This window comes from Hippopotamus amphibius, chromosome 2 (genome assembly GCF_030028045.1).
Source record: "Hippopotamus amphibius kiboko isolate mHipAmp2 chromosome 2, mHipAmp2.hap2, whole genome shotgun sequence".
NCBI classification, from domain to species: Eukaryota; Metazoa; Chordata; class Mammalia; order Artiodactyla; family Hippopotamidae; genus Hippopotamus; species Hippopotamus amphibius.
The window spans coordinates 90,035,229-90,179,407 of record NC_080187.1 but is presented as its reverse complement, the minus strand read 5'-3'; the positions used below and the strand labels follow the sequence as shown (position 1 = coordinate 90,179,407).

Below are 144,179 nucleotides of genomic sequence, written 5' to 3'. Positions count from 1 at the left end.
TGTGGGAGGCCAGAGAGCAAATTTTGTTATGCAGTGTAACAACCCCTCAAAGTTGTCTACCTCCTAATCTTCAAAACCTAAGACTATGTTACCTTACTAATACAATGCTTCTACCTAAGTCTTTCTCTGCTGTAGTTCCGTGCTCTTTTTTTTTTTTTTTTTTTTTTTTATTACCAAAGAAGAAAGTAGACAACTCAACAAGAAATTTCTGGGCTAAATTATAAGAGAAGGTACGACAGGATTTGGCCAGCTGCCCAGAATTTTCACAAATCATGTTTTAAGACAATTCATGGGGGAGCAAACTCCCATTCCTTTTGACTTCATGAATAAACATGATGAGTGCTATAAATGTGCCTGGGCTCCTAACAGCTAATGTGACACTACTTGAAACTTCCACTCTGGGAAGAAGCCCTAAAAGTCAGATCTTCCTAAGAACACTTAGGACACTTAGGAGGGTGACTTGAACCATGTTACATGAACCAGTCAGCTGTGTGCTCTGTAATCTCCCTCACACACTGGTTAAGCAGGAGATCAGCCATCTTTTAAAAATGGATTTTTAATTTCAACAAGATAATTTTCATTTGCTTATTTCCTTAGTGATTCTTATGACTCATTCTGAGTTACCTTTCATCTTGAAGTGTTTAGCATCTGATGGCCATTTGAAGAGCTGTTGAGCTTCAAATACATTTTCTGTACTATCAAAATGGATATTATAACAATACTTATAATTATTAGTTTCAATAAAATGCATTTGTAGCCAATAACATGGCCTCCATTGCTCCATATTTTAAATACCACCTGAACCACACCCAAAACATTTTAAAAAACTCTAAAATATTTTTAGTTATTTGTCTTGCTTATATAAGAGCTTATAATCTATGGAGGAAGGAAGACAATTACAATATAATATGATAGTTGCTGAATAAGAAGCATGGTCTAATGTGGAAAGTGCTTTTGTTGAATTAATGCAAAATCTGTAAAATCTATCCTTGGGAAATATCAAAAGTATATCTTAGGGAGATTTATTTTATTTTTTTTCTCATTACTAACAGAAACATAGTATAATTCAATTATCTCTGCATAAATCTTTCCACCATTAAATTGAGTTTAATCCTGGACCATTTTCCAAGAGAACTATTTAAGATAATGCTAATAAATTGGTGGTTTAGAGTTTGTCAATAGATTCCTTGCTAACATAGCATCTATTTGTTACCTGTTCCAAGAGGATGGATTTATTGAACACAATCAGAATAAAAACAAAAGAGAATGAGAATATCTATTTCCATAATTACTACCAGATACTGAATATCAGAAACTTCATCTCATAGAATCAAAAATATTCTTCTGCTGGGGGTTATCTAATGACCATGGATACAGAAGCAAATCCATGCTATTTCCAAACCAGGTAAACCTCTAAATAAATTACTCAAGTTCATTCAAATAGTAATGGTTAGACCTAAGATTCTAACTTAAGCATTACAGACTCCAAAACTTACAGCATGCAGATTATAGCACAAAAATATTACACTTAACTCAAAGTATTCTTTCTTGGCTTGAGATGTACCAAAATAAGATTTGTCTGCATATACTTATATTTATAGCAAACATGTTTTGTTATGGTTCAATAGCATGCTATTTATTTAAGTCTAGAAGACTTACATCCAGTTTTGCAAAGCAGCAGAAGGATTTCTCAGACTAAGTTTGGAAATATAATAGTGCTATGAAGGTAGGAGAGAGAGGGAATTAGAATTGGATTTGCACAGAGTTTTAATTCCTTGCACAGTAGGGTATAGTTTCTGTTTGGATTTTACTGACTGCTACATCCATCTCACACTATTTCTATGTAAACACAGTTACCATTGCTTAAATGTTTAGCAGAGTATTCCCATAAATGCTAAACAACACTCTTTCAAATCTTCTCACCTATTATTCTGGATTATTGTGTAGCATGTTTAACCTAAGGCCTGGTCAAGCCAAACCAGAACCAGTGCTGGGATCATATGACATCTACCTATATTTACGAGTGCTAGTGAAATTTCAAACACTGCCTCAAGTTGGCATCCTTTCAAGTCATTAACATCATGCCTGTTTGTCTGATGTGGGAGAAAGAACTGTCAAAGCCTGTGTTATTTCATGCTTTGCTAATGAGGGATCATGTACCAATAGGGAAATGCTACATTCTTGATGTTTTTAGATTATTCTCAGAGTAACTAACTACAATTATTAATACATCAGCCAAATCCACCCATAAATCAAATACAGTTTTAGCTATTAACTCTGCATTTTTTCCCTCTCATGCAAAGGAATATATGTGAGAAGTCAGAAGACCTCCTACTCCTTTACAGCTGATGCATTCCAGCTCCTTGTCACTTTGCCCTTGCCTCAAAGCATTATCTTTGTTCTTTAACTGAAGAGTCTTTGCAAACTTACTAGCGATGACTCTCTCAAACCATCTGAAATTTTTCTCCCTCATAAAAAACGAACTGAGGTGACTATATTCTTCTGAACCCTCAAAGATTTGATTTTTTTTAATTCAGAGATTATATGATGACAGATCTTGAAGGGCTGCTAGAGGGCACGAAGAATAATCTATCATTTTGCAAATGAGAAAAATGAAGCATTCTTGGGCAGCTTGTACAACAGGATAGACAGTGTGGCCAAGATGTCTTTCTGAATTATGTTTTAGAAAATGATCTGATCCACATTTGCTTAAGGTTTTTTGAGGCAAAAACAAAGAAAAATAATGAATTCTACTTAAAATATGAATAATGTAATTCAAAAAGGGTAAACAAAGACATTTAAGAAGTGAAATGGCATAGTCAAGGGGTGGTATAAAGTATAAAGACACTTGTTTCAGAGTGTTTTCCCTTCTGCCAGTTACTGGATGTATGAACTTTGGAATAACTAACTTTACTTCTTCGTTCCTCAGTTTTCTCATTTGTAAAATGGGCATAATGAAACCTACCGCAGAATTGTTGGACGGTGCTTACAGTATGACCTAGCACACAGAAATGCTTGATAAATTATGTTACTGCTATTACAATAACTAGTTAAGTAAAGGAATCTGTTCATATTGAAGAAGGAAGAAATTAAGGATGGCCTATCGTGGGGCATAAAATGTAGGTACATATACTGTTATATGACCAATCCAATAATAATTCCCAACTAACTTCTCTATTGACAACCCTCCTGCAGAAGTTAAATAGTCACCCTTATAGCTACCCATGGTTATGGGACAAAATTTTGGCTAATAGTTGTAAGCAGAAATCTGACAAGGGTTTCTGGCAACCCTTTTGCTGACTTTGAGCTGTTTATATAAACCATTCCTGAACTCAGAATATTTTGAGCTTTTTGCATTCTTATTTCCTATGGCAGTTGTAAAACTCTTGCAAGAAAAGGCATTAAAAGTGCAACTTGCATTTTGGACTGTTAACACGCAATGCCACCAGTAAATTAGACAAACTGAATGCAGTTGTTTTTCTTTTGTCCTTAGGGTCACAATAATACAGCTAATAAATCTGTTGTGTTTTTTTTTTTAAAGCTAAACAAGCCTTGAGTTTATAGTATGTGCTTTAGAGTAACAGTCAGGTCTTCAGAATGATGAAAAGATGCTAAATTCGGACTCTGTTTTTTTCAAATTTAGTTTTCGGAAACCAATCAAGGTACATAGAGAATTCTTTAGACGTCAATATTTTCTGAAAAGTTAATTTGCTGTCTTTAACTTCACTTAAAGCTACATTTTAAAAAAATGGAAAAGGAATATTTATATGTCACTTTGTTCTTTTCGCTCCCTTACAGATACAGTAACAGAAAACTCATGATTTATTTTGGTAGATTTCTTATATAATGAAAAACAAAGCCAAGAGATAACTGAACCAGGGAAAGGCCACGACCACTATTCCTCACCTTGAATAATGGTCTGCTTATTCTCTGAGTACACTTTGAGAATATAATATCCATGTCTTTGCTTTACCTTCCCCATGCTCAAGAATGCCTTTCTTTCTGTCCTCTATCCATCCAAATCCATTCATCTTTGAAGATCTATCTTCTCCAGGTAGCAGTCAGCTTTACTGTAAACCCGCGGTATTCACTGACTGTACCACATGCTTTGGAACTTAAGAATTTGCTATAATATGATGTGAATATATGCGTATATGGACATACATGTGTACATGTAATTTGATGGTAGAACCATTAATTTTTAGCTCCTCATTGCCTATCATGTTACATATTTCATAATATTAATTCTCAGTACATGTTCAACAGATATTTCTAGAAGTAAATTAGTTGAATTTATTTGTAAACCTAACCAAATAAATAAAATCTAAGTCATTAAAAACAGTAGAAAAATTATTTGTACCATCAACATATTACCATTATTTAAATTTTCTTTGACAGATGGTAAAAAAATATGACTAGAGAAATAAAAGGTATCAAAGAAAGAAACAATGGGAAGTTTTATAAATAACAATTTTAGTAGGGAAAAGATGGTGGCGAAGTAGGGGGACGTGGAATGCATCCCTCTCCACAGATGCATTGGGAACGCACCAAAAGACGCAATAAATCCCACAGAGAACCAACTGAACACCAGCAGATGACCCTGGACACCAGAAAGGACCACAAGGATCCCCACATAACCGGTAGGGAGGCATCTAGGGTGAAGCAGCTGAGCTGTGGCAGACGGGAGGGAGTGAGAATCACATGGAGGGTCCGTACCACAGCTCAGAGTTCCCGGACCGAGACGTCGATTCACAGCTGAACAGAGGGTCCGGGAGTGGGAGCATGGGAACCGGAGAGCTGATTCAGGGTGAGAAAAATTGTTGCCAGTAAGGTGGCAGACCGAGAGGACAGGAGGGAAGAGGTCCATGGCGAGGAGTGCCTGCCCCTGAGAGCTGCCCGGCCATGATGGCAGTTGGATACTGCAGGCTCATGGGCAGGGGGGAGGAGCCACGGGCATAGCCTCTCTCTCTCTCTTTTGGGGCCTGCAGTGGGTAGTGGAGGGACCCCTGTGGACCACCTAAGGTGCTCAGGGATAACAGCGACCCTCAGGCCCTCAGGCGGGGATAGCTTAAAATCCCTTCGAATGCCAGCAGCAGGGAGGCTGCTGAGAACAAAGAAGCCCAGAGAGAGGCCCAACTCTGAGACATTCTGTTTACACCTGAGCCACTGGCGGCCCTCTGCAACAGGCACCTCCAAGCCCAACTGAAATGACAGAGTGCCACTGCTCACTCAGTCCCAGGGGAATGAGCCACTATTGTATCCTCTCCCTCCCCACACACCAACGCTTACAGACAATAAAGGAAGCTCTGCTGGTCACAGAATAATACAAAAAACCCAAAGCGAGTAGAAGGACACTTAAACTGAGACTCTAAGGAAACAGAAATATTAGTATCAATTCTATTGAAGTGGTCCATTCGGGAATCAGTTCCAGTTTTTTTTTTTTTTTTTCATTAATTACAATCTTAGTCCTAAGGGATCTACAAGTTTTATAACATATTTTTTATTCTATTTTTTATTCTATTTTTATTTTTAGCCTTTTCATATACTTCTATTTCTAGCTAAGTTTTTGGTAGTATGGACTATATATCTCTCCTACCTTTCTTTCATCTCTATCCTTTATACATTTCTATTCCTTTCTTTTTATTCACATATTTCCAGGCACACTACGATCTTCTGTTCCCCTGTCTTCCATCCATTTTTAGTTGATTTTATCTTAATATATAAGCAACACTATCAATCTGCTCAGACTCCTTGCTCTATTCTCCAGATGACACACCGCCTTGGTATTTAATATTAGATTTCTGTCTATATCTTAGCTCTTAGTACAACTGTCTAATTTCATTCTGAGAATCTCCATTCTGTCTGATGATACTCTAGCTCTTTTTTATATTTGATTCTAGCTTTCAATATCTCCCTGGATTTCTGTTTGTAAGCGTAAGGTGTAATTTGTTTGTTTGTTTGTTTTTGCTTTTGTTACTGTTTTTTTCTGGTTTTCAATTTCTGTTGCGTTTCTCTTTGAATATCTGATAGCATACTGGGGTTCTTCTGTCAGGTCATTCCAGAGACTTATGTCCTAATGGATTCAGTAATTGTGTGTCCTATACATGTATGTGTTTCCTAGACTTAGTATTTGTTTAACCCAACACTTGGACATTAGTCTGGGGCTTGGACAGTCTTCTATAAACACCTCTATCGCCAGGACAAGCAACCCCAAAGGTTTGGACAACCATGAGGAAACAAAGAAACACCATGCAGGCAAAGGAGCAGGAAAAAAAACCGACAAGATGAGATAAATGAAGAGGAAATAGGAAAAATACCTGCAAAAGAATTCAGAGTAATGATAGTAAAAAGATACAAAATCTTGATAACAAAATAGAGAAAGTACAAGAAATAGTTCATAAGAATTCAGAAAAACTAAAGAACAAACAAACAGCAATGGATAACAAAATAACGGAAATTAAAAATACTCTAGATAGTATAACCAGCAGAATGACTGAGGCAGAAGGACGAATAAGTGAGTTGGAAGATACAATGGGGGAAATAACTGCCACAGAGCAGGAAAAAGAAAAAAGAATAAAAAGAATAGAAGACAGTCTCAGAGACCTCAGTGATAACCTTAAACGTACCAACATTTGAATCATATGCATCCCAGAAAAAGAAGAAAAAAAGAAAGGGTCTGAGAAAATATTTGAAGAGGTTATAGTGGAAAACTTCCCCAACATGGGAAAGGAAATAATTCACCAAGTCCAAGAAGCACAGAGAGTCCCATACAGAATAAACCCAAGGAGAAATACACCAAGGCACATATTAATCAAACTAATGACAATTAAACACAAAGAAAAAATATTAAAAGCAGCAAGAGAAAAGCAACAAATAACATATAAGGGAAAACCCATAAGGATAACAGTTGACCTTTGTACAGAAACTCTGCAGGCCAGAAGGGAATGGCAGGATATACTAAAAGTCCTGAAAGAGAAAAACCTACAACCAAGAATACTCTACCCAGCAAGAAGCTCATTCAGATTCAATGGAGAAATCAAAAGCTTTCCAGACAAGCAAAAGTTAAGAGAATTCACCACCACCAAATCAGCCTTACAACAATTGCTAAAGGAACTTCTCTAAGTAGGAAACACAAGAAAAGGAAAACACCTGCAAATACAAACCCAAAACAATTAAGAAAATGGTAATTGGAACACACATGTCAATAATCACCTTAAATGGAAATGGATTAAATGCTCCAACCAAAAGACACAGACTGGCTGAATGGATACAAAAACAAGACCCTTCTATATGCTGCCTACAAGAAACCCACTTCAGACCAAGGGATACATATAGACTGAAAGGAAAGGGATGGAAAAAGATATTCCATGCAAATGGAAGTCAAAAGAAAGCTGGAGTAGCAATACTTATATCACACAAATTAGACTTTAAAGTAAAGACTATTACAAGAGACAAGGAAGGACACTACATAATGATCAAGGGATCCATCCAAGAAGAACATATCACAATGGTAAATATCTATGCCCCCAATATAGGAGCACCTCAATACCTAAGGCAAATGCTAACAGCTATAAAAGGAGACATCGACAGTAACACAATAATAGTGGGAGACTTGAACACCCCACTTACATCCATGGACAGATCATCCAAACAGAAAATAAATAAAGACACACAAGCTTTAAATGACACATTAGACCATCTCGACTTAATTGATATTTATAGGACATTCCATCCAAAAACAACAGACTACACTTTCTTCTCAAGTGCACACAGAACATTTTCCAGGATAGATCACATCTTGGGTCACAAATCAAACCTCAGCAAATTGAAGAAAATTGAAAGCACATCAACCATCTTCTCAGACCACAATGCCATGGGACTAGATATCAATTACAGGAAAAAAAACTGCAAAAAATACAATCACATAGAGGCTAAACAATTCACTATTAAACAACCAAGAAATCATTAAAGAAATCAAAGAGGAAATCAAAAAATATCTAGAAACAAACAACAATGAAGACACAACAACCCAAAACCTATGGGACACAGCAAAAGCAGTTTTAAGAGGGAAATTTATAGCAATACAGTCTTACCTCAAGAAGTAAGAAAAACATCGGATAAACAACCTAACCTTACACCTAAAACAATTAGAAAAAAAACAAAGAAACCCCAAAGTGAGCAGAAGGAAAGAAATCATAAAGATCAGAGCAGAAATAAATGAAAAAGAAAGGAAAGAAACCATAAGAAAAATAAATAAAACTAAAAGCTGGTTCTTTGAGAAGATTAACAAAATTGATAAACCATTAGCCAGACTCATCAAGAAAAAAAGGGAGAAGATGCAAATCAACAGAATTAGAAATGAAAAAGGAGAAGTAACAACAGACACCTCAGAAATACAAAACATCATGAGAGACTACTACAAGCAACTATATGCCAATTAATTAGATAACCTACAAGATATGGATACATTCTTAGAAAAATACAATCTTACAATACTCAATCAGGAAGTAATAGAAAATATGAACAGACCAATCACAAGTACAGAAATTGAGGTAGTGATTAAAAATCTCCAAACAAACAAAAGCCCAGGACCAGATGGATTCATGGGCGAATTCTATCAAACATTTCGAGAAGAGTTAACACCTATCCTTCTCAAACTCTTCCAAATTATAGCAGAGGGAGGAACACTTCCAAACTCATTCTACGAGGCTACCATCACCCTGATACCAAAACCAGGCAAAGATGTCACAAAAGAAGAAAATTACAGGCCAATATCACTGATGAATATAGATGCAAAAATCCTCAACAAAATACTAGCTAACAGACTGCAACAGCACATTAAAAAAATCATACACCATGATCAAGTGGGGTTTATCCCTGGGATGCAAGGATTCTTCAATATACGCAAATCAATCAACATGATACATCATACCAACAAATTGAAGGATAAAAACCATATGATCATCTCAACAGATGTAGAAAAGCTTTTGACAAAATTCAACATCCATTTATGATAAAAGCTCTCCAGAAAATGGGCATAGAAGGAAATTACCTCAACATAATAAAAGCCAGATATGAAAAACCAAAAGCCAACATCATTCTAAATGGGGAAAAACTGAAAGAATTCCCTCTAAGAACAGGAACAAGACTAGCGTGTCCACTCTCACCATTATTATTCAACATAGTTTTGGAAGTTTTAGCCACAGCAATCAGAGAAGAAAATGAAATAAAAGGAATCCAAATTGGAAAAGAAGAAGTAAAATTGTCACTCTTTGCAGATGACATGATACTATACATAGAAAACCCTAAAGATTCTACCAGAAAACTGCTAGCACTAATTAATGAATTTAGTATAGCAGCAGGATACAAAATTAATGCACAGAAATCTCTTGCATTCCTATACACTAACAACAAAAAAGCAGAAAGAAAAATTAAGGAAACTCTCCCATTTACCATTGCAACAAAAAGAATAAAGTACCTAGGAATAAACCTGCCTAAGGAGGCAAAAGATCTGTATGCAGAAAACTATAAGACACTGATGAAAGAAACCAAAGACAACACAAACAGATGGAGGGACATACCATGTTGCTGGATAGGAAGAATCAACATTGTGAAAATGACTGTACTACCCAAAGCAATTTACAGATTCAATGCAATCCCGATCAAATTACCAATGGCATTTTTCACAGAACTAGAAGAAGAAATCTTACGCTTTGTATGGAAATGCAAAAGAACCCGAATAGCCAAAGCAATCTTGAGAAGGAAAAATGGAGTTGGTGGAATCAGGCTTCCTGACTTCAAACTATACTACAAGGCCATAGTGATCAAGACAGTATGGTACTGGCACAAAAATAGAAAGGAAGATCAATGGAATAGAATAGAGAACTCAGAAGTAAGCCCACACACATATGGGCACCTTATCTTTGACAAAGGAGGCACGAATATACAATGGAAAAAAGACAGCCTCTTCAATAAGTGGTGCTGGGAACATTGGACAGCTACATGAAAAAGAATGAAATTAGAACACTTCCTAACACCATACACAAAAATAAACTCCAAATGGATTCAAGACCTACATGTAAGGCCAGGCACTATAAAATTCCTAGAGGAAAACATAGGCAGAACACTCTATGACATCCATCAAAGCAAGATCCTTTTTGACCCACCTCCTAGAATCATGGAAATAAAATCAAGAGTAAACAAATGGGACCTCATGAAACTTAGAAGCTTTTGCACAGTGAAAGAAACCATAAACAAGACAAGAAGGCAACCCTCAGAATGGGAAAAAATAATTGCCTACAAAGCAACACAAAGGATTAACCTCCAAAACATATAAACAGCTCATGCAGCTTAATACCAAAAAAGCAAATAACCCAATCCACAAATGGGCAGAAGACCTAAATAGACATTTCTCCAAAGAAGACTTACAGATGGCCAACAAACACATGAGAAGATGCTCAACATCACTAATTATCAGAGAAATGGAAGTCAAAGTCACAATGAGGTATCACCTCACACCGATCAGAATGGCCATCATCACAAAATCTGGAAACAACAAATGTTGGAGAGGGTGTGGAGAAAAGGGAACTCTCCTGCACTGTTGGTGGGAATGTAAGTTGGTACAGCCACTATGGAAAACAGTTTGGAGGTGCCTTAAAAAACTACAAATAGAACTACCATATGATCCAGTAATCCCACTCCTGGGCATATACCTAGAGAAAACCATAATTCCAAAAGAAACTTGTACCATAATGTATTGCAGCACTATTTACAATAGCCAGGACATGGAAGCAACCTAAATGCCCATCAAGAAATGAATGGATAAAAAAGATGTGGCATATATATACAATGGAATATTACTCAGCTATAAAAAGGAATGAGATGGAGCTATATGTAATGAGGTGGATAGACCTAGAGTCTGTCATACAGAGTGAAGTAAGTCAGAAAGAGAAAGACAAATCTTGTTTGTTAACTCATATATACAGAATCTTAAAATGGTACTGATGAACTCAGTGACAAGACAAGAATAAAGACGCAGATGCAGAGAATGGACTGGAGATCTCAAGGTTTGAGGGGCCGGAGGGTGAAGGGGAAGCTGAGACAAAGTGAGAGAGTAGCATAGACATATATATACTACCAACTGTAAAATAGATAGTCAGTGGGAAGTTGTTGTATAACAAAGGGAGTTCAGCCTAATGATGGATGATGCCCTGGAGGACTGGGACGGGGAGGGTGGCGGAGGGGTCAAGGGAGGCAAGGGATACGGGGATATGTGTATAAATACAGATGATGACCTTGGTGTACCTCAAAACCTGATACAAGCGTGTAAAGCAATTATATTCCAATAATAATAATAATAATTTTAAATTCAGAATAGATTTAAAATTCAAAATGGATTAAAGACTTAAATTTAAGACATGAAACCATAAAACTTCTAAAAGAAAACATAGGGAGTAAGTTCTTTGACATCTGCCTTAGTAAAAATTTTTGGGGTATATCTAACCAGGCAAGGGACAGAAAAGCAAAAATAGACAAATGGGTCTATATCAAACTAAAGGTGGATAGACCTAGAGTCTGTCATACAGAGAGAAATAAATCATAAAGAGAAAAACAAATACCATATGCTAGCACATATATATAGAATCAGAAAAAAAAAAAAAACAGTTCTGATGAATAAAGACAGACATAGAGAACGGACTCGAGGACACAGAAGGGGAAGGGGAAGTTGGGATGAAGTAAGAAACCAGCACTGCTTGGTGATGACCTAGAGGGGTGGGATAGGGAGGGTGGGAGGGAGGCTCAAGAGGGAGGGGATATGGTGATATATGTATAAATACACTGATTCACCTTATTGTACAGTAGAAACTGGTACAACATTGTAAAGCAATTATACTCCAATAAAGATCTGAAGGAAAAAAAAAAAGCTTTTGCACAGCAAAGAAAACTATCAGCAAAATAGAAGAGTCACCTACTGATGGGAGAATATATTTGCAAACTATAATCTGATGAGGGGTTAGTATCCAAAATACACAAGGATTGAACACAACATCAAAAAAACAATGCTATTAAAAAAAATGGAAGAGAATCTCAAGAGAAATTTTCCCAAAGAAGACATACAGATGACCAACAGGGATATGAGAAGATATTCAACATAACTAATCATTAGGGAAATACAAATCAAAACCATAATGAGATATCACCTCATACATGTCAGAATGACTGTTATCAAAAAAGACAACAAATAACAAGTGTTGACGAGGATGTGGAGCAAAGGGCATCCTCCTGCACTACTGTTGGAAGTGTAAATTGGTGCAGCCACTATGGAACATAATACGGAGATCCTTCAAAAAATTAAAAATAGAACTACCATATGGTCTAGCAATTACACTCCTGGGTATTTAACTGAAGAAAACAAAAACACTAATTAGAAAAGATATATGCACCCTATGTTCACTGCAGCATTATTTACAATAGCCAAGATAAGGAAGCAACCCAAGTGCCCATCCACAGATGAATGGATAAAGAAGACGTCATATATTTATACAATGGAATATTAGCTATAAAAAGAATGAAATCTTACCATTTGTGACAACATGGACGGACCTCGAGGGCATTATGCTAAGTGAATAAGTGAAAGACAGACAAATACTGTATGATTTTACTTATACATGGAATCTTAAAAAAAAAAAAAAAAGCAAATGAACAAACATAACAAACCAGAAACAGTTATAGACACAGAGAACAAATAGGTGGTTGCCAAAGAGGAAGGGGGTAGGGGGAGGGAAGAAATAGGTGAAGGAGATTAAGAGGTAAACACTTTCAAGCTGCAAAATAAATGTGTTATGGGTATGAAATGTACAGTGTGGGGAATATAATCAATAACTATGTCATATCTTTGTATGGGGACATATAGTAACGACGTATTGTGGTGATCATTTTGAAAGGTATATAAATACAAAATCAGAATGTTCATAACAGGAACTAACACAGTGTTGTAGGTCAATTATATTTCAAAATCAAACTCATAGTAAAAGAGATCATATTTGTGGTAACCAGGGGCCAGGTGTTGGGGGAGGGAGGAATCAGATGAAGGCAGTCAAAGGAACAAACTTTCAGTTATAAGTGCTAGGGATGTAATGTACCATATGATAAAAATAATTAAAACTGCATTATGTTACATATGAAAGCTGCTAAGAGAGTAAATCCTGAGTTATCATAAGAAAAAAATTGTTTCTCTTTCTTTAATTTTGTATTTATATGAGATGATGGAAGTTCACTAACGTTATGGTGATAACCATTTCATGATGTTGCTATTTTATTATGCTATACATGTTAAACTTATACAGTGCTTTATGTCAATCATATCTCAATAAAACTGGAACAAAAAACTGTGAAAACAGAAATAAAAGGTATTGAAGAAACAAACAATGGGAAGTTATATAATATTGTGATTAGAAAAGCCAAAACTACCAAATAAAAATTTTAATTAGTAAATAATAAAATAATGAGATCAATAATTTTAAAATATATCATTTTGTTATATGCCAGAGTCATTTGAGAGATGCGCCAGGAGATATTTCACAACAAGAATATATAAAATAAGTAACAGCAATTCTAGTGAGAAATTATTTGACCTACTGAAAAAAACTATGAACCTTTCAGAAAGATAACATAAAAATTGAAAGAATGGAAAGATATTACAAATGTGTAAATTGTTTCCAATTAATTTGTGTTTATGTAACTACATAAACAGGTGATATAGGCTGCTGTAGAAGAAAAAAACAAAAAGAATAAGATCTAAATCAGGTAGGGAACAATGGGCAAAAATATGAGAGAATATATTCAGCAAGGAAGACATTCCCTACGAGATAATAAACCTCTTTGGACCGATAATAATTAAAACAGTGTGCTGCTGGTACCAAAGAAAAAAAATCTTCTGGAAGAAAATAGATAAAATTATACATAAAGATTTAATATTTATAAAAAGAAGCATCTGAAAATAATGGAAAAAGTTTATTTGATCAGTAACACTGAGATAACATGTTAGGAATTTGAAGACAAAAATCTATTTTAGAACTACAACTTAACACTATAAATCAAATTAATCCCATGTGCATTAGAGTGTTGGGGTTTAAAATAACTATAAGAGAGACAGAGAAGGAAACATTTTAAATTTCAAACATGTTGAGATAAAAATCAGATATTAAAACAATAAAAAAAGTGTATGTAAAAGTTACAACTCTGAAATTTAGAAAAAAGATAGATTGAGAAATATAATTGTAGCAAATAGAATTAAAAGAACATAATTACAGAAAGTAGCTCTACTGGGAAGCTCTTATCAATTAGTTATTACTGTTTGGTGCTTGTGATCTTTATTTATGACTTATTTGAAATTATTTCAAATGAAATATCCTATAAAGCAAGACATTGAAAATTTCATGGTTCCAGGAAAACTAGATAAGATAACCAGTTATTATTGAAACCTAAGGTTTATATGTTTTGATTCAGGCTCTGAGATTGTCACAAAAGAATATTTTATCTCTAGCCATGAAAAGACTTTTAAAAACACTAGTCAAAAGCTATCAGCACTAAGAATTATTTTTCTATCTGCACTAAGAATGATTGAATCTTTTTAACTTAGTGTCAAACACATTGTAGAATTCAATAAGTACATATTACATGATTTATACCATAAAAACATCCCACTTACAAGTCATTTTCCAGAAAGCCTTTTAATGTTGTTTGGTTAGTTGAAAAACAAGTTTATAATTTGATTTTGTATAATATGATTTTGTAATAATAATGCTTTTTGCTTCTTAGACTGGCATAATTACCATTTTGGTTTACATTATTCACAGGTGGCTCTGCCTGGTTTCAGAATTAAACCGAGTTAAGTGGCTCTCACTGAAAGTGCGCTTAGTGGAGAGTGTCTATGGCCAGCTGTTTACGCTTGCTTGCTTTCTTCTCTTAACTTACCAAGTTAACTGGCATTTTAGTCTAAATCAAATTCTCACAAAAGCACTGAAAACTTCCTTTTAACCCCAAGAGTCTAGTAGAATTTCTTGAATTTGCACAGAGAAAAATATGTTTACATACAAATAAAAGAAAAGGCAAGAAGCTGATCTTTGTGAGGTTTTACGAATTAAGATGTTATCCTATTTTAAGATTTCTGACAGAACATCCAATATACAACTAATCTATTCTGGGTCAACACACCTTTTGAAGAATAGCAAGAGAATGTGGGGAGATAAGAAACAGTTTTTGTGAAAACAAACCTAATCTTTCAAGTGGTCATCCACTCAACAAACACATTACGATGTGTCTGAGGTGGGTGCTGGGTTGGAAGTTGAGCCAGAAATGAAAAGGCATAATTTGATTTTGAGTAGTTCACAGTCACAAAGGAACAATGATAAAATATGTGCTATAAGAATATGACAGAAATCACATTAATAAAAAATACAGGTATTTATCTTTCTCTCCACCTTCTAAGGAGTATGACTTGTAAGCAAGTCCTGATTACATGGCTATTGTTTTTCTAAGAAGAGTCATGGCTGGAGCTGCAAAACTCGTGAGCCCAAAGAGACAATGACTAGCTTTGAGGTTAAGATACAAGTATCTGGGGGGAAAATTTAAGAATTGGTGAGAAGATTCGAGAACTGAAAACAATAATGGAAGGGAGACTAGAAAAGAATAGCCAAATTGCGGGTCTTCCCTGGTGATGCAGTGGTTGAGAATCTGCCTGCTGATGCAGGGGACATGGGTTCGAGCCCTGGTCTGGGAAGATCCCACATGCTGTGGAGCAACTAAGCCTGTGTGCCATAACTACTGAGCCTGTGCTCTAGAGCCCGAGAGCCACAACTATTAAGCCCACACGCTGCAACTACTGAAGCCCGTGCGCCTAGAGCTGGCACACTACAACAAGACAAGCCACTGCAGTAAGAAACCCATGCACTGCAATGAAGAGTAGCCCTCGCTCTCCGCAACTACAGAAAGCCCCTGCGCAGCAACGAAGACCCAATGCAGCCAATAAATTAAAAAAAATAAATTAAAAAAAAAAAAGAATAGCCAAATCGCAATGCAATAGGGAGTTAGAGAAAGACTAAGAGAGGAAGAAGCTGTCATAAAGGGTAGATCATTAATTGGTAAAGAAAGAGGAAATCTATTTTAGGAAGTATTGTTGGGTTCTATGTAGTACAACTGTTATGTAGGTAACATAACAGTTATGAGTGGGTCCTGACCCAACCTGGATGGGTGATCCCCCACTTAGTTACTGGTGATCAGAACACACCCAGAGATGCTCTCTCTTGTGGTCAAGGACCACTGCTAGGTTTCCAGCCATAGCAGGACCAAGCAAGATAAAACCACCAGCACAGGTTGGTGCAGGCGCACCAAGACCTAAAAGGTGACTCAAGGTAACCCGGGATTCATTATGTCATTTTTGTAATAAATTAGCATTGCGGTTTCTGCTCCTCCACCCACTCCTGTGGGTTTCACTTGGGTACTTATGTGTTACCACCCCCCTGCACTAGGAGAAAAGTTATATAACTTAAAGCTGTCAACCAACTTCTCAGTCAAATGACGCAAGACACAGGGAGGGACCACCACTCTAAAAAACCCAATCCTACTCCATTGCAGGGCTGCTTCAGATGTCCAGACAGCCTGATCTCATTCTTTCTCCAGAGGGTACTTCCACTTTTGTTTAATAAAACTTGCTACTTAAAACTGTTCTCTGCCTCTCGGCTGAAGTCTTTCCCTTGAGAGGGCAAGAACCAAGGAAATTCTCATTCCGTCAGTGACACAGTTCCTCCTCTGTGATATCAAAAATCCTTCCATAACAATGAAGGTTGCTCTCCAATCCTTTTTGAGAAGGATTTTTAAGAAGATTTGTGTGCTTCTCCAGATGCATCTACATTTAAGATTGGACTTAAGGTTAGCTGAGTAGTTCAAGATCGCCTCCAACATTTGGTTGGAAGTTATGTTTAAAGTGTTATGGGAAAAGAGAAGAAAGAGCTGCCTTATTCTGAAAATAGGTGAGTGATATTCGGCAAAGACTTCACAAATGCAGTCTTTGAACAAAAACTTAAAGATGTTTAAAAAGGAGACCATATATAAAGGAAGGCTGATGAATTTCCAGTTTAAATGTAAAATTTGGGAAATCTGGCATGACAAGACTAATGATGGCATGCAATAAGGAAGTAAATAACATCACCTAAATTTTAGTACCTAAAAAGTAGGAGCCACTGTATTCTGATAAGAATCTCTAGATTTTTTTAAAGTAAATTTTTTGTTAGTTATCTATTTTATTCATGTTAGCATATATGTCAACCCCAATCTCCCAGTTCATCCCATCCCACCCTCTGCTCCACCCCCCTCTTTGTGTCCACATATTTGTTCTCTATATCTGTGTCTCTATTTCTGCCTTGCAAACTGGTTTATCTGTACTGTTTTTCTAGATTCTACATATATGCATTAACACACGTATTTGTTTTTCTCTTTCTGAGTTACTTCACTCTGTATGACAGTCTCTAGGTCCATCCATGTCTCTACAAATGACCCAACTTCGTTCTTTATGGCTGAGTAATATTCTATTGTATATATGTACCACATCTTGTTTATCTATTCGTCTGTCAATGGACATTTAGGTTGCTACCTGGCTACTGTAAATAGTGCTGCAATGAACACTGGAGTGCATGTGTCTTTTCGAATTATGGTTTTCTCTGGGTATATGCCTAGTAGTGGGATTGCTGGGTCATATGGTAACTCTATTTTTAGCTTTTTAAGGAACCTCCATCCTGTTCTCCATAGTGGCTGTATCAATTTGCATTCCCACCAACAGTGTAATAGGGTTCCCTTTTTTCCACAGCCTCTCCAGCATTTATTGTTTGTAGATTTTCTGATGATGCCCATTCTACCTGGTGTGAGGTGATACCTCATTGTGCTTTTGATTTGCATTTCTCTAATGATTAGTGATGTTGAGCATTTTTTCATGTGTGTGCTTGCCATCTGTAGAACCTCTAGATTTAACTGCCAGATTAAAGGAAATCTATGAAGGATAGAAGAGCATGTTAAGGCACATGAAAGTGCAATTACCCAAAATCAGGATATGGACATCCTATAAAACAAAAGGCTAGGTTTCTCTAAAACAAAAGAAAGAGGGAGAATTGTCAAAGGAAACAAACAAAAAAAAGCCAAATACAATATGTGAACCTTGTTAAAGCTAAAATGACACAAACCAATGGGAAAAAAACATTTTATTTGAAAAAATTAAGGAAATTTTTATCTGAGATATTAAAAATTAATGATAATTCTCTTAGATATAAACAAAGATATATTTTAAAAATTCTTTATCAGACAAATACTGAAGTACTTATGAATGAAAAGACACAATGACTAAAATTTACAATAGTTAAAAATGTAAGAGGCTAATTACTTCAAGATATATGTAAATCAAATCATTATTCTGTATAAACATATAGTGCTGATGTCAATTATATCTCAAACTGGGAGAAACAATGTAGGAGGCAGAGAACAGATTAAAAAATTAGATAATGTTATCTAATTTTGAAACTGGGTGATGGATACATGGATGTTCATTATATACTCTTTACTTTTTACATACTTTTCAAATTTTTCATAATAAAAAGTAAAAAGTAAAATGAACATACTGGAGGAAAGGTTTCCCTGCCCGTTTTTTAGCTATCTAAAATTACAGTTCCATAACTGCCATTTTTAAAAAATATTTTCCATTTCTCTACCAATATTTTCTATCATTTCATTCACTATGAACATATGATCCTTTATATCTTTAAACACCAAAAGCATTACTGCTTTAACACTCTTGTTTGAAAGATGCCACATCTGGGTTATCTGTTGATTGGTCTCCATCATTTTGTTTTTTTTTCTCTTGAGAATAGGTCACATTTTCTAATTCTTTGTAAGTCAGATAATTTTGAATTTTATGTTAGGCTTTGTCAACATTAAATTGTAAAGATTCTAGACTCTGTTATATTCTTCTGAATTTGTTAATTTTAGTAAACACAATGTATTTGGATTCAAAAAGTAAATTTTGCTTTTTGAGTTGCTCAAATCTTATGTCAGCCTTTTATCATTAGCTGGATTTTGTCCTGCACCTGGTTCAGGCAAAAACATGGGCATAGTTTTACATGGTACTTAGGAATTCTCCACTCCAACTCTCTCCTTTCCAGGATCCTCTCTCACATTTTAGTGACTTTGGTTGTATTGAACTCTGTATCCTGGTTCTTCAGTCCTCAAAGCCTTCAGGGTTCTTATTACAGTTTTAGCCACCTCATAAATAACCAATTTCAGCCTGTATTCAGGCTAAAAGTCTATTTTTCCAATAGAGAGAAAAGAAAGGAATCCCCATAGGCAATAGGAAAGCTATTTATATAACTAGAGTTCATTGGGAGAAGATATGAAGAAGCCAAAGAAATGATGTATTTTTTTCTCAAATGGAAACAGTCTTGTGATCACTTCACAATATATACAAATGTCAAACCATTATGTTATATATTTAAAACTAATACATTGTATGTCAATTATAGCTCAATAAAAAAGTGAAATATATATCCAAAGTAAATCTGTAAATTTTTGTAAAAAAGGGTTATTTCTTCATGATCCATGTTTATATTTTTAAGCCAGCAGAGAGAAAAAAATGCACCCCTAACACAATGGACTGATCAATAAGGAGTCTGAAGATACACTGCCATTTATTAGAAAGAAATTTTGTTCTTTTAAAAAATAAAACTAAATGTTATAAGTATGACTTTCTCAAGGTAGTTTTGGATTTACCATAGCAACAGTGGGCTACAAACATTCTCCCACAAAACAGCCATTCCACAAATGGCTAGGGATAAAAAAAAAAATGAGATGTATATTGTTCTCACTAAACTTTCCTTAAAATAAGCTTTAAAAATAAATAAGTAATAAAAAATGGTTTACCTTTGAAAAGAAACACAGCTTTTAAAAATGGGTTGTAGATACACACTGAAATATATACATTATAACATAGATAAAATCTGGAGGACATCTAGTTGACATATAGTCAGTAACGGCAGACTTGTTACAATACATGTTGTTAACCCTTTTTTCTGCACTTTCTCTATATGACATGGATTAGACTTAAGTTCCATCCTCTATAAATAAAAGAATAGTAATAATTTTTAAATGCTACCATTAGCATACACTAATTATGTATTAGAAACCAGGAGGCATATTTATTTTATTTAATTCTTGGCATGCATTTACAACTTAGATTTCATTGCCTCATTTTACAGATGAGGAAAGTATCACGAGGCAAGGGAAAGTATATCAATGTGTAATCAAGGTCATACAGCCAGTAGGCAATAGAGCTGAAAATGGGTATCTGTTCAGTTTAGCATGAAAGCCTTCTCTGTCCATTACAATTATATTGTGCTGCCACTCAAGATATAATACTATTCTAATATTGTCTGCACTGCTAGCTAGAAGTCCCCATCACTAAAACAAACTCAGCACCTGTGTATCAAGTTCATTATTGTCATCTAAAGCAGCACATCCCCTTCAACCATCCATCCTGCTACTTTGCTAGCTGCATGAGCATCTGGAAAAGTTAAATTATACTTGATTCACCTTCCCATTAGTGGGTTACCGCAGCAAGGCAGATAAAACTGACTCATAGTTCAGATATTAAAAGAGATGGATGTTTAAGTAAAAGAGATGGATGTTTAAGTAACTGTATGCAGAAAAATATGTATTCTGCAATGTCAGTATTCTCAAAACAGAAGTACCACCACTTAATTTATCTGTTTTATAAATTAGAAATTTGGGGTTATAGCCTTTCTTAAACCTAGTCATCTTTAGAGCCAAAGCCAATTCCCAATAATATGTGGCTTAAAGAAAGTTTTATCATATGCCTAAACTGCCTTCACAGTACCAGCAGGCTTTTATATTTAGTGATCTAGCATCCAATTGCAGAGTTTCCACTGCAGGGCTTCACGGAAGACAGGTTTTCTTAGCACTTTGAATATATTGTGCCACTCCCTCCGGCCTGCAAAGTTTCCACTGAAAAGCCAGCTAATAGCCTTATGGGAGTAGTTCTGTAAGTAACTAGTTGCTTTTCTCTTGCTGCTTTAAAGATTCTCTCTTAATCTTGATTTTTTTACATTTTAATTGTAATGTGTCTTGATGTAGACTTCTTTGGGTTCATCTTGTTTGGCATGCTCTGTGCTTCCTAGACGTGGATGTCTGTTTCCTTCCCCAGGTTAAGGAATTATCGAGCTATCATTTCTTCACAAAAGTTCTCTGCTCATTTTTCTCTTTCTTCTCCTCCTGGACCCCCTATAATATGAATGTTAGTATCCTTGACATAGCCTCAGAGGTCTCAAACTGCCTTCACTTTTTAAAATTCTTTTTTCTTTTTTCTGTTCATCTTGGGTGATTTCCACTACCCTGTCTTCCAGATCACCAATTCACTCTTCTACAATATTTAATCTACTATTGATACTTTCTGCTGCATTTTTTCATTTAAATTTATCTTCAGCTCTGATTGATTTTTAAAAATTTTCTAACTATTGAAATTCTTTTTTTTTTTAAAGATTTACTTTATTTATTTATTTATTTATTTTATTTATTTTTGGCTGCATTTGGTCTTCATTAATGCGTGCAGGCCTTCTCTAGTTGCAGCAAGTGGGGGCTACTCGTCGTTGTGGTGTGCGGGCTTCTCATTGCAGTGGCTTCCCTTGTTGTGGAGCACAGGCTCTAGGCACCAGGCTTCAGTAGCTGCAGCACGTGGGCTCAGTAGTTGTGGCTCATGGCTCTAGAGTGCAGGCTCAGTAGTTGTGATGCACAGGCTCAGTTGCTTCATGGCATGTGAGTTCTTCCCAGGCCAGGGATTGAATCTGTGTCCCATGCATTGGCTGGCAGATTCTTAACCACTGTGCCACCAGGGAAGTCCTCTTTGTTTAAATTCTTACTGTGCTCAACCAACTTCTCCTAAGTTCAGTGCACATCTTTACCTTGAACTCTTTACAGGGTACAGTGCCTATCTCTATTTTGTTTAGTTCTATTTCTGGTTTTTTTTTTCTTGTTCCTTTGTTTGGAACATATCCTTCTGTCTCAATTTGCCCAATTTTCTGTGTTTATTTCTATGTATTAGGTAGGTCCATTACATCTCTTGATCTTGGAGAAGTGGCCTCATGTAGGAATATCCTACCGGATTCAGGATCCATCAGCATTCTACCCTCTGGCCATCAAAGCTAGATGTTCCAGGGGTACCCCCATGTGAGCTGCACATGCCCTTCTATTGTGGCGGGGCCAGTTACTGTGGGCATGCTGGTAGGTGAGCTGGCCCCTGGCATAGCAGGCTGAGAGGCCCTGCCTTGTGTGTGGTTGTTATGGGTTTGCCGATAGATGGGGCAGGACCCTAGAGTGGCTGGTTTTGATTCCTGGCAGTACACACCTGGAGTGGACCCATGGTGGGCAGGGCAGTCTCCCCATGAGGCTGCCTGTGCAGCCTGGTGGTTCATGACAGCTGCAGGCCTGCTGATAGGTGGAGCATTTTCCGCATGTGGCTGGCTGTGTGGCTCAGCCATTCATGACTATTGCAAAACCACTGGCGGGTGAGGCAAGCCCCTGGAGCTAACAGGCTAGACAGAGGATTCCAAAATGGTACTTGCCAGCACTGATATCAGTGTGATAGAACAAGATCTCAAAAACAGCTGCTGCCAGTGTTTCTACCCGCCAGGTGAGTTCTAGCTGCCTCTTGCATCTCTGAGAGGCTCTCCAAGATCAGCAAATGGGTCTGACCCAGGCACTTTCAAACTATTGTGTTTGTGCTGGGACTCAGAGCATTTGAGATTTTGTGTATCCTTTCACAGCAGACTTCCTGTTTCTGACAGCTCTTTGACTGTCCTGAGTGTAAGCCCTTCTGATTGTCAAAGATAGACTTTCTGCGGACTCATCTTCCTGGTGGTGGACCCCAAGCTTGAGAGCTCAAAGAGGGCCTCAGACCCCTCACTCCTCAGGGAGGGTTTCTGCAGTTGTGAAAGCCTGTCTGTGGGTCACCAAACGGGAGGTCTGGGTTCTAACTATACCATGTCGCCATCCCTCCTGCCATCGCCACCATCACCTTGTGGTTCCTTCTTTTTATCTTTAGTTGTAAAAAGTATTTTCTGCTAGTTTTCAGGCCTATCTCATAGATAATTGTCCTGTAAGCACTTGTAATTTGAGTGTGTCCATGGGAGGTGGTGAAATTAGGGTCTTCCTACTCCATCATCTTGATCCCCCTGCCAAAACTATTTTTAATTAATAAATTTCACTAAAAGTTTAAGCCAAAGGAAAAACAAAGTATAGTTGCCTCCAAGAAAGCAACATCTCCTGATTTTGATGGTATAAATCCCAGAAAATCTATGGTTGTATCATATCTGTTCTAAGGTATGGAAATAATCACAGATATTTCGATTCTGCATCCCAGTCTCTTCCTATGTTCCAGGAAATGGACAGGGTGCTTCACAAAAAGATGTAAGAACCTGCTTTATGCACATTATGACATAGTGGTAATGATATCTAAGCTTGCTAGATGACTTCTGGCCTTGAATACATTATGCTTAATCTGATTCACCAGAATGGAATGGAGCAGATTTTAGTGTTTCCCTCAAACACTAAGATTCATTTTAATCTCCCTAAACAAGACTATTCCATTTCATTTTAACATTTGATAGAATCAGCCCATGTTTAGAACTAGCCATACAGAGAGCTCAAATCAAATCCATATTATTTAGCTATTAGATTTTAGAGTTTACCTAATTAAAAACAGGCAAACAAATGTGTTGGTTCTTTATTTTCAAGCTGTCTGGAGCTACACCATGAATTGTGAGGTTAGAGCTGTATTTTCTATTATACTGTGGCTGGTGACACTTATTTATTTAATAATTTTTAATACCTACTCTGAAATGCCAGACTCTTCAAACTAATGTAGTATTTGAGTAATAGCAGAAAGGACAGAAGACCAAATATGTTGTGACAATGATATCATATGTGCTACATTAACAGCAAGCACAGGGACTGTGGGATAACATTATAGAGATAGTTAAGGATATTAGGGATACCATCTAGCGGGGAAACGACCCTTGAAATGATTCTTACATGATTATAAATGTGAGATAAGCCAATTACTTTTGCTTAATTAGGAATGGGTGATAGGGCTTGTCAGAATGAATTTAAGCACAATAATGTCAATTTTAGTGAAATGGGAGGCATTCAATATGTTTAGGTATCATAATGAGGTACAAATGGTGGGAAGTGAGGCTTCCCAGAATCCCAGAGTTTGACTGGGACAGGATTATGAAAAGGCTTATAGCCTAGTGAGGGCGCATAACCATTAAAAACTTGAGATGGAGAAATTATAATAAAATAGTAAAACAATTTTACAATCTCATTGTCCATATAATTTAAAGATTGGCTGATGTAATGAGGAAAGAGGATCATGCAATCTTTAGCCGAAAATACCACTGCAAAAAATTTATGGGCAATATTAAAGAGAGTATTTGAGTAATCAAAGAGTTAATCCATATTTAATATGTGACTCTTGTAGATTTCTCGCCCACCATATGACTTTAAATACATGTAATATCCTTACTTTCTCCACCCAATTTCTTTGATTCGTGTCCTCAGGTGAGCTTTAATTTATGGAAGAGAACTATTAAAAGCCAGAAGAGAATCTAGATATTGTTTGGAGAAAAAGAGAGGAGAAAATTAAACAAATTATTCACAGCTTCTACTGGGATAAGATTAGTGTCAAGATAATGACTCCTGCTTTTACAACAACCCAGAAATCCTATCTGCAGCCTTATGAGCCCTTTACCTTCTAAGAACCCCAGAAGGCCCCTACATTAATGAGCAAGCTAGAAACTGCAGTCAGGGAGGAGCCAGAACTGCCTGGATCCAGAGTCTCTCACTGAGTGTCTGCACCAGTAGCCGCCTGGAATGTCCTACCAGGCTGTAAGGCCCTTGGTGCCGAATAAGTCCTGTTATTTTGTCAGGCATGGGGGTGGGGTGGGGGGAGAAGGCTCATATCCATTAGGTCCTGTAACAATTCCCATCACCTCTAAGGACCCAGCATCACTGTCTTGGAGATCACCGCACAGGAGAAAACATGCTTCAGGAGCCAAATGCATTTCTATCTAACTCCCTAAATGAGTGCTGTAACCAGTAATAACCCCAGCCAACATTCATGGAGGCTTTTACTGCCAGTCAGGGTAGCAGCCCCCTGAGGTAGGTATGGCTATGTCCCCACTTCACAGGTGACAAAACTGAGGCCAAGTGAACTGCCCAAGGTCACGCAGCTAGTAGGTGACAGAGCTGGGATTTGAACCTAGCTAGGGTGACTCCAGCATTCTTGCTTTTAACCTCTATACCAACTCTATCCTAGAAAAATAAAGTGTGAGCTACACACACACAGAGCAAGCTACACTCTTTACATAAAAGAGCCATGCCAGTCACCTGAAAAGCGAAGACCTCCAGATTTAAGACCGGATGACTCATTTGTGAGAAAGAATCACTTTTAAGAAGACTAAAGCTAAAAACGTGAAGCCTGTGTTTTTAATATTAATTTATGAGTTTAAGAAAGTCATATGCATGATGTTATGGTCAAAATATACAAAAAGCACATTTCCAATTTTGAAAAAGGTGAATCTAACCTTGTATTACTAAACACTGTTGACATACATATCTATACTACTGTCCCTTTGCTATAACAAGCAAAAGAGTTACAGACTGATATAGAAAGTAGGGCATGTCTTAATTGGGAGGCACACACGTAAGATAAATGGACTCTGTGAGTCCTACAGAATACTGAAAGGTAGAAGTGCTGAACTCAACCAGTTCGCCTTATTAGGAGTGGACTTGGCCCCTATTTTATAATCATTGCCTCACTGCTCCTTTCCACAAATATCACAATTGTACAAACTCCTGATACTTGCAATTGTTTAAGTTTGGAGAACAAGCAGTGCCATTCATCATCTTTTATTTTCACATATTTCTGGCCATTGGTTCCAATCACTGAGGGAAGTAAACAAAAAGTACAGTCACAGTCAGCCTGAGAAGCCTGGTATATTATGGTGTAAACTGGCAAGTGGATTTGGGAAAAACGTAATTAGGTGGTAAATGGACAAAAAAAGACTCTACCTTAATATCAATTTTAAAGCTTTTTTCCTCTTTCTTTATGTATAATTTTATGTATGTGTGTGTGTGTGTGTACCAATCTTCTGTAAAATTATGGTTTGGAGATGTTACTGAGGTAAAGGATATTTAATCGTTTACCAGACAATTACCATACACATTTATTCTGATGTATTTCTTCCTCATCCAGATGATTAAATTATTATCTGGCTATTGTTTCTAATCAATCTATTATTCTTACCTTCCATCAAAAAGCTGCCTGTGATAAAATATTGAGGACAGTCTGGCAAATTTTTGGTTAGAGACAGACAATTACTTTCTATCAATCAAGAAAAAGAAAGGGTTCTCTTTTTTTCCTGACTTACATAAGAAAGAATACATAGATCAGTGGTTATCATGTGAAGATCATTTAATCCTAAAATCAACTAGCATATTGGGTCTCTCTTTTAAAAACAATTTTCTACTAAAAACAAACAGCCAATATAAATGTGTGCCACAACCTTGGTAAGTCATTTGTCTCTGTTAAATCAGGAATCTTCAAATATTCACACCCTTTGACCTGAAAATTCCAACAAGTGAATGTTTGCTGTAGAAATAACCTCATATAGGGAGAAAATATATTCCTAGACTATTCATTAGGGTGTTATCTATAATAGAAAGAAATATGGAATACCAAAAAGTCTAAAATAGAGTAACAATTATATACATTTTACTAAGAACACAAGCTAGAATACTATTTAACAACTGAAATTGTTTTTATGATCATAGTTTAAAATATAGGATAAATATTAGCTCATAAAGTTAAATAACTTATAGTTAAATGATTAAAAAACCCACCCACATGTACACCAGGATACTTACATAAGAATGTTCATAATAGCTCTAAACTGGAAACAGCCCAAATGTCAATGAATACAACAAAGAATGAATAAATGATGAACTATTTAGACAAAGCAATCCTATACAAAATGTAATTGAATTTTAGCCACAAGCAATAAAACAGATGAAACTTCTAATGTTGACCAAAAGAAGGACAGAATATGAGTAGTAAGATGCAAGTATATAAAGTTAAACAACAATATTACTTATAGCACTGAGTATAGGCAATGCAAGTCCAAATAAATAAGTTTAAATAAAGGGCATGATTAGTACAAAGTCCAGACCGTGATTACCTCCAAAGAAGAACAAAGAGGACATCATCAAAGAGGTAAATCATATAAAGGGCTTTTAGGATGTTAAAAGTGTCTTGTTTCTTCACCTGAGTGGTGATTACGTAGATGATTCATTTTAAATTGTTTTTTGTACTTTTGTATCTGATGTGATATATTCTACAATACTATTTTTAAAAGGAATTAAGAATACCTAATTTTTTCCAACTCTGGAGGATTAGCAGAAAATAAAAATTGAGCTGGGGCTTGAAGAATACATAGAACTAACACAGGTAAAGATGAGATGAAAGGAATTTCCAAAGATACGAAGCTTTTCCTTTTCAGGAGAAATTCAATCCTATTTGCCCAGACATGTAACAAAAATGATCTTTGAAATATACCATTTCAGTATAACTCCTTGATAAGAAATGAAAAACATCCAAGAGTAATTTCTAATGTCCTACCAAGTTTTTCCACTCATTAATTGTGATGATGCAGACACAGCCTCTTCCTTTCCCTTAAGAAGGAAGAGTCTCCACGGGAAAAACAAACATATGAGTATATTTTTAACGCCTTGGATGTTTACATTTTAGCAATTGAACAACGTCTTTATTTAAAAAAATGAAGAGACTTTGTGTTCAGATATTTTGTTTTTATTTAATATCTTCTCCATACAACCATTATAAAAGAGGGTGGTACAAAGCTATTAAAATAGCTTTGCTTATAAATTATCCCTTCAGAGACTACGCTTTGCAGTGATACATCTCTTTTCACAAATAATGATTATAATAATATTGCATGACAATATTTTTTTCTATGTAAATATTTGCATCAACCTAGCCTCCCAAGTGACTCCCACTGAAGCCGCTACTGACGTGGGCTGCTTAGAAACTTCAGTTTCTTGACATGTCTCGGTTCTGTGTTTCCTTGCCTGGTGCATGAGCCAGGGTGCCAGCCAAGGGGACTGTCAGCTCTCAATTATTCTGTTTCATGTGTGGCATACTAAGAAAATACAATGTTTCCCTCTGGCTGTCTTCTGGGCAAAATTGTAAGTCAATTTCAATTTCCAAAGGGGAATATTAAAAGAGTATCTTTCTGCATTTACTTCTATATTACTATTAGTCAAGACTCTTTAACTGCAGGTAATTGGCAGTTACTCCAGCTAACTCAAGCAGAGGGGGAAAAAGAAGGAATTCAGGCAGTCCTCCCAGGACAGAAAAGATATCAGAAAACTTGGTGGAAGTGTCTTAACTTTCTTTATGTACATCCCTCCATGAAAACTGGCTTTCCCTGCTTCGAAGTGCACACAGCAAAATATGAATGCCCCATGCTCCTGAGTTGTTAAGTTAAACTTCTAATATACATAATATTCCATTCTTGGTTTCTGGGTCTCTTCTCAATTTTCAAGACAGGGAAAGAGGTTGCCCCAATCCCCTCATGATGTTAAACACTCCTCATTACAAGGAGTCAAAACAAACCTAGCTGCTGGAAATTGACCCCTTACATAGGTATGGAAAATGGTTTGTAAGGTCAAATACTTTACACGTCTACTCCAAGCTGTCTTATCCAAAACTAGCTTTTTTACTTCTTGAAATACACATCTGTACCACCTTTGGCCTCAATTTGAATTCAGGCCCGGAGACTGAGAAGAGGCGCAAGAACCTAAACAGATATATTTTGTAATGATTAGTCCCTTTAAGAGAAAACACGGAAGTCTTTCTGATCTACTCCGTGATTCCGTTCCCTCAGGTAACTTTAGCATCAACAAGGCATGGCTGTTCAAGGCCGCTGCCTCAGTTCTCACACAGAGGCTGGCTAAGCAGGTAGACAACTTAAAACAAAGCCCAGGAATGGATGTTACAAGGAAGAAGCTGTGTGAGTATTTGGCAAAAACAATGCGCCATTCATTCCTCTTATTAATGAGCCGTTTCCCCTTCAGGCAAATTATTTCACCAATGTATGATAATGAAAGGCTTCAGTCAGACCCTCGTGACAAATTGGGCAGGTTGCTGGACAGGCGCCACCGTCTTAAGAAAGAAACACAAGGTTTTTTCAGCAGAGCTTTCTCACAAAGCAACCAGAGAGGGAATGTACAATTCCATCATTCTCAGATGATCTGATCTGAAACTTCAGAGGATTTCCTATGAGCCCAAAAAGACAAGAAGGTATTTGGGCAGTAAGGGAAAACTAAGACTTAACAGAGAACCAAAGTCAGGGATGAATTTAGTTAGTGGAAGAGAGATCTACAAGACCTATATAACAGAAAGTGGGAATTAGAAATGCTATCCTCCTCGCCTCTTTGTTCTGATTTTTAGAAAATCTATAGCTCAGAGGCAGAAGATACAGAAAGATGAAATCATGTTGCCAGAACAGCCAAGTACTCCTACGGAAAAAGCTCAGTTCTGAATGTATTGCTTAAACATGCTGGTACATATTTAACAAAGCAAATATATTTTGATGGGATTAAATTTTCATGTCATATGAGCAACAGGATAAATTTAAGAAAATCATCTTCTTTGCTATGATTCCAAAATTACAAGACATTTCTCAGCAGAGAATTCTCTTTCTTATAACATCATTTAAGAAGTGGGGAATGGATGGCAGTAGGACAAAACACAAAGAAATAACTGAAATTTTACCAATGGGGAAAAAAGATCCTAGTACTTTAACCCTTTAAAGAGAAAGAATAAAGGGGAAGGAGAAAGAAAGAGAGGGCAGGTGGGAAAGAGAGAGAGAGAGGAAAAACAGGGAGAATCCTGCATTATTGCTTTGAGAAGTCCCACAACCAATATCAATCTGGATGCTTCTCCCTTTACTCTGTCCCGTTTTATAAGATTTTATGGTTTTACCCACTTTAGGGAAGGAAGTACAATAAAAGAGCAGTGTGATTTTCCAGATACACAGACTCCAATAATTCCTACGTGATCCCTGTCAAGATTCTAGAATAGAGCTTAAGACTACTTTATGAAAAGTATCCACTGAAGAGAGCTCATTTGTTACTTTGATTATTATAACCAACATTTACACTGTGCCAGACAGTATCAAGGTGCTAAACCACAAAACGAACAGTGTTTAATATGTGCTTTGGCAGTCATGCAGACTCAAATTAGGATACCTAATTCAGATTACAATTTACCCATATCTTTTACCCTAAAATGTCACTGTAATCACTGAGATATAAGATACTGATTTCTCAGCTCATAGAATTTTCTGCTTCACATCAAGGACAATGTTGAAATACTTTAATACTCAGCATAAAGAAGCTAATTTCCTCCCCCCACATCCCAAAACCCTCACTGCAGGACAACACAGAGGAGACCTGACTCAGCTCCATCCTGGCACAGAGAATTAATTCTCAGTGAAATGATGGTAAAATGAGAGGTTCAGACAATAACATTTTATCTTTTCCTCTATGTGTTGTTACTACTGCTGGGAGATCATATTGAATCCAATCTTCGCAAACTTTGAAAAACATTCTGCCACAGCAGCTATATTATCTTCCTACCTGACCTGATTTTCTTTATAACTAGGATCCCTGTTATGGACTATACGGCTATTTCAGTTGCAAATAATATGTTCTATTTTCCTCATATGCAAATTATTATGCAGATGGAAAATGTTGAGAAATGGTTCTTAGAAGACTACATTGGTAGTAACTGGTTTCTGCACTGGATCAGGAGCTCTTTGTGAGGGAGGGTCGTGTCTCATTTGTTTTTGTATCTCGAGCTTCTAGCTCAGCACTTGGCACATACTGAGAACTCAATAAATATTGAAGGAACAGATGGACTTCAAAGGAAGCATCAAGTGGCAAATGAAGGAGCACCTCTATTTCTCTCCTATTAGACAATGACACCATTTAGAAAGATAAAGTCCAGTTTGGATTGAGTTTGGATATTTCTATTGATATTTCATCAACAAATCAAGATTACCAGAAAATATCACACTTTCAGGGGTATCTAATGCCAAAATCCCAAGAGTTAAGCCTGGGTTAAATATGAATCAATTAGTGATAAGGCATTCAAAACTAAGCTTGATTACTGTGACAATATATTAATAATCGAAGGGACACAACCTAACAATTGGAGAACATTTCAATAGATCAGGGCACATCAATGAAATAATGAAATGCAGTAAATTGTATATCCATGGAAATACTAGTTTTAAAGCACCTTCAGTAGTGTGATGTATCAAATTACTCACATCACATTTCAGATCCCATTCACCTATTAGCCTTTCCTTTTTAAATATTCTAGCTCCACCGCAATGACCAGCTTTGCCTAAGTTCCAAGTGATTCCCATAAGGTCAAGTTAACACAGTTTGCTTTATGTCTTACACAGTGCCTCTTCCTTTTATTCCAAGGTTTCCCTGTTGACTGTGAGGTGTGGTTCACCAGAGCACCTGCTTACATCCACACTCATGCAAGGGAGTTCATATCCTATAGAGCAGACTGTGGACCTGGGGAAAAGAGTAGCTGGTGGATAAATTCTTTTCCCTTTTCTCCCCCATGACTAACAACTCTATGATGCAGTTCATTAGCTCTCTTGAAAAATGTTTCCACAGGACTGAGATGAAAACGTATTGGTTCTACCTGTTTCACTTCCCTTTTCCTTATTCCTACTCCCTGGTATTGCACTTTCTGACAAAGTAGTAGCACATAAGATTTTGCCTCCAGCTCTGCTTTCTGGAGAAACCAGATAAGACGTTTAGAATGTCCTAGAAAGAAGACTTTCAGGCCAGGATTTTGGAGTTGGAATACCCAGTTGTTGGATGACAGCAAGCATTTTGGCTCCATATGGGTGGATAGCAGTATACTTGCAAGATCTTTCTGCAGAGATGTCTCACCCTCCTGCTCCCTATTTTATTATAGTCTGTAGAGTCTTTGATCATCTTGACATTTGAGTGAACAAACTGGTCCAATAATTTGATATCCCACTAATTCGACTCTGTGAGCAAGAAGAGGCAAGTATGCTAGATGCCCTAGGAAGACACATGCATGTCAGTGAAGTAGAAATAAGATCCATGAATCCTCAGTTCTGCCACATTAGTGAAGTTCTTCTGGACCTAGTGGCCTGTGGCCATTAAGGTAAAGGATGTGGTTGCACCTTGCACCTTATACCAAGAAAAAAGAGGAAAACACTTGCACTCAGGGTTTTGGAGCAAGCATCTATTACACCTTTGCTCCAGCCCGTTTATTTGGAGACTCTTGACTGGTACTCAGAGTAAAAGAGGGATCTGTAGTACATACAGGCTGAGGTGTAAGCTCCTACACCACTTGGACCCTCTGACCAGTTACTCCAATAGTGTTAGAGCTCTCCATAATGGAATAGGTGCTATGTGAAGTCTCGGGAAAGCCCCAACAGGGAATACATAGCACAAACCCCTAGATATGTGGAGCACAGCTATGCCTTCATGGACAAAACCACTCTCTGTTTTATTTGACTGCTCAGTTCCCAGGGCACCTGAGCCCTCACAGAGACTGAGGAACTGTGGTTTAGGAAGTGGCCAATTGGTTTAGGAACAGCCCATCACGAACTCAGTGTTACCAGATCTGAGTCATAACGCAGGTAGCAGTTCCATTTTATTACATTTTGGGGAGTGGACCCCAGGAGTTCCAGAAAGTATAACAAGTGATCAGACTTCCATGTCAAACACCTCTACTGCTCTGACCTCTTGACTTCAACTCACACCTAGGGCCATATGGGGGATTTTTCTTTTTTATAATTAATAGAGAAGAAATGAACTTGGGCCTGGTTCACAGGTAAGTTGACACAATATGAAAAAGGATTGCGGATTGCTGTCACATTAGAGACCCACACAAGGTGGCCCTAAGGAACAGTGGGAAGCTTAGACAGTATTAGATGATCTATGTTGTATGGAGGGAGAAGTGACCTGAGGTCCAACTATACAGGAACTCCCAGGCAGCAATAGATGTTTGGGTTGTTGGGAAAGGATCTGCAGGGGGAGAAGATTGGGAAATTAGGAATGAGAAAATATGGCAGAACACTAGGCGATCTGGGTACTGCAAGGGGTTTGCTATATCAGACACAAGAATTGCTTCAGATCTCTCATTCACAACCATCTCTTATTCCAGATGCCACTGTAGTGAAAAGGCATGCACGTGTTCTGACCGACTTTACACAGGTGCACCGAGAGCTTCGTGCCAACACTGTGCCTTCTCGCCTCCTGCCTGGAACTTCCTCATTGATGCCAAGCTTTGAGACACAATGAGAGCCCACTGAACCCCATTTGGTAACCTAAGCACACGCAATATGCAGAAATACAGGGGAACTGATGTTCTGTGGGAAGCTGGCCAGTAGGAAATGCTGCTAATGTATAAATTTTCTTCCTTTGTCCCCTGGAAAAGGAGGTCCTAATACAGCGTGTGACGTTTCTTATGGAATGGTTCCCAAGACCAAGTAAGCAGTGCACTTACCATCAGTCACCTTGCTATCAGATTTTTATATGAGCTTTTCCCCTTTCTCTACTTCATTTGCTCCTCGCAGACCTGAACCCTAGATTATACTCCAAGATAAAGCCCCAGCCTCTGATTTCTTGAAAACTAGGTCAAGACACATGAAAAAATCATCATGATATAAAGTTATATGACCAAAATAGAATACGGAATTATATATCTGAATGACTTGTTTTGTAAAAGTGATGAAACACTTTTCATGTTTTCTAAAAATATTTTTAGAAAAAAAATGTTAAGAATATATATTAAACAGAGTGTTAACAGGTGCTATTTCTTGGGAGCAAGACTAGAAATGGTTATTTATTTATTTATTTTATAGTCTATAGTCTCCAAATTTCTTATATTGAATATATATTATCTTAAAACCCTGAAAAAAATTTTCTCTGGGGAAAACTGTCATCAGGTTTCTGCAACAGAAGAAAGGGGTGTAATGGTATGGTCATGGTATAAAGCAGGTATAAAGCAAACCAAATTTCACAGGAAACAAGTATGCAAGTGAAAATCAAGCAGATGACAAGGAAAATGTCAGAAGCTAACAAAGGGTCAAGGGAAAATAAGCAGTTTGGTCCTGAATAGTTTACAGGGGTAGTCTTATTTGGGGGCTGGGGTCTCTTCTGATATATCTGTTACAGAAAACCTACCATCAATATCTAACAGAGGTATGCTATGAGAAATATATTTCCCAAGTAAAAATTAGAGAACATCTGAAAATATAAACAGAGACTGTTCATGAAGGCCAGGGGACAAAATATTTAAAATGTGAAAAAGTCTAGAACTCCTGGTCTCTAAAGTTATGAAATACAGGAGTAGCTACTTTCAGTAAGGGGAAATGATGATACAGGTATGACTACATAAAACATATGATTGTATTAACATTTGTCAAAGAAATACTTCCTATGACATGGACTGTATTTAGACAAATAGATGAAGACTTGAGGATAGAACACAAGGCTCCAAGGGACTAGCAGGTGGGTGACATGGTTCTTGTTTGGCATAAGAAGAGGAGGCATATTCTTCTTGATTACAGGAAGGAGTGGGGATTACAGGGGACGTAAGGGATGTTAGGTGGCAGAGATAAGAAGAGAATGAGTGATAAGGAAGCTGGGTGAAGACATGGGCTATGATGTGACCTACGAGTCGTGGTTCTAGATCCTGGAATGCTGCATGGGAATGGATTTCCTATAGAACAATGAACAAGAGCCAAGTTTTAGAACAAGCTCAGTTTGTTGCAAACCAGAGATGGCACTCAACAACGCAGAAGTGCAGAAGCAGAGATTGCAGAGATGGAACAAGGACTGTGGGCTGTCACAGAAAGTAGAACTGGGGCTGAGGACAAGTAGACCCAGGTCCCTGGGTGCACTGACGTCATGGGGATGGGTGCTGGTTGTAGAACTCGTCACAGTGAAATGGCACGTAAGCCAATGTAAATGTGTGCGACGTGGGGGTCAGGATGAAGAAACACAGCCTGAGTTGATAGCCAGGGAGCCACATGAGGAAACTAGATACCAGAAAAGACAGTGCTCCCCAAATTACTTCATGATGCCTGTCAACCCCTCTGCCAGATTTGTAAAGTAGGACCAGAAATGCACAGTAGCCATCCTGGAAGAATTTTCTTTCTTTCTTTTCTTTTTTTTTTTTTGGAAGATTTTCTGCAGCAATTTATTTAAAAAAAATAAAGCTAGACCCCTGTAGATGGGGTTAGGCAAATCATTATAACTTGGAAGTTCATTTAAAGAACAGAGGTTTAAAATCAAACAACAAGCACTCAGTGAAATTGATTTTACCTACAAAATCAGACAGGACCACAAAACTTCACATTTTCACTTCTAACTTTCAGTGATTGATCCCAATTTGCCCAGTCCAGGAGGTGAAAATATTCTTGGGGGAAGAAAAGACACATGAAGGTGTTTGTCAGAGAGAAGGAAACAGGGGCGAGAGAGCAGGAGACTGAGGACAAGAAGGGGGTAGGGGGAGGGCATAAAACTAAAGAGGGACAGGGCCAGCTTTCTGCAAGTGTGTCTCCTGCAGCTGCACAAGGCTCCACACTTAGAAAGATTCCAAGATTCCAATGCCCTTTTATTGGGGTCTTGAAATTCTTAATTTTTATTTTGTACAAGTTATATAGCCAGTCCTGAGGCAAAGAGATAAAAGAAGAGAAGTTGAAATGGAAATAAAGAAACAAAAATATATTTTACTCTAGTTAAGGTGAAAGACCTCAGAGGCAAAATGGGCTTTGCACAGCAGGTGCTCAGTGAATGTGGCACGATATTGAGTTGAGTGGGATGGGGAGATACGGGGGCGTACAAGATATTTGATGCTGTTTTACTGTCATCAACTAAGTGCTCAAAGAAGCCTATCTGTGGCATCCTCTTAGTTTCTCAAGACCTGGAGGCACAGAGAAAAAGCTCAACAAATACGCAAATGTCATAAGGGGAATAAGTGTGAACAATGATGCTGAACAAGTACACGTGCATACGTGAACGTTCCTAGCAGGGTGGGGGGTGTTCAGGGCTTTGTCCTTCAAAGGATGAGACTGGAGCATATATAGGACATTGGGATCAGTGACCTGCAAGAGTATAGGGGAGGGACCTAAGAGACAATAAACTGAAGGGCCTTTATACCATGTAACACTGATACATTAAAGTGTCAAAAATGCAATCTGAACCTACCTTATGGAAAGTTTCCTTACAAATACAATTACATGATAATATTTTGTCACCAGAGCTCTTTGAGACCCTGGGAATCTGGTGCTAAATAGGAAAGAGCATGAATCCAGTCCTAAGAGAGCTTACAGCTTAGTGAGCCTACTTACATAACCGCACTATCAGCACTGTATTCAGTGCTTTGAAGAAAATATGATATAAAAAATTATATACTGGAAACCTAATCCAGTATGAGGAAGGGAATTTGAGAGCCTTCCTGAAGAAGTAGCATTTAAATCAAGCTTTGCAGGAATAGGAATCAGCCAGGCACAGGGTGAAGGAAATACAGGGAACATTTTGGGAACGCAGTTGCTGTAGCCAATTACACGAGGCCTAAAGGCCCCAGGGCAGAGAGTTTTGCTTTTCTTTTGTTACCCGCTATACCTGACTACCTAGGGCAGTACCTGACATATAATAGATGCTCAGTAAATATTTACAGGCTAAATGAGTGAATGAATAGATAAATGATACGGTCTAGGATAGCACTAAAGTTTGAAAAGTCCTGAGCCAATGGGATCACGATAAAATTAACCCTTCCAAGAATAAGCAGATTGTAGCCAGTTACAAGTAGATATGGAAATAGATTCAGGAAATAGTGGGGAAAAGGCACCGCTAATTAACCATCAAGGTCCGAAGCAGCTTGAATCACTCCTATTCAGAATCACAGTCCTCAGAGACCAGCACTTTTTCACAAGCCATACATGAAGGACATCCACAGGCAAAAGAGCTATACTGCCTGCACACAGGATGCAATTCCAAGTAACAGATGACCCTTTCTATAGAAACCAGCTCAACCCTAGTAATTCCCCAGACCTTTGAGTAAACGATCATGCATTTCTCATGAGCAATTAAGGCCTGGGTAGAAATGCTTCTGTTTTATTTTCTTTCAGTCTAAGCTAGGCTGACCACTGACCAAGACAGAGAGTTTTTATTGCCTAATTCTGAAGTCACTTTGCTGGATTGTTTGACTTGGACAGAAATTTAAGGCTTTACAGAGACTCACTGTGGTGAGGAACTCAGGACTCACTCCCCTTTCTTTTCTATGATTCCATTGTCTCCACTAAAGGATTGCCCCACCCACAGAGTCAATTTTCTGAAAGAGTGACTTCAGTCCTTGCAACAGAAAGGAAAAGAAAATTGGAATCTTACTTAAATTGTTGTTTGTACTTTTATACTTTATAATCACCTAAATGAGAACTTCCTGTTTTAACCAGCTAATCTTGCTGTCTCTAAGTGAACATAATGTATCTTAAAATATTTATTTTGTAAATTAGTATTCTTTGCCTCTCACATGTAATAAATCATAAGTACGAGTAGGCTCTATATAAAAGTCACAGTATCTTTTCATCATTTCTTTGATGAAGTCCAGTACATGTAATAACAAACAGACCAGGAGCTCCTGAAAGGCAAGAACTACGTCACCCGTATTGAAACTATTTTAACTCTATCTTTTTTATTTATTTATTTATATATTTTATTTTTATTTTTTTGAGGTACACCAAGTTCAATCATCTGTATTTATACACATATTTCCATATTCCCTCCCTCCCGCGACTCCCTAACTCTATTTTTAATGTGCCTGGTGCCCATTAGTTTCCTCTCTACAGCCTATTTTCTCATTGAACAATTTTTAAAATCCACTTTTATTTATATCATTTATTTTGTTCCGGACACTGAGCCAGACACTGCATTCATATAACTCATCGTTTAAAAGAGTCCATATACACAAAGTTCTAAAAAAATACTAGGCACAGAATAAGCACTCAGTAAATTAATTTCTATTAATTTCTCATTTAACTTGCACATATCTAAGAACATCTGACAAGGCAGGTATTATTATCCCACACCACAGTGAAGACACAGTGTTGAGTGAGTGAAGCGTGAAGCAACTCGCCCAGCGTGACACAGCCAGTTTGTGTCTGAAGTCAGACGTGTCTCCTCTCCTGCAGCCACTCCTCACTGCACGTGATTTCAGAATATTCTTGGTATAGCTTTTGTGGCTTGACAAAAAATATGTGCTTTGATAAAGTAAAGTCAGCAGGATAAGGAAAACAGGCTGCAGAGACTGCACTAAAACCAAAGGAGAACCCAGCCTGTCGTGTGTATGGCCAGTCCCACAGCACAAACCACCTTAGAGGGCTCACTCCTCCAGCATGTTTACTAAGTACCCGCTTTGTACAAGGCACTGTGTTGACACTGGGCATTTAGACAAAAATGCATAAGTTAGAAGTGTTAACTGTCCTCGGGGAGACAACAGACTAAGAGCAAAACAGACCCAAGACAAACAAGCAAAGTAACTGTAAACTGGGATATAGCCTACGACTAAAGCAAAGGGGATACTGAGACAGAGGCTTGATTACAACTTTAGGCATTCAGGAAGCAGTCCTTGTAGTTTTTGGATTTCATGTTCACTTTTTAAATATAATAAATGCTATTCGCAACCACAAAAAATACTTTTTGAATATGTACAGACTGTCCCATAAGTAAAATGATATTTTTAAAGTATTTTAAAAATCCATTAATATAATGTATCATATAGATGGGTTAAAAACAAAGCACTATACGACCTTAATAGATTCAAGAAAAAAATTCATAAAGTATATCATCCATACATGACAAAAACTCATAGCTATTTTCCAGTCTCTTATCTTAATGAAAGGTATTCACAGAACTGCCTAGGGCACTGCTTCTCAAACTTTAGTTTGCATGAGAATCCCCAAGGCATCCTATTAGAACACTAATTTCTGAGGCTAACCCCTGTCCCTCAGAGTTTCAGATATCAGTAAGTCTGGGTTGGGGCTTAAGAATTTGAATTTTACGAAGTTCTCAGGTGATGTTAATCCTGCTGGTCAAGGATACTGGCCACACTTTGAGAGCCACTGATTCATATGCGTCACTGTAAAATGGTAGAAGCATTCACTATTGAAGTCAGGATCAAAATAAAAATTCTCACGTCTACTTTATCATTTTAGACCCAATATAGAAAAGTTAAAAAAATAAAAGAAAGCAGAGGTTTAAAACTTCAAAAGAAAAAAAATTTTTGTCTTTATTTGTGGGCAATGTGAAAGACAATATGTAGAATCCATTCATTCAGTGAATAAGAACATTCAGCATGGAGATTCTTACTATATGGCAGCAAGAACCAATCAAACAAGTAATTATATATCTTACCGAAAACTGCCTCAAAAACAATGCTCTACTTAGAGATATAGCTTAAAAAAGGTATAAGATACACATGTAGAAAATATTTTAAATTTACTAAAGCATGCAAATGAGGACCTATGAAAGTGATGGACATATACATACTATTAATAATGTTATTAATCTGTGAATTTATTTAATAAATCTAAAGCAACAACAATCAACATCTCAACGGGGCTTTTCACAGACTATAACAACTTAGCTGTAAATTCATGGAAAAATATAGAAATAAGGAATGTAAGAAAATTTGGAGGAGTAGGAGGACATATATAAATTAGAACTATAGGTGTAGTCAGATAGACTGACGATCAGAATAGACAGCCCAGAAATAAACACATACACAAATGGAAACAATATATGAAAGAATGGCATTAGGAAGTACTGACTTTTTAAGTAAATGATGGAAAAAAAGACTTCCTATAAGGAGCAGAACTTTAAAACTTACGTAAGTAATCTCTCCCTAACCAAGCTTATAAAAATACTTCATTATTTTTTTCTTCCATGAGAACCAAAAACAGTGATCATAAATTTAAAGACTAGCATATTCAATAACATAAGATTTCACTCTTCAAAGAAAAAGACCCACAAGCAAAATTAAAGTCAAACAACCGAGTGGATCAAGATTATTTAAACACGTAGAATAATCAACCAGAATTCTAACTAATCAACATAAAGCAGACAAGCAACAGATAAGAAAAATGGTCACAGGATGTGAACAGCCACTTGACAGAAGGGGAAATCAAGATGAACAATCAACTTGTGAAATGATGTTCAACTTCACTGGTAGTGAAGGGGACACAAAATAATAATGAAAGAATTTCCTGCCCCTCTGATTTATGAAACTTTATAAAAAGCTTAGAAACCCCAGGTGTCGGAGAGGATGTAAAGAAACGGCATCTCTCATCCTGATGGAAGGAAAAACTGGTACAGACACTTGGACGAGCTGTTTGGCTGTATCTATCATGCATATCCAAGAGGAATAGATTAATACTGACACACATAAATGACATTAAATGTAAGAAGGTTGCATGTGCTACTGACAGCAATGGTAAATATCATGAAATTATCTGTTTCCAACAACAGGGAGATGGACAAGTTGTGGAAAAACCACATCATGGACAATATACAACTACCCATTAAACATCTCTACCAGCACAGATACATGGTTTTGAGTGGGGGGAAAAAGTCAAATTCCAAAATAACATTTGTGGGTATTTTGAAAACCTACAACTTAATACACTGTATTTCATGTAACAAAAATATCACAATCGGACCTAGGGAGCTATTCATCAACACCAGAATAGTGGTGCACTTTTGGAGATGGGAGGGAAACTCACGGTATCCATCTGTATTCCCAATACAGTGCCTTATAAAGCTTGCATTCATCAACCAGCTCACCATGAACTCATGTTAGTGAAGACTCTAGTGACTCAGATACATAAATTCCTTTCTTTTTTATTGATGATGGTGACTTGACACACTTTTAAAAAGATCTCGGCTCATTTCTGTTAAAAGTTGCCTTGGGAAAATTCAATGATGCAGAATCCTTCCATAACTGCTTAAACTGGCAGGTTGCCATTATTAAAATTGTTACCATATTGTGATGAATTTCAGGTAGTTGTGTTAATCAAATTGCAAGAAAATGTCATTCCCTTAAAGGAAATGTTTGGTTTCACCAGCCGGTGAATCTGTAGTAACAATTCTAAGTCACTGGTTCAAACTGAAATCCAGTACCTTGCTTCATAGTAATCAACTGCAGATAAATCAGTTTGAGTCATTTGGCTGTATCTTCTCTAAGAGACACTGTTAATATTAAAATACTCAATGCCACCTGTTTAGGATGTTTGCCTTCATACACTATTTCCAGTTTCTCTGTAACTTTGCCAAGTGTTTTCAAATGTATCCCCTGGGAAAATGACCTATCAGTAATTTTTTCCTGCATTTTCTCAGACTGATAGGAGAGCAGGTCTTTGATCATGCTGGCTGAGGGCTGCAGTTCTTAGTTTTCTAAGCACAGAGAAACCTTATGCTTGTGCAGCTAGGCAGAGCTTTGTGCCAGCACTGGATATCTGTATGTCTTACATAAAGCTTAAAAGCTGAAATCATGACCTGCAGGTTGCAGGAATAGAGAATGTCTCAATATTTTAACTAAAATTATGTTAAGGCTCTTTTTAATTTCATCCTTTGGAACGCCAGTAATTTGCTCTTTTCCGTTACTTTTCTCCACTAAATCCTCTTCCCTTTCCCACTCAATCCCTTCTCCCACACCCTATCCCAAATGTACACAGAAAATAATTGTGGTTCTTTCACAGACAGATGAATATTTTGTTTCCATTATTGGAGACAAAAAGCTAATAGTAATAAAGTCATCATTTTGAATGAAATAGACAAAAGTAATCTTTCTTTTTTGTTTCCAAATGGTAGGAGAACAAATGCTATTTAGAAATATCACACCTTAAGACAATGGAAAACATTAGGGGAATAAATTTCACATCAGGCAATGTAGGGAGGAAAAAGTTCCTTCTTGTGGGATGGTGTTAAGTTTCTTTTTCCAGAGAAGGCAAAAGATCCATTAACTCCAATGAAAGCAAAGCCAGGATGCCTGTGACAGCAGTAAAGTTCATTTATTTATTTTCTCCCAGGCAGTGAAAGAAATCTGACCAATTAATTCTAATTTGGAGGGGGGAGGTCATATTTCATTTTCTGATTGAATTTCCCTATATCTCGAGTATTCTTCCATTTAGAAATAAAGCAACTTCAAAAAACTATTTGTTGAATTGTTTGACTCTAGTCCACCATAACATCATTGAGAATTGGCTTCCCCACCTGTGAGATGTGGCTGTCTTTCCCTACCTCACAGGGTAATTATACAGATCAGCTGTTGCAAGCAAAAGACCTGGTCTAAGAGAGGAAAATCCAAACATTTGCAGTTTAAGGGGTCACCGAAATATGATCACCAAGGTGAGAGGAGGGTGGGCTTTGTATGGTTTCGGATGAGCAACTACACTCCCAAAAGCATTTCATTTCTTAACAAATTGTGCTAGACAAAAACCAAAACCAAAACCAAAACAAAACCATAAGTCTTTGACCACTCCCAAATATTAGTTTGCAGCCCCTTTAGTAGTAAAAGAATGGGCTCTGGTTTGAGACAGCCTGAGAGTTTGAAATCACCTCAAAGTAACTGGGTCCTTAAGTAATTTAGGAAAGTTACTTAATTTCTTTCCCCTCCAGTTTTATTGAGATAAAATATACACATAGCATTGTGTAAGCTTAAGATGTACAAATGTACTGACTTGATACACTTATAAACTACAAAATGATTATCATCAAAGTGTTAGCAACCTCTTCCATCCCCTCACATATTTACCACTTCTTTTTTGTAGTGAGAACATTTAAGGGCTACTCTCTTAGCAACTTTCAAGTATATGATACAATATTACTACCTATCATCACTGCACATTAGATTCTCAAACTTGTTAATCTCATAAGTGGATCACGCCCTTTGACCAACATCTCACTCTCACCACCCCTCCTCAACCACCACTCTGCTCTCTGCTTCTCTAAGTCTGTCTTTTTTAGATTCCTCATGTAAGTGATATTATACAGTATTTGTCTTTGTCTGACCTAGGAAGTTACTTAATTTCTTTAAGTCTTAATTTCCCCTAAATGATAACATTATAACATTATGTTTCCACATTGAAAATAATAGTATATTCCTCCTATGGTGCTATGGGACTTACACAATATCATGTATGCACATCCTACCTCCTCAATAAATATTTGTTGTTACCACCTCATTAGAGTATTTGTACACAATAATGTTCTACACAGATGTAAGAGGTTTTTGGTTTGTTTTACTATCACTTGCTATGTGATATTTAAATAATAAATTACTAGTATCAAATCAAATATAAAGTTAGCATAAATTCATCATTTCCAGTGTGAAGGTGAGGAGACTATTTTAAATGCTATAATTCTTTTTCATGCAGATAAATGTTTACCTAATTATTAGATCATTGCAGGATACATTCTTATAAATACTATGAACAGAAAACTATTCTTAAATTTTCATTGAGAATAAAACTAGATCTAATAAGAGAATCTCTTTTTTGGAATTTCAGACAGTAAAGGAAAAAACATTGTGCATAATCCATCAAAAAAATTAGATCTACAAAGGTTCCTTTTTTTTTTCTTGTGCAATATATCATATACACTGAAGAATATATAAGGATACATAATTTGAAGAATAAAAATAAAGCAATCACCCCTAGAGGTGATTAAGGTTAAGTAACAGAATACTGCTAGTAATGTCTTTAGCAGCCTCCTGTGTGCCTCTCCCAAATGAATTTCCTCTCCTCCCCACAGATGTGATAACTAATTTCTTTCCTTCCTTCTATGCATGCAAATTTAAACAATGCATTGTTTACCTTGGACTGTTAGAACTTTGTTAAAATAGAACCACATTGTATAAATTCCATATCCACTTCTTTAGCTCAACATTGTGTAGATAGAATTTTTCTACATTGGTGTGTGCAGCTGTAATATGTTCATTTCTCTTGTAGTACAATATTATAATGTATGTATATACCATGATTTATTTATACAATCTATATTAGATAAACATTTGTGTTGTTTCCACTTAGAGTTGCTGTGAAAGCTTTTGTGTAAGTTTCCAGGTAAACATGAATAAGAATTTCTCTTAAGTATGGATCAAGAGTGGAATTCCAGGGTCATAATAAATGCATATCTTCAAATATGCTGGAAAATGTCAAACTATTTTCCAAATTGGTTCTATCAACTGACCTTCTGTTCCACAGAGAATGAGAATTTCCCTTGCTCCATATTCTCACTAATATTTGATATGGTCAGCAATTTTTCCCCCAGACTCCACACAGCACAAGCATCTTTCCAGAATTTTAATCTGATCACATTCTTATTTTCAACTCTTCAATAGATCCTCTTACTGTCAAAATAAAGTCTCAAATTGTTGGTCTAAACCATAAGGCCATGCTTTACCTGATCCCAGTTGTTAGGCATTTAAATGTTGCTAGCTTTATGATGAAGAGTTTTATGCTATAGTGGTTTTAATTTGCATTTCCTTGATTACTAATAGAATTGAGCACCTTTTCCTCAGTTTATTGGCCATAAGCGCTTTCCTGACAATATCCTTTGCTTGGTTTTGTATAGGGCTGTTTGTCTGTTTCTTATCCCTTTATATGAGTTCTTTTTACATGTTGTAGTAATTCATAATTCACTCCACCAAATATATGTGGTTATAACAATCTTCTCTCACTCTATGACTTCTATTTTCAGTTTCATTATGTTATCTCTTGAGAAATTCTTCATTCCAATGTAACTAAATGTATTAACCTTTCCTTTATAGTTTATAGTCTGCATTTTGTTTAAGAAATCCTGACGACATAAAAATATTCTTCATATTAACTTCTAAATATCTTTATAATTTTGCTTTTCACATTTATAACAGAGTCACCTGGATTGGATTTTTTGTGAGGTAATGATCCAGTTTCATTTTTTCCTATATATATACATATATAACCAAATGTCACTATTCCATTTATTGAAGTCCAGGTTTTCTCAATGAATCTACAATACCTCCTCAGTAAAATGTCTTTTTTGCATGTAATTTTTACTAGATTCAGTGTTCTATTCATCTGACAATTTTTATATCCCTGCACCCATAGACATTGCCCTAATCAACAGAGCTTTCTAAGTCTTCATGTCTGGTAGGGCCAGTATACACAACTTGCTCTTCAAGAGTATCTTGATAGTTTGGGACCCTTGCAGTTTCATATAAATTTTTCATTCATTTTGCCAAATCCCATTAAAAAGATAAAAATTTTAAAAGCATTAGCTCTACAGATCAATTAAGGGAAAAGTGACACATTCACAATATTGAGTTCTCTATGGGATGGATAGATCTGTTTGTTTTCAAAAAAATGTTATTTCAATAGATTTCTGCAAGTCATTCCATACAGATTTTGGACAAATGTTGTGGATTTATTTCTAGTTACTTTATGTTTTTATGTTAGTATAAATGATACACTTTTTAAAAAATTCATTTTAACTCTTTTAACTACTATTAGAAATGTAACAGATTATTGTATATTGATTTTCTATCTACACTCTTACTAAACTCTTATTTCTAACAATTTACTCCTCAGGGATTTTAATTCTTTTGGATAGTCTAGGTGTCATCTGCAACTAATAACAGCTCTGTTTCTTCTTTTCGGATTTTTTACACCTTTTATTTACCTTGCCTTACAGAACTGGCTCAGATCTCAAGTATAATATTGAATAGAAATAGTTATAAAAGGCATCTTTGTCCTTTTCAGATTTCAAAGGGAAGGGTTTTGGTTACTTACTATTGAATATCATGTTTGTGTATGAAAGGACGTTGAATTATAGTAAATGAAAGGCTTTGAGGAGCTTATATTAAGATGATATTACATATATAGTTTTTACATGCAATCGGTTCATATTTATTTCCTAGTTCTAAACAAACTTTATTCTTAGAAAAAATACAACTTGGCCATGATGTTTTATTACCTTTGTTCTACATTGCTAGATTCAGCTTGTCAATATTTCAGTTAGGCGTTTTGCATCTGCGTTCATTAGTGAATTTGATGTGAACTTTCTCTTATTCATACTCTCATTAGTTATTTTGGCATTAGTGTTTGTTAGGCTACCTTTAAAAAATGAATGGGTGGAGGAGAATATTTCTGTCTTTTCCTATGACCTCAAATATTGAAATTATTTCTTTAGCATGGAGCATAGCACTGTGGCAGTCACAATGACATGTGATCCACAAATCTTCTTTTTCTGCATGGCACACAGCTAGACTAATTTTCTGCCTCCTCACAGTTATATGGGGCTACTGATTACGTTCTGGCCAATGGAATGTGGTCTGCATTATAAGAGTAAATGGGATATTGTATGTAAAAGTCCTTCGTTATAATGAATATCACATCTGATACATCACTTAAAAAAAAACTTTCCTCATTTTTTTAGAGGTGGACAATAACATAAACAAGAGATGGTAGCATGTGGATTAAAATCTGTATGTAAAGGGCCTAGAAGCTAAATTTGTGTTTAATAAATATAAATTGTTACTGTCATTTGAGGCGATAATGGTATGTTGATAACAATACTATTACATATTTCAGAGATTTAACTCTGAATCTATATTCTATGTAAAAAAATACCCAAATCTATAACTCCAGTTTCCAAAGCAAATAAAATGGAAATAAAAGATATGTAATTATGGAAAATAGTGTCTGTAATTAAAAGTTACTCTATACAACTATCAAATACTCTACATATTTTATTTTGAATTAAGTGAAATGGACAAAAATGTCAAAGCATTCTTAGAACTTCAGAGCATTTTGTTCTATTCTTCATCCGGCATCAAACTGGCCAAGAGGAACAGGAGGAAAAACTAAATGGTCAGCCTTTGTACCCTTCTATGCAAGGTTCCTTTCTATCATGATAGAGATCAGAGATCTGAGAAGCTTCTAGATCTTTCACAGACTGGTGGTTCTCCCAATTATGGGAGAGTCACCTCCTCTGTTCCATTCAGAGTAATAATAAGTTGAGTTTAGGCAGGAACAATGATGTTTCTCTATAATGCCTGCTCTCCTGACAAGTTCAGTCTAATCTGAATCTCAAAGACAGCCTCTGAATAAAAATGCGGTACAACTGAGGTAAGTATGGTTACTGTTTTTACATGAATCTCGGATACTGTTAGAATGAGATTTCTTTATTTCTTCCCATAAGCCACTGCCCAGCTCACAGTATCTTTGGGTAAGGGGTAAAATAGAATCTATACTAGAACTCACTGAATAGGGACTAGGTATATGAATTTGTAGGATATGAACCTGGGCTCCATGATTTGGTCAACCAGATCGGTTTGGTGAGGGTGATAAATTGACATGGTAGTTATGACATGGTAAATGGCCAAGAAGGCAGTAAGGACACTAGCAAAGAATGCTAGGTTTGGCATGTGTGTAAATAAAAAAAAACAGATATCATTCCAACTTCTTTTCATTGTGAATTACTGTGAAATCATAACATTTGTTTACTTCTAAAATGGGGCCATTAGTAGGTCTGAGTACCTTATTTGTTCACACCAAGGAGCAAGGAGATAAACGAAAGCTTTGTCAACTAGAAAGGCCCAGACACATCAGGGAACAAAGAAGGATCACGTGATGCCTAAACCACCTGGACAAAGACTGCATAGCAGAAAACGAGCATTATGGGACAAGCAGCTTATGAGAGTTTTATAAATATAAAAATATGTATACATAAGTAGATAGTGTCAGGGAAAGAAAAGTAAATAGTATTGATTATTTTGTGGCAGTCAGTTGTACAGTTCCAACATATTCTAAGTTCTGGAGCTAAAATCAATGTTCTTTTCAATGTGACCTTTTCTAAACAGTCTCTAATATGATCACTCAGTGAAATGCTGATATTGATGTGCGTTGGTAATTTACTTACTGCTAAAAATAAAAATGTCTATTGTCCTCATCAGTGATGAAAATGAGTCCTTTTACACGAAACAAAGAGCCATAAAGCCCTTTACTGTTAAGGTGAGTTTACCTCTTGATTATAAAAAACAAAACAAAACAAACATACACAACACAAAAACCTCTTTGAGTGGTATTAGAATGGGACTGAACAAGTTTCATTTATTTTAGAAATACGTGTAAAATAATTGTGAGGAATCAGTACACGGGTTGGATAAGACCAGAAAAGATTTTCAAATCAAAAAGGAACCAAAATATCACAGAACTTAAAAATTTCTGATAATAGATATGATATATAGTCATTGTAGGAAAATTAGAATATACAGAAAGAAATATAAAACCATATATAATGATTACACTTTACCCTCAGAGTTACCTATTTATTAATGTTTTGACCTATATCCTTTTAGACACTTATTTAGGAAGGGGTATTAAAAAAGGACAACTTCTCTGCCAGGGACTTTCCTTCAACAGTTCTAGGACTGACTTGACTTAATCTTCATTTTACAAAGGAGGACACCAAAACTCAAAAAAGTCAAGTTACTTGCTTTTAGGCTGATAAATAGCAAAATAGGATTCAAATTCAGACAAAATGGTTCAAAGTTTAAGGTCTTCCCTGACCCCAAAGTCACTGAAAAGAATAGTGTTGCTCAAACTAACATGAGCAAGATGGAGAACAGGAAGCACCAGACCCTCTTTCCTCACATGTAGATACCAATTCAACAACAATGCATGAGCCAATCCTCCTGAAAATAAAAAAAGAAAAGAAACCAGAAAATTTCTCTAATTAGGAATCGACACACACAAATGCAGAGAAGACACATCCACAGAAAAGGTTAGAGAGGTCCCCAGGAACAACAGTGGGCCTGACTAGTGAAGTTCCTTCTGCATATGAAGCCAGTCCATAAAGATTGGGAGAGGTGGCTATTTTTTTTAAATTCATGGATACAAATGCAAACTTACTGGGAACACAAAGAAAGAGGGGAAGACAGCTCAACTAGAGGAAAAAATAAATGTCCAAAAACCAATATGAAAGAAATAGAGGTAAATTAATTATCTGAATAAAAATTCAAAATAACTGTTGTAAAGATGTTCAATGAGCTCTGGAAAATAAGGCATGAACAAAATGAGAATTTCAATAGAGAGAGAAAAATTTTTTTTTCAAAAATACCCAGATTTTGGAGTTAAAGAATGCAATAACTGAACTGAAAAATTTACTCCAAAGTTTCAATAGCAGACTTGATCAAGCAGAAAAAGAAATCAGTGAACTTGATGATAAGTCCTTTGAAATTATCCAGTAAGAGGAGAAAAAAAAGAAGAATAAACAAGAGTGAAGAAAGGCTAAAGGACTGATGGGATACCATCATGTGGACCAGTATATACATTATGAGAGTCCCAGCAGGAGGAAAGAGAGAGAGAGACAGAAAAGGGCAGAAATATTATTTAAAGAAATAGTGGCCCAAAACTCCCCAAATCCAGAGAAGGACAGGGACATACAGATTTGAGAAACCCAAGTCTCAAATAGGCTAATCTCAAAGGAGTCTGCACCAAGCACATTATAACCAAACTGTCAGAAGTCATGACAAAGAGAGAATTTAAAAAGCAGCAAGAGACATTTTTCCAAAGAGGAAATGCAGATGGCCAACAGGCACATGAAAAGATGCTCAACATTGCTAATCATCAGGGGAACACAAATCAAAATCACAATGAGATATCACCTCACACTTGTCAGAAAGGCTATCATCAAAATAACACAAATGACAAATGTTGGTGAGGAAGTGGAGGAAAGGGAACCCTTTACGCTATTGGTGGAAATGTAAATTGGCACAGCCACTGGGGAAAACTGTATGGAGGTTTTTCAAAAAACTAAAAACAGAACTACCATATGACTCTGCAATTCCACTCCTGGGTTTATGTCCAAAAGAAACGAAAACACTAATTCAAAAAGATACATGCACCCCCATGTTCACAGTCGCATTATTTACAATAGCCAAGATATGGAAGCAACCTAAGTGTTCATCAACAGATGAATGGATAAAGAAAAGGTGATATACTACTCAGCCATAAAAAAGAAATACCATTTGTAGCAACATGGAGGGATTTGGAGTGCCTTAGGCTAAGTGAAATAAATCAGAGAAGGACAAATACTGTATGATATCACTTATATGTGGAATCTTAAAAATACAACAAACTAATGAATATAACAAAAAAGAAGCAGATTCATATAGAGAAAGAACAAACTAGTGGTTACAAATGGAGAGAGGGAAGGCGGGGAAGAGCAGTAATCAGAAACATTTTAACAAAGGAAAGTCCAAGGGCAGATGGATTCACTGCTGAATTCTACCAAACATTTAAAGAAGAATTAACACCGATCTTCTCAAACTTTTTACAAAAAATAAAGAGGAGGAAACACTTTCAAACTCATTTTATGAGGCCAGTATTACCTTGATACCCAAGCCAGAAACACACACACACACACACACACACACACATACACACACCCCACAACAAGAAAACCACAGGCCAATATCCCTGATGAACATAGATGCAAAAATTTTCAACAGAATACTAGCGAACAGAATTGAATGGCACATTAAAAAGATCAAACACCAGGACCAATTTAGGATTTGTATTAGGGGTATAAGGATGGTTCAGCATATGAAAATCAATTAATGTGATACATACCACATTAACTCAAGAAAGGATAAAACTCACATGATCATCTCAAAAATTCAGAAAAAGTATTTGATAAAATTCAACACCTTTCATTATAAAAACTCTCTGAAGCTAAGAATAGAAGGAAATTACCTCAACATAATAAAGAACATGAACATAAAGCCTAAAGTTAATATCATACTCAAAACCTGAAAGCTTTTCCTCTAAGATAAGGAACAAAGGATGACTGTTTTTGCCACTTCTATTCAACATAGTATTGGAAATCCGAGTCAGAGTAATTAGGCAAAAAAAAAAAAAGAAAAAAAAGAAAAGAAAAGGCATCCAAATTGGAAAGGAAAAAGTAAAATTATCTCTGGTTGCAGATGACACAATCTTCAGTAGAAAACCCTAAAGATTCTACACACACACACAAACACAAATTGTTAGAACTAATAAATGAATTAAGATAGGTTGCAGCACATAAAATCAAAATACAAAAACAACAAACAAACTGAAAGGTAAATTTAAAAATTAATGCCATTTACAAAAGCATCAAAAAGAATAAAAGTTTATTCCTACATAAACTTAACCAAAGAGATGAAAGACTTGTACATTGAAAACTATAAAACATTGCTAAAAGAAATTAAAGAGGACACAAATAAAGAAAAATATATCCCATGTTCATGGATTGGAAGACATAATATTGTTAAGATGTTCATACTACCCGAAGCAATCTAAAGACTCAACGCAACTGCTATCAAAAACCCAATGACATTTTTTTATAGAAATAGAAAAAAATCTTAAAATTTGTATGAAACCACAAGGATCCTGAACACATAAAACAATCTTGAGAGGAAGAAGAATGTAGCTGGAGGCCTCACATTTCCTGACTTCAAAACATATTACAAAGTTGCATAATCAAAAAAGTGTGGCACTGGATTAAAAACAGACAATACTTGACCAATGGAACACAATACAGAGCCCTGAAATAAACACACACATTTATGTACTGGTCTTCAAAAGAATGTCAAGAATACAAAATAGGGAACACATAGTGTCTGTAGCAAATGCTGCTGGGAAAACTGGATACAGAAATGCAAAAGAGTTAAATTAGACCCCTATCATACACTATACAAAAATATCAACTCAAAAGGGATCAAAGCCTTAAATATAAAACCTGAAACTGTAAAACTCCTAGAAGAAAACAGGAGAAAAGCTTCATGACATTGATCTTGGCAAAGATTTCTTGAGTATGATATCAAAAGCATAGGTAACAAAAGCAAAAATAGATAAATGGGACTATAACTAAAACATTTTTTCACAGCACATTCAACAGACTGAAAAGGCAGACTTGAAAACTGTATGTCTTTTAAGGGGGTAATATTCAAAATACTTATGTAACTCCTACACCTCAACAGCAAAAAAATCAAATAACCTAATTAGAAAATGGGCAAAGGGCTTGAACAGACCTTTCTCGACAGACAACACACAAAAGACAAATAAGCATCAACAACACTAATCCTCAGGGAAATGTTAATCAATACAACAATGAAATATCACTTAATATGGGTTAATATGGTGCACATATATATATAAATACACACACATACATACATACAACATCACATAACATGTTTTAGCACTCTTGTGCACTGTTGGGAAGAATGTATAATGGTACAGTGCTATGGGAAAACAGGTTCCTCAGAAATTAAGAATAAAACTACATATGATTCAACAAACCCACCTGTGGGTAATTATCCAAGAGACTTGAACAAGGACCTCAAAAACCTCCCACGTTCACTGTAGTATTAATCACAACAGTCTAGAGAGGAAGCAACCTAAATGTCCACAGACAGGTGAATGATAAAGAAAATGTGATATATATATATATATACACAATGGAAATTTATTCAGTCATACAAAAGAAAGAAATCTTGTCATGTGCCACAGCATGGCTGAACCTTGAGGACATTACATTAAGCAAAATAAGCCATTGACAAAAGGACAAATACTGAATGATTCCACTTACATGGGGTATGTAAAGTAGTCAAATTCATCTAAGCAGAAGGTAGAACAGTGGTCATTAGGGGCTTGGGCATGGGAAATGGGTAATTGTTCAAGGAATATAAAGTTTCAGTCATGCAAGATGAAAAGATTCTAGTGATCTATTGTGCAACACTGTGCCTATAGTAAATAATACTGTACTCTTAAGCATACTCTTAAACAACTTAGAGTAGATTGCATATTATGTGTTTCTTACCACAAAAATAATTTAAAGCCTTTAAAAAAGAGGATGGTGCTCTTCTCTCCACTCTGAATTCCAGAGACAATGTCTATTCATTACTCCTGGTGTTTTATTACTGTTTTACTATACCTTCACTTTATAAATATTGATCGAGCTCTCTGAGTATATATTTTCTGTATCTCTCATGTCACCTAGAACAGGGCTTTGAGTACAAAAGACACTTAAATCACTTGTTGAATAAATATATTTATGCATTTGTAAAGGACAACTCTATTAAAATTTCCCAAATGTTGCAGGCTAGTTAATTTTTAGAATCCATTTGAAAGGCTGATTTTTTTTTAACTCTATAAAGTTATAAATCCACCAGGAATTCAAAGAAGGTAGCATTATTACCGAGAAAAACAGTTGGAAAAGACTTAATGGAAGATGTTGGTCTTCATTCACTCATGTATCAGATATAGTTAGGAACTACTGGACACTAGGAGGATGAACACAGGCTCACAGTCTAATGAGTAGCCAGATGATAATATAATACATGCAAAAAAAAAAAAAAGTCAGTAGAGTGGTTAAAGGTACAGCAAGATTAGAGCAACTGGCAACATCAATGTCTTAAGGGGTCACCGAAGGCTTTACATGAGTTTTAAAGAAACAATATATACTCAAAAAAGTATATGATATATAGTATATAGTATTTCTAGGCAGAGGAAGCAGCTGGTACAAAGGTAAGAAAACATCAAAAAAAAAAAAAAAAAAAACCCAATAAGGGCATTTGGGAAAAGTTCAGATGGTATGGAGTGTAAGACATAAGTAGGATAGTAACAGAGAACATATGGTAATCAGATTGTGAAGGACTTTAAGGTCCAAGTGAAGGTATTTAATAGAAATACAGAGAAAGACCTATGTTAAAATTAATCCTATCTTCTCTCCAATCTCAACTAAATGCAAGGACTAAAAATAAAGACCTATGTTAAAATTAATCCTATCTTCTCTCCAATCTCAATTAAATGCAAGGACTAAAAACAATGACAGAAGATGTTGTTAATAGTATATCCATGATCTAGATTGATGCATGTGAAAATTGTACTCATTGGTTAGGTTCCAGGCAATGTATTTGATCTCCTCAAGAAGAATTAATCTGTCTCTTTTTGTGTATTTCAGAACACTTTTTACTATCTTATAACATTGGTCACCTTTGACTTTATACTCTACACATATTTAAGTAAATTGTACTACTTCCCCAACTACGTTTTTAGCCCCTTACTTATCTCTGTATCTGCCACAGAGTTTGGGTTAATTGAAAGGCACCAAAGAGAACTGAGCTAAAGCATTACTTCTTTCTCATAAATTTTATAATCTTTGATCTTTTTTGAATAAAAGTGGGCATGGAAAAAGTATCTTTCACAATATGGTTAACTTACATTAAAAAAAAAAGGTAAGAAAGAACACAGTGTTTGGTTACTGACACCTAACCCTTTGTTTTTCTTAGCCTTGAGTCAGCAGAAATGTGAAGCCTGGTAAGACTGCCTGTATTTCCAGCTTTTGTGACCCTTGTTTATTCATCAAACTATTATGAACTTTGGCCCAGTTATGCTCTTTTCTGTCTGTCTATTTGTGTACCATTCACCTGCATGGAAGTGATATTCCTTATTCTAAAGAATGTGTTTACAGAATTTTTGGAGGTATGGAAAGAAGAGGTTGGTCAACATATACATTTTGTGCTTCTATATAGAATGACCAATTGATTTCTTTTCAGCGTAATCTCAGCTCTAAGTACTAATCCGGATAGGAAGTGCCTAATCTTTACAGAACTACTGGAGTAAAAGGGTATGTTTTTCTTTGCTTATCACAGGTTCAATTATAGGATAAACCTCAAAGAAGTGTGTGCCAAGCCACCCAAAGGGCTCAGTGTAAAAGAAAAGAAAGTTCTAAAATTTGAAATGCTAGGGGAATAAAATAGTTACATGAACTAAATCACAAGTCAGGCTTTAGAGGAAATATGCAAGTCACAAATGGAGAAGGACAAAGATTTTCACCTTTGTTTTCTAGAATTTTGATTTCTTTTTTTGTAATTCGTGTATCATACATTTTCTAGTAGAGATATTTATGCAAATTTACCCCACTGTAGCCAAATGTCATTTTAGGAATTTTTTTAAGTGCTGAATTCAAAAGATATAAGTTTTATAATTGAATATCTACATAGCTCAAAATAATTTTATAGGTATTTATGCTAAGCTCTTGATAATCATATCTATCAATGTTATACCATTATTTTACTATTTGGTATACAAATATGTTAATTTGGTTAATGACACTTTAGTTTCCTAAGGGAAATAATACAATTTCTAAAAGTATTCATAGCTTGAGATGCTTCTTAAACTCTGGGAAAATTTGGTCAACAAATAAAGCCAGTGTCACCATCCTTGACGAATTTTAGAAAAAATCGGTAGCTTAATTTGAGGGTCACTTAACTGTGTAATGCAGGGAAGGGACAGTACAACAGGAGAGACTGTCTCAGATAAATGAAGGGTTTCAGATTCCACACGTGGAAAAAATTTAAAAGGAGAGTCTTTCTTAAATCTTTGAGGCTTGTCTGTCTACTTATGTAAGTTACATGAATACATCTAAGTGGATTTTTTAAAAAAAATATGCTTCTATCATCCTTTTGCTACCAGGAAACTAAATATAATTCACTTTTTAATTATATCTACTCTTTCTTATGACTAAAGGTAAAATTAAGTCCCTTCCCTGGTTTCTGTGTTTTCTAAACAATATTTATTTCTGATCTCTCTCTTAAAATTTCCTATAAAATATGCACTCTCATGACAATACACACCAATTATTTTTAGGAAAGATGAAAGTATGCATTAAAAATCAAAAATATATATACTGAATTATAATTCATTGTTTTAAAATATTTTTTAATAACTTTGAAAAAGATGTACCTTTTATGATGTTATAATTTATTAGACAAATGTTTGGGAAAATTTGAGATTCCTTCCCCTTTTGTTTTACTTTTTTCTTCTGTTTATATGAGAACTAGTTTAGTTTTAGAAACTCTCTTTTCTTTCAAAGAGGAGTTAATTCTCTTCTAATAAATTTTATGTTGAACAAGCTAATGGAAACAAATGATGGGAACAGTCAGAGCAGGAAAACGAAACTAGGAGTTGAAACTCTTAGTGAGTTGGGAAGAATCAATAACTCCTAGTTTTGCAGTTTGAAAAGCTAATGGAAATTGGTGCCCCAAGTAAAATACAGGCTACAAAAGGAATAACAAGTTTGAAGAGAAAAATAACAATCTCACCAGGGGTGACAGTACGCATTAAAGCAACTGAAAAAAAGAAAAAGAAGGAAAATATGAGTTTCTCTGGTAACTCACTGAATCCCTCCACAAACACACCTCCTCCAAACTAGATGGAAGACCCATTTCAAAGGGGAGGTTTCCAATACTTATCTGCAAGATGGACCTCAGTTCAGGAAAAGCACATAGCACCTTATAACTTAGATCATCCCCCGGGGTTGAAAGGTAAAGTATAATGTTACATACCCCATAGCCAGAGGATAAACAGGCTTGGGTTACCAGTGCATTATTCGGCTGCCCTCATCAGAAACATAACCTGTCTCCACAAGTTTAAGATAAAACAGGAGAGCCCTGATCATTTGACTCAAACAAAACCATCTTAAGTGTAACTGCTATCTTCCCTCCTGATACAGCACATGACTCCTTGTCAAGCCCAGCTGGAGACTGTGTCTAGAAGGATTATAGTTGAGGTTTCTGAAGCTGCCTTTTTCTCTTACACACATTCACTAATATGATCATCTCATTTTTATCGAAACAACTTGATAAAAGTTGCATAGAATCTGCAAAGGGTAACTAGACATGGAGAATTTCTGCCAGAAGCAGTACCACCCTGAGACACATCCTGAAAGGTAATAGCTTAGTGGGATTTGGCTGCCTGTTGATAATATTTCATGTAAGTTTCCACAGCCAAGAAGAAACAGATCAATCCAAGGGATTTTTGCAACCTTTTTTTTCCTCCCTGTATGTGAAAACACAAAGAAAAAAAGCACACAATATAGTCATCTAATAAAACTTCAGGAATCATTTTCATGCAGATGGCCACACATCTGTGAATATTAAAAAATGAACTTTGGCGCTTTTCCTCTGTATCGTAATATTACTATCACTTATTTCCTTCCCTATGAATATTTTGTACCCCACCCATTCTACAACCCAACCCCAAATCAATCTACTCCAGGGAAACCATGTGGGCTTATCTAAACACTGAAAGCAAGCATAAAGATAGAGACAAAGCTCCTACTAAAAAATGAAAATGTTAAAAAAATAATAAAACTAAAATCTCTCTTTTAGCAATGTGTGTTTGCTTTAAATACTGTTCTCCTGGATTCACTGTAAGCATTCGCGATTTCAAGAAAAGAAGTATTCCCTTTTGTAAAGTTTAATAAGCACAGAAACATATTTAGTATTTCAGAAACACACAGATCAGATACACACTAAGAAAGTTAAGCACATTATTTGTAAGAGTCAAAGAAAGTAGGTGATGTAGTTTTTGTTAGAGTGATAATTGCTTCAAATGTTTGTCTAATTAAGCAATTAATTAATTGTTGGGCATCTATTATATTTCAGACCTGTGTTGGAAAGAATTATAAATTTAATTGCATATTTATATATACACACAATGTATGTAAATGAATATAACTGTAAAAGGAAATTATTTTAAATATGAAAATGTAAAACATGCAACCAAAGGGTTAAAACAAATGTTCTAAAAGTGATGACCTAATTCACCCACAACTTTTGATGTTTAAGGTTAGGTTTCAGGGCCAAATGCTGATTTCAGAGGAAGGTATTCCTTTGTGCAGAAAAGCTGAGAAGGGAAGTTGAAGAATTGTGTGAAAGGTGCAGATAATTAGATTGTGCATCCTCTGCGGTCTTTCCAAAATTTTGGTTTAAAAAAAAAAAAAAGAAGACTTTTCAAAACAATAGGCAAAGACTATTGATTTGGCCTCCTTCTCTCAGTGCAGGCTGAGTCTGGTGCTACTCTGACCTAAAAATAATAAATCAACTTTAATTAGTTCTGTGAACTGGAGTGTAGCATTGCCTATGATGAGTTGAAAGCCTCCATTTCTCCAAATCCCCACTCCAGTTCTTGAAATTGGAGCTTTGCAAAGCCTTGTGTGCTGCCACCAGCTGTAGTCAGCAAGGGGCTATTTGGAGTGCATTGTGGAAATGAGACCAGAGCTAGAGTGGGAGCTTGTGAAGTTTTATACAACATCAGCCCACCCTTTCCCTGTGGAATAGGAACTATTGGCAAAGTAGACTTCCTCTCACAGTCAGAATAATCTCAGCTTTCTCCTTGGAAAACATACAAAAAAGAAAAAGAACATTCTAACATGCAACCATGAGGAATGTGCATTAGCATCCTGTAGCATCCTGTTTAGAGGGATCCAAATCTGCATCTCGAATCAGCACTCTTGAGCACCCTCCATGTTTCTATCTGTAGTAGGAATTAGATGATCCTTTTCTTCACTTTTTGTCTAGTGATACTTGAAAGCCTATGGTGTTCACTGCACTATATTAAGTAGCCAGTGAAATACAAAGTTGAATGGAACGTTCCAGAGTTATCCAGTAAATTCATCCTAAGAAAATAAATAACCTGAATAATTCAAGTAAAAATGTTCCATTACCACTCTTTTTTCTCATGTACATGTTTATTTTGGCTGCATTATCATAACATCTATTGTATAAGATCAGAACTTATCAAAATATAACTGTACTGAGTTATATTTTTGCTATGAGGAATAAAATTTATCTGTTTTCCTGTGTTGGCAAACTCATCTTGGAGTTATTTTAATGAATGACCTACACTTATGTCCTCCTAATTTGCAAACCAAACAAGTTCAGTTACCTCAAAAGTTGTGCCAAATAAGGTGAGAAATGATGCTGAGAAAAATCTGAGGTTTCAGAAACCTTCAAAGACTTGCTAATGGTTCTTTCATCAGAATTTGCCAATTATGTTTACTTTTATCCCTCTAAGAAAAGCTACCACTCAACTGAGCAAGTCTAAATGGGAGGTTGATAAAATTTTCCTGGGATGATCATTTGATACCTGTATATCTTCAGTTACTTTTATAATACTGTGGCATTGAGATATATGTAGTATTGTTGAGTTTTGTATTCTGTGATGATAAATTCTATTACATACGAATGAAACCAAATTGTGCATTTTGCGCTAGTCCCATGGGAAGCTCATTGTTTTCATAATGTAGGCATGATGACTAGCTTTCTTCAAGAATGGGAATATTGTGATGAAAAAAGGATCGGATCCCCAAAGCCCATGACTGAAAGCCATCTGGTTCAGTCTGTATACATCACCCAGGGGTCAAGAGAAAAGAGATTTTTCTCTGCCTCATATCTGTAAATAGCTTGCTCTTTCCTCTCTAGCAATATTTTTTAACCATCTTGCCTAATGCAGTACAGCACTGGAAGATGATTCCAGGACATAGGCTCTATAAAGGAAAACAGTATGCACTCTAGAGAATGAAGAAATATTACATAGTATGTTTACATCACTCAGTCCTTCGTCTTTTCCTTTCTCATACTCATCTTTCACTCAGCCCAAAGTATAATCTTTCGAAATGCAATTCTGAGCTCTGTTGCTTACAACCTTCCAAAGGCAATACATTGCTTTGTGAGACAAGAACAAATCCGCTGCAGGGCACACAAGCCCACCTATCACCCGATTGTTACTCATCTTCTCTACCTTTCAATTTACAGCCTAGAAATACCAGATTACTTTAATTCTTCAATGCACAACATGGTGAATCATGCATGCTCTTGCCCCTTATGTTTCCTCTGCCTGTAGTCTTACAAACCTTGACCTTGCAGACCCATACTTAAGACTCGGTTCACAGCACCCATGAACCCTCCCTGAACTCCTCAGACTGAACAATGGGCCCTTCTTGTTGATCCCATAGCACCCTCTGCTGTCTTCCAGTATACAATGGATCACAGTGGGTTTTCTTCATCTTTCCTTCTTAGGAGACTGTAAATTTCTCAAGGTCAAAAGCAAATGAGTTCACCAACATTTTATTCATCTCTTTCCTGCCCCCCACCTCCAGCTTCCAAGATGGGAATGTGTGGAGAGAAATAGAGAAACGCAAACATGAAGATAACAGAAATATCTACAGAGAGAATAGTGATACCAGGTGAATTCTAGGGCCGAACAACTTGATTTTTTTAAAGAACTTTTACTGAGATATAATTGACATAAACTGCATATGTTTAAAGTGTACAATTGATATTTTTTTCTTATTAGTAATGTATATATGGCAATACCAATCTCCCAAATCATCCCACTGCAACCACCCCTCCACCCCCACCTTGGTGTCCACATGTTTGTTCTCTATATCTGTGTCTCTATTTCTGCCTTGCAAACTGGTTCATCTGTACCATTTCTCTAGAGTCCACATATATACGTTATTATGCGATATTTGTTTTTCTCTTTCTGACTTACTTCATTCTGTATGACAATCTCTAGGTCCATCCATGTCTCTACAGATGTCCCAATTTTGTTCCTTTTTATGGCTGAGTAATATTCCATTGTATATATTACCACATCTTCTTTATCGATTCATCTGTTGTTGGACATTTAGGTTGCTTCCATGTCCTGGCTATTGTAAATAGTGCTGCAATGAACATTGGGGTGCATGTGTCTTTTGGAATTATGGTTTTCTCTGGGTATATGCCCAGGAGTGGGATTGCTGGGTCACATGGTAATTCTATTTTTAGTTTTTTTAAGGCACCTCCATACTGTTCTCCATAGTGGCTATATCAATTTACATTCCCACCAACAGTACAAGAGGGTTCCCTTTTCTCCACACCACAACTTGCTTATAATAAAACAAAGCCCATAACAGGAGATTGAGTATGTCTTTGTTGCTTGAAATCTAGAAGAATAAAATGGACACAACACTGAGGAAATGTTTATGGGGTAGCTTTCTGGTGAATGATAAATGTCCTCTCTGCTTCCACAACACTCTATGTTCCCTCCTCCAATTATTTTCTCACCTGGGATGCCTTACAAATCCTCTAGGCCCATTCAGACCTAGCTCTCTAATCCTGGGTAAAATCCCATTGTCTCTATGAAGATTTTTCTAATTACTTCAGGAAACATTATTTTTATTATTTCTAAAACTCTAGAATACTTATTCTTATTTCCACCATTCGTAAATATTTTAGGGCCTTCTTTCCTCATCTTTAATTTCAAAAAATGTCTGATTAAACCTATGGATAATTGTACTGTGGCTAAAACCACTGATTCTCATATTTATTGTTGACAATAAATGGAATGAATACTTAATTAAATGTTTTTCTCTTTTTTCTGATTTTCCTTTCAGTTAGAATATTCATAAATCTATTGAGAACAACTGATTAAATTTCAGTGTATTTTAGACTTCTTTTACCCATGCATGTGCTGTTATAAAAAACTGAAATTTCAAGTGTCTGAGGGTTAATAAAGGAGCTGTTTATACACAGGGGAAAATTTAGTTCCCCTAAAATAGTTGAAAAATATTTTATGCTCAAATTTTCCACAAATCCTCTATATAACCTTGGGAAAGTGTACTTCCTCTTTGGATTTTAGATTTCTTCCTATGAAATGAAGCATGAGATTATTGGACATTAATATTTAGAAAGATTCCCCAATGTCTACAGACCTATAATTCTTTAATTCAGCTGGTGTTAAAGAGTAGTATTAGATGGTTAAATTATTACATAAAGCCTGTTAAACATGTATAGCAGATATGACTCCTAGTCCATATCTCAAACGCACAAGAAACATGTTTCTTTTTAAAAATTTCACTTCATTTTTACATTGTAAGGACATCAATACTGAATTTTATAATTTATTTTTTATTTAAATTTTTAAGATGTTCTTTATTTTTCAAAGTATAGGTCTTCTCACTTTGTTACTAATATCTTCAATAATTGTCTATAATCGAACAGCTTCTATGCTGTGCTTCATTCTATCTGTATGGCAGAAACTTAGGGAGTTTTGGGTTTCTCCCCTCTTTTTCCTGAGATGTGTCTAAGTCCTGGGATCTACAGAGTGTCAATGTGATAGGAATATAGTAGGGATTAAGCACTCAATAATGGCTGTCCATAGAGGTACTCACTGAGGTACCTGTATCATTTTCCACAGGTGATGCAAAGTCACCCACCCCTGAATCTTGCCCACAAGTCCTTTGAAGCCCAAGACCTCTCTCTGCATGTCAGAATGGAAGCCAAAATGGAAACCATTCTGCCATATATATATATATCTTACAATAACCAAATATAAAGCAATATATGTAAAGTATCTAATTCTGTGTATGATACAATATTAGAAACTAAATAAATGCTAAGCACTACTATTAATATTTTTTACTTCTTTGAATAGGTAATGCAGTAACATTATTCAAAAATCAAATATATATGTATACACACACACATAAAAATGAAAGTGAGAAGTATTCCCCTCATCCAAGTACCACTTTACCTAATTTCCCTATTCACCCCCTAAAAGATAACCACGATAGAGTTTTTTTAGGCAAAGAGAGAGAAATAAAATGTATGCTATCTGTAAAATAAGGAACTGAGGATACTTACTTTCATATATTCATATACATTTATAAAACTATTATCAAAACCTTGCATAATATTTGTCAAATATTAACGGAGCACTTTCAGAGACACTTCTTTTTTAAGATTTATTTATTTATTTATTTATGGCTGCACTGGGTCTTGGTTGCTGCGTGCCAGCTTTCTCTAGTTGTGGCGAGCAGGGGCTGCTCTTCGCTGCAGTACGTGGGCTTCCCAGTGCAGTGGTTTCTCTTGTTGTGGAGTACGGGCTCTAGGCACGTGGGCTTCAGTAGCTGCAGTGCATGGGCTCAGTAGTTGTGGCGTACGGGCTTAGTTTCTCTGTGGCATATGGGATCATCACGGATCAGGGATCAAACCCATGTTCCCTGCATTGGCAGGCGAATTCTTAACCACTGTGCCACCAGGGAAGTCCCCAGATGCTCTTCTAAGTGCTCTCAAAGTATTAACTAAGCTATTTCTCATATAACACTATAAGGGAGGTGCTACTGGTAGCCTCCTTTGACAGATAAGGAAACTGAGGCTCAGAAAGTAACACTTGGCAAGCAGAGGTGAGATTTAATTTTCAGCACTTCTATCCTAACACAACTATTATAATTTATATATGTACCCATTAGCCTTTAAATATACATATATTTTAACATTATCTTTAAAATTTTTTATCTCTTCATCAACTGTCAAAAGTTGCCATTATTCTCATAAACACTTTGAATAGCCTAAGAAATACCTTACGAAGAACGGGTTTGAATAGGGGAGCATCTACAGACTTTCTTGTGCATCAGTAATAATGAAATGTATGTTTCCACTTAATGTTTGAAAACATTACTTATTTTGAAAAGCGCTGACAGTTGCATAAAATCAAGAATCCTAACCTCTAATAATAATGATGACTTATGCTGAAAAAAAAAAAACACATCCAGTATCTCTCTGTATCCTCACAGCAATTCTATTAGGATAACTTCTTATTACTACCTCTGTGACTTATTTTTCTCCTTTAATATATCTTTTGCAATGTCAATATGCCTTCCAAAAATACAAAATTTATAATGGAGTCCATGTTTTTAGAAAGCTTGAATATTTCCCAAATAATTTATGTTTAATTTTTAAAAATATTTAAAATTTACTGACTCATAGATTCATATATTATGTAAATATGTGTATATAAGGAATGTATATACACCTCATACTATATGTGACATAACCATCAAAATGTCAAGTAAAGCATGCGATTTTCAACATACGTTTGTAGCCTTATCTTTTTGCTCCTTGACTTTGCTCCCATTATCCAGGTATTCAATTATACTGAATTATTTGCTGTCACCTCAAAATGATATTTGTTTTCTATGCCTTTGCTTACATTGATCCTTTCTTTGCTGATGGAATACTATTCCTCCTTTAAGGCTCAATTCAAATATCACCCACTCAAGTTTCAAGATTTAAAAATAATGTCAACTTGGAAATCTTCTAATCATAGCAACGTGCTTTCATAGCACTGTGCACATGCAACCTAGGCCACATTTTATTATCTTAGTTCTTCCCATGCCTAGTGGATTTATCATTGTGTCCTAACAGAGTACCTGGAATACAATAAGTGCATAATAAAGGATTATAAACTCCAAGAATGTTGGTGAGACGACACAGCAGGAACTGTTACTTGTATTTACAAGATGAAGCATATTCCAAAAGGAACAGTGGTTTGCTCAGGGCTACAAACTCCTTCAGGATATTACACAGCTATATGAGCACATGAAAAAGCTAGATTCCCAATGTTCCTCCCTTTCTCATCATGTGTGATAGGAACTGAAGAATGACAAAGATGGAGAAAAAAATCTAGGTATTTGCAAAAATACTAGGGCCAGTTTACAGGGACTGAATTATAAATACTTAAATTTATTACTATACATGTCAGTGGGCTCTGAGGATTACCTGTTATAGCTATTCCATATCTTTATTATCTTTAAAGGGCCTTATAAGTTATTTTTTTCATTGACGTATAGTTGATTTACAATGTTGTGCTGGTTTCAGGTGCACAGCAAAGTGATATATATATATATATATAAATAAAATATAGGGCTTCCTAGGTGGCGCAGTAGTTGAGAATCCACCTGCCAAAGCAGGGGACACGGGTTCAATCCCTACTCCAGGAAGATCCCACATGCCATGGAGCAACTAAGTCTGTGCACCACAACTATTGAGCCTGTGCTTTAGAGCCCGTGAGCCACAACTATTGAGCCCATGTGCTGCAACTACTGAAGCCCACGTGCCTAGAGCCCGTGCTCCACAACAAGAGAAGCCAAGGCAATGAGAAGCCCATGCACCACAACGAAGGGTAGCCCCTACTCACCGCAACTAAAAAGAAAGCCTGTGCACAGCAAAAAAGACCCAACACAGCCAATAAAATAAAATAAAAAAATATATATATATCTGTTCTTTTTTAGCTTCTTTTCCCTTACAGATTATTAAAAAATATTGAGTACAGTTCCCTGTGCTATACAGTAAGTTCTTGTTGGTTATCTATTTCATATATAGTAGTCCACGTGTCTCTTTAATCTTCCATCACCTTCACATCTCCCCTCACTCTCAAAAGCTGACCCTTCTTTCTTACTTCAATAAAAAATTAGAATAAGCTACAACAGAGCCTTATTGCAAAGGAGGGTAGAAGGATGGATGGATAAATAGGTGTATGATAAGGGACCAAGGGTTATCTAATTTTGACATCTGGGACTCCTTTGATTGCAAAGCCTTAACATCTTGACTTGGCTAACTGACCTCTTGTTCCTTACTCTGTATCCCTCCCAGATAATGCTCCCAAGAGAGAGGAGACCTGAGATATGCTGCTGTCTTGGATCACCTCAATTAGTTTCCTGGAGCAATGTTTATAAAAATAGAAAGAATAGGGCTTCTCTGGTGGCACAGTAGTTAAGAATCCACCTGCCAATGCAGGAACAAGGGGTTCGAGCTCTGGTCTGGGAAAATCCCACATGCCGTGGAGCAACAAAGCCCATGTGCCACAACTACTGAGCCCATGTGCCACAACTTCTGAAGCCCACACGACTAGAGCCCCTGCTCCGCAATGAGGAGCCACCACAAAGAGAAGCCCGCACACTGCAACGAAGAACAGCTCCTGCTCTCAACTAGAAAAAAGCCCGTGTGCAGCAATGAAGACCCAATGCAGCCAAAAATAAAAATAAATAAATCATAAAAAAAATAGAAAGAATAAATAATGATGAGAAAGAGACAGAAATGAATTCAACTAGTTAGTAAGAGAAGATGGAGCGTAAAATCATTTTTCCTGTGAGGGTGAGACAGACTTCCTGAGACATTCAGTTGGATATTCTGTTGCCACATAATGAAAATAAGAAACTTTTTGTTTTTTAGATTTCTTTAGTATGGTGCAAACTCTCCCTTAGATTTTTCTTTCTGTGGCTATAAGAAGTGATAAGAGCTACTGAAACTTAGATGACACTCTTTCCAAAAGTGAATTTCACTTAGATCTATAGTTTATACAGTACAGAACATACCTCATCGCCTCTATTTGCGAATACCACTCTCTGCTCCCTCATACTGTGAGTTTATGTGTATTCCCAACACGTAGTATATCGCTAAACACAAAGCAGATACTCAGTAAATGCTTATTGAGTGAACATATACCTGTATGATTTTGCTTGTGCTAGAGTTTGGACGGAAATGCAATTCAAAATGAAATAGAATGCACTACATTTTAAGGAAAGGTAGCAGTTTGAAATAATTGTAAGTTATTGGCATGATCTGCACACTACCTCATAAGGCAAATACAACTTGGGGCAGTGCTGGAAATCTGGTCCTAAGGAGAGACCAGGCATTTTAAATTCATTTTTTAAAGTGAAAGAATGTGGAATATATAATTTCAGAAAGGACCCCCTATGTTCTTGGTCTGATTCTTTCACATTAAAACCTCAGGAAAAACACATTTTAATAAGTCGCTTTCACCCTAGTGCCACTACAAATAACTAGATTTAATTCTTGTCTGTAGACCTGTTATATTGTTCATCAGAAATTTCTTCAGAAGACTGGATTATTTCTCGAGTGTGCTTCAACTTTAATAGGTTCGCAGTCATGCTCTTGATGACTTACAAAGTAGGAAGAATAGACAAATTGAGAGTTTCCTAAGTAGTTTTTTTCCTCTTTGATTCTGGCTCATTTATAACTCTGGTGCAGTCTTAGGGTGACATTGCCAGATCTAAACATCTTCATATAAAATGAAAATAGACTTCAATCAAGGTTAAAGTAGAAGGAAATGACTTTCCCGTAAGTCTTCGCTTTTTGTTTCTGTGGATGCATGTTTTCCACTTCCCATGGGATTGGCAATACAGTGCATGATGTTTATCCTTAGTTTCTTACATCTCTGAGAAACTTATAAGATTCTGCATGGGATTATATTTGTTGGTTTATCATAAAAGGAACATACTCTAAAAAAAAAGAGGTTTATTTACCATCTATATCTGATTTTGAGTTGGTCAAACTAGTCCCTGCTATTTAGAGCAAGTTGAAACATTTAGCCTTGCTAAACACAGGGCTTCTAATATTTTAACTGAAAGTTTAAGGTTGCCTGATTTTGTTTTGCTATCACTCAAGGACTCAGTCAAGGGAAATACATAATTCTTTAGGTTCAAATTATAAGACTTAGAGAAAAAGACATTTGCAATTATTTCTATGTTACAGGAAATTTAAATTTAAATTTTGCTTCAACCTCCAACATGTAGGTCAATTCACCTTTTTGTAAGGCATTGTTCTCTCATCCAACAGGATTTTGCTCACCTAAGTACCTTCAGAAGAGACTGAGCGCATTCAGGGTGGTATGGCCATAGCCTCGTTTAGGTGCGTTCGGAGCGCACCACAAAAGCAGGGTTAAGTGAGGAGTTCAGTGACTGCTGGCTATGAGGAAATTCATAGGTCTCTGCCCTCACTGACCTGTTGATGCAGCTGGAGTAGGAAAAAATGTGGCGGCTGGCATAGGGACCATTGTTTCCACTCCCATCTTAATAGTGAGACATTTTTGTGGTTTACAAAAAATGTCAAACCCCTGACCTGGCAGAGACTTGCCATTCTAGATTGATTTTTGCATCAGTAGTTTATTTGGCACAGAAAGAGTCATTTATGGGGCTTCTCCTTTTCCTGCTCTTGAACGTTATTCTTTAATTACTTAAAGTAATCTGCCATGGTCAGTCCATAGTTTTATGTAGGCTGTACTGTTTTGTGGGTCTCCTTTCTCTTTTCTGCTCTCTATTCCTCCAAACTCTCTTTTCTCGATGGGTATCGGGTTCCCCTCAGTGCTCTCAGACACTTTATTCCTTTGTTTGTAGAGGAAGAAAAGCAGGTTATGCCAGGGTGTGGATGGATGAGGGCATGAGGAAGCCAGAAGAGTTTTCATGCTAAGTTGACAGAATCCAAACTCTGAGGGAGAATCTTCCCACAGTCGCTTTCTACATGTGCAAATATTTAAGTTACAGGTGGTATGTTCAGAATTCATAACCAAACTCCCAAGTTTCCCACAGGCCGACTTCACTACACTTAATGGATGAGGAATGCATGCTTGTCAACTTACTTAGTTAGTTATATGCAAAACCAATACCTTTCTCACCAAAAGTCAGGGAGTAAATATGTCTCAGAGGAAATAAATATAAACTGTTATCAGGCAGACCTGGGCAAAACTCCCAGCTCTGTCACTAACTAGATTTTTTTTTTTTACACAGTAACAAGTTTAGTTTAGCACTGTAACATTCTGGACCTTATTTTTCTCTTCTATAAAATGGAAAATAATTCTGGCCTCTTAGATGTGAGAGAAATCTAGAAGTGACATCTATCAAAACATTCACAGCATTGTTTTTGCTGGTCAGGTTAAAAAGGCAGGCTTCTCTTTTGCTACCTAAGGCTCCATGTAAATCCTGGAACCTGACTGATGAAAACAACTTTCCAATTTAGGTGATCTTCTTTGACGATTACAATATAACTTAACAAGGTTGCTATGAAGTGCCAACAAGAACATAGACCAAAGACATTACAGAATACCTACACACAGTGGGCTTTGAGTTAATGCTAACCTTTCATCCTGATGATGTTAATTACTCTCACTACAATAATGATAATAAGCTGTGGTGCAAAAATCTTGGTTATAATCCGCATGCGATGAGGCTAGAGGTCAGACTGGAGACCTGGGAGCAGGACATTGGTCGAATCACCTTAGCCTAGCATCTGACCCTAGCACACTGACTCAGTAGACATGGTGCTGGTCACTACTAGAGGATGATTCTCAACCACCAAACTCACTAACAACAGATGTACCCATTTACAATGAGAAATATACTTATCACATGCAAAGATCCTATTATTCACAATTTCATTCAGCAGGAGAAATCAGGGTAAATTAAGGTTCATAAGCAAGTGAAATCAGAACCAAGGTAGGAAGCTGGCTGACCTTAAAGGTGGAGGTTATCATACTTTTATTAAGCTGATATATGGTTACTGTTGAAATTAACTTACCATATGGATCATAAGGACAAGATATTACATAGGAGAGTTAGAACTTTCTAGCACCTAGTCATTGCTGGTGATACACTGCCAATGGCTCTTACTATTTTTGAATACCCTTGTCTTTTCTCTAAGTTGACCAATTCGTTTCCATTGTCACTTCATTCTTTCTTCCTTTCTTTCATCCTTCTTTTCCTTTTTCTTTATGTGTATATTTTTTTTAGTCTTTTTTTCTCTCATCTTTTTTAGGCAGGATATAATACGTTTCATAGCTTACAACTTGTATGTTAATAAAGCCATTCCTCTTTAATCCAGTACCCCTCCTTGGCTACTCAAGATTTACATATTGGCACTGAGTTTTATTTGCATTTGATTGATCTCATCCAATGCACGATGATTTTGGCTAATTCATTTCTTACAGCTAAGATTAACTTTGTATTCTAGAGGTAATGCGCTTTACTCCCACCATGTATACTAGGAATGTTCTTAACAAGTCAGTTAAACCCATGATGCATGTGAAACATACCATCCCCGTAGAAATGAATGACTGACATGTAATAATTTTCTATGGAAAAACGCTTCAGAATTGAACCTAAGATGCTAGAAACCTGGGTCCTCTGTCCCTCCAAATGCTCCTATCATCCCCAGCTTCCATGACCCAGCTGGCTGGTCATAGTGACTGTCAAGTCTGATTCCACATTGTGAAAAAAGAACAGGACCACTAGTCTACAGGCTTCCAACCAGCATTTGGTCTACCTGCTTCCCTTTTCATCACCCTTCATGACTCCCAGTCAGAATTTTTCTCTTCCCTTACCACTGTGGCCTAGTCTAGAGATTCCTGTATAGAACATTTTGATTTCTTCTAAAGTACTCTATTTGAGTAACAACAACATCTACCTCCATGTAGCTTTCTTGGGAAAGGATTAAAATAATACAATACATGGAAATAATTTAACAGAGTGTCTGAAAAATATTCAGTGTGCAATAATCCTCTGCCTCTTTCATACACTAAACAATAAATGCCATGAAAGTGACATTTGTATTTCCAGCACCTAACATCATGCCTAGAAGATGGTCAATGGTCAAAAGTAGTGGTTTAAAGAATAAATGAATAATGAGAGGGAATGAAGAATCAAAACACCCATTCACATGGCTTCCTTCTCCTTTTTAAAACTTAGGGTCCCAGTGCCTTTTGTCCTTTTGCACCAAAGAATCCCAAAGAAGAAGAGTGAACACTGCCTGGGAGAACAGAATCTAGTCCAACGCCATTGGCTCTAGCACAAAAGGTTTCATTTTTCTTATGTTTTTAAGTCGTAAATTCTTATGGAACTGTTTAGCAAAAAATTCCGTTTTAAACTATTCCATAATCTCTTATGCTTATTCATACCCTCTGGCATCAAACCCTTAGCCCAGGAGTTTAGAACACTCATGACAGTGTTTCTCAAAAGTTGGTCTACAGACCACCTGCATAAGAATCACCTGAATGCTTTTTTAAAAATCAGTTTCAGGGGAACACTTATCTGCTTTACGGAATCAGAATTTCTGTGGGTGAAACCCCAAATCTCCAAATTATTTTTTGCACTTTAAGTTTGTGTGACACAGATTGAAAGAAGACAAGATTGTGCCTGGATACTAATGAAACTTTTTTTTCCCCAGATTGAAAAAAGTTTCAACTACAATTAAAGGAAAACAAGAGTCAGAGGAGCTCCCTGAGCATTTAATCAGAGGGGCTACATATGTAATACACTACACCAGAGCTGGTCAGCAGTTAAAGCTATAAAAACAGATTTTAATCAGGAACTATTGCAATAGGAGAGACCTCAGTATAGAACTGGGCTCAGTTTTGAATACAGCAAGGACAACTGGGGATTTATAGCAGGAGCAGGGTTGAGGTCAGTGGATAGAAAATTACTAAGGGGTGAGGTGGATTTTGGCTAAAACAGACCTAACAGGATTTTTCTGAGGTCAGGCCAGGATGATCACATATCAAGGGTGGGAGTTGAGGAACTCAAACAGGTATTGAGGGTGGTTAGATATCAAGGGTGGGAGCTTCTCTTAAACTGACTTAGCAGCATCCTCCCTAAAACTGAGCAATGCAGGCCTGATAAGGACACATGTCAAGGTCAAAGCCTAGCTGAGTAGAGGGTTTAGAGGAGCCTGATTAAAGTCTGATCAAGGAGAGCGTCTTTGTCACTAGTCATGTGAGCCTTACTGCAAGGAAGGAGAAACACAAAACCTTGGTGGACAGCCAGTCTTTCTGCCACAAACATCTACAAATCTTCAGAAAAAAGACTGCTGAATTTACAAATGTATTGAATTTGAAAGTCAAAAAATAGTGCTGGGTTTCTCATTGTGTTAGGAATGATATGTGGAAAGCAAGAAATTCAGCTGGAATTAGAATTTGAAAGGCAAGAGGTCCATGAAATTAATTCCACCTGCCACAGACCTGGGAGGCATTTGAAGTCCAGGTCTATCCAAGTCTCAGTATCATGGAACTGGGCTCTTCTAGCAACCTCACTTAGACAGGTATATAGACTATTAAAATTCATCAGAATAAACACTGTGTGTGCAAACTGGCCTTGATAAAAATTAAACAAAAATGTACATATGTTATATTTAATCCTCAAACTCATCCTTTGGGAAAATCACGGGTCATCATGTTTAAGAAACTTGCCGTATTATGTAGTAACTTCCATTTTTGAAATGGTAATTTTCTACTCTCCTTCCTATGGGCCATGAGCACAAATACCTCCAGGTAAGTGCTGTGGTGGAGAGAGAAGCAAACTACAGATCATGTATGCAGAGGACTGGTTTCTAGACTCTGACCCAGGAAAGAAGATACTCCATCAGCACAACCGTGGTTTATTTGTAAAAACAATGAGCCATATAGCAGGCATGTGGAATCCAGGCCTTTTGAAGTCTCAAAGCATCAACCATCTTAGTTTGTCAGACATCAGCATGATCAATATTTCTATTATTCAGCCTTCAACTGGATCCTCAGTTACATCCATCTGAGACAGGGAAAGTACTAAGGCCAACGCTAAATTACAGGCACCACTATGGAGAGTCACAGCCTCTTATTTGAGGATGAAACAAAATAAGAGAGAGCCATCGGAGGATAATTCAGACTTCCAAAATTATCAGGCGATAAACTGAGAAGTCCAGATACTGTTCTCTATCATCTGTCAACAAGAACCACTTTCCTTTCTGTTTTTTCATGTCTCCAATTTTCAAGGATTAGTTTAAGATTACAGCAGGCAGTGAGTTTTAATTAAAAATAGATTGAATAGACTAGTGGACTGGAAAATGGAGCAGAGTATTGATGTTTAATAAAGTCAATTATTCCTGATATTTTCTTATACTTCTAGGCCTTTATACTGCTCTATGGCTAAGCCCTATTTTGATTACCTTATACTTGTAATATAGTATAATTATAAATCTATTTCATGAACCCCTCCTATAATTAAATCCATTTAAAAGATTTCTGTTAGAAGTCTATATAAAACAAAAATGTTATATATATTTCAACCTTGATAGCATACTGATATTAACAAAAGCCAATAATGTCATAGAAGTTTTACCATCTACTTAAGGAAAGAGTGCTTGAAGGAGGAATTAAAATCACAAATTTAGGTTATTTCAGAACAACAGGAGAGGAGACTGCTTATAAAAGGAGGGTTGTTGCTTAGGAAAGAAAGAAGAGATCACACTGGTTTTCCCAAAAGGAGCCATTCTGTGAAGATGAGAAAAAAGAATCTAGCTGCATTAAGAGACAAAATTCAGGAGTTTACCCAGCAATTAAACATGTAATGATAACTATGTTATGAACATGGTACTTAAATATAGGAGTTCTATCAGCTAAAAAACTGGATATTTGAAAAGCAGAGAAGGTTGAAACTGTTATCAAAAATCAAGTTAGACATATGCAATGTATTATTTGTTATTCTTTTCTTTCCCTTTTTTATCATGTATTTTCCCCCTTATTTTCCCTGTATAAATTAACCAAATCCCCAATTATTTCTCAAACGCTTTTCCTGGACGGAGTATTTTGCTAGGAACTGTGATATCCTTGCCTTCAAAGAGCTCATAACATTTTTGGGGTTGAGAAGTGAGATAAAATAAACATATTAAAAAATGAGTGGCTAGACAAGATTTAAGAAGTTCAAAACAGTAAGTGAAATGTCATGAGGCAGCTTTGGTTCCACTGCCTGAGTAATTTTTTGCATGTTGATACCTAGTACTTCAGAGCAGTTCAGAGGTGCCAGTGATCACTTCAACCTTGGGTGACTACAGAGGAATTTAATTTTCACTTTTATTTATTTGTATTCAAGTATAATATAGATACAGAAAGATGCACAGATCTTAAGTATGCAGTTCTATGAGTTTTGACAGTTGCATACACCCATGAAACCACCAGCAAACTAGACATCAAATAGTTCCATCACCCCAGAAAGATCTCTCCTAGGCCCTTCTAACCAATCCTGATTCTCCCATCCAGCCTTCACAGGCAGCTATTTTCTGATTTCTGTCACCATTAATTATTTGTGCCTATTCTTGGAATTTATGTAATTAGGATCATAGAATACGACCTCTTTTAATTCTGTCTTCTCTGGATCAACAGAAAGTTTTTGAGATTCATCCCTGTTGTTGTATATATTAGTCCTTTGTTCCTTGCAATGCTGAGTAGTTATGCTATTATTAGTTTCTGGTTATCTGTCCAGTGAAAGTCCATATGCTTAAAACTTAACAATATTAGTTTTCTATTGCAACATAACAAACCACCAAAAACTATTATCTCAGAGTTTTATAAGTCAGGCGTAGGCTCCATTGGGCTCAGCTGAGTCCTCTGCTCAGGGTCTCAGAAGGTCTAAACCAAGGAGTTGACCTGCACAGCTCTCATTTGGAGGCTTTGGGAAAACTCTATTCCCTTGGGTTATTGGGAGAATTTAGTTCCTTGTGGCTATGGGCCTGAGGCTCCCATTTCCTGGCTGGTGGTCAGATGCGAGCTCCTTTGGCTTAGACAACACCCACATTTCTTATCATTTGACATCCCCACCGCCGTCTTCGAGCCAACAGAGGCACATCAAATCCTACCTGTGCTTAGAATCTGATTTTCCCTGGCCTTCCTCTTCTGACACCAACTGGAGAAAGTTCTCTGTTTTTAAAGTCTCACATGACAATCTCCCCTGCTTGAGGTCAACTCTGCCATTTAAGGTAACATAATCATGAGGTGGTATCACAATCGGGTCCTGGGCACTAGGAATGTGAAATCTTGGGGGCCCTTCCTAGAAACACTGCCTGCTATGTTAACTGAACTATCTTATCAATGTACGTGTTTAAATGATTGGAAAGTGGCCAGAGGCGTGGGCAGGCGGCAGCAAAGGTTGACCGTGCAGGCCAGAGAGCGGCCACCCTGGTCTGGACAGGACTGAGAATTCGGACCTAAAAGGAACCCAGGAAATGCTGAATGTGTTTGTCCACGTCTAAAGTAATAGGAGGATTTATGATTCTGGAATTCTGAATTATAAAGTGAGAAGGGCAGAGAAAACAAACAAGCCAGAAGAGGAAGGAAAATACCTGCAGTTAGAACAAACAAGTGTTTCAGGAAATGAAGTGTAATCTGTATGAATGAAGCACAGTGTCTGGCTAAGCAATAAGCCACACTTATAGAACCACATTAGGGAGACACTGAGGACTGATTTAACCAAATTATGGTCTATTTTTACTGAAAAAATGGAGGAAGGGAAAAAGGCATGAGTGATATAAGACTGCTAAAATCTAACCTTCCATAATATAAAATAAACAGAAATATGTAAATAAAGAAATGTGTGTAATTTAAATAACAGAATAAATTAAAAGAACTTGGGCAGGTGGTGACAAGGTAGGGAAGAGGGCTTTTCCTTTTCGTTATAAAAGTTGTAGTATTTGAATCTTGATAGGTTAAAAAATACAAATTATTAAAAAGGAAGATAATATATATATGCAAATATTTTTGTAAGTCAAATATATACATTTTAAAATCTAAACAGTTTTTATAATCTAAGATTTTGAAGAATTCCATTCGTTTTGGCAATTCTCAAGTTTTTTGTTGTTACTGATGATTAAAATTCTTTACAATTACCTCAACAGAATCATCTCTTTTGGCTTATTTCTTGTCTCTGCAGTCATGTCAGCTTGCAGGGGGCTGGGTAAAGGAGGAGAAGAACCTAAATCTGCATTGAAATTGTGGAAAAAAAGCAGGCTATCAAGGTGCCCAGTCATGCAGGATTATTACCAAACCTTCAGAACAAAGGAAAACACCTTTCTAGGATCAATATTTAAAGTGGGCTGCTTCAGGAGTTATACTCATTTTGAGCACTAAATTCCAGACTTGAACCATCCTCTGAGACAGGTTTTACATACAACAAGTATAGAGGCTTTTTAACTTGGGACTTCATGAAGACAACACAAGAATTTGTCCAGAGTGAGGAAATCCCTGCACTAAAGAGAACTGCGTGTGGCCCCTTACACCTGTATACAAGCAACGTGCGAGAATCTGTTCAGTGTGGGATGGATCAGACTCATTTCATCTCATCTAGTAACTGCTGGCAGCCCTCAACACTTTCCTGACAAGCGAGGAATTCTACTCGTCTGGATCCTCTTTGTTGTGTCCGATGGTCTTCTCACGCCTGCTTCGGGTCCGGGTTGGTATGACTGCAGCTTGCTGCATGACCGCTGCACTGATCGAAGTCGGTCTCCAGCCAGACTTCACCACCCCTGGAAATGAATGCCTCCTGCAGGGGCTCCCCGCCTCTCTAATCTTAGCACCCTACTCAGCCTTTTCAAAACTCTGTTTGTTCTTTGGAATCGTTCTGTTGCAGGCTTGTGCATTTCTTACATACCACCATTATCACATAATACACATATCACACAGTTAGGAAGCTTCATGCTACCAATAATGCAATAGTATACTTCATGCAAGAAGAGATTACATGGTCATGGCCTAAGTCACTTTGCTTGTAATTACATATAACTAGTTTACATAATATATATATATCCTAGTTAACTTTACACATATATACTGAGAAGCTATTTTAGGTTAGGCTCTGTAATGAGGATAAAGATGTAATCTCTGACCTCAAGAAGCACAGGGGTGACCGGAGAAAGACAATCGCGGCACTTTTGATCCAACTTCTCATGCCAAATGGGCTCAGGCAACACCTAAGAGAAATGCTGAACCCAGATGTAAGAGGGCCTGGGAGCCTGCTTTCTGAAGAGGTCGAAGACTGACTCTAATCATCATTTCAAGTAATAAAAATTCCTTGATTTAGTTAAAAACATTCAATGTATTTCTCCCTTCTTACCCTCTCACTTAGTCCCACTGAACTCCCAACTCACAAACTTCAGGACCTTCCTTCTTGGCATGACATCTTATTTGAACCTAGATTCGTAGGGGGACTGTGAAGACATTGTTTACTATAGGGAACATCCATGTTCTCAGTCCCAAGTCAACTGTTCAGGAGACTGAATTGCATATAAAGATTCCTGTTACAGTATTGAATCCAGCATTCATTGGCCATTCCAAAGCAGCATTAAAGCCAGACCAAAACAAAAGCACCCCAATGTCTTTTACCTTAGTGCACAACCCTACAGATTTGCTTTATGTTTGCTCTGCTGCTCTCAGTAGTATGGAAGTGACACAACTGTCACGGCAAAAAAAAAAAAAAAATCTCATTTTCATTTACTATCTTTCTTTAGCCCCTATATGTAAAGAATAGCATCTTTAAGATTTTCATCACAAAACCTCTTGGTCCACAAGAGAAAATCAAATCTTAAATATTATTCCATATTTTACACAGAAACAGAAGACATTTACTCTATAAACTCTAAAATACCAGAAATGCCATCGGAGCAGTACACGTGTATGAACACATTTTCCCAAGGCTGAATATTCTGCCAACTGGTGCCTGTCGAAAGAATTTGGAGCAGCTCATTCCAAGATGAAAAACAGAACTTACTTATCTTGCTCCAACTCAGCACAGGAAGTAGCAGGGAAACATATAAAATGAGTCAAAAATTAAGGGACAGGAAAAGAAGAAAGCTAATTGCCTTACCTAAACTCTACTGTTAAGTATCATGATGCTAGAAAAGTGCTAAATATAGTCCTACCTAAAGGAACGAGTTCTCATTCATAGGATATGATTTAAAAATTATCTCCACACACCTGCCATGTCACCTCATACTCAAAGGATACAGATGACTTAAACTGGGAAGAGCAAAATCTCGAAGCTTTTCCCTTGGTATGCATCAAAGGTCTTAAATTTATTCTTAGTTTTCTGGAAGCTAAGAGGAGCTCCTTTTGAAATGCATATGTACTTACCAAGGTGACTTGGGTACAACTGGCTCACAGCCCAGGGGTAATATTGGGAGCTAAGGAAGAGCAATGAGGGCAGTGGTCCAGGGCAGATGAAAAAGGCAATGGCAAATCTTGAGAGATGAGAGAAAAATAAAGGGAAGAGCAGAAACAGGACACAGCCTTTTTAAAAAAATTTTTTAAGAGTCTGAGGCTGACTTTGGCTGAGGATAAAACCAACCAGGATGCCTATGCGGTAAAAAGAGAATAGGTCCACGGCCAGGGAAAGAAGAGTCAGCTATAAGAGATGCCAGATGACAACAGACATATGTATATAAGAACTGTATAATTTCATTGATAGGAAGTTCTAGAACAGGGAAAGCTAATATAAGGTGGGATTAGAAAATTCTAGAGCTATTCTAAGATGGACTATAAATGGAGACATTAAGAACCTATAAGTAGACTAACTGTAATAGCTTCTAGCACAGAAGAAGTACTGAAGCCATAACAGAAAGAACATCTCTTTGGCAACTTTATCTACGATGAATTGGTCACGCACAATTATTAGAATATTTTGCTAAGTATAGGTACCTTCTAATGATGAGATATAGGTAAGGTCTATAGGTGTCTCACCCACAATCCTATAAGAGATCTAAGTTCTGTTATTCTACTTTAAAGTCATTTATTAAGAATAGTCGCAGTCAGAAAATGGTTCTACCACCTGTTCTGTCAGCTCGATGAGGTCTCAGCTTTCTCTTCTTTAGAGGGCCTTTGAACACATTTTATAAAAAGTTCCATTTGCGGTGACTGTGACAATATTTGAGCACCAGGATTCAGTTGTTATACATGGATTCAAATAGGAATGTTTTGACTCAGTGGCACCAGATTCCAGGGGTGCTAGTGAGAATTATTTCCTGGTAGTTCTAAGGAGTAGATAAGATTGGAGGTCCCTACCATTGTATCTTGACAGGACTCTGAATTCTTAGGGAGGTCATTTTCCCACCAGTGTTTTAGAAAATGCCTCTCTCATTGCCTCCCCCCATTAGCCACGTTTAAAGAATGCTTCCTCTGAACCTATCACAACTATATCGTAGAGCCCTTTTGAATGATTTACTAGCATGTGTCTTTCCTTAGCTGTGCTTATTATTGCTAAAATTTTGCATCTATCGTTGACTTTTTTATTAGTATTTCCCATCCCCAATAAACTCTAATCTTCTGGGAGCAGGGAAGTGCCTATTTTTGCTAATCAGTATATTTCAGAGTGCTCAGCACATTTATTTTTGCTATGCTTATTTATTATTTTATTGTATTCAATTTGTTTCATTTAGTTTAAGAAATATAAATAAATGAATACATGAAACAAATACATGAATAAATAAAAAATAACAAATGAACGAACAAATAAGTGAGTGAGTGAGTGAAAATGAACAGTCTCAAGTCACATGGTCCCAAAGAGATTCAAAGTCTCTGTCTTCTGCTGCGGGAAGGGATGAGGCAGCCCTTGGGTTTTGCTGAGAGATGCAAAGGCAGCATTCCCGGCACACAAGTCACAACAGAGAAACCAGGCCCCCAGAGAGTAGGTTTATGAAGAAGTAGCACTCATGACGGCACCCAAGCTGATGAGGGCAACTGGCAGCTATGCCAATGCACAGCAACACCACCAGAGTGCTGTCTGTATCTAGGAGAGAAAATGCCTAACATCTGATAGGTCGGTCAAGTGCAAGGCGTGCGTCCCTCAGTTGGTGAGTTCCCAAGGTGCTAAAATTCCAAGAATTACTTAGAAGAGACTCAGCCAAAGATACATACTTTGCTTCATCACTGTTTTGAATGCTATATGCACAGTTACTTACTATATCCATTTCATTCATTGAGCTGCACTCCAAAGCAGGAATTTCCAAATTACAGTTAAGAAGGAGAGTGAAACTGAATAGTGCAGATAGGAGAAGTAAAGTGGATAAAACTCTACGTGCTTTGCTTCAAACAGAAAAGTTGCATTTTCATCAGTCTTCTATTTTGAGCATTTATATTTTGTTGTGTTATTTCAAACGAATGTAGGCTCTATGTAACAAAAACTTTTGTCTATTTTGTTCGATGCTGGTTCTCCCACTCACAAAGTAGTGTCTAGTGCACTGAGAATATTCAGTCAGTTTTTGTTGAACACATACGTAAGGTTTTATTTAAGAAAGAATTTCACTATTTCTTAATATAAAGTTTTGTAATAAAAATATTTTCCAAAGAATATAGCTCATCATTTTTTTTAATATTTATTTACTTATTTATTGGCTGCATTGGGTCTTCGTTGCTGCACGCGGGTCTTCTCTAGTTGCCGTGAGTGGGGACTAATCTTCTTTATGGTGCGCGGGCTTCTCACTGTGGCAGATTCTCTTGTTGTGGAGCACAGGCTCTAGGCATGCAGGCTTCAGTAGTTGTGGCATGTGGACTCAGTAGTTGTAGCACATGGGCTTAGTTGCTCCGCAGCATGTAGGATCGAACCCACGTCCCCTGCATTGGCAGGTGGGTTCTTAACCACTGTGCACCCAGGGAAGTCTCAGCTCATCATTTCTTAAAGCACTGGTCTTCAAGTAATGTTTCACTCTCACCGCCAATTTTTAAGGACCCAAATATAGTTACTGTTAAACCGTACAGCAGAATACATCAACAAAATCCATCTTCACAGTGTTTAGAATACCAATGTTCTTTGCCTTTGGTTTTATCTTTCTGAATTATCAAAGATCATCTTTCTGCATGGTCTAAATTACTGCCTCCATGCTAATACCCATTTTTAAATGTGAACTTTCACATTTCCTACTAATTTGTAGAGTTAAGTAAACTTGATGTTTCATTTTCTGGTATTTATTTGAATATCTATATGAAATAATTCCATCTGAATATAACAATATGTTGTATGAGCTAACAACAGTATGGAAGAGACAAGGCATCTATTGAATAAAATACATATGAAAGACCTGTTTCATTAAACCTCTAATGCAATTTTATCACCTACATAGAATGCTACTAGATTTATCAGACATTAATATCAAAGCCAAATAAAATTTCCAAGTTTGGCTCACTGGATACTTCTGTTTCACAGGAAGGAAAGGTGCCTGAAAGACTGCTCAATTTTTCTTATATTCCTAGAGGCAATGATGATACTTAATCAATACAAAGTATATTCACTTTCCAGTTAATAATAGCTAGAATTGAAGTGGCCAGGGAGTTTCTAATTTCTAAATACTCATGTTCCAGCTTCATTTTTCTCTTAAAAAAGATTCTAAGCATAAGAAAAAAATAAATGGCATTGCACATTCTTTGCTAATGCTTAATTTGATGAGAAATCCCCACTGCTAAATCACACTGCTGAAAACCAAGATGTGTAATAGGCTCAGTCTGACACTTAACAAATGCAATCAAGTCAATAAATATATACACCAAATTCACAGTTCACAACTACCCAGAAACTTAATGAAATATCCCTGCATAAGCAAGTAAAAATAAAAAAGAAGGGGTTGTGGGGAGATGGTGGCATAAGTGGCATAGTTTGTTGTTTCTTCATTTCTTCACTCTTTGCTCCATTAAGACAGAGTGGATATGATAGAAAAAAATTCCATGGTCGACACCTACAACAAACTTAGGTGACAAGGAATCACCACAAACACCAAAATACAAACAGAAGGGGACAAATCACCAAAGGATATAAGACAGAGGGACTTCCCTGGTGGTCCTGTGGTAAAGAATCCACCTTCCAACGCAGGAGACACGGGTTCGATCCCTGGTCGGGGAACTAAGATCCCACATGCAATGGGGCAACTAAGCCCGTGTGCCACAACTACTGAGCTCGCGCTCCTCAAATAGAGAGCCTGCGTGCTGCAAACTACACAGCCCACTGCCACAGCTGGAGAGAAGCCCAAGCGCCACAACGAAGACCTGATGCAGCCATAAAAAAAAATTAAAAAAATTAAAAAAGTATCAGTGGCTATGCAAAAGGAAGCAAAAAGAAAGCAAGGAACTTTTAACATGCCTGAGAGTCAGAGAAAAGTCAAAACACCATCAAGTACTAATGGAATCTCATGGGCCATTCTGAGAAGAGCAGAGGGAAAAGATACTAAGGCTCTAAATTTGCAGGCTAGAGCAAGGAGACTTTGAGAAGTTCCGATGGGTAGTCTGAATCTGGACCTGAAAGCTTCCTAAAACCAATAAACTGTCATACTCCACCAGGATAATGCCCCTTACTCTGAAAAACTGCCAGGAACAAAATTCAAAGTAAGTGCTACAGGGATGATAATGGCAAAAAGGGAAAATAAAATCCAAATAGGGTAATAGAAAAGGAAGATTTCAGAAAATAGAAGGCTGTCCATTTTATCACTTTGTGGACAGGAACTCTAGAACTGCTCTGTTGATCATGTAATTTGAACTTGGGCTAGCTCAAATTGTAATGTGCTGTATTTGTAAAATAAAAGTTTTCTTTAATGACTTAGTATGGAAAAATATAAAATATTTAATTAATTTTATATTTGATTTATATTGAGTTGTTATATTAACAAGTTTTATATTGATATATTGCTTTTAATAATTTTATTTTGATGTTATATCACAAAATAAATTCTTTTAATAGTCAACTAATTTTATATTATGTTCACATGCTAATACTCCAGATATGCTGGGTAAAATTTAAATTATCAAAATTAATTTCACCTATTTCTTTTTACTTTTTTTTTAATATGGCTCCTTGAACATATACAATTATGTATGTGCTTCATTCTAACAGAAGCACAAGAAAACAAACAAGAGAGAGATGGAGCGAAAGCCCATAGAATTCAAGTAATATGATCAATAACAATGTATGCACCATGTTTGGGTCACAGTACAAATAAAGATCATTTAAAAACAATGTGGAAACGTAAACTCTGATTAAGATTTTGATGTTAAGGGAGATTGATCATATTGTGGTGATGACTGTAGAAAGAACCCTTAACTTGTAGACATATGTATGGAAATATTTGTAGATGAAATGAATTATCAAGAGAAGGCTGAGAGGAGATGGAAGTTTAGAAGAAACCAGATTAGCCATAAGCTGATTATGTTGAAGGAGTGGTGAGTACAGAGTTTCACTCTACTCTTCTAATTTGAATGATGTCTGAAATTTTTCATAATAACAAGGTAAAAGAAAACCAAGGACAAGAAACAAACCTATTTCCATTATGGATTGAAAAATACTTATCAGAAATAAAGATGGCTCTAGACAGTGGAAAATAAAGAAAAAAAAAAATCCCCCAAAAGGCCCCTTTTCTGTAACACTAGTACTAAGATGAGAACTGCAGGAGGCTTCACTGTAGCTGGTCAGTTTTTCCATTTAAGAATATTCCAAATCTTTATAAACCATCTGGAGAGCTAGGGTTTGGCTAGATTTCCATTCCACTATAATAATGAGACATTTATTGAGAAAGAATGTCAAAAAGAACAACTTTCAATGTGGCTATACGCCTATACCAAAAATGAAAACCCTTAAAGCCATCTTCATCCTAACTTACAAAAAACAAACTCATAAAATAATGTATCAACAATGTCCAATTATTCTAATCACACAGCACAGTGTAAAACCAAAATTATTGCTCTGACTACATCTCAGTTATAAGGTTACACTATACTACTGCCAACTACGTACGTTTTTAGTAATTAAAGAAGGAATATTAGCAATAATAAATTATTTTTAAGATTCAGCAATAAATATAGAAGGAAACAGAAATAAAACAATCTAGGAAACAGTATTTTGAAAATACAGGCATTTTATGAAAGACTCAAACAGTGAATATTAAAGTTTTTTGCCCTTTCTAGTTTTCTCTCAGTCTTTCTGGATTTCACTTTTTTCTACAAGTCTACACAAATTTCACATAATTTCTAATACAGATGCTCTTGGTGTTACAAACTTTAGGTCAAATGGCCTAATTTGCTCTGGTCTCCCTTTGTATTACACCTACCTCCATTTTGAAAAGAGACTCAGGCCACCAAACAATCAGGATGAGTAAAGTGGAATGGGAGGGGCATGGATGGTAAAGTAGTATTTTAGGGACCATACAGCATGCTGCCATGTTCCTCACGTCATGTTACATACATCACTCACATATTAACAACCCTGTAAAGCATATAAATATTTGTGTTTTACTGGCAGGGAAATTGTAGAGTAATGTTCTCTTGGTACTTCAATTTAACTTAGCAAATCTCTGTGGAGTGCTTACTATTTGTGGGTACTGCTGATGTGCTAAAGATTCAGAGAAGATATGATACCTCCCCTCAGTTTGCTCACAGTTTACTAGGGAAGACAAACCAAAGAGGAAGGATTAGAAAATATCACACAGTAAATCTTAGGGAAGCACAGATGATTTCTGGCCCCTTTAGGGACCAGGAAGGCTTCTGAGGGGAGGTGAGACAGCCAGCCGGGCTCCAGAGAGCAGGTGTGGAGTTTCCTGGCAGAGAAGGGGCAATGAACAGACTAAGCAGAAAGAACAGTGTCTCTTACCCCTTCAGAAAAAAAAAAAAAATGGATGGAAATAAAACTACAACAGTCAGGGTAAGGACCCAAGGGAAGAGTGGAAAAGAGAGAGAGGATATAGAACAAGAGCATATAGATTAAGAAATAAAGATAGAGAAAGCTCAGAAAAAGTCCCTTAGGTTCATCTCATGTGCATTTGGCATAGCCTGATTTCTGAATCAAAGGGAAAATTTAAAAAAAAAAAAAAACAAACTTGTTTGCAGCAACCCCTCACTTCCTGAAGTTTGCTTGATCACTGAATAGTAACTGTTTTTCATAATAAGCAATATTTCTCCATCCTTCCAAACATTATGGCCATAGCCAGGGTGTTATGTGCTCAGGAAAGAAATGAAAGAAATGCTTCTTCCATGTTGAATGCCCCCAGAGTGTACAATGTTCTCCTGTGCATTCTCTACATGCATGGAAGACAGACACCTTCCTTGTTCTCACTGCTAGTGTTTCATAGCATCTATGTGCATTTCTGTATTATAAGCTCCACATCAAGTGAATAAAACAATCCCCTATTAGCAGACAGTTGTTTTTACCAGTCTATTGGTCTTAAGTGCATTCTACAGATGCTAGAGGAATGATGCAGTAGTGGAAAGAATGATTTCAATATTAGAGCAAGCACAGTTGTCACTGCCAACTTGACTTGCTTTAATAATAATGGAAAGAAAAGCAGTTGGCCGAGAGGCCAGGTGAGAACATTTCAGAGAAGGCTGAGCCACGCTGGAGCTTCCCGTGAGTGAGATGGGCACAGAGGGCAGTTCTGCCGGGACCCACATGTGCAGCTCTGGCTCTTGGAAAGCCACGCATGCTTTTGGTAAGAGCCAACGGAAAAAGAGCAAAGTAAGTTTAACAGCATGCACATTCCCATTCTCTCTTAAAAACACACTGGGTTTCACAGACTTAGCTCCATCATTTGGAGTTAGAGTCTGGGGTGCTGTAATTGTCAAGCCAAGTCACCGAGGACTGAACAGAGCGATCATCACGGAAAATGTGCATTTCCCTGTGCTGAGATATTAATGAAGGAGAATCAGCATGGTTAATATCCCGAGTTCTAAGACACAACGTTGTTCTGTGAGTTTGTTTTCAATGTGGTTATCAAGTGTTAGTCAACAACACGTTGGCACCCTGTAAGGAGCACAGACTCAGTGAAAGTGATATCAAAGTTCTTTGATTTCTTTCCTCTTCTCAGACAAGAAGGTCGTGGACAAACTAGAGCCCTGATCAAACACAGTGTCCCCAAGACCAATGCGAAAGGGACTGTTGCCTGCCGTGTCAGGGTGTGGTGCCAAGGCGTGAGTTCCCAGACTTGTCATTCTCTCGGGGTGTGTTGATCAGAGCTGGGAAAACAGTCTGCATTCCAGTTAAGGGCGGAGGGTGGTAGTGGTTGAAGGGTGTGGGGATAACAAGCCAAACATAACAGAAAACCAAGACAGCTAACAAAGATGAAGGTTTGAAGCCAGCAGTGGTTAACAGGCTTTGGAGACATGTCTGAGATGAAGAACAAATGTCTGATTGCATGCCGTTTGGACGGTTACAGATGCACTCAGAGCTTATGCCTACAAAGAGCAAAAAAATTCAGTTGACCATGATTTAAACTAACATTCTCACATGACAAGAATTCTGGAAGCCGGTAGAATTCTGGTTTTGGTTGAGCTGCTCAGCCATGGAGGAGGTCCAGATCCCTGCCTTGTATTCCTGTCTTGACATTCTTCTCATGGTTGCAGATAACTGTAGCAGCAATGGTCACATCATCACATGACCTTGTTTAAAGCCGGACAATGAGGTAGTCCACAGCAGAGGAGCTGCCCACATACCAATCCCTCAAGTTAAGAAAGAATGAAACCTTTCTCAGAAATGTACAACTCATCTACAAACTCAGGGTCTAGGGTGGCCAGCTCAATCTTGTTTGCCTGGGACTTTTTAGTTTTAGCAGTGAAAGTACCATGTCTGTGGAAACTTCTCAGTCCTGGGGCAATCAAGGATGGTTGGTCACTGTATTAGAGTCACAGGGCCATCTTTGATTGGTTTTCGTGAGATGAAGCACGCTCTACCCTATACCTGAACTAGAGTCTCTTAACTACAAAGGAAGGATGCATTTTTGTTACGTCAGATTCTCTCTACCTTGGCTGCGCTTTAGAGTAATTTGGGGAACTTTTAAAAAGTGCCAATGTTTGAGCCCTACTCAATGTGGTTATAACAATCTGGGGGCATTTCTTGAGCAGTAATACATCTAAAAAAAACTATCCAGGTAATTCTAATGTGCAGCCATGGCTGAGGAGTAAACTACTAGAGAAGTCAAATAATGGGATCAACCATTGAACACCTAATGAAACAACCATAGAACACAGAATATAGTTTAACATGATTGGCAACATAATAGACCTTCAAATCAACGTGGTGCTTTAGTTTTCTAAAAACTTTTATAGTCTGTTTTTCACTGACACTCAAAGGTAAGCAAGGTAGAGGTTATTTCCATTTATATATTAGAAAGTCGAAGTTCAAAAATGTTGTTACTCACCCTTGGGAGATCCCCCTCTTCTACATCACATTTAATGTGATTGCCAAATTTCTATTTTTCAGGGCAAGTACACTAAATACTGAGGTACGTGCTTGAAAACACTCTGACGTATATAATAATCATTCACAACCTTTTATTTAACTATCACATCCTTTTATTTAACTATGCCTATATTGATGGTAGGACGGATTTAACTCAGTGTGTCCTAACCAAAATTATTTTTGCACAAGCAAACCCTAGAATATTCTATCATAAGTTCTGGGAATGAGATAAAAGAGCAAAGGGTAGAAAAATAGGAGAATCGAACTAAAGTGTTTTTTATTCTACATGGGTGAGGGAAGGGATGAACAGAGAGGAAGGAGGCTGTGACGTGCATTACAAGTTTGCCACTTCATCTCTGAGCTGATCTCTAAGTTGTCACTCGGACTGGTACACCAACTACAGAGTCCTTTCCATTTATAACAAGTAGGTAATTTCTTTGCTTACTTTGCTTTTCCCTCCTTACCTACCCCTTTCCCACCTGCTCCTTGGATTTCTCTATTAGCTTTACTACTGCTCCTGGCTGGGGCTGAGTAAAAAGCTGCCCTTGAACATGAGCGTGTTGGGTGTTGGAAGTGAGAAATATAACTTCTGAGGCTAAGAACAAATGTGTACATTCTCTGGGAGGATTCTGGTCTCCAGTCTCTCTCTCATCTTTAACCTTCTGGACAGAAGGAATACGTTCATCCCTAAAGAAGGAGCCAAAGGGAATTGCACGAGTCTGGGTTTCGCATGGAGAGTTGGACTAGATGTGGTGAAAGTGTGGCCACCAGAGTCTGAGAAGTAAGAGTAAGTGGCAGAGACTTATTCAGAACTCAAAGAGAGCAGCACAGCCAGGGAGAGACTCCGTATGTCTGGCAAAAGGTTACAGCTGTAAAAGTGTTCCAAGCATCAGACCTGGGAAGTAAGACTAGACCACAAATGGAAATATGAGCTACAATTTGGGATGTAAAATGTGTGATGGGTCAGTGGTTATAAGAATGACATAAACTTTTACCAAGGACGATGTGCTACGCACTAAGCTAAAAACTTAAATTATTTCACTTAATTCTCACAATACCCACAATGAAATTGATTTATGCTCCATATAACAGATGGCAAACTGAGACTCAGAGAAGCAGAGTGAGCTATGCAGTATCACATGACCAGTAAGTGGTAAATCAGGGAGACACACTCAGGCCATCGATTCCGTAACATTACAGGGGCCAAATGATATTTCAGGAACTTGGGGCAGTTCCTTCTCCACTTTCTCCTTACCAGACTTTCTCTCCAAACTCAGGTCTGTTCCTTCATTCTATTGGGTGCCCAGGAAGGAGCCAATTATCATGCAAGTTTACATGGTTGGCCACACTTCAGCATGGGAGTTTGCACAGACAAGACGGGCGAGCTGCTGTCTCTCTGAAGATATTCCTGCTCCACCTCCTCCCTCCCTGCTAGGTAATAGACATCTGTGGCAGGATAAAATCTACCAAGCAATTAGAAGAGACTAGCATAAAGGCAAAAGGGTAACTTGGCCCCCACCCAACCTCTCCAAGAAGGTCTGGGTTTCTGATTTCTCTCAGGGGTTGGTAATGGCTTTTGTGCTGCCTGGCCTAACAAGAAAGCTGCGAGACACCTGTTGTTCAACCTTATCAGGGCTCTTTTATGAGAAGAGAATTTAGCTGTATAATCCTCAGAGGAAAGAGAAGGAGACTGGGTTGAAAGAGGGAGTTGCCCAGACGTAGCAGTGGCTCCTGGGACTGAAGGAAAGGCATGTAGTGATGGGTTCCATAAAGGGCTGTGTCCTATGTGGAGGTCCCCAAGGAGACAGCAGGATTCTAATGGGGAAGACTGATGGGTTTCCAGAGGCGGGAGCTGCTAAACATCCAGCACCACAGTCTTGAGGCTTTCAACCAATGATGCTGGGACCACACTGGCTGAGAGGCTGTGGCATTACCTGCCTGTGAATGGACCATATCTTGTACAACGAGCCTCTTAGTGGCAACCTTGAAGGATCAAAGACCAGAGGCTGTTCCCTAAGTTGATTTTTTTCCCTCTGAGAATGTATATTACACCCAAGAGGGAAAAGAGCCTCCAGCGATATACTAGGTATCTTCCCAATCTTGTAAATGGGGGCTTAGAGTCAGAGATAATTTAATTTATAAAAATTAAACATAATTTTACTTGCATCTGATGTTTCTGAAACAAATTCTGGCTTTAACACTGATTATCCTATTTTATACTTGCGAATGTTTTAAGTATCTAACATAGTTAAATCCTCTTGTACAGAAGGGGAAATGGAGACACGGTGAGGTCAATACCTATGTGTAGTGCACTAGCAAACAGGAAAGAACCCTAAACAAGATTCACATGTGCTGAGAGGAATCATTTGGTTGTAAGTAACAAAAAATGAAATTCAGCATTGACCTGGGTATGTGCACCAGAACCGACCTTGGACCTGGGCGGATGTTGGATGGGGCCCCAAGGTCACTCACCAGAAGTCACTGCCTGGGGTATCTGGGCTCCTGGAAGGCTCTGAATTTTCGGCTCTAGCATGTGTAGCTGACTCCCCCATTCAAGCTGTGGGTAGTACCACCAGAACACAGTCTTTGGACCAGACCCCATCCCCGCATCTGTCTGGGAGGCACACAAACGCTGTGACCCTCATTTAGGGGTGAGGGTTAGAGGGGGATTGGGGTTTACTTGATAGGTGGCACGAACCAGACTCCTTACAGACAAGTGACCTCTGGCACCTGGGACAACCAAGTTTTCTCATCTCAGGATTCCCCTGCTGCTCAGTCGAACTCAGGAGATCCCACCAAATGAGGCTCAGCTGACCCCATCCAGCCCGTCCTCTCCTGCTGGTCCACCTGGAACCACATTTACTGAACCTCCCCCCCCCGCAACATACACACACTTGAAGCCACATAGCACACCCTGCGGGCTCCAACTGTGCCTTTCACCTTCCTGGTGTTAAAATTAAATACAAGAGACCAGACTCAAAAATTCCCTGAGCAGACGAAACTACTTAAGTGAAACTTAAGTGAAACTTCATTTAGCTTGTCTTGCAAAACAAGCAAAACGTAATTTGGGCTGCTTTTTAGGCTGCTTCTAGTAATACCTCCTACAGTCATGAAAGAAACTAAAGTCACCATCCTAATAATGGTATAAGGTAATACATTTTAACCAATCCCTTTCCATCTGGAAACCCCCACCATAATAACCGATCATTATAATGTGAAACAACTTCCTCATTTTCACTTTATAAGCCATCTTGTAATGTCATGCCTCTGAGCTTCATGGCAGTCTTTGAATTTAAAAGCTCCCAGTTGGACTGGTATTCTTACATGAACAAAAAACTCTCTCTAAACACTAAAAACAAACAAACAAACAAAGCTTAAACCAAAAAGGGAATTCATTGATTAATGTGACACAGTCTGGGGGCAAAGTGAGTCTTAGCAGAGGGACTCCGCTGATGTCATCAGAAATGAGTTCCTCTTTATTTGTACATTCTCTGTCTTCTGTTTTGACTTTATTCTCAAGTTTTATGTGGTGGTAGGATGGCGGCTGACAAGGTCAGGGCATTCTCGAATTCATCCAGGTTTGAGCGCAGCTGAAAATGTGGTCCTTCTTTTAAGGGTACCTTTTGCAAAAGCCTCACTGGCTTCGGTTGGGTCATTGAACCAATCACTCTGGTTACCAACTAAACCAATCATTGACTAGGTTAATGGAATGTTTCTTTGACTGAGTCCCCTGGATAACCCAAGTGTAGAGATATTTGGGGAACACAACTCTACCTGTACATGGGCTGAGGTTGAAGATGAAAACAGAGGGACTCTTCCAGAATGAGGAATAACTGCTGACTGTCCAAACAAAAACAAAGATGTCCACTTCAGCCTGTCTCACTATTCACTTCTTACCTACTGGCCTAGAACCGCCAGATTGGCCCTTGAGGCTCTGAAGTTTAAATTGACCGTAATGTGTATAGGAGGTTGCATAATGACCCCCCCCTCCCCGCCCCCTAATATAACCAGGTCCCAAATCCTGGAAGCTGTGAATGTTTTCTTATACAGCAAAAAAGCACTTTGCCAGTATTACTAAATTAAGGATCTTGAGATGAAGAGATTATCTTGGATCACCTAGATGAATCCTAAATATAATCACGAGTGACCTTACAAAAGGGACTTGAATCCGTACACTGTTTGGGTGAGGACAGCCCAATTCTAGTTCCTCCCCTAGTCTGCCATTCTCTCCCCAGTCACCACCTGTCAAGGTTGACTCCATAGTGAGTCACCAAGCTCTTTGAAAGAAACCCTCAAACAGATTAGGAAGACAGGTGATCACACACAAAAGTAGTCCTTGCCCTGGACAGCCCTCCACCTGCCCCCTCCCCTGGGGGAGGGGAGGGGCAGAGAGCCCTGACGTGGCCCCTCTTGATACTGGCCCTGGATTCACAGGCCTTTCTCAGAAGGAAGGAAAGCAGATTTTTCACACCCATCACTGTTGCCAAAACGTGACACAGTGGGACTATGTGGGGGGACAGCAGAGACAGTCCTGAGCTGCTTACAAGTCAAGCAGAAACAGGAAATGAGCCAAAGGATGAGACTCAGTTATATCCCAGGAGAATCTGACAGTAGAATAGCCATGTTCCCAGAGCATAAGGATGTGAGAGATGAAACGAAGAATTCCTTCAAGGGTCAACGTGTCAAGGGAGATATTCAAGGCCGAGGAATTCCCAGCTTTTCAACCACAATCAAGAGGCATCCTGAGAGCCAGTGTACCAGGAAACTCCCAAAAATCTAAATGGAAATCTGAATCGTCTAGTGACTCAGGAGTTCAAAGAATGCCCCCTTCTACCCTGAAGATTCAGCGAAGCCATCTCATGCAGAACCTCTTGCTGAGAAGTTAAAGCTGTCACTGGAGGTCCAGCTGTACAGCCAACCACCAGCCACACTTCTGAAGGACCCCCTGCTTTAGTCCCTCTGGGACTTGCCAATGTCCCAGATTGTTGTATGCCTCCGTGGAGGACAGCAGGGGCATTGATGAGCACCAGGAGCCCTGGATTCCTAAGTTTCAGGCTTCATAGAAAAGCCAGGACAATTTAGAGTCAACTAATAAAAGAAAGGCCCCAGGAGACCCAAATCAGGAGAGCATCAGGGAGCTGATGTGGGATTGAGATCCTCCTGGATCAGTCAAGAGCCACCCTGCCCAGTGCATGGGGTCAAACAGAGCACCTCATGTACAGCTGTGTCCCAGTACCTGACAGGGAAGAACAGGCCCCTCCAAAAAGTAACTTCAAAAGAAAGGGGCATATGTTTCACTAACTTTGTTGCATGAATAATGTCAAAGGGCAGGAAGGTTCTCCGCACAAAGCAGGCCCAGCTGAAAGCAGAACTGTCTTGAGAGAGAGAGGGTAATCTGACCTGCAGGAGTACCGGGCAACCAAGGGTCTTACCATGGAAGAGAAACTGGGATTAGATGCTGACTTTGTGCATGGAAGGAAAGTTAGTTCAAGAGGGAACTCCAGGCACAAGCAGAGCTGTAAGCGAACATTCCTGTAATGAAAGGACTACATTCCACCTAAGCAAAGCGGGAATTCTGCCCTCCCTTTTACTCTGGAGAGAAAGATTTTCTCTACCTTCCAAGGCTATCTGCCATTCAAATATCCTTGAAATGATGGTCTATAATAATTTAAGTCAGGATCTTGATATAAGAGATGAAGAAACATGAGAGACACACGGAAAGTTGTCTTCCAACAACAGTGGGAAATCATCCTTTGTTTGTCTTATTTCTCCCTCAACTCGATAGTTCACTTTATGCATTGATGCAGTGGAGTTAGAAGCATTCAATTGTACAGATTGATTAAATATTCTCTTTAAATGAATATTTGATTATTATTGAATGTAATACTTCAAATTGACTCATTTAAGAATTATATTTCATACTGGGTGAATTCTGTCCACGTCCTTTGTTATTTATCAGTTCCACTCTTAGGCTAGAATGTGCTGCTTAGTCTTCAAACTACAATCCTAAACCTCAAAAATAAGGTCTGCTGCTGGCTGGAGTTCCCTAGGCTGGGTCTGAGTCATTGCTGTTCACAAGGTTCTGGGATAAGGGCCCTGCTCCCCCGACTCACTCTCAAATCCTTCACTCATCTGGAATCCAAGAACTCACCTTCCCCCTTTGTCTAATTTTAGACCAGGACAGACTGATTACAAAAATACACATAAATCCAAATGCCAATAAGATGAAATACTTTCATAGTTTTTACAAAAATAGCCAAAGGCCAAAGGAAGTGAAAAGTTTCTATGGTTCAGAACAGTTTATATAACTAACCAAGAATATGCAGTGAAATTTCTAAAAAGAATAGGTAAGCACATAGAACAGACTTTTCCCTCACAAATAAAAGATAAGATGTATTTTTTAACTAAATTTATGATATAGGAAGTCCCCATGAAGCCAATGAGCTACACCTATATTGTTTTGATATTGGAGTATGATTTAGATAAGGAAATTTTCCTTTCTTTTATTTACATGGTTCAAAAATCCAGACAACACAAAAAGATACATAGTAAAGAAGCTCCCTCTCAATCTTGTTCCTATCTACTCTACAAATATTTTTATTAGTTTCTTGTGCATCTTTCCCAATCAAATCAAACATATTTTCTGATTTGTCTCCTTCCTTACCTAAAAGATATATACACTGTTCTGTCCCTCACTTTTTACATTTCAAATTATATCTTGAGATTGTTTCATATCAGAACATAGACTATTTTCTTATTATTTTTGCACTATTTGTAATAATTATTTAGCCTATACCCTTTTGATGGACATTTGTGCCACTTACAAGTTTATGCTATTTCAAATAGTGTCATTATATATATATAGTATATATACAATATACTATATATATACAATGTGTAGTATATATTGTATATAGTATATATACAATATATACAATATATTATTGTATATGATAATACAATATACCATAATACAATCTGTATTTGTTCTGTCATATATATGCAAAATAAATTCCCAGAAATGAGATGGTCGGATCAAAGAGTTTGCAAGTTGCAGGGAAATTGCTGAATTGCTGCATGTAGGACTTGTAACACTTTGCATAACCCCCAGCAGATCTGAGAGTGTCTGCTCCGTGGTACATATTTCCAAGCATATTTACCAAAGCTAGTGGAAACGTTCTTTGATATCGTTTCTCACCATTGTTGACCAAAGGCTTTAAAGTGATAGCCATCTAGATTTAACACAGAACTATGACATTGATTTAAAGTGTTAGACTATATTACTGAGCAATGTATAACTTTGAAAACACAATTGCGGGATTCTGGAAAGTTGCAGAAAATAGAGAAAGTTCATACACTACAGGAAATCATTAGGTATCTGCCATACGATTAACAAGAATTTTATTCCCATAACTACAGATGATAATCTTCTGTATGTCAATAACTGAAATTACATATTTTCTTAAATTTTATTATTGAGGGGAAAAAAAATCAGCAAATTTACTCCTGACTAGAAACTTCATTCAGAAAATACTAGCCGTAAATCCAAAGGAAGATAAAACAGGTTCCTATTTATTTACAATAGGAAAATAGTTAAAACAACAGGTTTAAATTCGGGCAGTCTTGGGTATGAATCCCAGTGCTATTGCCTCATGCGGTCAATTCTTCCTTCCCTCTCTGTCCTAGCCATGCCCCCAATTGGGCAGAGAATACTTCCCTGATGACTGACTTAGGGTTTGACCCGTGATTTGCTATGACCCTGGAATGTAAGTTTAAGTGACAGTTTGCCAGTTCCCATGATGTAATTATCTCCCCTTGAGCTGCTTCCTTTCTCCATGAGAAGAGCTTGCCGCAGACAGTGGATCTTTACTCCAGAATGAAAAGATACACAGAGAAGACTTGAGTCCCACCAGCTGTCTAGAGCCAAGCCTAGCTGAACCCAGACAAGTCCAGTCAACGTAGCTCATCCAAAGTTTTTCTACACATTTGTGAAATTTTCAGGGTTTTTTGTTTTGGTTTGGTTTTTTTTTGGTTTGTTTGTTTGGCTTTATTTTGTTTTGGGCGGGGGGTTTTATTGCTACTGCAAAAGCTGGCCCACACATCTACTAACTGTGTAACTTTAGAAAAGGTCCTCAAACTCTGTACACCACCATTTTCTTATCCGTAAAGTGAAAATAACAGTAATACACAATTTACAGAGTTTTCAGGATTAAAAGCAATAATGTAGGTAAAGTGTGGGAATTTGCGTCTAATCAATGATGTATAAGTGGTCAAAACATGATCACTATCAACAGTCCCATACAGCATAGTGACGAAATTTGATGCTACCGTACTGCGTATTTGCAAGTTGCTAAAAGAGTAAATCTTAAAAGTTTTCATCACGAGAAAAACAATTATATAACTGTGTTTGGTGACAGATGCTAACTATACTTACTGTGGCGATCATTTTCCAATATATACAAATATCAAAAATTATGCTGTACACCTGAAACAAATATAATGTCCTATACCAAATACACTTCAATAATAATTTTTAAAAAGAGTAATAATCCCTACTTAGACCATAAGCTCCCAGAGGGTTTTTTCCTGTTTGCTCTGGAACACGGCAGTGCTTAATACATTCTTTTAAATGAGTACATGAATGTATCAGGGAGGTAAACTTATCCTGTTCTGAAGAAACGCCTTGTTCTTCTCAAACATAGGGACGTACATTCAGCCATGGATTACTTTAGATCAAATCTTGTAAAAAATGGGAAGCAGGTGACTAGCAAACAACAGGGTTCTCTGAGAACAGCTTTGGTAAACTACTCATGGACGGCCTGGCATATTGGAAAGAGCACAGATTTCCTAATCTTGGGGTAAACTAGAACTTGCCACTTACCTTTCATGTTACTTAAAATGAATTACTAGGCCTTGTAGTTGCCATCTAATAGGGTTATTAAAATAATTAAAAAGAAATAGTATCTATGAGTTTCCAACTACCTAATTGGGCATAACAAATTGTAGATTGCCCCTTCTCTCAAAATATGCTCGTTGTGGCAGAGAAAATAATGGGAATATTTTAGAAGACACTGATATAGATAAATTTTATATTATTTCACTTAAAATCTGAAATGTCAATAACTTATGCTAGATACACTTCATTTTACCAGTTTAAAATGAAGTTCTTTAAAATTCACTTTAATGTTGCCTCTTCAACTTTAGTACTTTTGCACATAATGTGTTTAAATTTATAAATGCACTTTTAATTATAGGGAGGTTTAAAGGAAAATAGTAATTACAAGGAAAGATTTAATTTAGGCTCTGCCTCTTTAAAATTCTCCAGAGAATAAAATATGGCTGAATATATTTATACCATATTTTCTTACAAATTCATATGAACTCTCTTGTGAAAAAAGGGTACTTGCTCTTTCTGAATTCACCTAATCGGATGCCATTGGCCTATGTTATGCAGCCTTATAAGAAACAGACCTGTGAGACTCATAGCTGTGCTGGCTGAAGGGAAATTATTAAGGACATTATTTAAGGACATTACAGGGTGTCCTCTTTAGGGCGATCCCTCAGGAGAAAGTCCTCTAGTCTTGGCAGGAGCATGTGTACTTCACTTGAATACTCAATATGCTTTTAAATTATAAAAACTGGAAATTGGGTAACTGTCCAGATTTTCCTTATCAAACTGACTGCTAGACACCTACAGCCCAATTCATGGCCTACCCATAGAAAGCAATTATACCACCGAAGTCAACAGAAAATGCAAGGGACTCTGCTATGTTCTGAAAGTTTGTGTCCCCGCCCCGTCCAAATTCCTATGTTGAGTTCCTAACCCCCAAGGCGATGGTATTAGGTGGGGGCTTTGGGAGGTGATTATGAATCCTTATGAATGGGATTAGTGCCCTGATAAATATAGTTAAGAAAACTCCCTTGCCCTTCCACCGTTTGAGATTACAGTGAGGAGACAACCATCAATGAGGAAGCAGGGTCCTCATTTCCCAAGACCATCAGTTGGATGGCACCTTGATGTTGGCTATCCCAGCCTCCAGAGCTGTGAGAAATAAACGTTTGTTATTTATCACTACCCAATTTATGGTATTTTTGTTATAGTATCCCAGACGGACTAAAAGAGACTCTATGTTTTATGTAGTAGTCCTGTACATTGGTTAAATACACATCCCTATTCTTCTTTCATATATATATTTCACCTATTTTAAAACATAAAGAGAGGACGTTTTTCTAGTTTTTTTCTTTTTTTAGAAGTTTGATTATACGATCTAAACTCATTAGTCTGAAATTTTTTTCAAATATATTTCAGGTACATGTTTCCAAGTTAATAACTAAAGACCTAATGTATTATTTTTAGAAATTTCTAAATGTATCTTCAATGGTTACTTCATATATTCTTAAGAATAAGATAAGGCAAAAGTTATCTGATTAATTAAAGTATGTCATTTATGTCTTTAAATCTTTCCATCTTCTCCTTTTTGATTTCTTCTAAGTTTATTGAGTCACTATGCCTCCAAAGACTTGATATTCAAATCTATTTTCTCGATTTAAAATGACTGACTTTAAAATATTTATCTTTTTGACTTACTATGTTACCTATTTTGGCATAGAAATGATAAAAGGAAAATGAGATGGTAAATGGAAAATGCCCTGTGAAATTATGAAGCTACTGACAAGGTGATCATTGGAGATCTTAACAAAAAACACTTAAGCTGTGGGATGCAGCACAACTGAAGCCAGGGGAGAGGCTTCATAATGGTTCCTTTTAGATCTCAGTGTTTCATATTAAGAGTCTCTAAAGAGAAGGTACTCCTAAACGGATCACATTGTCAAGTAATATCCATAATACGAAATTGATTATGAAAATGAACCTGACATAGTTGGCCCTCACTATTGAGTTTATTTTACTAATAAAAATAATTCTATTGATAGTAAAATGATTAATATAATGAAATTAATGAAGTGCAAATATAAGAGAAAAGGATAGATAAGTTGAAAGAAATAGTAATGTCATTAAATAGTAATAAAAATGTATGTGATACCACAATAATTAGATTTGAGTGATAAACGCTGGTATGAGCTAAATATTCTATCAAAATGAGAATTTATTTTACACTACTCATAATATAAAAGGCAGAGATCTGTATGGCTATTATATAAATAGAATAGTTACATTACAATAATAAACTAAATAACCTATAATATTTTAAGACAAGATTTATCTGAGAAATAGCAGTAATTCTTTTCCCAGGATTCCTGTGAAATACTGAGTGGCAGGATAAATTATTTCTTGTCAAACTGAATATGGTTATATTATCAAATACACTGGACTGTCACAGTACATCTATTTTTCTGGCTCTTTTAGGGGTGTTTGAGTCCCAAAATTGACTAATAAAATTATACCAGTCTTGAATTCATTTTATTGTCATAGAATGGAGTATGTAATATTGAATTAATAAAAGAATGAAATTTCTTACTCATCTTGTTTTCCATCTTCCACATTAAGAGTTTAAGTGATTAATGCTAATAAACTTTGGCTCTAAGCATAGGTCATAACAGACCAAAAATGTGAGTTATTTTTTCCCAAGAAAAACATCACTTAAACCGTAATTTCCCAGAGGAATTTTCATAGTAATTCATCTGAGTCCCATACTCAACCAAAAATGAGGTTGTAAACTCAAGTTTGAATGAGATTTATTAGTTCCATTATGCTTGTAAATAAGCCTAGATCACTAATTTTCTAGCAGTTCTGGGTTGACAGAATTATAGCAGTCTCTTCATATTGTCTAACTTTGATGTTCTTCTTTATTTTCTTGTTGCTTGACACAATTATTGATTGCCCAGCTGTTTCGAAGTTATGACTAGCTTTAGATTTACAGTTTACAGCAGATGGTTGAAAAGAAAAGATAAACTCAACAGATAAATCTGATGTCTTACACTGCTTTTTTAACCATCAAACTGAAGCTACCCTATCAGTGTCCACCTCTGGTCACATGTCTAGGAGTAGCTATACCTATAATGAATCTATCATTGACAACTTCGGCTGGCATTAAAGACCATACAGAAGGTCAAGCTAACCTCTTTTTCAAGCCTGAGCTTTCACTACTCCTGCTGTGTGTACATTTCCCTCCGCTGCACTGAGTAACTCATTCTCTGACCTTACTTCATGGTTTCCCCTTTACATGGCCCTTTGTTCATTCAGCCATTATTTATTTTTTAAGTACCAAGTATTGTAGTCACTGCTGGAGCAGCAGTAAGGAACAAGGTATTCAAAATTCTTGTTCTAATATTTTAGTGGCATTTTCAACAAGGAAGTAGCTAATTACAACATAACGTGATAGGTTTCCTCTCGCTGCCAAGTTGCTCTCCCTCGCTCCATTTCAGCAGCAAAGATCTGAAACATTTCTCAAAATCAACCTCACATGGAAACTATCTACAGAGCCTTGCCACATAATACCTTCTATAATTATTAGTTTGTGGAATCACCAAATTATTGTCATAGGACATTCAGTACTAGATGTTGCATTCTAAGCAATGTCCCAGCATACTTTCTTGCACTTGAAAATGTTCAAGTTTTGTGTGGCCTTTTTAAAAAGGTTGTCATAGCGAGGCACAGATCTCAGTAATCTTCCCCTTAGGAATGCTGGTACACTGGCATTTTAATGCAATCGCTGTTCAATTTTAGGAAAAAGCATGATAGTTTACAAATTTTAAGTCGGAGTTTAAAGTATCTTTGCAGGTAAATTTAAAAATTCACGTGTCTCAATCTGTACTAAAGTATTTGTGTTAGCTTTTCTTTTCTCCTAATCCCAAATGCATTTATTGTATTCTTTATTTCAGTCCACTCTTTCTCTCCATTTATAGTATTTGTGCTGCTGCAGGCTTCACAGGCAATCCTTCCAAGCACAAAAAATGAACTTTTTATCTTGGAATTCTTTGTTTTGCACAAGTGACTCATACTCCCAGAGTGTAACGCAAGTCACTGCTCGAGAAATACTCCAGCTTCAATCCTGCTTCCATCCACCACCATGGGGAAGCTGAACCTTCTGGTTCATGTCTTGATTAAGCACTTTAAGAAATACTGATACTTCATTGATTTTAAGCCTTGCCTCCACATGAATGAGTATCAACCTAGGCGTTTGCTCTTAGTTGGTGCTGTTTCCTCACTTCAGTTACCTGACGAAATGAGTCACTTTGTATTATCAATAACCCAAAAGTGAGAAGTGTTATTCCTAGAGGATTTCCTGAAGAATATGCAATCATCTAATCTTGCCTTTATCCTTGGACATGCCAAACAGAGAATTCTAGGATTTCCTTTATGTGAGCTATGCTTCATTATTGGCCTTACTTAATAGAAAAATTAGGAAAATTGCCTTTTAACATGCTATATGGATACTGCTGAAGGTTGACATTGTTCTAGTGTCCATCTTTTATGAGGACAGATGGCAACAGTATCCCATCTGCCAGTAAATCTGTGTTTCTTCTAAGCAGCAACTTTTCATTTATCACACAGAGGCAATAAGTCCAATGGTCAAGGATGGATGCTTTGCAGTTGACAGCTTGGGTACAAATTTTGTGGCCTCCACTTACATGCTGATGTCTTTGTTTCCTCCTTGTGGAGGAAGCAGTGGAAAAGTAGTGGAAAAGTTTTCCTCCTTGCGGAAAAGTAACTACCTGGTAGACTTATTGAAGATATTAAATGATATTAAACATACAGGGCATCTACAAAAATCTCTGACACAGAGTAGGCACTCTCTGTTAGCTATGATTCTTAGGAGAATAATATATTTTGAAATTAATTCTGTTTTTTCTGGCTTCTAGGAACATCAAAGTCAAATGTGTTTTCTTTTGGAAACTTTGTAATTGGACATATCTTCTGATTTTTCTTCTTTTATTCTCATGTTGTCTATAATTCGTTTCATTTGGTTCTCTAGTTGTGTGGTACTGTATAAAATTGCCTGTGACTGTAAGCCCCCAAAATTTCTGATGGAATTAGGGATTACAAAATGTTTGTAAACATATTTTCATTTGAATCTTTGGGTACTTCAAAAATAATCTTCAGAAGAGAAATTGGAATAGACAGTGATTGGAAGAGGGAGTAAGGTTTCTGGAAATTTCCTCCTTGACTCATGATCACTTTGTAATAATCCATTAAACTGTAATTTTGGTTTATTTCTCTGTATTGTTATTGAGTCATATTGCACATTAAGAAGGTTTAAAAAGATGTATGTATTACATATTCTGTACTCTTTTGCATTGAGTTTTCTACAAAACTAATAAAAGACAGTATATCTTCTCACTTCCTGTTCAGGTTAGCTGCCTCATTTTTCTTCAGGCCAGCTTAAGGCCCATTCTACCATTTAAAATACTTTCAGCTGCAAGTAACAGAAAGGCAACTCAAACAATTTTTCTGTTCACATAACTTCAAAATCCAGAGGTAGATCATGTTTCCAACAAGGTTTTGATCAGTGCTTTGCTGCTGCTCTTTGCAGCCACAGTCTGCTTCTTCCAGGGTTCAGGCTTATCGTCTCTCTCTCTCCCTGATGACCCCAAGTGGCTCCTAGCAGCTACCAAGGTGACATGCTGTCTCAAGTTCATTCCCAAGCTGTATGAAAAAGCGTTTCTGACTTTCTCTCTGATCGGAACTACTTAGATAATGTAACCCCTAAAGTAACTCCAGGGTTAAGGGAGACAGCTTTACCTTGATTGAAACAATGCCATCTCAGAAGCAGAGCACAACAGCAGCCCCACTTAAAGAGCATGGGGGATGGCTTATAATGGAGACTGATGAAATGGCTTGGGGAAGCAAATCAACTTACACATCACTACTTTTTAAACTTGAACTGGTGACATAAAACCATTTATAGGAACAAATAAAGCCATTATTAGCTGTTAGAATCAAGAGCAATTACTTGAATATTTGACTGAGTCATTCATTCCTTTATGCAACAGAATTTTGCTTGAAACTTCTCTGTTGACAGCTGTTAGTATTTAAGTCTTTGGGACACAAAGAGCCCAATAACTGCCTATGGTAAAGTGGTGGCAATGGTGAGCATATGAAAAACAATGAAAACTAGAATGCACATCACTGTTTGCTCAGTGGTATCAGAACTTGTGGGACTCCCGCTATGCAAAGCATCAAAGCAATTTCATCCTTCTATACAATTTGCCCTTGAATTTGCCCTGAAACATGTGGCCTCTGTTATAATTCAAGCATAGCTGTAATAATTTTACTCAGAACAAATTCTTAACCTATTTTACGTACTTTCTGTGGCTCCAAAAAAATAGATCCTAAAATATGTTACAAATCAACCACCCCCTAATGATGTTTTCTAATTATAAAACAAATGACTACCTACTAAAAATCAGGCTTCTTTTAATAACAACTTAATGAGTGGTATTTCAATAAATGTTTCTATTTTCATACATGAACTTCTGGATAAAATAACATAATAGCAATTGAAATATGTATTTGCCTCAAAGGAAAGTTGCAATTTATCTCCTTGCCTGAACACAATCTCCTATAGGTCTAAGCTTCATTATATGAAGACAATAAATTAATGTTTGATTAATCAGCACTGTTAAAAGGTCTGGATTTATTTTTTTAACAAACCATTTTTATAAAATTTCAGGGTTAATGTTCCATGGATCTTAATGAGTGGTTTTCTTGATACTGTCAGAGATTTTTGTCAATTACAGTAAAATAGAATTATTATTCATTGATACTTAATAAGAAAGAAATACAATTTTAAAAAATATTCATATTAAATTGGCCAATTTTAAAAAAGCTAATTTCTTTTCCTTTAAATTAATGAATTATTTGTTCTCAAGAAGCTGTCATCTGTATATGCTGCTATAGTACACAATACTGTATACTGAGTGCCCTCAGAGTTTCTTTAATTAACCACCAATGAACAAAACTCTGGCAAATGCTATCATACTTTTCAGTGATTGCTCAATTTAGTGTTCCCATCAAACTCTTCTGCCCATTAAACATGTGGATATCATTATCTCTACCTACAAATTTATTTGTAATTTTCATCTTTAAATTCCATTCCAGGAATAAAGATATTAACCGTGGAATTCTTTTTTCTTCACATCATTGATTAAATGACATATGTGATACAAGAGTACATTTTTACATTTTTTACAACAGCTAATTTATCATGTAATAGCGGTACATTGTAGAATATTTTGATAAATGGACTATTTTACAGAATTTCATAATACAGAAAAAGCTTTAACAATTAATGATAATTTACTTAATAGGCCTCATAAACATAATAGAGTCAGAAGAAAACACTTGACTCCAAACTCCTGACTTCCACAAAAAGGTCCTGCCCCTCTCAGTGTTCCCCTTCTCTGTAATCAGCGCCATCACTTGCCCAGTGGCTCAGGCCCACAGCTTTGGAATCATTCCTAGTGCATCTCGTTCTCAAAGTCCTTATTAAAATGTCACCAATATTACTGTGGCAAAACCATCTTTCTCCAGCATTGCTTCCTCTAATGCATTGTTTATTGACAACAAAGCAAACTTACTAAAAGGAGCAAATCTGATTATGTTAATGCCACCCCCTTATTAATTAAATATTCTTAAATAGATCCCTATAACCAACAGAATAAAGTCCATTCTTCTAAGTGTAACATAAAGGGCCTTTCATAAAGCCTGTCTCTCCCATCTCATCTCTCATCATAATGCACTCAAGCTGTTGATATCAGCCATCCAGCCAGCCTAGGCTCTTTGTGTTTGTCTGAATGGGGCCAAGCTCTTCTGCTTCAAGGCCTTTACATATGAATTTCTCTGTTCTTAGCTTCCCTTGCCCACCCTTCTCTACTTCATTCATGTTTACCTTTCAAAATCCATCCAAATACCACTTCTTCCCAGAATCCTTTGTTGACCTCCTAAGTCTGAGCTAGATGGCATAGCTCTCAGCGGCTCTTCTATTAGCATGTTTTACACTCTGATAACCGTCTGTTTACTTGTCTATTTCCATTCTTAACTGCAAGTTTCTTATGAGCAAAAATTCCCTGCCTGAACTTCACATACAATCATCAAGCATAGAACCTGATACATATTAGGCATCCAATTATTTTGAGAGAGAGAATAGAAGGAAGGGAGAGAGGAAAAAACAAACCGTGAGCTTTACACAGTCTGCAGTATCTGGAGTTATAATCCTATATTGCAACTAGGAAAGCCATGATTTCCTAAGATGTATCACAGAAAGGATCCACAGGAATTAATTATGATATGAAGAGTGGAAGGAAGTACTCTTCCTCCAGGCTTTCAGATTCTCTGCAAAGAACCACATCAGACTAGCAAACCCAATTCTCCTATCCAATGAGAAGACCAGTACCATTCATGAGTGATGCTAATAATTTCCCTGTTCCAAAGAGACAGGAGCTAACAGCATAGCAAAATTCCAGGAAAAGAGCACTTAAATGACATAGCCCTGGAGAGCCATGGACTTGCTTTATGCTCCAGCTGTTTCTCTACCAACCGTCATTCAAGAAAGGGACATGATGATATTAGGAAAATAAGTCAGTATCCCCAAATTTGCCTCATTTTGTGTAATAACAAGGAAATCAGCTAATGAAAATTATACACAATTTCCCAAAAGGATTAAAAGTAATTTTCCAAGAAAAATGTTCCAGCTAATTATTACACCCTAAAGGTGCCCAGAAATTCCATTCGTTTTCTACTTCTTCAATTATTTCTGATTAAATTTATTCTTCCTTAAGTACCAGCTTTGATGATAAAAATATGAAAAAATTATCTTTAAGTCCTTTAATATAGTGTTAGGTATCTATTGCTATAAAAAATTACCCCAAACTTATAGCTTAAAATAACAAACATTTTTACCTTATAGCTTCTGTGCATTAGAAAATTGGAAGTATCTTACCTGAGTGGTTCTGGCTCAGAGTCTCTCATGAGATTTCATGGCAACACGTCAGCTTGGGCTGAGGCCTTGACTGGGGTGGAAGATGCACCACAAAGATGACTCAGTCACATGCTTTTGGCAGAAGGCCTCAGTTCTTTGCCACATGCGCTGTTTGAGGGTCCTCATCACACTCCTGAGAGTAAGCGATGCAAAAGAGAGAGGAAAGAGGAAACACAACACCTTTTATGACTTATTATAGAAAATGCTGTAGAATCACTTCTGATATATTCTGTCCATCAGAAAAAAGTCACTAAGTCCACTGCATATGCAAGGGGGGCCAAGTTAAACTCCACATTTTGAAAGGAGAAGTATCAAAGAATTTGTATACATATTTTAAGACCAGCACATATGGTTAGTATGAAAGCAACGTTGTTTTTTTTACTTGCACAGTATTTCAAATTCATTAGTCTGCTTCTAGAATGAAACCATCAAATGATAACATGCATTCTATGGGAACACAGACTCCAAAATGACATTTTGGAATAGACTTCTGTTATAATCATGTATCTGCCTCTATTTGCACTGAGTAATATGAGAGGGGAAAGAAGTACATAGCTATTTCCTCTCTATCCTCAGACTAAAAAGAGCATTAGATCCATTCAATTCTCTATGCCCCCTTTTTACCTCCAAAGTTTAAAATACCTAGATGAGAAGACTAATTATTTGATGGTGCATACACAACAAATAAAAAGTAACCTGAATGAGACTTTTCACTGGTATTTTTGGAGGGTGTGAGGAGGATGTCTGTGGTAAGGATTTATAAACTATCATTTCCTCCTCCCTCCTGCTCATTTTCCCTTTTCCCTTCTTCTTTTTCTTTTCCTCCCTGCCTCTTCCCCCAACCCGCTTCCTTTCATTGGGAAACAAGATTTCCCAAACAAGCTGACATACCCAACCGAAGGATTCTTATGAGGGTAGCATTTCTGAGGCTGAGCTTTTAGCTGCCCTTCGCCTTAGTTTATACCTGTCGTACAAATTAAGCGACTCGCTTGTTGGCTATCCGTTTATCTTGCCCTTGAAGACATTTTTCTTTTAACCACTTCTAAACTCTCTGCAGGTTGGGATCCCGGTTGAAACTCTGACCTTTGCCTCTCATAACAGCAACTGCACGTATTTTGCTCTCCACGTCTACTCTGTTGTCTCAGAGGTCCTTTCATCCCCAACAGTACCAAGGAGCTTAGTCCTATAACAGCGTCTCCTCCAGACCCTCTGCAGAACATAACTGGCTGGTGGGTTTTCTAGCTTTGTGTAGTATATCTTCTCTAAGATGCTTGATCTCTTCCTCCTCTATTTGCCACCTTTTCTGGCTTTTCTACTTTGGCGAGTGTAGGTCTTTACTTGTTCCAAGCATCCAAGAACTTGGAATCTTCCAAGTTCATCCTAGCAGTGTGCCAGTTGTATCCCCTAGAGTCCTTGTCAGGGCATTAAGTCCTGTATCGCAGGAAAGTGCTTCCATCTTGATAAACTCTCTCTAAACTAACTTTGTTTCCTTGATCCAGCATTCCTAAAATCCAGACACAGACACATTCTGCACTGTGTCTTCATGTTAGGTCTCAATCTCCTTCAGCATGGGATCCCTTTCCTCCCCTTAGCATCCCCATAGCACCTCTGGCCAAGTATTTTTTGTGACTTTACCTTAGTTAGTGGTCTGGTGGCAGGAGTGGAGAGGAGAGTAGCTTCTGAGGAGTTACGTGCAGTCTCACAGGGTAGAGGCCTCTGCATCCTCTTCAGGTGAGGGAAGAGCATTAATTAGGCTTAATTTGGAAAGAACGGGCTACTTTTGTAGGCTGAGAGGACTCCTGGGAAGATGGGGACTTAAAAATTTCAGTGCATCCACCCAGATGTCTCCATCTCAAGTCTCAGGGTGCCATTCATAACCAACAACAGTCCTAACCTTGACAGAGAGCAGACGTGAATTCTCAACGTATTTCAAATTTCTGCTTCCCTTTTAATTAAGTCCTTGGCCACATACTCGGCGTTTTCTGCCTGGGTTGTAGAGAATGAAAGACTATTTGCGTGGTCCGAGAGGTCCTCTGGCTTTCATGCGTGGATGTAAATTGGTGATTGATCACCCTCAGACACTCCTCAACTTCTTCCAATGTCTACTGCCTTCAGCAATAGCCATGCGCCTTCACAGCCCTTAGAAATACTAACCCCAAACCAATTTCACCCGCCACAGCATTCATGTACACTTGTATCCCATCGCTTTTCAGCACTGATGAAAACTGGTACAGCACAGGTGATGTGATTCTGACTTCCAGCCAACTAGTGGGCAATCCAGCTGAAGTGTGATTTTAGAATATGCTTCTTCAGACAACTTCTGGTGCCAAATGTCTATGTGAAGTTCCCCTCAGGAAACTGATTCTGAAACAGAAATTTCCATGCATGTAGTTTCTTGGAGTTCTCTCAGGAACACTATCTGCAAGGCAAGGAGGGAAGCAGGACTGAGTAGAGGAAAAGGCTACCCTGCAACACAGTTGCAACAGAGACCTCAGCCACCCCCTCAGGGGGCTCTGGAGCTGCAACAGACATTCTAAATTGCTCTGAACACAGGCAAGAGAGCCCAGGCGGCACCCCTAGTTCAACCCGTCACTGGTGTAGGCTGACCTCTCCCTGCAAGGGGTCCAAACATAGGCTTTCGAGTTTCTTAAGTAGAGAACGTCTGAAGAGGGATTCACCTGTGAGCTGTCTTTGGCCAAGATATCAAGTAGCTGAGCAAATGAGAGCTGCGTGGAAGGAGGGGGAGGAGATAGATCTGGGTAATAAAGCACTTCTATAGGTACTATGCTTCCTGAAATAGGTACAATTAAAGTATCATGAAAGTTAAGAAGGAAATAAGGGAGCTTTGTAAATAAAGGATGTTGTAGCACAGATAGAAAAGTATAATTCCCCACCCCGGGTTTCTACTGGCCTGGCCCCGTCTCCCTGGGTTCCACTGCCCAATGACAGACAATTTTCCAGTGTCAGAACAGATATTTCCTAGCGGGTGGGTTGTTTTTTTTTTTTTAAGTTTTAAATTACTTCAGAGAGTGTTTACCTCCAGTGGGGAAAATGCTTCACGACAAACCAAAGCCCCGGGCTTGCCGCACCGCCAAGGGCCACTGCTCCGAGCACTGGGGACGGGCAAGAGCTAAGAGGGTGAGGCTCAGCCGGGCGCCTGCCGCCCCGCGAGCACACGGCTACCTGGTCTGTTCGTGAAGTCACAGGGGCCTGAGCCTGCGATGCCGATTCTCTTCATAAAAAGCACCATGCTGGTTAGGTTGGCTTCCTGCATTTCTGCTGGCTTAAAGGGCCGCGTGTCTTTGGAGGCGAATTCCTCAGAATACAGACAGAAAAGCTTTCCTGAAGAGGAACCAAGAATCTGCCTGCGGTGCTCGGCCTGGCTCTGGCTGATGGGCTGCATGACCAGCGAGTTGGCGCGTATCCTGGGGTAATAACACCTTTCTTCTCTCCACACCCACATCAATAACAAATCTGACTGTGTTGCTCCAGATCAAAGATTCTCCCGAGCTGGCCGTTAACACCACTTGTCTCTGATAAACTTGGCATCTTTTTTCTGTTTCATCATTTGGCTTGAACAATGCACATTTCTCTTTTGGATACAAAGGAATAACTACCAGCTCTCCAAGATCTGGGTTTAAGTTAGATCCTTCTTGACAGACAGTTTCATAGGCTTTTTCAATACCTTGTTCACAGGCCAGAAAGACTACAATGTCACCCTTCTCACCCCAGTAGTGAATTTCAAAGATAAGGCGTAAAATAGACTCAAAAGACTCCTTCTGAGCCCCACTAAGGTACACAACCTCCACTGGATGCTTATTTTTCACTTCTATGAGAGGCACAATTCCATAATAAGAACTGAGCTTGCTGATCAGGTGAGGTGAGGAGTTAATTATGAGCTTCAGTTCTGATCTTGCTAGTAAAACATCTTTAAGAAGTGCAAGTAATACATCAGTTGCAATGCTTCTTTCATGAATATCATCTAAGATGATGACCCCATAGCTACCCAAGAAAGGATTGGACATCATTTCTCTTTGCAACATATCATCAGTACAATCCCTCAGGATCGTTTCACTGGTGCAGCAGTTCTCAAAAGGAATCACGTAGCCGACTTCATGACCAATGTTAACATCCATTTCGTCTGCCACCCAGAGGGCGAGCTGGACCGCGGTCTGCTTGTGGACTTGAGTGCATACCACACCCCTGTGCTGGTAGTGGATGGAAAGGCAGTATTCGGCACACCACTGAGGAACCTGAGAGCTCTTCCCACATTTCGCATCTCCTGAAATGATCACAATTTGACTTTGAAGCAGATTCTCCATAAAGGCGTATTTTTCCTTCTATATTGCAAGATCCTCTCTCTCTTTCAGAAGTTTATAATAACGTGATGAATACGGCAATCCATCAAAAGGGTTAAGTTCCAAATCCTCACAGGCCAGAATCCCCGCCTCATCCCCATCACTAGAACCGAGGGATTCAGGAAAACAGCGTTTTTCAGAGGAAGAGTTTGGACATTCCAGTTCTCCTTCCATCTTGTCCAAGTGAGCTTAAGCTGCTGGCATTCTCCCACAACAACCACTGCAAACAGTGTTGAAAGTCTACATATACAAACTCAGATGTCCCAATCTCTAGGACTTCAAGGTTTTAGCAAGCTGAATTCCTCAAATCTGCATGTGTTCTTCTTTGCTGCATTAGCTACTGTGCTGGCTCACTCCAGCACTCTTCGGCACGTTAAATGATTGTCAGTAAACCATGCTGCAGCGGCGGCGCCCGAGTCCGGGGAGGGAGGCCCAGGCCCGGCCGCCTTTCCCCGCGGGGCAGGCCCAGCTCGCGGGACGCACGGACCGACGGACGCCCAGGGTCGGTGACGGAGGGCCCGCGGGCCGCCGGGGACGCGAGGGCCGCCAGGGAGGGCGCGGCCGCCCGCCCAGGCCTCAGGGGCAGAGCGTCTTCAGCCCGCCGCCCCGCCGCCCCGCCGCCTCCCTCGCTCGGCGCCCCCGGCGACGCGCGGGTCCTCGCGCTCGCCCGCGCTGCCTCGCGGCTCGAAAAGTATAATGTTTAAAATTGAAGTATAGTTAATTTAGAATGTTGTGTTAGGTTCTGGTGTACAGCAAAGTGATTCAGGTATACATCTATGTATATTCTTGTTTACATTCTTTTCCATCATAGTTTATTACAAGATATTGAATATAGTTCCCTGTGCTATACAGTAGGACCTTGTTGTTTATGTATTTTATATGTAGTAGTGTTTAGATGTTAATCCCAAAATCCTAATTTATCCCTCCCTGCCCCCTTTCCCCTTTGGTAACCATTAGTTGTTTTTTTCCTATGTCTGTGAGTCTGTTTCTGTTCTGTAAATAAGTTCATTTGTACAGCAAAGTGATTCGGTTACACATCTATTTATATTCATTCCTTTTTAGATTTTTTTCTCTTACAGGCTATCACAGAATATTGAGTAGAGTTCCCTGTGCTATACAGTATGTCCTTGTTGGTTATCTATCTTATATATAGTAGTGTATATATGTTCATCCCAAGCTCCCAATTTATCCCTCCATCCCATGTTTCCCCTTCGGTAACCATACATTTCTTTTTGATATCCTTAAGTTTGTTTCTGTTTTGTAAAAAGTTCATTTGTATCATTTTTAATTAGATTCCACATATAAGTGATATATATGATATTTGTCTTTGACTTACTTCACTTACTATGATAATCTCTAGGTCTATCTGTGTTGCTGCAAATGGCATTATTTCATTCTTAAAAGTTGAGCAATATTTATATATATATATATATATATCACATCTTCTTTATCTATTCATCTATCTATGGACAGTTAGGGTGCTTCCATGTCTTGGCTACTGTAAATAGTGCTGCTGTTTAAATTGGGGTGTGTGTATCTTTTCAAATTAAAGTTTTCTCCGGATATATGCCCAGGAGAGGGATTGCTGGATCATATGGTAACTCTATTTTAAGTTTTTTAAGGAACCTCCATACTGTTTTCCACAGTGACTGTACCAATCTACATTCCCACCAACATCGTAGGAGAGTTCCCTCTTCTCCACACCCCCTCCAGCATTTATTATTTGTAGACTTCTAAATGATGGCCTTATAAATGATGGCCATATGAGTTTTTTGACGACTAAGAATGAATAGTTCATTTGGGCTGGAATAAAAAAAAAATCAGTGAATGCGTATAAGTGAAATATGCCAGCAGTATAGTGCGTAAGTGAGAAATAAGGCAACTGGAACGAAGTGTGAAGGGCTATGGTTAACAGAGCAGGGAGCTTGGGCTCTATTTAGTAATAAAGAGGAAATTTTTTTTGAGTTAAAGACGACATAAAACATTTTTCAGATATTTTCAAATATCATCTAATGATGGCTCAATTTCGGTTTATAACACACCGTTACATATTTTAAAAGATGTTTCCAATACTTTTACCTCTTCTGTTTCTTCTTTCCTTGTACATTATATACATTGCACACTTCTTGAGTGGCAGCAAAAGAGAACTGAGTTCCTGGTTGCCTTGTAAAAAAGGGATTTGCATAGTAAAAGCCTTCTAGGAACAATATGTTTGGCAGTTTTGAATAAGCAATAACGTGATCATTTTCATATTGTTCTTCAATTATCTGAGAAGTATAAAAACCATTACTTGAGTCATTGAAGTTAGAATGAACATTAGGGAATTCACTCTAGGCAGAAAATGTTTCCGTTGGCAGAGTGCTGAAACAGTTAATCTTATAATTATGTAACTCCTCATTTCTATTTAGCTAAACTTTATTTAAATTAATATGACTTTTGCCTGTTCCCTTGGAATACCAAGCCCTAAAGGCATTTGGTAGCTGCACGGTATAATGTAACAGAGCATTTACTGAATTTCTGTATCTTCTGATTCTGCTTTTAGTCCAAGGATGTGCTGACATAACTTCCTATAACTCCATCTCTGCTTTACTCTGGAACACCATGATAATCAACAATTTCCAAAAACTGCTTTCTAAATGGTAAGAAAAGGGGTATTTCAACATTAACAGCAAGAAAAGTAACAAGGCCAGCAAGTTTACTTTCCCGTGCTCTGTTTCTCATAACTGCAACCAAAGCATGATTCAAGTTGGAATATCTTGACACATTTACCTGCTTACTTTACACCTATTAATAATAATGGCATACGTGCCAGAACAAGGTTCTCAGGTCTGTCCCTTCCCACATTTACCCCTTGTGGGGAGACGATTTGTTAGCAAACTGACATCAAAGTTGTACAATGAGAAACTGTCTGTATTGGTATCTGAGCAAGAATATAATTTGTTTTATAGCATTTCATCCTGAAGATACAACTTGCTGAGGAAATAGAACTTGCATATATAACTTCAGAGAATGAAAGCCTATCAGAAGGGTAGTGGGAGTGGGGAATCTGTCAAGGACATAGGCAAGTCTTCGACTGCAAGGCAGCCGGAAATAAATAGTAAGAAATATTTCCATGACCCTCTGGAAAGTAAGTGTACACCTGATGCACTACCAGGAAATCGAGGTTCTTTCTGGAGATGTTTTTCATCATATGGACACAGAGGCAGTGTTGCGCTTACTTAAATAGCGCTCTACAGTCCATGAAGCACTCACACAGTTATCTCTTTTCACCATTATGGTAACCCCATAGCATAGGAAGAACAGAGATGATTCCACCATATACAGATGGGAAAACTGAACCCAAAGAACTTATCCAAAATGAAGTCATTACTAAGTGTCAGCAGGATTGATGTTGAATCTGAGTCACCTCTTTGAAACTATGCTATTTCACTTTTCTATACTCTCTCTGATTTTGAGGGTTTGGTTACGTGATTGACAAATTGTAAATTAGTACAAAAGGCATATCTCAGATTCTTTTCTGCTTGTCCTTCAAGAAATAACTCATTAAGGAATGATTTAGTGCTTTGGATTATCTCACCCTTTTCAAGATCAGAGACACAAAACTGAATCAAAATCCCCAACTTTAAACGAAAACCTCTGCAGAGCATCATACCATCTATTTACTGTTTTCCCCAAATTGTGACCCTAATCATAATTTTTCAAAACAGCTGGCCCAGACTCATCAAATTGCATCACAAAAGACTACAAAAGGAGTGACTATTTTGGATTACTGCAGAAAAAAATATATGGCAACTTAAATGCCATGTATGTCTGAACCCTAGATCAGCTGGGAAAAAACCATTGTTGGGACAATTGAAGAAATTTGAATAGGGGCTTTACATTTGATATTATTGTAGTGATATAAAATTTCCTGAGAATGATAATGGAAAGTAGGATAATGCCCTTAAAAGCTAGATGCTGAAGTATATTGGGGTGAAGTTCATGACGCTGCAAATTACTTACAAATAGTTCAGTGAAAATTATATAAGTAATTCCATGTATACAGACACACACACTTGTGTATGTGCGTGTGCACGGAGAGAGAGAAAGAAAATGTGGCAAAAACGCAGCACATGAGTCCAGGTGAAGGATGATACATGGGTGTTCTTTGTATTGTTTTTTCAACTTTTCTGTTGGCTTGAAACCTTTCAATATAGAGAGTGTGGCAAAAATAGACACACCACCACAATAAGTTTTTTTTTTTTATGAATTGTTAATTTTATTTGGTTTTATGGCAATTTGTATGAATTATCAATAATACTTGAAAATTTGATGAAGATGCTACGTGGTGCTGGGCTTCTGAACAAAAGGGCAAAACTTACTTTATGCCTTAGGAGTCTTACTTTATATTGATATTTATAGCATGAGTATTAAGGTTGTACTTTAGTAGTAAAAAAAATAAAATCAAAATATGGGAAGAAGAGGAATGAGAGCAAAAAAGAAAAAGGAAAAGCATATTTCTATGTTTTCATTTATAGTTCTATACCTAGCTAAATTTCAGCCATTTTTCAAGAATCATCTCCAATACCACTTACTACAAAAAGCCATAAAGGCCTTTCCCTCTTTCTTACTCCCCTTGGGATTCTCTGTCATCTCACGATACAGTCCCTATGACATTGGGCGTAAAGTGAAGTGGTTAAAAACTATTTCCAGCTACTGTTGCCGAGGAAACTTTGAATGATACAACCAGACATTTCTGGCTAAATTCTGGTGGTATTAGATTACACCTCCTCTTCCAGCAGTTCAACAGCACATTTCACCTCCATTCACATGCTGGAAGTTTTGTTTTGTAACTGAGAAATAAAAGAAAAAGAAAAAAAGGAAAGGCACAGAAAAAAAAAGGGAGGATGGGTAGAAGACACCATTATTTGTTCCTTTCTCAGCCCTCCAGTCAGAGCTTGATAAGTACTAAGTCCTGAAATCCATAAGTTTTCAAAACTCTTCAATAAAAATATTTTTGAGTCTCTAGGAACAATAAGGGAGCAGCTGAGGAGGTGACTGGCACAGAAGGGGAAGAAGGGCCTCCCTTGTACCTCTGAACGGAACCCAGAAACCTGCTCGCATCATGAAAAAGAAAGTCAGGAAACATTGAGAGACAGAACTGTGCTGAGGCTTTTCCAAGTAAATTTATAGGTAAAGGACAGGGACTAATGGAAATTGGAACAAAAGAGAAAGAAGAGGAAAAACATGACCACGTGACTGCACCTAACAGAGTGATCTGTGGGCACATATAAGGGGTTCCTTTGGGGCCTCCTCTGCAGAGGTCCTGCTTTCATTTGGGGGTAGGCTAGCTATAGAACAAACCTTTGTGTGATGTGACAGTGATGTCACAAGGCAAGAACCATGATCCTGTATAATGGCTGGGTTTTATTTTTAACTTAAGTTCCCAATGGGAATTTGCTCTTTCCACCAGCATCAGTCCTGTCACCAGAGGATTAAAAGAGCAATGAACCTGCTGGGAAAGTGTCTCCATCTGAAAGCAGAAACAGACACAGAATTCTAAAAAAGTTGGGAGGACAGAGAGCTGCAGCTCCTACAGAATTATTATTAACAAATTTAGCAAGCAGTCATTATTCAGCAGAATCTACTGAAAGGAAGAACATCCTCCAACAGACATCACTAATAAAGGCTCTTTAAATAAAGATGGTGCTTAGAGCAGCTGCAAAGTCAAACAGAAAGGACCCCCTGGGGTTACAAAGAAGGGTCTCAAAGCAAGAGGCTGACATCCCAGGAAGATAGAAACATGGAACATGCCAGAGCAAAACCAAAAGCCAGAAAAGGAACTCTTCCTTGAAAAGCAGAACATATGACCTAGGGGTTAAGCAAAGAGCCTTGACAACCAGACTACCTGGCTTTGAATCCGCACTCTGCCACCTATCATCTGTGTGGCCTCAGAGAAGATATTTAAGCTTCCAGTGCCTCAGTTTCCCCATTTGAACAATGGATATAATAATAGACTCTGCCCCATGGTTTGTTGTGAGAATTAGAGTTAATTTTTCTAAACAGTGCCTATTCAGAAATAAGTGATAGTTCTTATTAGACATTAAGTATTGTTGGTGACAAGTAACCAGACACTGAGTATTTTCAAACATCACCTCTTTCTGGAGGGGTAGGGGAGCCTTAAATAATTTTAACTGAACCTATTAAATGTCTACAGTGTGTGACAATACCTGGTAACCACCAAGGAGGACTGGAATGCTATGAGAGAATTTCAGATGACTGCCTTCTCTAACAACGTCCAGACCTCCGTTTAGATCTCTGCAAGCTTGGGATGTGCCTGAGGCAAGGCTCAGATGCATTTTTGTGCAAGTGAGTTAGTCTCTGTCTCTTTTGCCCTTCCCTATTTTCTACCGTATTTGACTTCACTTCCGGTACGTAAGTAGATCTAATATCTCTAATATCCTGACCTTCAGAAAAGATAGAAAATTAGCAGAGTGAGATTTTGAATATTTCCTAGGTAGAATTAGATACATGCTGATTGAGTTTAATGAAAAGTCAAACATCCTACTGTTCCAGTTATTTGTAGCTACATAGCAAACCAGCAAAAACCCAGTGGTACAGAATAACAACAATCATCTATGCGTATTATCTTTCACAGCTCTGAACGTGGGCTCAGCAAAGCAGCTTTCCGTCATGTAGTTGCTGTCACACAGCACTGAGGCTGACTTCATCTAAACGATCTTCTCACTCATCTGTTTGGTGATTGATGCTGGTGGCCGCTGTAACTCCAGCTGGAGCTGGAGCCATCTACCTGAACACCTACACACGGGCTGTCAGTGTGGTCTGGGCTTCCTACCAGCAAGGAGGCTGGATCCCAAGAGCAAGGGTCTCAAGAGCCAGAGAATCAGGCGGACACTACATTATTACTATTATTTTTTTCTCTAGCACTGGAAGTTACAGTCACTTTCATCTCATTTTACAAAATCCAACCCCTTTTCAACTTGAGGAAAATAGATTCCATAAAACCAATTCAAGACAAATATGGCATTTAAACTTTTCAAAGGATGGAATTTTAATTTAACAACAAAAACATGGGAAAATAAAGAACTACCAAGACATCTAAGAAAACAAGATATTTGGGACCTTTAGGGGAAGAAAAGGGCTTATACAATGTGTGTGTGTGTACACATAACTATCAAAGGAGTTATGCATAAAGTCAAGCTGATTACTCTTATCATTATACAGCCTCAAGACAGAACACATTTTGGCCAGATTATCCTTCCTTTTCTCTGTATTAAGCACAAAAGGATGAAATAACCCAGGGCAAATAACTTTTTGAAGAATATATCATTTCTATAAATGGAAAATATATATGACTCTGTAACATCTGGAAGCCAGTGGCAGGAGGAGCATCAAGAAACTCTTATAAAGTTTTAATGAAATTAAATCAATTTTCTAAGTAATAGCAAGAAGGAAAAATAGGAAAATGCCAAATTCTGATAGGAATATATATATATATATTAGTTCTGTGGACTGTGTTGGGCCCAATTCACATTTTACAGCCCATCTATCAAAGAAAAATTTCTGCTGGGTAGTCTTGTTTTACAAAGTGTTGAGAGCCTCAGATCCAGCAACCACTGAAATAAGTCACTGGACCACTAGAGGTGGAGGGGTGGTCTGGAGAACTCATTCAATGGCATACCTAGAAGACCCAGAATTTGCTAAAAACTTGCTATGTAGGAACTCTGTTAGGTTTGTCACATATCAGCCCAGCTCCAGGTTTGGGAGACAGCAGCTAGGGCAAGTATGAGGACACTGATATAAAACTAACTGTCCTCACAAACTGCCTTCTTCAAACAACTAGAATAGAATGTTTTGTGTTCAAAAATCTACATGTGCCTTTAAAAATGTAGCGGTACAAGAGAAACGGAGCCAGGTACTGAGAAGAAAACCCTTCCCACCCAAACATGCTAACTTTTAGGAAAGGCAGAAAATATCTGCTTTAGATATAAACAAGACTAAAAATAGTTGTTGTAGTCAATAAGAGGAGAACAAAGCAATAAGAAAACAATAAAACTAAATTACAATAACAGAAATAAAATCAGTGTTGAAACATCAAAAGGAGATTGAAGAGGCTAAAATAAAACAGTACATCCAGAAGGCAAATGATATTAATACAGATTGAGAAAGATGAGAGTTGATCTACAAGTAATAAGTATTCTCCCCAGAAAGGAAGCAATGATGAAAATCTAATAAAGAAAACTCCCAATTTGAGAAAAAACTCTCAAATTGGAAACTGAGAGGGCTAACAGTATTTGAGAAAAATAACTGAATAGAGATTAACTCCAACACATGATCTAATGAGAATTTACATGTTGAGAATGAAGAATACATCCTGAAGTCATTCTTTCATAGTAAAAGAAAAAGGCACTATATTTCCATTTCAATAATAAAATGATACCAGAGAAAATGCTCCCATGAGGTTTTGAGAAAAAACAACCATGCTACAAGTATTATATACCCACCCAAGATGATAATTTCAGATGTGAATAAGAAGATAATTCAGATATGCTACCCAGGTATTTACTGTATTTAAAATGGCTTATGCATTTTTATCAAAGTAAGAAGAACTGAATTAAGAAATCACTGAAGATTTGGAAGTTGAACTAGCAGAGATGGTAGTAAGCATTAAATACAAACATGAATAAAATATATGAAAAACTTACAATTACACACTAAACTTTAAACTCATAAATAGTACTATGCTTCCAATAAAATGTAAAATTTTAAGAACTATTAAAATTTAATTATGTAAAAATTAATGTGATCTATATTCTAAGATTAAATAGTAATCTGAAAGTAAAAGTACTACATTCCTAACATTTCATTAAGTAGAGTGAAAACTACATTTCAGTAATTAGATTACTATAGATTTATGATAATTTAGACCAAATTATTATTTTCCAAATCACTGAAAAGAATAAAAGCATATAAAGCATTTTCTAGCCAGATAAGTACTAAGTAAATTTTAAATGACAACAATAAATCATAACATAAATTGACAAAAATAAGACACTGTCTGAATAAATCAGATTGGCTTTAAAATAGCATCCAATAACTTGTTATAAACAGATGGACACTCAGAACAGAATGATACAGAAAGGCTTTGCATTGACAGATGAATAAGTATGTTCAAGCAAACATGAATACATCGTAATAAAGGCAGAATTAAAGCAATAAAACTTAAACCAGGATTAAAGTGCTGTTTTACATTGATAAAGTCAGGTGAACCTTTAATCAAAAAGAAATAAACAGAATACAGCAGAATTTTAAAATACTATCACAGATGGAGAAATATACCATTTTCTTGAATTGAAAGAATCAATAATGTAAAAATGACTATACTACCCAAAGCAATCTACAGTTCAGTGCAATCCTTATCAAATTACCAATGGCATTTTTCACAGAACTAGAACAAAAAATTTTACAATTTGTATGGAAACAGAGAAGACCCCAAATAGCCAAAGCAATCTTGAGAAAGAAAAACGGAGCTGGAGGAATCAGGCTCCCTGACTTCAGACAATATCACAAAGCTACTATAATCAAGACACTGGCACAGAAGTAAGATACTGGCACAGAAACAGAAATATAGATCAATGGAACAGGATGGAAAGTCCAGAGATAAACCCACACACCTATGGTCACCTAATTTATGACAAAGGAGGCAAGAATATACAATGGAAAAAAAGACAGTTTCTTCAATAAGTGGTGTTGGGGAAACTGGACAGTTATATGTAAAAGAATGAAATTAGAACATTCCCCAACATGATACACAAAAATAAACTCAAAATGGATTATAGACCTAAATGTAAGACTGGACACTCTAAAACTCTTAGAGGAAGACATAGGAAGAACACTCTTTGACATAAACCACAGCAAGATCTTTTTTGACCCACCTCCTAGAGTAATAAAAATAAAAACAAAAATAAACAAATGGGACCTAATGAAACAAAAGCTCTTGCACAGCAAAGAAACCATAAACAAGATGAAAAGATAACCCTCAGAATGGGAGAAAATATTTGCAAACAAAGCAATGGACAAGGGATTAATCTCTAAAATATACAAACAGCTCATGCAGTTCAATAACAAAAAAACAAACAACCCAATCAAAAAATGGGCAAAAGACCTAAATAGACATTTCACCAAAGAAGACATACAGATGGCCAAGAGGCACATGCAAAGATGCTCAACATCACTAATAAGCAGAGAAATGTATATCAAAACTACAATGAGATATTATCACCTCACACCTGTCAGAATGCCCCTCATCAAAAAAATCTACAAACAATAAATTCTGGAGAGGGTGTGGAGAAAAGGGAACCCTCTTGCACTGTGGTGGGAATGGAAATTGATACAGCCACTATGGAGAACAGTAGGCGGTTCCTTAAAAAAACTAAAAATAGAACTACCATATGACCCAGCAATCCCACTATTAGGCATATACCCTGAGAAAACCATAATTCAAATGTTCATTGCAGCACTATTTACAATAGCCAGGGCGTGGAAGCAACTTAAATGTCCATCAACAGATGAATAGATAAAGAAGATGTGGTACATAAATACAATGGAATATTACTTAGCCATAAAAAGAAACAAAGCTGGGTCATTTGTAGAGACATGGATGGATCTAGAGTCTGTCATGCAGAGTGAAGTCAGTCAGAAAGAGGAAAACAAATACCGTGTATTAAAGCATATGTGGAATCTAGAAAAATGGTACAGATGAACCTATTTGCAGGGCAGGAATAGAGACGCTGATATAGAGAATGTATGGACATGGGGTGGGAGAAGATGGGTGGGATAAATTGGGAGATTGGATTGACATATACACACTATCATGTGTAAAATAGATAGCGAGTGGAAACCTGCTGTATAGCACAGGGAGCTCAGCTCAGTGTTCTGTGGTGACCTAGAATGGGGAGGTGGGGGAGCAGGGAGACCACATATGTGTACATATAGCTGATTCACTTCATTGTACAGCAGAAACTAACACAACATTGTAAAGCAACTATATCCCAATAAAAAAAAAGAAAATACTATCAGCTCATGATGTCATGCAGGTAAAATATATGGAATATCAGGATATTTAAATAATGGAGTAATATCAAATTGTTTACCTTGCAGAGAACACCACTTTTTTGAATATTTGGAAATACTCTTGCATCATCCACAGATACTAATTATATAAGATACCATAAAATATATTTTTAAATGTATCCTCAAATAATGTATTCATGACAAATTGTCATATCACATTTAATAAACATGAAGGTTAGTAATGTATATAAAAATATCAAAGAAGAAATAATTTTTAAAGCACTGTACACTCCTAAGTAATATCTAGATGATGCAAGAAGATTATTTAGAAAATAATCAAAAGGAGTGTTACATTACAAACCAGTGTTATTACTGACTATAGTCACAAATGTATGTCCTCAAATGCTTTTATTATAAAAATAAAGAAATTACAAAAAGGACAGTCAATCAGAAAATGTGAAAAAGGAAGAAATAAAAGATAAACAGAGAAATAAATTAATTACAAAAAAAAGTAGAAGGGAGATTTGCAAATTAACCCAGAAACTGGGGAGAAAACTAACATAATAAAGTTCTAGTAAAACTAACATAAAAGAAAGCCAGGAATTAATAAATGTCTGAATATAAAAAGAGAAGAAATGAAGAGTATAAAGGATGATTTTACATTTATAAGCAAATACTAATATAAAAATCTGTCATGAAAGAGACAGAAGAATCTCATGTGGAATAAGTACATATGGAAGATGTAAAATAAAATTGGTATTCACAATATCCAGGGAATATATCAGTTAATATTCAAAAATTCATAGAGTAAAACAGGAAAATAATTTATAGGCCAATAATAAGAAAAAAATTATACTTATGTAAATGAAAAAATCCATTTACAAGAGTAAAGATCCATGCCTAATAATAATACTATTAAAAATTGGGATATAAGGGTATTTTCTCAACATCAACAATCTTTATTCAAAACAAGGGTATTTTCTCAACATCAACCATCTTTATTCAAAACAAGTAATTCCTTATTCTATTAGGAATAACTCTAGATTTATTCTATATATAGAATACTAGAGTTATTCCTAATAGAATAAGGAATAGAATAGGTATGTTCTCAATATCTTTTGTAGGTAATATTGCTTTGATAATCTGATTAACAGGGCTTGATACAAAATTAAAAAGCATAATTATTGAAAGGAAGAAATACAATTATATGTAATCATCTGCATATGGTTGACTGCATCGCTAGAAAACCCAAAGGAAGTAATTAAAATCTATTATAATTAAACAGTTCAGCAAGGTGACAGGGCAGGCCTTTCCAAATTTAAAAAAATCTCCAATACATTTATGCTCTAAATTTTCTTCTTTAAATATGGCCTGCACATTTCAACATGCATAAATACAGGGTGGGTATGATATATTGCTGCTTGGGGCCCAAACAAAATTTAGGAAACTCTATTAGTTTCATAGAACTGCCACAACAAATTACTGTAAACTTGGTAACAACACAACAGAAATGCATTCTCTTCCAGCTCTGGGGATTAGAGGTCTGAAGCAGGACCATGCCCCCTGGCAAGTCTCTAGGGAAGAACCTTTCCTTCCTCCTCTAGCTTCTGGTAGTTGCCAGTAATCCTTGGCATTCATTGTCTTTTAGCTGTATCACTCTAATTTCTGCCTTCACCTTCACATGGCTTTCTTCCCTGTGTGTGTGTCTATGGCTCTGTACCCCTCCTTATAGGGATAGCAGTCATTCTGGTCTAGGGTTCATGCCAATCCAGAATGATCTCATCTTAGCTTGATTACATCTGCAAATGAAGAGGAAAATTAGAAACTTGCATGCAGCTAAAAATAACTCCATGCTTGTTCTGCTTTTGTAAAATATGCTTGCTGCTCTGAGAAAAACAAAAAAAACCAGGATGACTTAGCAATCCAATGCAACCATAACATGTTTTGCTAAAAATGGAATGTTCTGCACCTGCTCTTGTAAGTTTCTGTTTGGAAACTTCCATGCTCCATAAACCAAGTAACCAATCTACCCCTGCTAACTGTAAACATGTGCACTGACCCCTATAAGAGTAAAGCTCACCCTGAGCTCGGGGCCCAGAACTTTGGAGCATTAGCTCATCTGGGGCCACCGGCTTAATAAACCTGAGTTTTCCAACCCCCCGAGTGTGGTGCTTGGTTTCTTGATGAACTGATTTCTGCAATACAAAGACCTTATTTCCAAATATGGTCACATTCACAGGTTTTGGGTGAATATGATTGGGGGAACAGTATTCAACACAGTACAGAAAGCAAGGCTAGGTGGTAGTCAAAAAGACACATATTTCCAGTTATAAGATAAGTCCTGGGGATGTAATACACAGCATGGTGACCATAGTTAAAAATATTGTGACTTCCCTGGTGGCGCAGTGGTTAAGAATCCACCTACCAATGCAGAGGACACGGGTTCAATCCCTGGTCTGGGAAGATCCTGCAAGCTGTGGAGCAACTAAGCCCGTGCACCACAACTACTAAGCCTGTGCTCTAGAGCCCGCAAGCCACAACTACTGAGACTGCATGCTGCAAACACTGAAGCCTGCATGCCTAGAGCCCATGATCCACAACAAGAGAAGCCACCACAATCAGAAGCCTGCACACTGCAACAAAGAGTAGCTTGCACTCGCCACAACTAGAGAAAGCCCGCACAGCAATGAAGACCCAACGCAGCCAAAAATAAATAAATAAATCTTTTTAAAAAAATCTTGTGTTGCATATTTGAAAGTTGCTGAGAGTAGATCTTAAAAGTTCTCATCACAAGAAAAAATATTTTTGTAACCATGTATATAATAGATGTTAACTAAACTTACTGTGGTAATCACTTCACAATATATACATATATCAAATCACTAATTTATATACCTAAAACTAATACAATGTCAATTACATCTCAATTAAAAAAGAAGAAAATATCCCTAGTCTGTTTCAATTCCACCTATTTTCATGTATATCAATCAAATCTCTTGTCTTTGAAACTTGCTCTCAGTTTTCATCTAACCTCAACTTTTCATAAGATCACTTGTGTTTGTATTAGTTACAAAAGCTTGAACTTTGACCCTCTACCTGGAAGGAAGTACCCACATTCGTATATCAGGGCTAGAAAAATGCAACTTTCAAGAGACAACCTTCCTGCATTTTTTTTTTAACGCTAGTAGGCCTTAACCCTCACTGTGCATCAGAATTACCTGGTGGAATTTTAAGAACACAGCTCCCTGGGTTCTCACTCTGCCCTCCCAGACCCTGATTCTGTCAGATGGAGGTGGGATCTAAGCATATGCAAGAGCCCACTACCCCATTTAATTCTAATGAACAGCCAAGATTAAAAGTCACTATTTTACACCTTTAACTGTGCCCCCAATACACAAAGAACAGAATGATCATTAAGAAAATGTGGTCAGGTGTAGATTCACAACAGCCTCAGAATATATAAACAGTCCATATAATGAGCATATAAAAATACATTTAATGAGTATAGAAAAAGTACTAATAATTATACTTTGTTATATACATATATCCTATATATTATAACATATATATTATAGATGTAGTATACAAGATATATAAACACACATATATATATGATATTAGATTGATGGCCCCAAATTGCTGATCATCTATTCTAAATGGAAGTTCAATACAGTATAACTAAATAATCAGCCAAGGTTACAAGGTAGCATTTAACAAATCAGTGAGCTGTGACACACTATAGGGATTGCTGGTATAGAGGAAGGGTGGAATTCAATGATGGCTTCAGTCCTAGGGAAGGTGTTTAGCATTAGGATGGACTTTAAGAGGGTAGGTAAGGTAAAAATATAGTCATATTAATATGGCTAAGTAGTCAAATCTTTTATTTTCAGAATAAAAAATTAAGTATTTATAGCTAAAACACTGACAAATAGTAAAGAGTCCCTGCTCTCTAGGAACTCAGTTTAGTGAAGAAAGCAGTCATGTAAAACAAAACAAATTAAAATGCAATGTATTATATAAAAGTAACATTTCAGAATACACTAAAATTTAAAATGCACATACCCTCCAAACTAGAAATTCCTTTTAGAGAACTCTAATGCGATACAGTTCTATGTAAGGATATTTGTACAAGAATATTTATGTGCACATTATTAACAAGGAAGGGAGGAAGGAAAGGAACAAAAGAGAAACACATAAATCTCTACTAGTAAAAGGCAGATTGAGTCAATCATGGAACATTTATCTACAGAAAGAATGAGTAATATTCCTGAAAATCAAGCTTTAACATAAAGCATTATACATGACCTTATTTTGTTAAAAAGTAAGAAATATATTTTTTAACTTTATTTTAGCACAAAGATGGAAGAGTTCAAATCTAGTTGCATTGTGTATTCTGCATTACCTATTTTCAAGTACAGATATTTTTATTTTTTTTGCTTTTGACAAAAAATGTATTACTTCTGTGATAGAAAGATATTCTTACTGAGGTAGGTACTATGTAAGCAATTATATTTTATGTGGTTTTTTTCTTCTATTTCAGATTGATTGGAATTGTTGTATAGATACCAACAGAATCATAAACTAGTTTTATATCCATATCAGCTGAGATAGAGAGTAGATAATAAAAATATAAAACACCATTTTCAAGGGAGTTTGCATATAAGAGGAGATAGAAACTAGATTCAAAATACTTTCTTTTGTAAATTGGTGATTTTCACCCAAGATTGAAATCATATGGGTCTCCTTGTTCCTTCTTCCAAAATATGTTTTACCTGTCCATCTTTTTCATCACGACTAAACCCACTCAACTTACCGCTGGTGTGATCACAATGCACTGATATTCAAACACATGAGTGATTTATAAAAAGCTATCAGATATTTATACACATATTCTAATAATGGTTCTTGTTGCAAAAGCTTCAGCCCCTTCTCAGTCCTAAGATCCAGCAGTGAGCCAAAAAGACTCACCTGAGAGCATTCAGCTGAGAAAGAAGCAGTGAGAAAAACCTCCAATAATTGCTCCATGATGCAGTTATTTATTCTTTCAGAGGTTTTGCCCCCCAGTGAGTGCTTAAGTGCATGTCAATTAGTATCTCATGGGCATCCTTCAAGGCATGGCCATGTTATTACAGAATTTCACTAACAAATTAAGAGTCCATTGTTCAGATTCAACAGAGAAGTCAAAAGTTTTACAGACCACCAAAAGCTAAGAGAATTCAGCACCACCGAACCAGTGTTACCACAAATCCTAAATGAACTTCTCTAGGTGGAAAAGAAAAGGCCACAACTAGAATCAAGAAAACTATGAATGGGAAAGCTCACTGGTAAAGGCAAACATAAAGTAAAGGTAGGAAATCATCCACCCACAAATATGATAACAAAACCAGGAATCGTGAGAAGAGGAGAATACTAATGCAGGAAATGCATTTGAAATTAAGAGATCAGCAACTTAAAACAATCTTGTACCTTAGACTGCTACATCAAAACCTCATGGAAACAACAAACCAAAAATCTATAATACACACACAAAAGAAAAAGCAATCCAAACACATCACTAAAAATAGACATCAAACCATAAGAGAAGAGAACAAAAGATGAAGTGAAGAAAAAAGAACTACAAAAACAAATCCAAAATAATTAACAAAATAGCAATAAGAATATTCATACTGATAATTACCTTAAATGTAGGTGGGTTAAATGTTCCAACCAAAAGACACAGACTGGCTGAATGGATACAAAAACAACCCCCATATATATGCTGTCTTGTACAAGAGATCCACTTCAGACCTAGGGACACATAGAGAATGCAACTGAGGGGATGGAAAATGGTATTCCATGCAAAGGGGTATGAAAAGAAATCTGGACTGGCAATACTCATATCAGACAAAATAGACTTTAAAATAAACAATGTTACAAGAGGCAAAAAAGGACACTATCTAATGATCAAGGGATCAATCCAAGAAGATATAACAACCGTAAATATTTATGCACCCAACATTAGAGCACCTCAACATATAAGTCAAATACTAACATCCATAAAAGGAGAAACTGACAGTAACACAATAATAGTGGGGGTATTTAACACCCCACTTTCATCAATGGACAGATCATCCACACAGAAAATTAATAAGGAAATGCAGGCCTTAAATGAAACATTAGACCAAATGGACTTAATTGATTTTTTGAACCAATAAAGGTTTATTAAGACACAGCCACATCCTCCATTTTTGTTTTCTGTGGCTGCTGTCTGCTACAACAGGCAGACCCCAAAGCTCGAAATAATATTTATAGAACATTCCATATGAAAGCAGCATAATACACTTTCTTCTCAAGTGCACGTGGAACATTCTCCAGGATAGATCACATCTTGGGTCACAAATCAAGCCTCATAAATTTAAGAAAATTAAAATCATATCAAGCATCTTTTCTGACAATAATGCTGTTAGGTTAGAAACCAATTACAAGGGGGAAAAAACTGTAAAAAAAAAAAAACACAAATTCATGGAGACTAAACAATATGTTAGTAAACAACCAATGGATCACCAAAGAAATCAAAGAGGAAATCAAAGAGTACCTAGAGGCAAATGACAATGAAATACAATGGTCCAAAATCTATGGGACACAGAAAAAGCAGTTCTAAGAGGAAAGGTTATAGCAATACAACCTTAACTTAGGAAATAAAAATCTCAAACCACCTAATCTTATACCTAAAGCAACTAGAGAAAGAGGAACAAAGAAAACCCAAAGTTAGTAGAAGGAAAGAAATCATAAAGATCAGAGCAGAAATAAATGAAATAGAGATGAAGAAAATAGCAAAGATCAATGAAACTAAAAGTTGGTTGTTTGTGAAGATAAACAAAATTGATAAATCTTTATCCAGACTCATCAAGAAAAAAAAGGGAGAGGACTCAAATCATTAAAATTAAAAATGAAAAAGGAGAAGTTACAAGGGACACCACAGAAATACAAAGGATCATAAGAGACTACTACAAACAACTACATGCCAATAAAATGGGCAGCCTAGAAGAAATGGACAATTTCCTAGAAAGGTACAATTTCCCAAGACTGAACCAAGAAGAAATTGAAAATATGAATAGACCAATCACAAGTACTGAAATTGAAACTGTGATTTAAAAACTTCCAACAAGCAAAAGTCCAGGACCAGATGGCTTCATAGGTGAATGCTATCAAACATTTAGAGAAGAGTTAACACCTATCCTTCTGAAACTGTTCCAAAAAATTGCAAAGGAAGAAACACTCCCAAGCTCATTCTATGAGGCCACAATCACTCTGCTACCAAAAACAGACAAAGATACCACAAAAAAGGGAAATTACAGGCCAATATCACTGATAAACATAGACACAAATATCCTCAGCAAAATACTAGCAAACCAAATTCAACAATATATTAAAAGGATCATACAACATGATCAAGTGAGATTTATGCCAAGGATGCACGGATTCTTCAGTATCTGCAAATCAATCAGCTGGATACACTCCATTAACAAACTGAAGAATAAAAACCATATGATCATCTCAACAAGTGCAGAAAATGCATTTGACAAAATTCAACACCCATTTATGATAAAAACTCTCCAGAAAGTGAGCATAGAGGGAACATAACTCAACATAATAAAGGCATATATGAGAAACATACTTGAAAAGGTGAAAGCATTTCCTTTAAGATCAGGAGCAAGACAAGGATGTCCACTCTAGCCACTTTTATTCAACATAGTTTTGCAAGTCCTAGCCATGGTGATCAGAGAAGAAAAAGAAATAAAAGGAATTCAAATTGGAAAAGAAGAAGTCAAACTGATACTGTCTCCAGATTACATGATACTATACACAGAAAATTCTAAAAATGTTACCAAAAAACTACTAGAGCTCATCAATGAATTTGGTATAAAGTTGCAGGATACAAAATTAATACACAGAAATCTCTTGCATTCCTGTACATAACAATGAAAGATCAGAAAGAGAAACTAAGGAAACAATCCCATTTACTATCACATTAAGAGGAATAAAATACCTAGTAATAAACCTAGCTAAGGAGACAAAAGACCTGTACTCTGAAAACTATAAGATACCAATGAAAGAAACTGAAGAAGACATAAACAGAGGGAAAGCTGGCAATTTACAGATTCAAAGTAATCCCTATTAAATTACCAATGGCATTTTTCACGGAACTAGAACAAAAAATTTTAAAGTTTGTATGGAGACACAAAAAACCCCAAATAGCCAAAGCAATTTTGAGAAAGAAAAATGGAGCTGAAGCAATCAGGTGCCCTGACTTCAGACTATACCACAAAGCTACAGTCATTAAAACAGTATGGTACTGGCACAAAAACAGAAATATAGGTCAATAAAACAGGATAAAAAGCCCAGAAATAAACCCATATGCCTATGGTCAATTGATCTACAACAAAGGAGGCAAGAATATAAAATGGAAAAAAGACAGTCTCTTCAATAAGTGGTGTTGGGAAAACTGGACAACTACACGTTAAAGAATGAAATTAGAACATTCTCTAACAGCATACACAAAAACTCAAAATGGATCAAAGACCTAAATGTAAGGCCACACACCATAAAACTCTTACAGGAAAACACAGGCAGAAAACTCTTTGACATAAATTGCAGCAATATCTTTTTTGACCCACCTCCTGGAGTAATGAAAATAAACAAAAAAAATGGGACCTAATTACACTTAAAAGCTTTTGCACAGCAAAGGAAACCATTAAGCAAAACAAAAAGGCAACCCACAGAATGAGAGAAAATATTTGTAAATTAAGCAACTCATGAGGGATTAATCTCCAAAATATACAAAAGCTAATGCAGCTCTATGTCATAAAACCCAAGCAACCCAATCAAAAAATGGGCAGAAAATCTAAATAGACATTTCTCCAGAGACATACAGTTGACCAAAAAGCACATGAAAACATGCTCAACACTACTAATTATCAGAGAAATGCAAATCAAAACAACAATGAAGAATCACCTCATGCTGATCAGAATGGCCGTCATCAAAAAGTCTACAAACAATAAATGCTGGAAAGGGTGTGAAGAAAAGGAACCCTCCTACACTGTTGATGGGAATGTAAATTGGTATGACCATTTTGGAGAACAGTATGGAGGTTCCTTAGAAAGCTAAAAATAGGACTACCATACACTCCAGCAATCCCACTCCTGGGCATTTATCCACAGAAAACCATAATCTGAAAAGATACATGCACCCCAATGTTCATTGCAGCACTATTTACAACAGCCAAGACATAGAAGCAACCTAAATGTCCACCAACAGAGAAATGGATGAAGAAGATGTGATACATATATACAATGGAATATTATGCAGCCATAAAAAGGAATGAAATAATGCCATTTGCAGCAACGTGGATGGACCTAGACATTACCACACTAAGTGAAGTAAGTCGACATAGAAAGACAAATATCATACAATATCACTCATACATGAAATCTAATTTAAAAAATGATACAAATGAACTTATTTACAAACAGAAACAGACTTACAGATATCAAAAACAAACTTACGGTTCCCGAAGGGGAAATGTGAGGGGAGGAATAAATCAGGAGCTTGGGATGAACACACACACACTACTATATATAAGACATATAACCAACAAGGACATACTGTATAGCACAGGGAACTCTACTCAATATTCTCTGATAACCTATGAGAATCTAAAAAAGAATGAATATATGTATAACTGAATCACTTTACTGTATACCTGAAACTAACACAATATTGTGAATCAACTATACTTTAATAAAATTAAATTTAAAAAAAAAGAGTCCATTGTTGCTTCAATGAATGAATAAAGAAGATGTGGCACATATATACAATGGAATATTACTCAGCTATAAAAAGGAATGAAATGGAGCTATATGTAATGAGGTGGATAGACCTAGAGTCTGTCATACAGAGTGAAGTAAGCCAGAAAGAGAAAAATAAATATCGTATGCTAACTCACATATATGGAATCTAAAAAAAAAAAAAAAAAAAGGTACTGATGAACCCAGTGACAAGACAAGAATAAAGATGCAGATGCAGAGAATGGACTGGAGGACACGAGGTTGGGGGGGCAGGGGACGAAGTAAGAGAGTAGCATAGACATATATATACTACCAACTGTAAAATAGCCAGTGGGAAGTTGCCATATAACAAAGGGAGATCAACTCGATGATGTGTGATGCTTTAGAGGGCCGGGACGGGGAGGGTAGGAGGGAGCTGAGGGAGGGAGGGAATATGGGGATATGTGTATAAATACAGCTGATTGACTTTGGTGTACCTCAAAAACTGGTACAAGAGTGTAAAGCAATTATATTGCAATAAAGAGCCAAAAAAAAAAAAAAAAAAAAGAGTCCGTTGTTGCTTTCATAAAACAGGTTTACATTTCATAAAACTTTGGAAGCTGATCATTTAGTGTTAAATTTGTAACATCAATTCTTTATTAATGTGGGAAACACAATTTCATCAATATAAACTATTTCCCATGCATTATCATAATAATCATGGAAATACATGAACAGAACACTCTCCAGTTTGGGGACCTTCACAGGCTGATTTCTGTTGTTTATTGTTGTTTACATTGCTGTTCCATGCTTCCTATTGGGTCAGTTATTAAAAATCAGAAGTCAGAAGTTCTGAAATTAGAACTAAGTTATATGAACATGTATTACTATAAGACAGTGTCCATTTTTTCTTTACAGTAGCAATCTCTCAATTTTTAACAACCAAATTACCTCAACTTCTGAGAAATTCCAGTAAATAGAATATTTTCAGGGAAATGAGGAACCTGAATAAATATGAGCTTGGCTTCCAAGTTGAAGCTAACACCAATTTCATGAATTTAGCTTTTGTTCTCCAAGGTCATGAACTTACAGTAAAACCAAGAACTAGTTTTAAAGCAACATTGAATTTGGGTGAAAACTCTGCAAAGGTGGAGGTGGGTGGTTTCTGCTGAAATATGCTATGTTTGTAAGATGGGATAAAATCCCTATTTTGGAACCCATTTCAATGGGTTTGCATCCATGAGGGCTAAATTAAACAAAAAACTCTGCCCAAATTCACCTTGGGTGAGGCTGTCAGAGTTCATATTGTTTTATTGCCAATGCAAAGCATTTCTCAGAACAGACCATAAAGTTAGCATTTTTCAGAGTTGATGCTTACTCTTAAAAGAAGTTTAACCCTGGAACAAAAAGTCAAACACTCATGTCCAAAACCAGCCCAAATATATGTTTCCTATATAGAATACATTGATTAATTATAATCAAAGGCAATAAAATAACAAAAGTTTATATTCTTTTTCTAGTAATAGTGACAAACAGCCCAGGACCTTCCAAGTATATCTACCATGTTAATGAAGCACACAACAACATTATGAAATAGCTATGATTCTACCTTATAGTTAAAACAAAAAAAATTATTAGTCAAAGGGTACAAAATTTCAGTCACACAAAATGAATAAGTCCTGGAAACCTACTATACAGCATAGTGCCTATGGTTAACAGTACTGTACTGAATACTTGCCGAGACCAGCTCGGCGACTCGAGGTGAGTGATGGGTGCCGCAAGCTTGAAGAAAACACAGACACAGACTGAAGAGAAAGATGGGACCAGGGGACTCAAGATCTTTAGGATCAAGAGCCTTGCTGATTCATCCCACGTTGCTTTTATTGAGTTCTTGGCTAACACTTCCCAGGTTAATCCCATAAACAATCAAAGGCCTCACATGACTGGGGCAATGATGTTTGTTTGCCTCCTGGGTCCGATTTGAGCAGGTGTGGATCTGAGCAGGGTGCGGATTTGAGCTGGGCGTGGAGAGCAAAGCAGCCCTAGGGGCAGGAGACCTCTCTCAGAAGGATTAAGGGTCTGTGCCCCATCCCTGTTGGCCCCTCTGCGGCTGTGCCTGTCTTAGGTTGTTCCTCCCCTGAGGAATCTTACCCGTCTCTGGCTAACCAGCCATCCTCCAGGGCCAAACAGGGTGATATGAGGTGTGCAAGTGAGAAAGGGGCTGCGCCCCCAGAGAGGGCCAACCCTCTGCCTATGCCCCCATAGTCTCCACGCCCCGCACCCTCAGCTCCTCCACTGCTCAAGCAGGACATTCTGAATCCCATCGCTCGGCCCACATACTTTAACATTTTCAAGGTTTCAGAAAGACTCCTGAATGTCTTCCCACAAATACTGAAAAACTTGCAAAGAGGGTAGATCTTATGTTAAATGTTCTCATCACAAAAATATTCATAATAATAAATAGGCAGAAATTTTTGGACACGATGGACATATTTACAGCACAGACTGTGATGATGGTTTCATGGATGTATACTTACCTCCAAACTCATCAAGCTGTATACATATATACTGTAACTATAAATATATACAGTTTTTTCTAATGTCATTCATGTCCTAGTAAAACACTTAAAAAAATAAAGCAGGAAAATCAGCTATCTTCGTAAGAAATACAGCAAAGCTGGGTTGTAAAATATGGAACCACAACTTGAGATCCTACTTCTTTTAACTTCTTATAAGTCTATGATTCTACTCCTTTTACTAAAAGAAATGGAATTATGAAAACCCCAGCCTAGGCCAAGTATACATGTTTTTGATCCACTTTAAATGAGGTAGCCTCTAGATGGAACAAAGAGCCAAGTTTAAGGAACAAATAGATAAGAAGAGAGCAAACATTAAAAATTCAGTTAAAATATTTTATTTTTAAAATTTAGGAGCAAATGCCCACAGGGAGGGACTGTTCAGAAGAGAAAAATTCAATTTTGGAAGAGATGGACTAGACTGCTTTGTGTAAAATTTGATGGTTTTCTTAAATACATGGCTCTCCCAGATTAAAAGAAAAAAATTAAAGAATAGGTTAATGTCACATTCAAATAAAATCCAAGTTATTATCTTATATCTATTTTATTTAAAATTAATATGCCAACCTCCCCCCATAAAGCAAAAATAAGTCTGTGTAATGTTCCGTTTCCAAAATTCCATTTCCATTACATCACCAAATGGATATTGTTATACTGAAAAGTAATCTGGAGTTTAAACAGAAAAAGTAGACTTTAAAGGTCTTAACATTTGCAGATATATTGCTTAATTGCTCCGTTACATTAAATCTTTGAAATTCAAGATTTTTTAAGGTTTAAGAAAAATAAAATGGATTTCTATTAGCAAAATTCCCACATAGATATAACTACTAATGTTTACTAATCAAGAACAGAAAATCTCTTGAAATAATAGATTTGTAAGCTTTCAATTTAGAGGAGACGTATGAACACTGAGAATGGAACGGTCTTTTAGATGAGAAAGATAAGGTTAACTTTTCCCAATTCCCCAATAAATGAATCCAATACATTACTCATAATACACTTTAGTGGGAACCCTTTCCAGAAAAAGTATATAATATTGTTTTTCTACAAATACTGTAGAATATATAAAACTTACCATTCTTATTGTCCATTTGGGTCAATTCTAGTTTTACAAATAAAATATAAGCTACTCATAAAAATTATAAAAATAACGGAAAAGTGAAAATAACTTAGGCAATAAACTGGAGTGGAAAAATAACAAGGACTAAAACAGTATTTACTCCCACATTATTTAATACAATATTAAAATATGTAAGTTTCTTTGTAAAGTGCATGTGGAATCATTTCATTTAAGGTGGAAGTGATCATGGCTATTTGTCTACAGAGAGTGAAGATTCCGCTTCACTGAATGAAGAGTCAGGAGTCGACAGAGCTGTGTTCAACTATTCGAGAAACTACTTGTGCAAGGGGAATTAGGCATTTCATAGAGCTCTAAGAAAATAGCACTCACACTTTAATGTACACAATACTCATAAAGATTACTTAAAATTCCTGTTTCTGGATTCTATATCTGGAAAATCTGATTCCGAAGGTAAAAATGATTCCCAGGAATTGTCATTTTCAAGAAGTACCAGAAATGATTGTGGTGAATACGGTTGATAAATTATATTCTAGAAAATCAGTAAGTAGAAGCTGTAGGATTACTTCCATATACGAAAAATAAAACATTAACCAATCTGCTCCCTATCAGAAATAAAACCAGTCAACAAAATTTTTTTTTTTTCTCTCAGGATTACAACCTTATTCATCTGGTCACCTGTCTCTTTCAAGTGTTCCCAGAAAGTTGAGACCTGATAAAACACATATCCTATCACTCATATTTTCCAGACTCTAAAGTTTTAAAGCACTTTTGAACCAGCCTTTTCTGGCTAGAAATTTACTCTCTTTTGCACTGGAATTCTCCCTTGCATTTATTTCACCATTCTCAGTGCAATGTTTTGTGGGGGGTTTTTTTGTTTGGTTGGTTGTTTTTAGGTCTATTGGTGTGAAAGAAATTTCCTATTTTATTCATGTACTGAGAGAGCAGATAAATCATAGGTCTCCTTTCTCAGTCTGCTTGAGAACTAACCCCAGAGATCCATTCATAAGATCATGGACCAATCACCTTCATCACTAACCATTTCACATAAACTGCCCTTGACCACCATGTGTTAACGGTCCAACAGTCCCCTCTCAGTCATCATCCCACTTCAACAGCAGTAGTGTTTGACATCGTTGGTCATTCATTCCTCCCTAAACACTTTTTTTCACCTGACTTCTAGAATACCCATTGCCCTGTTTTTTAAGTTGAATTATAATTGACATACAATATTATATCAGTTTCAGGTATATAACATAGTGACTGAATAGTTTTGTACATTATGAAATGATCACCGTGGTGAGTCTAGCTACCATCTGTCACCATACGAAGTTGTTATAATATTACTGACTATATTGCTTATGCTGCACACTACATTCCGTGACAATTATTTTATAACTAGAAGTTTGTACCTCTTAATCCTCTCCTATTTTGCCCATCGCTGCACCCCCCTCCCTCTGGCAACCACCAGTTTGTTCTTTGTATCTGTAAGTCTGTTTCTGTTTTGTTTTTGTTTTTTAGAATCCACACATAAGTGATATCATATATTGTCTTTGCCCATCGCCCTAGTTTTAGTACCACCTGCATGGCTCCTACTTTCTAGTCTCCTCTGGGGATTCTTTCCAATTTTTTCACATTGCAAGGGCTCAGCACTCTGTCTTTAAAACTTAACTGTTCTCCACACATATCCCTCCCTTGCTGACCACGTGCAGATATTCATCAGCAAAAACCGAATGATTAATTTGCAACATATATACAAAATTCAAACACTTCTTAACCCGTTCACTGCTGTCACCCATGTCTGGGATCTTTCATGTGAATTACTGCAGTAGCCTTCTTACTGGTATTGCTGATTTTACCAGTCTCTCTCCTGTAGTCCATTCTCAACAAAGCAGGCAGAGATGAGATCATTTTAAAAGACATGGCAGATCATTTCACTCCTCTACTTAAAACTGTACTCAACAAAAGGACCAAGATTTTACTACAGCCTACAAGGCTTCGGTGATCTAACTTTTCACCAGTACCTCGACCTCCTCGCCCACTGCTCTCTACCTCACTTGCTCCAACCCAGCCACTCTGACCTCCTTGCTGTCTGTCGTCCCAAATACACACCACAGACCATTTGGATTTGCTCTGACCTCCGCCTGGAGCATTCTTGCAACAGAGATGCACACGGCTTACTCCCTCACCTCCTCTAGGTTTTCGTTCAGCTGTCACCTTCTCCATATGGCCTGTCCTTGCCACCCTAGTCGTAACTGCATTCTCCCTTTCTCTGGTTTATTTTTTCTCCATGTTATTTATCACAATCTGCACAGTCTCCACCAAGTATTTTATTAATTATTGTATTGCATATCACCCCAAACTAGAATACAAGTTTCATGGGGGCAGAGATTCCTGCCTGTTTTGGTCACTACACTATCCTCAGCACCTAGGAGCTCAATCAATATTTGCTGAATAAGGACTATGGGATAAAAACTGAATTTTGAATTGATAAAATCATGGATTAAAATATTTCTGCATATATCTCCAAACTGTGGGGTGACTGTAGTGAAGGATTATTGCAGATCAATCGGTTTTGTGTGTCACTGTAAAGACTATTTAAGGACATAAAGAAATATTTCACCTTCAAGACATTATGTTTAAAGACCTTTCCACAGTTAACATTTGTACCATCAATAAACACTCATCCCCCCAAACACATTTTGTCAGACACTACTAATTATCCACCTCCCACTCCTCGTATATACCACGTCATTGCTCCCTTCTTCTATAGTAGATGTCTTAGCTGAACATAATCTCTTAGCTAAAGACCTCAGTCCACAGTGCGCAATCTCCTTTTCACTTTGATGTAACCCATGTGACTAAAGTCTTGAAAATAGGATGTGGCTGTGTGTGTGTTAAGTTAAAAGCAGTCTTTACAAGAAATGGACATACCCACACATTTCTCTTTCCCATGTCTCACTGGCTGGAGGAAAGATGTGAGGCAAGCCATCTTATCCTCAACTATTGGCTGAAGATAATACCTTAGGAGAGCACAGCTAGAAGAGGGGAGGACCCAGGCTCGCCAATTCCATTAAGCTGCTAAATACGTTATTGTGAACTGTTACGAGAGAGAGATGAAATAAAACTCTCTCTTGCTTAAACCAATGTTTTTTTAGAGCAGCCTAGCCATAATTCTAAATAATATATAGCAATTTCATAGATAAAAATAATCCTTAAAACTCTACAAGAAATAAAAATCCCAATAATAAAGGCGGGGACCCTGAGGCAGCAGTTCATTTGTTTCCTCAGCAGTGAAGGGTAGAAATCAAGGTCAACTACAATTAGAAACAAAAAACCTAAATGTAACTTGAATTAACTGTCTCCCAATTGTAAGCCACTGTGCTGACACTGTGCTCGTTAGTCTTTAACCTCCAAAGACAGGTATTAGTATATGCGTTTTACAAGTGAAACTGATAGGGCTCAAGATGTTTAGGTTTTTAAGGAAGCACAACAAGTAAGTGATAGTGCTAAGGGCACAAATCTAAGAGCATTCCTCAAAATGTTACTTTCCCGTTCTCTGTTTTTCAGTTTGACCGTCCTCTCCCTCCAGAGGTCTTTAAGAATTTAAAATCAAAGTAGTTGATTAACCACGGGGCAAATATATCTCTACTCTTCCTGCTCCAAAATGGAGTTCCCAGAGTAATGTGATTCAAAACCCTGAGCAGATGGATGGAATAACTATCAATTTGAGGTCTAATCCTCAACGTGGACTTGGATTTCCAGAGTAAGATATTCAACCAGTCTGGACCCACACTTGTTGGCCTAGTTCCTGATGTAAGATAACTCCAATTACTAAGTCTGCCTGAATGAGCTACAAAAGCATTGGCATTAAGTGGAATTTGGTTACCCCAGACAGAATTCCCATTCATTTGAGCAGTTTGGAGTCAAAAGCAAAATCTGAATCCAAAAAACACATACACAGTTCAGATTCAGTAAATCCACAGATGTGGTTACAAAGTGGATTTAAAATTTTAATGTATTTTTTTTCCTGGCTAGGAGAAAGGGAAGTTACTCAAGAAGTTTAACAAAGAAAAACTAAACTCAGAGTTTATATATATATGTGTGTGTATATATATATATATACACACACACACACACACACTATCATATATACACACACATATATAACCTGAGAATTCTATGCATCCAGGTAAACTATGATCGCCCAAGGCTGAAGCGCACTCTGACCAAAAACCAGTGCACCGTGTGCTCAGCGGCCTTCAGACCTCAGAGACAACTTGACTATTCAGGACCCTTATGTCTTGAATCTGGATGTCTTCCATGTTGGCAAGAGCTCGGTCTCACTGCTGAGAGTACTAAGAAAGCACATAAGACTTGACTTTTTATGTAGGCATCCCACCTTAACACTTGGCTGTGTCAAGAGAAAGAATACTTCTTCTCAGAATTCTCTTATTCATCATTATGGCCCCTGTGTCAAGGCAAGCATTTTTTTCCCAAGCCATTTAAAAAACATGTTGCACCAGGTTCCTCCTCCCATCTCTCCTCTCCTTTCTCTCCATTCTTCTTCCAACACCTGTTAGCATAATCAAAGGTTTTTTGTTTCCTCTAGATCACACTAAACCAAGGAAACATTTGGGAGACAATCTGACGGGATAATTATACAAGAATAGTGAACACGATTTCCTTTCCCTTGCTGTAAATGATTAGATTATTTGCATCATCCTCCAAAACCACTTATATATTTATCCAAAGAGTTTAGAAAGTGCAACCCACTGATTCATTTCTATCTAGTGCTGTGTCTCTGTTCCTTCTATACTGGGCCATCTTCAAGGTACTCATGGTCGTGTTAGATGTATATCAGACAAAAGTATAGTAAATTATTTCCCGTCTAACTCATTATGTGAGCTATGGTTTAGAGCAACCAAAATTTGCTAGGGGAAATTATAAAGATTCTCTGAAGGGTGATAAAGTGTATAAAAATGTTTCCAGAGTCATTTTTCTCTTTGGTGATTTTGTTTCATCTTGCTTTTTATGTGCATGTGTATAGAAAGTGAGAAGCAATGCTATGTACCATTAGAAATATTGTTAAAAATGAAAAATGGTTATAGAGGATGTACAGAATGAATGAAACATTTAATAAGCACTTTTCTCTCATCTCTCAACTTAATATAGGTGTCTTCACAAATTTAGTACATGTGCCTGGATAGGAGTCTTTAAAAACAATGTATACTTGTGGGAAATGTTGACAGATCTTAAGAATTCAGGTATGTTACTATAGAGATGCAGTATAAAACATTGGAAAATATTCTGTGTAAGAGTTAAAAAGATAATATATACAAAGTGGCTTGTAGATGGTATACCTTACACGGCATCTATTATTTCTTAATTCTTTTTAAATTGAATTATAATTGACATACATTATTATATGAATTCAGGTGTACAACACAGTGATTCAATATTTATATACATTATAAAATGATCACAATAAGCCTAGTTACCTTCTGTCATCATCTATTATTATTACCAGCTCTCTTATTTTTTAAAAGTAGGTACAATCTATTAGACCTCTGTATTATTTAGCTACAGCTGAGTAATCACCCCAAAACTTAGTAACTTAAAATACCAATCATGGGCTTCCCTGGTGGCACAGTGGTTAAGAATCCACCTGCCAATGCAGGGGACACGGGTTCGATCCCTCATCTGGGAAGACAGCACATGCCGCAGAGCAACTAAGCCCATGCGCCACAACTATTGAGCCTGTGCTCTAGAGCCCATGAGCCACAACTACTGAGCCCATGTGCCACAACTACTGAAGCCCACTCACCTAGAGCCTGCGCTCTGCAACAAGAGAAGCCACTGCAGTGAGAAGCCCGCACACCACAATGAAGAGTAGCCCTGCTCTCTGCAACTAGAAAAAGCCCAAGTGCAGCAACGAAGCCCCAGTACAGCCAATCAATCAATCAATCAATCAATACCAATCGTTTCTTATTTTTCATGAGTCTATGGGCCAGCTGTGCTGTTTCTGCTGACCGAAGCTGGGTGCAGCTAATCTCAGCTGGGCTTGTTCGTGCATCAATATTCAGGTCACAGTTTAACTGGAGGCTTAATGCTCTCAAATGGCCTAAGTACATGACTGAACTCTGCTCCAGCCTGGCGGTCTCTCTCCTAGCAAAAGCAAGGGTTGAAGAGAGTGAGTAGAAACTTGCAAGGCCTCTTGGGGCCTCAATTCAGAACTGGTGTGCCATCATTTCCACTATATGCTTTAGCCTAAGGAACTGATAAAGCTGGCCTAGATTCAAGAGATGTGGAAACAGACCTCACCTTTGTATGGAAGAGTTACAAAGTTAAACTCCAAATAGCACAGAGACAGTGAAGGGTGGACTCCTGGGGTCATTTTTGCAATCAATCTACCAATGCATGTCTAACATTAGACACCAAAAATTGTAATAAAGTTTGTAAAACTTCCATATGCTATTTTATATAGAACTATTTTTTTTTAGTCAAATGTCAAGATTCCTCAAGCTTGAGAGTTCTAGATAGAGGTCAAAGCAGCTTTGCAGTTCAAGTTCATTAAGTTTGCTTTCTTAAGGCATTTTTAAGGAAAAAAATGTTTCTGAAAATATATCACTATAATTTAGCCTCCATATATAATGTACTATATATACTTTTTTTGATGAAAATTCTCTTAAGTGTTTCATCTGTTGGTCTTGGGGATAGTTACTATCTATATTGGAGCTACTGGTTGCCTGAATGTATCTGACAAACCAAAAAGGTTTCATGCTAGAGATGAAATTTTAGAACTTGAACAGGAAGTTCAAAGCATGGCATGGCCTTTTACATGGAAATATGTATGCTACCTTTTATACGACCTTTTACGTTCTGTTAATCTTGTCTTTTAAGTGGATGCCCATTAGGCCCCAGTGTCTGGACCCACAAAAGGACATAAGAGCAAAGAAAAGTGGATATCCTATAGTTCACTTTATCATGCAAGGAAGTCTGAGTCAAGGGACTCCAGAATTCTTCAAGACTATCTGAACTAAATTTATTTCTTTTGGCTTCAAATTATTGAGGCAAGGCCACTGTATATGGCTGAGTACACTGACCTTGCAATGAAGTCTTTCACAACATCTGCCTCTTCAATGTTCACCATATCAGTGAGGAAGGAATGAAAACCCGTATTTTGAACCTCAGGTCTTGTCGGCAGTCATAAATCTCAAGTGGGATGGCTGTTTCTAGATATGTGCAGGTTTCCATAGGCAAAGAATTGCCAAGGCAGTGTCACCCCCTGAGCCAGCCAAGGAAGCACATTCTCAGCACTAGAAATCCCACACAAAGGTCTTCTGATCTCTTTTCCCAAAATGTCAGTCTAGCAAGAGATCTGAGTGTTTCAGCAACATCCACAACACTGATTGCAGGGCCTTGAAACAGGAGACGTATCTCTTTATATTAAAAAAATATATACTGAATGAACACATTCATAAGGCCGAATCTGTATGTATGCCACATTATGAATGAAATAATTTTTGTCAAATTATTCAAGGCATTTCGTGGGATTCAAAAAGACTGAAAGTTCTGCCCAAAGATCAGTGAAGCATATCAAGACATGACCTATAAGAAGTCAGTAAACTTCTGTGAATTAGATAAGATTTTGTTACTTCATTGACAAGATGATAATTTATGGCCCCAGTTCTCACATTGTCAGCAACTTTCATGGAAGGAGAGGAGGCCTATTTCAGGATTGCTGGCAGTATTGTTTTTATTACAATGTATTCTGATGTAGAAAAGTCTTAAATCACAATTGAGTGAAGCTTTTTTCTTCACCCAAGTCATTAAATACAAGGGCTGCCAAGCTCATTAGGTACCACAGCACACGCAAAATACCAAGAGTTTTATCCAAAGTTTTGCTTGGCAAATAAACTTTATACCATTTGAAGACCTTTGAATATTCCCAATGAGATGCACAGAAATAGGAATTCTTCCTTAATGACATTAGCGTGCACACAGCAGATGAAAACCAGAAGCTGGCTTCACTCAGAGACAAGAACAATCTATTTCAGTTGTTGCCAATTCTTCTATGACCTTCTTCTAGGTTATAAAAGGAATGTCACTAACTCTGGAGTTGATGACACTGCATGACCAAGGCACTGCTTTCTATTTTTCTCTTGTTCTTGGTTACAAATCATCCACTGCTTCACCAAGTTCTTTCAGATTGTGGTTTCCTTTATTAAGTGATGAGCCACACTCAGAATAAATTTTTAATGTTCACTTTTTTTTTTTTGGCCAAATTTCATGCATTTCAAGTTGAAAATTCTTCTCCCGGGGAAGATAGGCATAAGTCAACATATCTTCAAGGTAGCAACATGTCACATACATGCAAGTTCATTGGCTTCTTTTTTCCATGGTCAAGACCCTTACCCACCTGTGAGTGGTGCCTCACAACAGTGCTTCAGAGAGAGAATGTGTGGCTTTCTTTCCCATTTCTCTTTCTAACACTTTCTAATTAAGTGGACCAAATGCAAAGAAGACAGATGTCCCCAAGCACAATGTCAGGATGTGTTTTATTTAATTCCTACAAATGGAAGTCTATTGTACACACTGTAACATCATAACATGATTATTACAACTATACAGATTATAGAGTAGCTTCTCCTACCAAACTACGATTGTTTGCGCAAAAAGTTGCTTCCACTGCATGATTTGATACAAAAGTAATTGCTTTCAAAAAATAATTCTCACTGAAACTGGAAAAATATCAAAAGAAAAAAATATGGATAAGTGAATGTGGCTTGTGAACCACCAATTAAAATCCTCTAAGACAGGCCTTCTATTCATTATCTGACATTTGCAAACTTTCTGAAGCAAAAAACGGGCTTAAATTCTCATTTTAACTAGCTCCCCCCTCTGTATTCAGGGGTATGGAACACACCCTCTATAAACCACAGGGAAAAGAATAATCCTTTTATTTTAACCTGGCTTACATCCACGTACAGGAAACTCTTCAGTCTTTTAATAACTAAAGCTCACTGTTAGCTGGGTCTTCCCAGAACACTGCTCTATACTAATAATGGATCATCGTGATAATGACTGTGGGGCTCACAAAAGTTATAAAAGGTCAGTGAATTATCAAAAAATCTGAATTATGCACAATGTATTTTTAGCTTGAAAACCTTTGGGATAGTATATACTGCTGGCCCTTCTTACCAGCAAATGTCTTAACCAGCCAGGGCTGCCTAACCCTTTCTCCTCTAAGGATTTCTTCTAGGGGAAAGCACCTAGTAAGTACTAGATTTTTTCCCGGATATCCTGCAGATAAGTGTTCTGCAAATATTTTGACCATGACGCCCAGTAAGGAACACATTTATGTAACTATAACACACATGCATGTGTATAATTTAACTCCACTAGCTGTAAAACCCTCCTTATTTTTAAGTGAAATACCCTCTAGTATTTTCTATTAAATACTAATCTATTACATTATATCTAATATATTTCGTAATGTTAATGATACTAAATTTATTTCACCAGCTAAGAATGGGCTACAGCCTATAGTCCAGATGATACGAGCCCAACCTCAAAGGAATGTGTTTTTTTCCCCTGCTAGATTAAGAGGTTTACTTATTCACATGTATTTCTGGAGCCCATCCTCTGAAAATGAGGAGGCTTTATTCTTGTCTCTTGAACATTTATAATTCTCAATTAACGGGAATACTCTACTATCCTTAGCACGTTATTCTTTAATCAATTTTTTGACAAAATTAAAAGTTTATGTGAAACTAAGATTTTCACTGATCAATAAGAGACCGCAAATGCACAAGTCTGAAGCAGCTCTCCACGAATCAGCTTTAATAATTGATGAGAATATCTGGTTGCTGTTGCTATTCTTATGAATCAACACCTATGATTCTAATTTATTTCACTTCTAAAATCTTGCTGCCCTTGGTATGTTTTACTCCAAAGAACAGAATTAACTTTTTCTTTCCTTTTGAAGTCCTTATCTTTAGATATCACGTGAAGCATTGTTGATATGAGAATCATGGTATCAATTCTCTTCCAAACCCCTTTTATCCCACTGGCAGTGGATGACACAGTGTGGAATCTGTGCAAACAAAAACTCCAGAAACCAAATTCTCCCGGAGGCTAATAATGTTTCCCTGGGGCATAGTAAGAAGGACCTCAGTCTCCTCCTCTCCAAGTTCTAACTAGATGCAGGAAATCCTTCAGCCATCAGCAATTGAGTTATATTAAAGCCACCTCACTTTAGGTGTAACCCAGCTCCTTCCAGGAAGCAAGCCAGAAACTAGTCAGCCTGTAGACCTGCCCAAACATTGGGGTCAACCTTAATAAAGTAATCATGATCATTGGTAGGAGCGCTGTGTGTTTATTTCTAATATTCACAATAAGCCTGACAAAAGCCTGACACGTAGGATGTTTGATCCTCATTTTGTACTTGAGGAAACCAAAGCTCAAAGAGGGTAACTTGCTGGATCCCACTGCCAGGACATGACAGTGCCAGGGTGTGACCTCAGATGCCTCTGACCTCAATGCCCAAGAGGTCACTGCCCTCATGGCCTCGCCTCTGATGTTGCTGTATGAAACAGGCAACTGCCAGTCT

The 144,179-nt window shown here is 37.1% G+C and overlaps 1 pseudogene; it reads right to left on the bottom strand.

Annotated features, from left to right (window-relative positions):
- Positions 1-107,817: 107,817 nt before the first annotated feature.
- LOC130844397 (putative pre-mRNA-splicing factor ATP-dependent RNA helicase DHX32) lies at positions 107,818-109,204 on the bottom strand (annotated as a pseudogene).
- Between the last annotated feature and the right edge of the window lie 34,975 nt (positions 109,205-144,179).